This window comes from Lucilia cuprina, chromosome 4 (assembly GCF_022045245.1).
Source record: "Lucilia cuprina isolate Lc7/37 chromosome 4, ASM2204524v1, whole genome shotgun sequence".
Lineage (NCBI taxonomy): Eukaryota > Metazoa > Arthropoda > Insecta > Diptera > Calliphoridae > Lucilia > Lucilia cuprina.
Window position 1 is genome coordinate 71,116,422 of NC_060952.1, and position 144,179 is coordinate 71,260,600.

At 27.7% G+C, this 144,179-nt stretch overlaps 2 protein-coding genes across 38 annotated transcripts; both read right to left on the reverse strand.

Annotated features, from left to right (window-relative positions):
- Positions 1-12,771: 12,771 nt before the first annotated feature.
- On the reverse strand, positions 12,772-16,729 carry LOC111676169 (4-coumarate-CoA ligase 1). The gene is made up of 5 exons (XM_023437090.2): positions 16,589-16,729; positions 16,311-16,518; positions 16,056-16,242; positions 13,826-13,942; positions 12,772-13,759 (listed from the first exon to the last, which is right to left on the reverse strand). Exons 1-5 carry the CDS (start codon positions 16,727-16,729, stop codon positions 12,772-12,774), a joined length of 1,641 nt encoding a protein of 546 aa, XP_023292858.2.
- Positions 16,730-38,483: 21,754 nt separating this feature from the next.
- Positions 38,484-113,314, reverse strand: LOC111676159 (glutamate-gated chloride channel). Of its 37 annotated transcripts, XM_046950068.1 has the most exons (15): positions 112,983-113,313; positions 105,842-106,316; positions 88,428-88,458; positions 79,275-79,434; positions 77,766-77,878; positions 64,811-64,881; positions 54,430-54,499; positions 51,708-51,944; positions 51,496-51,630; positions 47,679-47,831; positions 47,061-47,240; positions 43,469-43,587; positions 41,870-41,994; positions 39,011-39,127; positions 38,484-38,700 (listed from the first exon to the last, which is right to left on the reverse strand). In XM_046950068.1, exons 4-15 carry the CDS (start codon positions 79,334-79,336, stop codon positions 38,691-38,693), a joined length of 1,392 nt encoding a protein of 463 aa, XP_046806024.1. In that variant the 5' UTR covers positions 79,337-79,434; positions 88,428-88,458; positions 105,842-106,316; positions 112,983-113,313; the 3' UTR covers positions 38,484-38,690. The 37 variants fall into 37 exon arrangements, with proteins under 37 accessions (XP_046806024.1, XP_046806046.1, XP_046806023.1 ...); XM_046950090.1 differs by lacking the exon at positions 88,428-88,458 and having other exon boundaries at positions 39,011-39,115; positions 41,870-41,949; positions 112,983-113,314; XM_046950067.1 differs by lacking the exon at positions 88,428-88,458 and having other exon boundaries at positions 105,842-106,116; positions 113,120-113,313.
- Between the last annotated feature and the right edge of the window lie 30,865 nt (positions 113,315-144,179).

The following is a 144,179-nucleotide window of genomic DNA, read 5'->3' on the forward strand; positions in this document are numbered from 1 at the left end:
AATAAAATTATGTTTTGAATTCATTTCTAAGATTTGTTGAATGTTTTGTTTCTTCTTTTTTAATTTATATTTAAAATGGATTAATAGATTATTGTCTATTTTAAACAGATTTATAATAGATAAATTATGGTTTGTTAAAATATTATTTTAACGCTGTAAATACTTACATATAAATTGGAAATGTAAGAATGTGGGGTAAAATACTTCTATGTGCAACATAAATATCAAATGAAGAATTGCCAGATCAAACTAGAGTTGTTGTGTCCAGTTTAGGCACATGGTGACTTGGTTAATGGTCTGTGCGTCCATTTCTTATGAGACTAAAGAAGGAAGGGTCAGAACAAATGATTTGAAGAATTTGAACATTACTTGGGACGGAGACACTAGTCTTACCGCATTTGGGACTAGCACTGAATAATTCATATTTTTCCCTTGACTATTTCGGTGAATTCAATGCCATCCGAGAGTTATAGAAGTCGGCTTTTTCTCTGGCGAAGAGTTTTCTCGCAGTCAAACACAAGAGAAGGTCGGTATATCTCCGACTGGATCTCCTAAATTTTCCCCTATGAAAATTATTAAAAAAGCCAAATATGGGGATGATCCTCATGTAAGATTGTGAAGAAATCGATGAATCTAGATGGATGTCATCAATTAGCTGTCATAGATCGATATGGTACAGATAGAGAAATCAGTACCAATCTATGGCAGTCCTACAATGGTGCTGACTGGGTTCAGTTGGGTTGATTTCTTTTGAGTACTGCGTAACGAGCGTAGCACATAGGAAACTACTATTAACAATCGCGTGATGATCTGTTCGAAACTATTAACAATCGCGTGATGATCTGATCTTTCTCAGGACAATACTCTCTAGAAAATTTCAGACTATAAGATAATGAATTCATGCTAACATAAACTACTAAGGTTTTAAAAGTCTTCCAAGTAATGATTCTAATGATTTGGAAATCGTTGGAACTTATGCTCGGTGATATCGATTTGTAGTGACAGTTTATGTATATATTCAGTCTATACTTAAATAATTTAAATATCATTCACTGCTTTTGTTCCTAGTAGAATGTAGAAATGCTTTATGTTTGGTTCCAAAATGTTTAGGTGTATGCCATGTAATTTGTTATTTTTTTAAGAGGTTTTCTTTAAGAGGAGTCTCCGAGAGGAGTTTCACTTTATGGAGCACAACCTTTTCTAACCTATCTTAGGTTTACAACAATATTAATCAGATGGAGCAGGTGAACACTGGAGTATAGTTGAAATTTACTACTTAGATATGTTAATCACGTAATAATGGATTTAGTTTAATGTAAACAGAAATTATAAAGTAAGGATTGATTAGTACAACATCGTATTTGATTTCCTCTACATGATCCCTTTCAGAAAATACTTTTAACATTCTCAACTAGCTTAAAATTACTATAAAACAAGTCCATAAGACCAAAGTTCGTCGAAGTTCATCTTTCAAAATTTAACATAAAATTATGACACGCGCTTATATCGGACATAAGACCATAAGTTACAAATGAAAAAATACAAATTTTCTGATTAGAAACACATCTGGCATCACATTTTGTTTTCGAAACATTTGAAGTTATGTCTGTATCTTGCTGTTAAACATGAACTCCTTTTGTTCCTTCCTTCATATAAGAATTTAGCTCAAATTGTGAAATCAATATTTCATTCATAATTCATCCTCAGCACGATCTGTATGTTTTTTTCTTATTTTAAATGTGTTTGTCTAGATCATTTTGGAATATTTATGTATCATTGTAATACTTTTCTATCCTTTAGAAAGAAAAAATAGTAAAAAATTACGTATGTATGTGCATATATATGTAAGTATTTAGATTTTCTCATATGTATTACGAAAATTTGAAATCGTCTCTATTTAGTAAATACCGCATAATGTAACAATCAAACGTAGAAAATTATGGTTATATGGCTGAGGGGGCTACAGGGAGGGAGAGATATAAATGTGTATATAATAATATGTACAACTAGATACGGATGTTAGGTGTCAAAACAACTCGCACACGCGGCTTTCCAATAATATTCATATGAGGCAATAACATTTCATGCCCTGTCGATTACTTAGAATTTAACATCAAAATTTATGTGAAAATTGTCTGAAAAAGGCTGCAACAACTCCACCATCTATCTATGCATCTCCTCCAACCACTAGTACTTCAATAATAATACATACTGAGAAAGAAGTATTAGTGCTTCATAAAATTTGTTTTTCAAGTATCAAATATTCGTAGTCAAAGTCAAAGGTGTGTTTATATTTTGTATTAGTTAGTCTCTATCAATTCAAAGGAAGACGACATTCATACATGAACCCAATACTTTTCAACTCAATTGCCCAATTGCTATACAATTGATGCATGCGTAACTATATTCCTTTGTATGTCTTCTAGTTGTTGCAAGGTGATTGCTTGCAGCATGTGTGTTTAGTGAGTGCTGCTTTCTGCGCCACTGCTTGCCATTGTTAATTACATTATTATGAGGTTTTCTTTGCAAGTCATCCTTAACTTAAACTCCAAATGAATGAAAGTACGACTGATGAAAAGGGTGTCTCCAGTTGCTGTAAACATTGTTTCTTGTTATTGGTTTTTATTTCAGTGTAAAACAATGTGACAAGTTGTGTTTGTGATTTAAACATTAGTTAAACATGCTAAGAAAAAACATGGAACTATAGAATGAACACAAAGAAAATGTTAGACTTTTAAATGTTTTGATTTTTAATAGGTTAATATTTATCTTTGAATATTCCAACTGATATGAGTATGACCTTATAGTCATAAATTTCAGTTCTTATGATATGACATTTTCAAAATAATAAGTTCATGGACTGTATATGAAATATATACCGGGCAATACTACAGACAATACTATAGAGTAGACTATAGACTAAACTGTAGACTAGACAATAAACTAGTCTAAGGGCTAGACTATACTATAGACTAGACTAAACTATAAATTAGCTATAGACTAGACTATAGACTTAACTATAGATTAGCTATAGACTAGACTATAGACTAAACTATAGACAAGGCTATAGACTAGACTATAGACGAGACTATAGAGTAGACTACAGGCTAGAATTTAGACTAGACTAGACTAGGACGACGCCTTTTGAAAATGGTTAAGATAGGTCCTTTATTTCACCTAGGCTCAATACAACTGAACCTCTAAAAAGGGCTTGAAAACCTTGTAATCAAACTACAATTTGCAATTTTGGAGATAATGAAATTTGGCATATGATCTTCTATTGTACCGTAGACAAAGCCTATTGAAAATGGTTAACATTGGTCCATTATTTCACCTAGCCCCTTACAACTAAACCCGCCGAATAGGGCTTTTAAGTTCATAATTATATTTAAAATACTCGTATCTCGACAAAAAGCTGCAAAAAAAAAATTCTATACTAGCCTTGATGACCCACATGAACTCATTTGATCCTAGACCCTATAAAAATTCTCCTTCAAAATTCGGCTTAAATGTCCACAGTTTTATCCAATAAATGGCTTGAGTATATCTGCGGCAAGGTACAATTCAACTTTAATGTTTTATTATGAAAACTAAATCACATTTTGCTTTTTGTAACAGGTGTAGGGTATTATATGGTCGGCCTCGCCCGACTATAATTTCTTACCTTTATTTTTCATTTATTTTTTTTCTAATTTTTATATTTTGCCTCAAAATTTTTCGGCTTGGGCCGCCAAATTGTGCAACAAAACTTAGAAGCGTAACATCTCCGTGTATACTCTTTCACTTAAACATATTAAGAATGTTGAAATATTTTATTTACTACAAAGGAAAAAAGAGTTCCTTGCGTGGCGCTAACGTATGTATGTGAGCCCAACTTGCAACGTGTATCTGTTTAACATTAAACGAGATACTGTTCAATTATTTGACTTTTTCTTGTAAATATTATTGCTGTTTGTAAAAAGGGTTTTAAATTCCACAATATTTGAGGTGCCATTAGATGAGCGCATTTGTTTGTATTTAATTTGTTTTCAATTGTTAATTTTAGTAAAACGCTAATTATTGACATTATTAACAAAAGCATTATATGGAGTACCGGATGTGTGTTATTGTATTTCCTTGAAAAAAGTCTATACTTATGATTTGATTATTTAGGAGTCGAAGAAAATTCCTGAAAATTCTTTGTATGAACATAATATACCAAGAAGTGGCGTTCAAATATCCAGTTTCCCACAAACTAAGAGCCACGATATTTTGACATTGAAATGATTGTTTACAAAAAAGGTTAAAATAAATATTAAATACTCATATCGTATATTTATTTAAAGACTGTGTTAGCTTAAAATTCTTTGTATCAGTTTAAAAAATCGGACCATACATTTAGAAAAGTGATTTTTCACATATTTTGAGATATTTATACATGTAATAAAAATCATGAGATTTTTCTAAAAATTCGATCGAGAGAAATTTAAGTGATCCCATCTATATATATAAAAATTAATATGTGTTTGTATGTATGTATGCATGTTTGTTTGGACTTTATAGACTACTAAATGGCTGGACCGATTTTCCTGAAAATTTCACAGTGTCTTCCTGTGTATCTGGATGGAACTAAAGGCTACATTTTTTTTAAATTAGGCAAAGTGCCACGCCCACATTCAAAATAAGTATTAAAAGTCGCATATTTCAGAAACTAAAAGGGTAAGGGTCCTCAATTTTTTTATGGACAACTTTGACATCCATATTTTGGGAAAATGGGCGGAATGGCTATAGTGGGCGTGGCACTTCCATATGAAGAATATATAACAGATAGAGCCCTAGAATTTTGTAGGAACCACTTTAGTGTCAATTAGATTATTTAATGGAAAAAGCGGGCGGACTAGAAGTAGGGGGCGTTGCAGCCCCTATATGAATAAAATATACAAAAAATCGTTCATCTGAGAAACTAATAAACTAAATTAATCAAACTCATGTCAACCGGAATCTATGTTTAATGAATTCCCTTCGACATATAGTAAACTAATATTGGGGGAAGAGGCGGCTCAAACAGAGATAATTATTATAATTGGCATGATCAAGGAAACAATAAAGAGTTTTCCACCATATATATGTAGCTGCAGGACTGGATGGTATTATCAGCAACAAGTATTTAGCGGAACACAGGATGGAATTTTGTCGAAAAAGACTGTCTACTATACAGACGATGTGGTAATACTTTTAAGAAGATCTGAAGGGGCTCTGAATACGATCTTAATATGGGCAAAACTGGATGGGCAGACTGATATCTGTCTCATTACAAGGTTGCTTGGGTATAAGCAATATATTCCACCCAGCTCAAGTTAAATCTGAGACCGCATTGGATTGTATGAAAGCTCTATCCTGATATAACGTTTGCGCAATATAGGCACAGGCCACTCGGGAATAGTCACAAACGAGAGATCCATTTACATGCTTTGAAGGGACAAAAGCTCGAGTTAGTTAACCTAATTAAGAAAAACCCATTATAAATACTCTCAGAATAATAAAACTGTGTTTAGTACCAAGAGGTGATTCTTACGAAAGACGCCTCCTCAAAATCTGAGGTTAATGTGTGAAAAGTCAATGGAATCTAGAGCATATGAAATGATTCTGAAATTCGTATGTACTTACTTTGCTGTGGTCAGGCTTTCGTCGAAATCAAACTATTCCTTAATGAACACCGAATTAAAAATTTCTAGGAAATACGTCTAGGAAATCGGAAAAATATGGAATAACTAAAGACAAACCAATTTGCATAATCCCATTTGTAAATACCCTTAATATTTGTTTGTCAATAATAAAACTTGCATATCTTTCATTTCAAATAAAAAAAGTAAACGAAGAAAACTTGAACAAATAGTTTAACATTTTTCACTTTCAAATGCGGCGGCAAAGATAAAATATCTTCTAAAAGTTATTGCATTTTTGCCGAAGAAAAAACTTTACTTTAAACGTTCATTACATGTAAAAAATTTACATAATTATACCATGTTTAAATATGTAATAATGCACACATACAGACATACAAAATAGTTTAATTTACATAACTTAAATAGGCGAAAGAAAATGAAAAGTGTTGCATGATCGCAAGTTAAAATTTTTAGCTTTAATAAAAAATAATAAAATTAGAAAAATAATGTTACGAGCGAGAGGACATAAATCTAAATAAAAAGATTTTAAGATTGAGTTGCAGAAATTGTAACAACTTTATAATGGCTGGAACAGGCAAACAAAGGGCTGGCTGGTTAACCAGTTTATTATTAGCTTACGAAGCCAAAGAACAAACCTTAAAGGTAATAAAAATGAAAAAAATAAGCAGAATAAAAAAATTAAAATGTCTATAAACAAGTGAAAATAATCGCCAAAAACAAATCGCCTTGAAATTTTTTATTTATTTATTATTTATGAACCCGCAATTTAAAGGAGTTCGGTTGAAGTTGGTTGCATTTACTTGAATATTAGAGGAAGGCGCTAAATTTCTTTAGTTTGTTTTCATGTTGCAAACATACATACTTAGTACAACATGAAACATAGTTTTTTCTTTTCATTTTTCGACAAACAAACAACAACAACAACGTTTTTAACAAGCCAAAAGGTAAACATTACAATTCTTTGAAATAATCACAAAAAGGTGTTTGTTGCACCATATGTACAGAAAAACGGACAGACGGATGGATGGATATACAGACATACCGACATAGTGTTAACACAAGTACTCCCATATACATTAATGTACTCATATGAACGTATGTGGCATGTTGATGCTGGAATAATGTTTTATGTACAACGTACTACGTAGTCAGTCATTTAGTTTTAAGGTGATCGTTCACACTTATCCATTAGAAGCCTTGATAGATGTTATGCCAAAATTGTTTATGATGGTTTATAAACAAAAAACCAAGGAGAAAGAAAAAAACAACTCCAACCAACCCATCGCTGGCAACAACTCATGTATCATCATCATGCATCATTGATTTGGACATATTGGCGGTATGTGCAACACATACTATATCGATCTTGTTGTTTTTGTATAAATTTCAAGATATTTTTTATATATTTATGCAGATGATGATAATGACGATGAGAATAGAGTGTTGATGATGATGGCGATGTGTGAAAAATGAAGGCAGTTTTTTTTGGTAAGATCATGGCTCTTGGCCAATCAATGTATGCATTTAGATTTTACCGAAAAAAATCCAACTGTTTTGGCCAAAAACTAACAATATTTAAATAAATCTTGTTAGTAATATTAAATACATCAATGTTGATTTTTTAGAATATTCTTAGTACGAGGGTAGTAGAAAAATTATTCGTTTCTTTAGGACCATTGTGTTTGAATAGTGAGTGGTTAATGTTTTAATAACTGATTTCGTTTGGCATTGAAAATGTGCAATATTGTTCCACGTTACTCACATATAATGTGCCCTTCAGAGAATGATTTTAACGTACATTACTGGCTTGAAAATAAGTATAGCTATAGAGTTCAGTATACAGAATTTAGTTTAGTTCAAATCCAAATGTCTCCAGCAAAAATAAGGAACTTCGGTTATTGTTGCTGGTTCTCTCCGAGTTTTAGGAAAATGTGTATATAATTGACACTACCTTCCATATAAGGTCTGCTTTAGGAAATGACTTTTGACGCTCAATGCTACCGAATTTTATAAGCATCGATACATACCTTGTCCTTATCTCCATATAAGGTGTCCTTCAGAAAATTACTGACAATGACGAGTGCAGCCATGAAATTCCACACAAATAAGTTTCTTACAAGACAAAATCTTTATATCAAATTGTATTGATCGCACATATATATTTATGGATTTAAAATTGTACAAAAATATTAGCTTTAAAATCCAATACTTAATGCCTATTAAAAATATCACCATGATGTTTGTAGGGAAGAAATTATTTTACGGCATACGGTTTGATGGTGGATAAAATTTGGCATAACGGTTAATTCTGCTCTGCTTGTCTCAAATGGTTTTGCGATTGTCAGGTTATTAGTCGATAATACTTAGATACAAATATAAGATCGGGACTCATGATTTTATGTTTTATTTTTATGTTCAGCAAACCCTTCATTTTAAGAGTACATGGAAAAGGATATTATATGATATTAATATTGCATAGAATATATTTCGGTAAGAATATGATGCCTTTTGGATAAAAATTTCAATGAATTCAAGGTGTCAGATCTTGTAATGTGGAATATTTTTTAAAATGGATAATGATATAGATATTAAACTTTTTCGTTATCAGAACACTGATGAACGTCTTCATTTATGTATTCATTATCGAGTTTTCATTGATCCATTCGTTTTCTTATTTTAATTTAAATAAAATCTACTAAATTTTTTAAATCGATTGCACGAATCTCGCACTTTTAAATTAATTAACATTTAATATAACAGGTTAAAATTACCAGGTGAATATTATATATTTATTTAATATTTTTTCATTTGCAATAACATTTGTTTACCTAAGTAAATTCTGTATACATATTGCCACATGAATGAATGCATTAATGTACTTGTATAGTTAAGTTGCATCAGCACTTTCATTGGTATTCCAATGTTGTCGTCTTTTTTACTAGAGTAGTTGTTCCAAATATTTGTATTTGTAACTTCCTGTTTTATAGCGTCTACTACTATCATTTTATTTGCGCGTTCTTTTTTTCTTGTATGCCTCAGACAACGGCACAGTTTGTCGTTTGGTTTTTTTTACGTTTTGTATTTTTTTCGGACTTGGACCTTAGACACAGAGCAAGCAGCAAGGTGAATCGTCTAAATTGGCAAATTCTCGTACGACTAATGAAAATGAAATAAATTAGTTTTTCATGTTTGTATTGTCAGTTATCACCGCAAAATGCTTGTTTTCTATCAGAGTATTTTCTACTATGTTGTTGTAAGTTTTGCAATTATGTAACGGTTAAGTGTGTTCTGGGAAGTGTCCTTAAAGACACTGCTCCATTTTGTAATATTAAAAAAGAATTATAATTTTATATAGGGGATTAACTATCATCTTAATAAACCAAATTATCATCTGGTTTATTTTGTCATATGAAATCCAAAAAGGCTAAAGTTACAAAAAAATCAAAATCGACTTTTTAATTGATTATGATGCACCGTATCAAAATACATGTTCCTACAATTAAAATCAACGCCCCTATCAAAGAAATTCTAAAAGGTTATGTTCTAAATTTAACTTCAACTTCATGAAAATTTTAAAATACTTTTGAATTTTTAACTTCGAAAATGTAAAATGTTATAAGTTGGAATTAAATGAAACAAAAATTTCACTTTAAGCGAATCCTTGTAATTTAGAGATTATTTTATCAGTTTTAAAATTTTTTCAAACAAAAATTCCAATTTCATAATATCTTTATGAAAACAAAGAATGCTTATGTCTTCCATGTTTCGGCCTATTTTCAGAAAAATCTAAATTCTCAAGGGCGTATTTTTCATATCTCCGTAAGTAAAACATAAATAAATAATAATTTGTCAATAAAAAAGGCTTGACTTGAGAAAATTTTGAACATTTTTGCTTTATTTATCATTTAAGACGGTTTTTTGCTTCTCCTGAAAAATTTGTTTAATGTGGCTTTTTGGATTTGTAGATTCAGAGGCACTGAATAGTTTTTTATGGAAAATTAATATTAGAAATACAAATTGCTACTACGACTGGAATAGTATTTAAATCTTAAACAACAATATTACAAGTTCTTAACACTAGTTCTTTCTCAAAATCAGTTCCAAAGTGACAATTTCGAATAAAAATTGTTGGTATCTATGCCTATTCGGGGGCACGTATGAATGGGAGCTCCTTTCCTCCTTTCAACCTTTTTCCGATTTCAAACAATTCAAATTCTTTTAGCCTCATGTAACTTAGCATATCTTAATGGAGGCTATGTAATATTTGAAATATGTGAATATAATACTCTTACTTATTTAAAACACACTCTTACTTAAATAATAAATTATTTCTATTGTTGCTTTGAATACTTCCCATTACAAAAGTTTATTTACCAGGCTAGTCCTGCAATGACAATTTTACTTTTATCTTTAAATAAATGAGAGAATTTTTAAGTCACACACAAACTACATTTGTCGGCCACAAATTTATTCTATTGAATCGTAATGAAAGTTGTGTTGTGTTGGTGTATCAGACACCTGAAAAGAAAATATTGCAGCACATAAAGTCCTGCTCTATGAATGTTGCAGCACATGTTATTTATAACTTTACTCTAGTTCACGTGCGTGCTCGTAATTTGCAATCAATTTGGCAAAGTAATTGCCATTAGAAAAAGATATAGAAATTCTGGAATTCAAATAATCTCATACATACATGAATACCTACTCATGCAGTGTTTTTTACAGGATGCAGGAAAACAATGTCGACTTTGTTCAAAAAAATTGAATTTCTTCTTTTCTCCATTTCATTTGTAATCAGATCAAAAACACGTAAAAGGGAAATTTAACTTTTTTTATATTTTTATTCAAATTTTAAGATATTTGTTTGTATTGTAAGTATCCCAGCAAAAACATGGTAGGATATTTTTCATTATTACCTTATTTTTTGTTGTGTTTAAAAACTACAATATATGAATTACGAGGTTGGTTACTAGAGTGACTATAAAAAGTCAATGTTAGAATCTTGTTCGTCTAAACCCCACAAAACGATTACCCTTTCCAGATATTTATATATCAGAAATTTGCCGCTTGTCGCTCAAAGTTTAATAAAATAAATTTTTTTTGACCTAAAACATATGGAGCTGTTGTCATTTTAAATATAAATGCAATGTTCGGCTATCTCAATATCTGGAAACGGGAATCGTTTATGGTGAGTTAAAAGTAATTAACTCAGCACTGGCCCTTTGTGTTTCTTACACGCAGGTTGCAATTTTTGTACATTGAACTTCCGGTCCATGTACAAGCACTTTGATCAAGTACTCGAGCTATCTAATCTCTTGCCATATTAGTCACACTACTATGGCTCTGTTGTTTCGGCAACAGCACCTAGAAGGGACGTAATTGGTAGTCCGCAACATGGATCATATTAATTGACAAGACTTTATTTCAGTAGTCACAGAGGCCCACTGCGATAAGTTGAGCATACTCAGCAATGTAGGAAAATTGCTAAATAAATCAAAGAGAGGGCAGTGATCCTTCCACTCCGCCACTCCATCCTTCAAATACATCAGTTATTCCATTCTCTATATAGAATGCAAGTAGACAACAGGAAAAACATCAGAAACTTCTGAAAAACTCCACCTTGTATACCCAATCTTTTCATTATTAGCTTAAATCCAACATTTTATTAATCCACAATCATGCTCTGTAATTCGTACAGCCCCAGCATCTAGTAACGATAACAGAAATATATCATGGAAATCATATTCAACATGTATCAGTTACCAAGCACCCTCTTCCCGCGATTTGGATTTTAACCACAGCCACTACGTGGATCCCGAAGGAACCTGGACCAACTCGACATAGTTCTGCGGGCAACTAGCCACTTGTAGTACCTGTTTTCAATCTATGCAAGTACAGGCAGTAGACTGTCAACACCAATTTATAGTCCCGGAAGACCATAGGTATTGGTAGCACCTATCAACCCCCGGATTGCAATGATACCACTCTAGTGCCGTTATTGCTAAAATATCGTAACTGAAATAGGCTAGGCCTTAACGAGCCGCGGATCTAACTCGAGGATTTTGGGGCGGGAACTTTTGTATTTTTTTCACTTATTTTCTTTTTTCCTCTTTCCATCATTCGTATATTTTGTATAAAAAATTTTACTCACTATAAAAGTTTTTATTGGGATACACATTGTGGAATTAGTTCAACTATATATGAAGTAATAATGTATCTGTAGTGAATAAGAATGTTTATGAAAAATCGTGGAATTTGAATTCGTTTGTCGGTTTAATCAATCAATTTCAATGAATATAAATAATTTAAATCTATAACTTTATCGTTATGAATGAACTAAATCTGTAGTAATCGCATTAGGACTAATGGCGACTAAAATTATAAACTTAAAAGCAGAATTTTCAAAGAATTGTTATTAAAATTTCCTAAAAGACATAAGACAATTTTTGAAAAAAACACATTCTTTAACAAACTGCTTGAGGAAATAATCAAATTATACTGGCGTTAGCAAAAATCATATTTTTTGTTGATGATGCTGGTGGTGGTGATGATGGTTATGGTGGCATTGACCATCATGAATGTGTTTAATTCCAATTGAAATTGTACATACACGTTATTCTTTGGTGAGTTGCTACTCAAGTGTCTTTGGCAACTTCACAACTCCAGTCGGCCCTTTATCTTCAGCTCTGTTGTGTTTGGTTTTCGCTTTAGTGTTATTTAGCCACTTATGTTATTTAGATGGCGTTGCTGATATTGTCACTGATTCATCAGTAGATAAAAAGATTTGACTTCGTTCTTTATTTTCCCTTCTGCTTTTTTAATACTATAATTGGATAGTTTTTGCTGCATTTTTCTTATGTAATAAATCCATTCACCCTTTTGAAGTGAATCGAAGGAATGACAGATAGCAGAGTGCACAGAATTATGAAATATCAAGTGTGGGTATAAATTTTCAAACTAAGCTGAGGGCTTCTTTTTGATTTATTTAATGAAATTTATGTTGTTTATTATATATATGTTTTTTTTTCAAGCTTAAAATCTAAACAAAGTATTTGAAAATAAATAAACTACTTAAATAGGAACTTTTATTTTATAAACTAAAAAATTATTGCACATATCTATTGTTATTGAAAAGGGGTTTTGGTGGTACCCAATGTTTACCTAATGCCTTGTCACGGGCTTTATCCTTCAAAACTTTACCGCTGCCTGTTTTGGGTAAATCATCTAAAAAGAAGACTCCACAGTGCAATTGCTTATGAGAGACCACTAAACGTTTGGCTACATATTCTACAATATCTTGTTCACTCAGTTTACTGCCTTCGACCTTTACTACCGCAGCAGCAGCTGCATCACCATCCACATCATTCCAGAGGCCGAAAACACAAACTTCTATAACATCTGGCAACTCGGCTACACATTGTTCGATTTCATGTGGCCAATATTGCATGCCATGGAATTTTAGCGAATCACATTTACGATCCACAATATATAAATAATTGTCCTTATCGAAGTAACCCATATCGCCAGTGTGGAACCAACCTTGATAATCTTGCATGCGTTTTGTTTCCGAAGGATTTCCATAGTAACCATTCCAGTTTTTGCCGGTATGTACTAGAATTTCACCCATTTCGCCATGACCCAAACTACGATCATTCTCATCCAAAATTTTCACTTTAACACCAGGTACTATTTTGCCTGAACTATTAGGATGACTGACACCCATATTAGCGGCTACACCTCCACACTCAGTTAAGGCATAGCCATAGGATATAAAACCATTCGTTAGGTAATCTTGCATTTTTAATAAAGTGGTAACTGGACAATTGCCACCGGTCATACTTATAAATCTAACACTGGCTAACTTTTTCTTAGATAAATCGGAACATTTTACCAAAGTTATTAAACATCTGGGAGTTAGAGTTAGTAGGGTCACTTGATATTTATATATCAATTCTAATAAATACTCTGGCGAATAAGGTTTATCTGTTATGACGCGCGTTGAACCATGACCACAAGAAAAGAGCATATTAAACATGCCTGAGGAGACATCAATGGTGCTAAAGGAGAGTAATACATCTTGGCCAGTGACAAATCTATAAAAATATAAAATATATAAAAATTTTTATTCATACATAAGTCATTTAAATTAGGAGACTTACCCGAAATCAAAGTGACATGAAGAGTTAGAAATGCATACATTTTTTGGCATTCCAGTTGTTCCAGATGTACAAAGAATTGCTACTGTTTGATCGCCGCCAAGTTTAAGAGTTTCTGGACTGCAAATAAATAGGATATGAAATTATATTTGGCACTTTTTTGGACTTGTAATGCAGTAATAATAGATATAAATTTAATATTACATGCGATTAACTGAAATCAATTTTTATTGCTTTGTAGGACAAACATACGTTGAACAGTGATAAGTTAATTTATTAGCATTTTAACATGTGACATTTTCTCCTGATTATATAGCGTAAACCGAATTTAAGGTATAGTCATAAATTGAAAATCTTTCAGACGACAATTTAAAAATACTATTTCAAACTTTTAGCATTTTTTTTAACTAATTTTAAAATGTTAAGAAAATCTCCTTGTTACTTATATGCAATAAAAAATTAAATAAAAAAAATATTAAAAAATTGGTAACATTATGTAATGTTGCGGGTTGATATTTAAAAATTACGAAAACAATCGATCCAAAATTTATTACAGCCCCTATATAAAACTTAAAATTTTTTGAAATTTATTTTTAATTGTAACTTTGTCAAAAACATTGTTATCACTACAAAATGTTTTACATGTAAATATAATATGAACAGAAATCATACTAGTAGTGTAGATCTATATCGGTTTACTATTGGTCATAGCTCCCATCTTTGTAGCTAGATAATATTGACATAAAATTAAAACTGCTCTTAAAAATCGGCAAAATCGGTAAAATATTTTTAAAATCGTCAAAAAATAGGAGAAATAAAAATATCTGGTTTATTATTATAGAAATTTTAGAATATCACATCTAATTGGGTTTTGTATCGACAAAGTCTCGTGCATGTGCGTGCAAAATTTTCTCCAAGCCATTTTTTACAAAGCCAAATTTACATTTTAAAATCTATTTATTGGAATTATAATTGAAAACTATAGGCTATTCATATTCAAAATTTTATTTTGATTGGAAAATTCGTTTTGTAGATATCAACGATTGTAAATTGTTCGAATTTGATAGGATCAACCTTTGTTTTCGATAATAGTTAGTTGTTTATTTGTAAACAACGATAATTATTAAGAGCGAAATCCGATCTTCAGCCGGAGTGCTGTATGTGATACAAATCTTTTTCAGAAGCATTTCCTGAAATTTCGGGCATTTTTCTAAAAGATTTTATAACATTTTGCATTAGAATCTATGGAATAACACTTCGGAGCTCATAATATGTATTGTATTTTTACAAACATCAGTGTAACTTTATTTTGTATTATCATATATAATACTGCCAACTTTAGTTATGATCTCTTGGATGCATGTACCAGATAAACATAAACATAATCAGGTTAATTAATGTTAATTTAATTTAATTTTTTTATTTGATGAGAATTTTTAGAAAAGTAGATGTTTCAATTTTCCAAATTATGTAAGAAAATCTGATGTAAATATGTAATTTCATATAATCGGCATTTAGTAGAAAAAATCGGCAAATCTGTCATTTTTATGGTCGAAATCGGCAAAATGCTGATAAATCAGCAAATCTGGTAACAGTGGGTCCCATAAAAGTCCCACTTTTGAAAATCACTTAAACCCGCATATTTCATTCATAAATAAAGATATCGGAATAAAATTCGGCATGAATATATTGTATGTATCAATCACTGAACGACTTTTTTCCGAATCGGTCCACATTTGGTCTTAGCTCTCATATAAGATCCACTTCCTAAAATCACTTAAACGCCCATTTTTCATTTATAATTAAGGCTATCGAGATAAAATTCAACAGGGATAACAAAACATATTACGTTTTGTGTATGTTTGATACTTAAAATCACTTAAACACACATTTTTCACCAAGCCATCGTGAATATAGAGGTTAATATCGTTAAATAATTTGTTAGCCAATTTTTATGAATTATCATTTAAATATATCTGTACTCTAGCGACTTTAAAACCTAAATATTTTTAAACAACAACAAAAAATTAATTCAATTATATTACACCAAAAAGTTTAAAATCAAATACAAACTTATCTAAAAAATTCTCTGCATTTAATTTTATTACCCCTGGAAACAATTGTGTATGATAAGGTTTAACCTCCAATCAATTATTAAAAATGCGAGCAATAATGATATCGCAAACCCCGCATATTTGAAATAGACTTGACTAGACATTCATTTACTACTTACACATAAAATAATTCGGCATTTGTTGGTTCAAGAAGATTTTCTATTTTTGGCAAATCCATACGGTGATCTTTCATTGTATAGACTTTGGCTTTTAAAATTTTCGAAATTGTTGCCACATTCAGGTAAACGCTACCATCGCAAAAGATTATTTTTGGTCGGGTGTTTTGAAACAATTGTTTTACAGTGGCTAAAACGAAAATAGAATTTGATAAGAATTAACATACTAAACAAATGAAATTTGTAAAAGCAAAATACCTTCATCATTTTGATGATTAATAGCATGAAATGGTGTACAATTTAAAAGACAACCTAAGACCAAAGGCATCATGTAGGTGGTATTGGCTCCCACAATACCCACTACATCGTCTTGTTTTAAGCCCATCGTTTTGAAATGTTGGGCAATACGTATACCAAATGTTATAGCTTCAGAGTTAGTTAAAGCAGTGCCCTCTGTATCGGAAATCTAAGAAACAAAAAACTTTTCATTGCAAAACAAAAAACAAAGAAAATTTATCAAAAAGTATTGAAATTACCTGACATATATTTTTGGGATTATTCCTCATAAATGCAAATAATATTTTGCCAATAGAACAGTCGGCATCAAAGAAATTCGTCGCTTTTGGGCCACTCCATATTTTTGTGTATTTATCGAATTGTATATTAAAACGTTCCATTTGTGTATTTATTTGAATCCGTTTATAAAAAATAGTGTTTCGCTCACGAGTCGTTTAGCCCAACTGTTTAATTGTTTAATGGCCATTATATTCCAAAATTCTATTGATATGGAAGGGAGAGTAGTGAATTAATTGATAACAACGTTTTTAGTTTTTATAGAGAGAATTTGAGTATGAAAATTATCACATTATTCTGATAATTTTTCTATTCTCATGTAAACGTCATTTTATGGCCAAAGGCTAGTGATTTTTTGTTTTGAAATTTATCTATGCAAATATTTAGATAAGGCAAAAAATTAAAAAAAAATTTAATGTAATTTTATTGATTTATAATTTTTTGTTTAAATGGTCAACACTTTGTAGATTCGAGTTATTCAGACTTTTGACTATCAGTCGAAATTTAGGTCTTAGTTGGAGAATAACTTTCGCGTCATCGTCATTATATCTTTAGAACGATCAGGCTTGTATTTGTTGCCAAGCTCTAGACATAATTGCGCCCACCTACACCAATTGAGTGTATTATTCCCTATAAATGTTTTCAAAGTTATGCGTTGTTGGCATTAATTGTTTAATTTAACTCGTTTAGATTTTGATTAATTAAATTGGTTGAGCCCAAATACTGCCATTGATTAATGTTTATACCCTACACCACTTTAGTGGGGAGGGTATATTGGGTTTATGCTGATGTTTGTAACATACAAAAATATATGTCCTATAGCCGGCAAAGTGGCTGTCCATATTGTAACATACAAATGATGATGTTTGTAACACATAAAAAAATTTGTCCAATACCCACCGATCGATCATTTTTTGAGTCGATTAAGACATGTCCGTCCCTCCGTCTGTCCGCTTGGCTGTCCATGTAAACCTTGTGCGCAAGGTACAGGCCGCAATTTTCAAGATAATTTGATGAAATTTGGACCAAGCATGATTTTTAGCACAGGGTCGAAGAATATTGAAAATGGTTGAAATCGGTCAATTATTTCACCTAACCCCATCCATACCTCCTGATTTGGGCTTTTTATGCCATAATTACGTCAAATATACTATTATCTCTCTAAAAATTGGCACACATAATTTTTATAAAATGACACTGCAGATTTTCGTAATGATCGGCCGTTATTTGAACTTAGCCTCCATACAAATCCCCCTTAAAAAATGGCTTAAACGTCTAAAATTGACTTGTAACCATTTGTATCACAATGAGTCTCAACAAAACTGTTATTTAAAAATATATTCTATTATTTTTGCTTTTAATTAATAAATTGCTTAAATACTTTGGAATTGAGGTAAAATTCAACATACAAGTTTTTTTATATAAAGGTTTAAGCCGACTTGGAGAGAGCCCCCTAAATCAAGGTGGGGAAAACAGAGTTAATAAAGGACTTCTGACACTATTTCAACTTTATTTAAAAATTTTAAATTCAGAATATATCAAAGTATTATAGGAGCTATGATCAATCTTGTAACAATTATTACAAAATTTTTATACTCATGATGACTTCCGCGAAAGTGGAGCTAGATCACAATCTAAGGAAGTGTCGCAAGGAAATCCATTGACTGGAATCCATAATGCCTCCTTGTGTGACAACCAGCGCACATTTAGAGAAGCCATTAAGAAGGGATTGAAACAGTTGAGGGCCATTCGTAGTGGTTTAACATGATTTTCATAAAATACATTTAGTACAACAAGGTATTATTTATAACTATTTCAGTAGTAGAGAGTTCAGTAACTGTCGAACACTTTTTAGACCTTTTGTCATTCCGTTTATAACACATCAAAATAAATTCTGGGTGCTTATTAGATTCTGATCTAGCCATGTCTATCTGTCACGATAGAGACAACACGGGAGCAGTTAGACAATTGAAATTTTACCTCTATACAAGTGGCTTCCTGGAAAACAATTGTTATGAAGATCTGGCTCAGAAATGTGACTACAGTGATGACATTTTAAAATGACCGGTCGATTATTGACATTAACGCTTATTACTGGCTCAGAAATGAGAGCACAGCAATGAAATTTAAACTACTCCTTATGTTAGGTCCCCTTCAGAAAATCACTTTAACGCTTAATTATGGCTTAGAAATAAGAAGACAGCGATGAAATTCGACATAAACAAGTTTTGCATGTGCCAAAATCTTTCTACCAACTTTTGTGAGGATTGGTCTTTATATGACCTTATCCTCCGTATAAATTCCCTAATTTTCTGAGGATCGGTAAATAATTCATTCCACTCTTTTCAGAAAAAAATTTACTTCGTTCGATAACAAAAAATGCATCGATTCATAAATTCAAAGTTTATTCTGCAATGATTAGATGATGGGTATATAAGATTCAGCATGGTCGAATATAACATTCTTACATGTTTATTTTGGGTATTTGATCAATATCCATACAACTCAGCTTCTTCCTGCAGATGAGGTTAGAATATGACCGGCATGTAACCTGTTTCCGAGGCCACTGTTATAATACTTTAAAGTAATCGATTAAATAATTATTCTTTTTTTCTAATAAACATTTGTATTTTTTTCCGATTTTATTCAATCTTAAATGTAAATGTTAATGATATTCTAAATAATTTGATTTAAATACGAACAAAAGCAACTTGAATACAAAAAAATATGTATATTCAAAACTGTATTTAATACCAAAGTCACGATACCGAAGAATTTTAAGTTATGTTTTCCTTTTGCGGTAACTATAATTTAAATGTGATGACAAATTAAGTGTTGTTGTAAAACAATTCACATAAAAATATTTATAATAATCTAAATAATAGCTAATAAATATAATAATATTGATGATATGAATACCAATTTTTTTAAGTATTCATGTTTTATGTAGACGATAGCGAAGAAGTATATCAAGTCCATGAAAGATGTAAACAGCTAAACCATACAATTTGATCCAATTAATCAGAGTTAATCAGTGAAAATAACTTGTTATTAAGCGACAGCCAACACATGTTAACCCAAATAATATAGACGGGCAAATGAGCACAGCAAACACAAATAATTCTCAGATCATATTTACTATGTACCGCCGCACCCCAAAAAAAAATTATAGAAAAAGCAACTAAAGTTATGAAAAATAAAAAATTAAAACTATGAAGAAGCAGCTTTACACGGCAGCATTAGATAAAGTATAAAACGGGATGTGTGGTATCAGGATGAATGTTGGAAAATCTTATCATTTATAAACATGTTACCACCAAAAGCATGTCCAAAAACATCGTAACAACACACCAATAACTACAAGATCTATTTTAGGAATAAGTGTACATTGAATGGCTACTGAGTTTTGCATCTCTATTACAGTCAAAAAAATTTACATACATATGTATATCGGCTTTATTTGCAGGTAGAATAAAAATATTTTCCTGAATATATTAAAAATAGTTGCAGACATTAGATCGAGAATTTTTACCGAAAAACCGACATACTCATTTTAGGAAGGCATATCGTGAAAACCTTATCTCTGGGAAAGTTTTCATCTGATATCATCCAAATAATAACCGAATGCCAAATTTATTGCAAGCGCCACATTTATTGTAATTTAAACATTCCGAATTACTCCGATTTCTTGATGGTCTTCTGGAGATAAAACCATAAGCCCACTTTGTCCTCCCAATTTAGAGTCATACGTGTAACAATGGATTCTTTGTAATTTTCCGCTTTACCATGACATTTTATCTGGGATCAATGTTTCAATGTTCTAGACATATTTTATGTCTGATATGTGATTAGTCATGTCCGTTGATTGTGTACAGCTGTCCAATGTGTCCTGTATACATTGATGATATGATCAATAACCGCTTAAAATTATGAGCAGTTTGCATGTAAGTGCCGACTCATATCTTATATATATTTCACTGGGTGGAATCTCTACCAACGTTTCCAGAGCCTTGGTTCACGTAGTGCTCCCTGTTCTTCAATGCCATGCTTTAAAGCAGTGTTTAAACCCTACACCACTGAAGTGATGGTATATTCGGTTTGTACTGTTATTTGTAACGCACAAAAATATTCTTACAAATCGGCTTAAGATCGTTTTCTGAATCGATTGAGCCATGGCTTTCCATGTAAAACTTATCGCAATTTTCAAGCTCGATTAACCAATGGCTGTTCATGTCAAGCTTGTTGCAAAATTCAAGATCATTTGATGAAATGGGCACATACCCCTTTTTGGCTCAAGGACGTAATCGGTCCATTATTCACCAAGCCTCCATACAACAAAACTTCCGAATATATCTTTTGAGATCATAATTATGTTAGATAAAAAGCGGTGCCATTAAGTTTTATACATTTTTTATAGAGTTGAACATTTCATAACAACCAGGGGTCATATGAGCCTTGCTCCCTTACAAGGCCCCCTTCAGAAAATGACTTGAATGTAAAATATTCACTTATATACAAATTTAAATCTATTCATTAAAATTTATTTACTCTAAGAATCGATATAAAGTTTTTTTGATCACAAAATTCACAAGATCGCAATTTTTTTGAAAAGCTTTATCAAAATTCAAGATGTGCAATCAAACAACGCCATTAACAATTTCCTGTACTCTGAGCAAATATTTTAACAAGTCACCAAATTTTTAACGAACATTTTTTTCTTAAGTGTTCCTAAACTCTTTTGTAGTCACTCATAAAAAATATCTCATGAAGTATACAACTTCTATTTAAATTTGAAAATTTTGTTGTGAAATTATAAAAAAATTAGTTGAATTAATTTTGTTAATATTTGAGTACCAATACATACAGTACATACTTGTTAAACTTCACACACACACCCATTCAGAAGCTACAAAAATTGTGGCTGTTGCTATTGATGTTACTTACCATGATCTTGTTACCACTTAAAATGCAACAAAAAAATCGTTTAACAGTTTTATATTCAGTATCAAGGTGATTTTATAAATTTTCCTGTCTACACCATAACTTGGATGATGAAGTCTGATCGTGAAACTGCAGCAAAAACGACAATTAAACAGCGATATTTTGTCTGAATTTAGTTTATGAATTTTTAACACGCATTCCGCTTTAAATGTCATGTTTAGCAATGTTTTGTGTTTTGTATCCTTTTTTTCTTCGAGTGTATAGAAGTGGATGTTTGTTTGGCTTGTTGTTAAGTATTTTATTATAACCTACACCACTTTAGTGGGGAGGGTATATTGGGTTTGTGTTGATGTTTGTAACGCACAATAATATTGGTCCTATACCCACCTTAAAGTATACCAATCGGCTCAGAATCATTTTCTGAGTCGATTTAGCTATGTCCGTCCGTCTGTCCGTCCGTCTGTCCGTCCATGTAAACCTTGTAATCAAACTACAGGTCGCAATTTTAAAGATAATTCAATGAAATTTGGCACATGATCTTCTATTGTCCCAGGGACGAAGCCTATTGAAAATGGTTAAGATCGGTCCTTTATTTCACCTAGCCCCCATACAACAACCCCAATAGGGCTTGTAATCCTTGTAATCAAACTACAGGTCGCAATTTTGGAGATAATTCAATGAAATTTGGCACATGATCTTTTATGGTACCGTAGACGAAGCCTATTGAAAATGGTTACCATCGGCCTATTATTTCACCTAGCCTCCATACAACTGAACCCGCCAAATAGGGCTTTTAAGTTCATAATTATGTTTAATATACTCATATCTCGACAAAAAGCTGCAATAACCAAGTTGTATACAAGATTTGATGACGCCCACGAATTCTATAATAATAGGTTCTTATATGACCCTAGCCCCTATGAAAAGCCCGCATCAAAATTTCACTTAAATGTCCACAATTTTATACAACAATATACGGCTTAAGTATGTATATCTAAGGCAAGGTACAATTCAACTTAAATGCTTTATTATGGCAACTAAATCTCATTATATTTTTGTCAAATGTGTAGGGTATTATATGGTCGGCCTAGCCCGACTATAATTTCTTACTTGTTTATTTATGTATTTATTAAATTTTCAAATCTTTTTAATTTAAATAGTCAAATAATTTCGCATTTAATCTTTACATTGAATCTAAACACTTGTTGTTGGTTGTGTTGTAGTGTAAATTAAATATCGCTTGTAGGCTTTAAAATATTTAACAAATTATTGGTGACTATTGCTTTAAAAGAAATTGTATATTTTGGTTGAAATGGAAAATACTTATATGTACATACGAAAGTGATTTGAAAATTATATTATTTGTGAATTAAGATTATATATTTTGATTAAATTAAAGAACAATTTGACGTTATTCTCAATCAAAAAAGGCCCTGCTATTACACAATCTAAATAAACAAAGTGAACCTTAGATGTAAAGTAATCGGAATTAAATTACTAAACCAATAAGCACAAAAGTATTCGGGAAAATTAAATTTCCAACGAATGTGCAATTAACGGGTCGTATTTATATTTCTATGGCTGTGGTATTGATCACCATGCAAGCCTCTTTCATGGTCTGGACAGTCTCAAGTATATGGCATTAAAAAATTGTTTATGATTTGTTTAATTTGACAATTAACAATTGATCCACCCCACAACTTATCCATTACATTTATGACAGTGTTTAGGCGGTAATTTTACTCATATTGAACATGATACGAGGATTTGTGAGTGTCTGTGTTAATTTGAGCTGTAAGTCAATGTTCAATTTCTTAACTCATAATTTCATTTCGTTTGTCTTAAGGTGGAGAAATTCGGGCACCGAAAATGTGTTAGACATTTGTAACAAATTAAATAAATGTGTTTTTATGATTGCTTGTACAAAATAGATGTAGAAAATCTTATTTATAAATATATATATTTTTTTTTAAATTACAACCTGAAGTAATTAGTAAAGTAGACATTTATTAAGGAAGTAATGATGTAAATATTCGCAGCAAAAATAGAGCAAGTACTTTCCAAAGAATAACATTTGTCATCACTTCAAAAGCAGCAATTAAAGATTTTTTTAACTTCTGTGTAAGTGATGTTCAATGACTTCCGAAGAAGCGAAATATGAAAATGCTTCAGTTTCTATACACTAAATCAACTTACAATCATGATAATAAATGTATTTTGATCATGTAAATCCATCAACAAGGGATTTGTGGAAATTTTGATAAAGGTTAAAATCGAATAAATTTGGTATCCTCATATCCCTTAAACTATTTTAAAAAGCTGATATGTGTCCAATAAATACGTTTTCGAAATTTGCATCTTCTAAGGTGTGAACAGGTTATATACATACATATAAAATTATATATGATTTAATGAAATTGTTTAATAGATAACATTTTGGTAGTTTTTCGTACATCAATGGCTTATAAGATAAATAGTTTAGAAAATATGCGATATTAGACTTCATTCTTCAAAAATATAAATACCGTCAAATCCTGGTATAACGGATGATATAATATGATGCTATTTGGTTAAATCAAAAAATTTATTATGAAATTCATTATATTATTAAATGGACAGAAAACTATTCAAATTTATATATGAAATTATTACTTTAAATTAAATGTTTCCACTTTGAACATTAATTAATAGCTTGTTAGAATTAAATTCAATCTAAAAGATGAAATTAATCTCTTAGAAAAAGTGAACTTGAGAATCGATAATTGAGTCTCATGCTGATAATTTTAAAACCCTGGAATAATTGTGGCATGTTAGGATATCTTCATCCTCCTCAAAATAATTAATTTTACTTTAAAAGTGTTTTAACTGGTTGTTTTAACAGCTTAAAACTTTATTCAAGTAAAAGTTATCATTAAATTCACATCTAAAGGATTTAGGCTTTATAGATAGTGTATGGCATTTTGTAGAATAAATTAGGAATATAAACGATTATTTCACTTTTACATTATTTTTGTTAAATCAAGTTTTTATATTAGCAATATCAATATAAAGTCAAAGCTAAATTTTTGTCTTTTTGTTCGTTATATCAAGTACAAAATTTCTTAAACGTATATAGCAATATAAGGTATTTAATGTTTAAAAATTGGCTGTTCGATATATGGGATTTTCGTTAAAGTGAGATTCGTTATACCGTTATACCCCCTATGAATGGAAAATATTTGTGTCGTACGTACATGAACGTTTTTCATGAACAAATATTTGGGAAAACTATTGGAAATTCAAATAAAAAATTTTATTTTTTTGGGGACATGAGTCAAAATTTTTCTGGCAACGCTGTGTAAAAGAACAATATTAAGTTATATTGCGCCATCTATGTTTCACTATCTCGTAATGTTTGCTAAGTTCATACATTTTTCATAACGACACATTTAAAAAGCTATTTATATTGACTTTCATTTGCCTACTTTCCACCAGATGGCGCTCATCAAAACAATGAAATTCCAGTGCTGGAAAATGTTTTTTAGCAGTTTTAATTTGGTTTTGTTTAAATTTTCATTAAAAACTACCCCTTAAACAACTTTTGCCGAATTCGTACTCGAATTCCGTCAGAATTCGTTACGAAAATCGTTTAAAAGTTTGCTCGGAATTCGGAACACTTTGTCTTAGGAAATTCGTTGCGAAATTCGATACAAATTCCTGGGGAAATTCTGAAGGCATTTTCGACAAATCTGATTGAAGTCGGACAAATGTCTGATATCATGTCTGTCATTATTTCGACATTTCGTACGAAAATCTGATCAAATATAAGAAAGTCTGATAAAATGATCGATATTTCGTACAAAAGTCTGATTAAATATAGGAAAAGACGGACAAATATCTGATAAAATGTCCGACAGTTCATACAAAAATTGCAAGGATAAAAATTGCAATCTGGAATGTTTGAACATTTGCAGAACCTTCCCATTTAGCTCGTTAAAGTGATATTCGTTACACCGGAATTTTTTTATAGTCTACATATAGTTAGTAGTTTTTTTTTTAATTTTTTACACTAATTAAAAAGCTTCACTACGTTATGTCGGAGTTAATAATCGCTGAAAATGTCAACGTATGGTTTTATTGACAATAAAAGATATTTTCTACAAGAGGGCTTATAAATGTTAGAAAAAATTACGTGTGCATCAAAGTTATTAATTAATAATACACAGTGGTATAGGACAAAAAAAGGAGGGAAATAATTCGGTAACTTCTAAACGGTTAATCCGATTTTAATGAAATTTGGTATGCACAAAGAGGAGGTGTTGCCAAGTTTAGGTTTTGAATTTGGACCTTATAGGCCAATCAGGGGCCCGGCGAGGGGTCCTCAAATTAGGACACCTCGGCTATGTTAAATTTTTAAAACGATCCTATTTCTTCATTTGAGTTCCGATTTAAAATTTAATTTCGTATATAGTACATCGTCGTAGCAGTAAATTATCTCTTATAGTCTAGGAGATATTCGCATTTGAAAATTAAAATTTTTAAATTTTTACCGTCCTTACTTTAGTTTTTTGATAATAGCGGGTCCAAATATTCCCCGATTTTTTAATTTTCAAAAATTATATACAGTTTTGAAAAATAGACAAAATTAACTTTAAGGTTAACTCTTAAATTTGTTACACATATTGATGAAAATAATAGTACTAGGTAAATTTTTTTTAAATCGGAACTCAAATGAAGAAATAGGATCGTTTTAAAAATTTAACGTAGCCGAGGTGTCCTAATTTAAGGACCCCCTGGTTGGCTTATAAGGTCCAAATTCAAAACTTAAACTTGGCAACACCTCCTCTTTGTGCATACCAAATTTCATTAAAATCCTATACCACTGTGCGATGGTACAAACTTTGGGGCAAAGTTCGTCCAAAAGGATTTTTTAATTGGGTGACTTGACACGAAATTGCCAATATATGTATATACATACCATTTCAGTTTTGAAAGAATTAGAAATAAAAAATGTTTTCTTCATTTTATATTTTATATACAATATATTTTATTTTTTATTCCTTCTAGTTTTTTCACAATTTTTAATAAACATTTATCATTTTTTTACCATTTATTAGTTTTTTTTATTATTTAACGAATTGTTGTTCTTTTTTTATTGTTATTTAATTTGCTCACTTTTTATATAATTTTTTTTTGTCAACAATATAAACATTTTCTTATAATTTTTAAAAGATTTTATATAATTTTTCTTTTATATGTTTTGGTTGTGTGAAAGTGGTGACATTTGTTTTAAACTTTGTCTGTTGTTCAAAAGTAAGTGAGTGAAAAAGTTTCACAAAGGTGAGAACAGTTGTGACTAGTGAGTGATGGATTTATAAAAATTTTGTTTTTCTTTATAATTATTGTTTTTACATTTATTTAATGTTAATTTAACATTTAATTAGTGTTTATTATCAATGAGTTAAAAAATATTTTTAAAAATGTATTTTTTGTTTTTTTTTTTTATGGAAATTGTGGAAAATTTTTGTGAGAATTTTTGCTTAAAGGATTTTTTCTTGTTTTTGTTTGTCCTAGAGAATCCTTGATTGTTGGCTACTTTGGTTTCTGTTATTTGTTGTTGTTGTGTTTTTTTAGTATATATTCTATCAACTAGTTTGATTTATCTTTTTATTTAAATTGTTATTGCATTATTATTATCTTTTAAATGGTCATTTTTAAATATTTAACATTTTCTAAATGATTTTTTTTATATTTTAGTTTTTAGATTCATGACCATCATTACGCTTCATTAATATATTTGTATCTGTTTGTTATTTTTTTACATTTATAGAAATACGTATTCTAAGACTTTAAAATATTTACAAAAGTTTAATATTTTATTGATTTGCTGTTGTAGTCTATAGAAAAGCTCTTTAGTTTTGCTCAACATAAGTTTTATTTTGGAAAAAAAATTGAAATCAATTTCGTTAAAGAAAGTTCATTTGATCAGGAAATTCTAATTCCTGATCTTTTTGAATTGTATTTCAATTGCAAATTCAATAAAAAATTAATAATATTAAAAAGTATTAAAATTCCCAAAACGTTTAACATAATTAGAGAGCTTTCAAACTAAAGAGCTTTTGTTGTTTAATTAGTGTTTTTGTTCATTATTAAATTATCATCTATGTTTGCCATGTTTTTTTAACTAAACATTTTTAAAAGAGACAACTTATTTTTAAACAGATATGTTTTTTTTTTTTTTGTTTTTGTAGTTAGTAGAATTATTTTTGTCACAAGTAAAAAAAATCAAACTAAGTTTATAATTTAAATAATATTTAAATTATTTTAAATATAAATTATTTTTTATTTTATTTTTGTTTTTTTTAATACAACCCACTTAATTAAAGAAATAAAGACAAACAACAGTTTTTAGTTTTATTGTTAACTTAATAAGTAAATAAATTGAATTATTTGATTTAGTTTAAAATTGGTCTAGAAGAAAATAACATGAAGAAATTTTGTTCATCAAAATAAGTAGATATGTTGAAGTAAACAAAGTGCTCTTTATTACATTGTAAATATATAACTTCCTTACGTAATTCATAATCTTATAAAGAAATGGCATCTTTAATGATGATGGTTTACAAGTTGTTCTCGAGTTATTCAGTTTTGCTTTGCAATGCATGTAAACATTGTAAGCTCTGCAATATCGGTATATCAATAACATAGGAATATGCTTGCCGATGTAATACATTTTCTTTAAGATATAAAATGCTAGAGTATGCATAGGGGAAAAAATGTTTTTAAAATTATACCCGCTTGGTACCAAATTGGTAGCAAAGTGTTTATAATTTATCAAAAACATCCTTATGTACGCCTAGTTGTCGGCGTCATGAAATAACTCCCCACGAAATAACTCCCTAAAACATAAACGAAATAACTCCCTAAAAATTTGTTCAGAAAGCAAAAACAACGAAATTTGGGGATTTAATACGTTTATGTTTTGGGGAGTTATTTCACATTTGAAATGGGGAGTTATTTCATTATGAAATAATTCAACAAAATTCAAAAATGAAATAAATTCCTAAAAATATTTTTGGAATTTATTTCACACGAAATAAAATAATATATGTCTGATAGCCGGCCTTCGGCCTCGCGCAAGGGTTTTATCCTTTGGGGTACATTGGGCACCGGTTTCGCTAAGAATACACTCTCCCTGTATCATGAGTATTCAGCCTTAGGCCGGCTATTTAGGAAATCTTTACTAAGCGAAGCCGGTGTTGGTCATATCATAGAGAGGTAAGTCCTTGCGTCCGGCCGTAGGCCGGCTATTTAGGAAATATTTATTAAGCGAAGCCGTTTTTGGATATCCCATAGAGTAGAAAGTCCTTGCGCCCGGCCGCAGGCCGGCTATTAAGGGAATTTTTATTAAGCGATTAAACTGAAATGTATTAAACATTGAAGTCCTACTCGAAAGTATGAGCGACCTACTTTTTTTAGAAATGTCACTAAAACTAAAATAATTCGTTATTTTTAAATGGGAACTTATTTCATTTTAAAATTACGGATTTGTTTCGTATGAAATAAATCCCCAAAAATGGGGTGTTATTTCATTTTAATTTCGGAAGTTATTTCATTTCATATTCATTTCATTGAAATAAGTCCCCAAATTTGAGGACTTATTTCATTTTTGTTTTGGGGAGTTATTTCGTGGGGAGTTATTTCATGACGCCCTAGTTGTCAAATCAATAATAAAAATATAAGAAGTACACATAGCGGCTAACTGCGGAGTTTTTTCATAATATTTATTTATATAGGACATCTTTCCGTAGTAGAAACGATATGGTATCTAGTGACAACGCTATGTTGTCAAACATAATATGGCGTTGTCGAAATGACAACGTTAAATTGTCAAATAATAAATACACAACGGATGTGTATAAATAAACAACGTATGATAGACTGCAGATAAAAAATAATTTCGGCAATTTCGTTGCCAATTTACAACACCTCCATGGGTCATAATTAAACCTTAAATGAACGTGCGTAGAAAAGCCATTAGCCGCAGATTCAGCTCAAGCGTCGATTTTGGGGAGGAGGATTGAGCCAAAAGGCATATATGTAACATTAGTCAACCACCCTCACTCTAGTGTTATTGTAATCTAAGAGTGTAGAATACATCCAATCTTATCAAAAAATAGAAGAAAACATTCCATAATGTGATTTGACTCGGGGTCTGACTAGAGATCAACATAGTCCTGTACTGATTATTGGTGAAATAACAGAGAAACATGATCTCTCAGAGAAGTAAATGTGAGTCTAAATCCTAGGTCTTTCCGTGGTATTATTTGACATTAAATCGAAACCACAAAATTCTAGTACCACTAGAACTGGTAACCAACAGGACAGAATGTCGGACAAAACCCAAATTGGCGGAAACAAATATAAGTTAAAAGACTGATAAACGGTAACGTCTATAATTCGAAATGAGTTCAGAGCAGTTGCCAGGATAACCAACGCTCTACAGAGCAGTGAATGTGTATTTGATACGAAATTTTTGCAGGGTTATGCGGTCTTTACCCATACGTAAATACACTTTGACCAAAGGCGATTATATAATCAATGCATTTTGGAGGACTATGCGAAAATATCAGACAAGCTGGATAACTTATATGTTGGGAACTAGAAATTACTATTTCAATTTATAATATCATGGAATATTAGAGGAAAATACCCATAAACTAAATGGACCCAGAGATCTATATTTAAAATCTAGAAACCGAAAAGTACTACCGTGGACGATAGAAATATATGCGGCCATATGAAATAATGAAAAGGTGGGTAGAATTAGATAAATATAACAAAAAGGAAAAGAATAACAATTTTAAAAAATTGAACAAACGGACTCAGTCGAATATAAAGCATGCGAAAGAGACAATGAAACTTTAGAAAATTATCTGTAATTACTGGGCTTTCATGGAAAATTTAATCAAAATAATTAAGATCAATGTTATACGAAATATTACATCCCTCATAAATACTGATTGCTAAATTCTAAAAAAACTACACTCAGGAACAAGGATTTCTAAACATCGGGCAATAATACCTTCATAGAGCACTGTATGAGGTTTACGAGTAATTATTCGTTTCAGATGTTGAAATTTTTTTATTTTCAAAATTTTGATCAATTCTAAACATAAATCTATAACCTAGAATTTTTAACTTAATAACTATAAATAAAATCAATTAAAAAACAAGTGATATCTTTGATCTTCTCCTTGAATGTCAATAGTTATTTTTTAGTACGAGTATTTGGATGAAATTGTGTAACCATATTCGCTGAATGCCAATACAGTTTGAGACGTGGTGTTTAGTTAATCTCGATTTTGTTTTTTGGTAATATCTCCTAAATTGTACAAACATACATACTTACTGAACTATTTATCGGTTTTTATCAATATTTTTTTTTATTTCTTTTCATTTTCTTTTGTTTGTTTAAAACCCTGTATTATTTATAATTACAATTTAATTAACACACTTTAACTTTGTTCTATTTCCTCAAACAAATTTGTTTGCCATAAACAAATATTGACGTAAATCTATTTTCTTTTTTAACATTAATCTGGCAACGTGCGTTTTCAATTAATTTTTTTTTATATTTTATCACTAATAATTCTTAATTATAAAGATTTTTTAATTTTTTTCTTTTCTTATTTGTTTGAGTTTTTTATGAAAACCTTAAGGATTTCATTATTAATGAAGTTTAGTTTTCAAATTAAAAGAAATTAAAATAAACAAATATTACAGGAAACTAAAGGGAAAAGTAAAACTAGTTGGTAAATAAAATAAATTAAAAAAAAGTCAGTTAAATTTTTATAATAATGGTGCTATGTAGAATTGTATACAAAAGTTTATAGTTGTTGCTTGAATTGACGGTTTTTTCTAATCATATGAGCGTTTTTGCAGAAACTGTATTTAGTGTCGATTTTTAGTGATTATTTTTAATAAAAAAACGTATTTTTCATAAGAAAGTGTCTTTTCTCTTATAATGTAGTGCATGAAACCAATCGTAAGTATTTGAATTTCGTATTTATATTTATTTGTTTGATTCGATTTTGTTTGTGAGTGCAAGATGTGATATATATATATATATATTATATATATATATTATATATATATATAATATATATATAAATATATATATATATATATATATATATATAATATAATATATATATATATATATATATATATATTGACTCTATTTTTGTAATTCTCATTTTGTTTAGAATAAATAAATGTTGCATCAATTTGGTTTTGAATTAACTTTGTATTTGTTGAATCATTTAATTGTCTATTTCATAAGATTTCCATGTTCTATGTTATTATAATAAGAATATGGTATTTTGTTATCATATATAGTGTTGGTTTCATCTATTTTCTTTTAAATATTAATGTGTCCATATTGTAGCAGCTATCATTCTAACATAACTCAATAATATTTACCGTAATCAAATTTTAGTTGTCAAAAACATCTTAAATTCATCATTCAAATTAATGTTACAATCATATGTGTATTACGAATGAAATTTGTGGATTTGTTACAATTTCATGATATTCCCTGGATAAATGGAAATTGAATGTTCTTATATTTTCTAGAAATACAACGCATTCAGAAATTACTCGGAATTTATCAAAGTACAAGCATTGTTTTCTTTGAATTTAATGTATGTTTTTGTATTCCTACAATTGTATTCAAAACAATTTATAGAAGGTTTTTAGACAAATTTTTATTCAATGTAAAAAAAATTTAAAATAACACTTCCCTACTATTGCGATGTTAGTGTAACACCATGCAACAAAATCAATACCTTTGAAGTGATACCATTTTTATAAAAGTTGCTTTCGAATACAGTACAGTTTTTAAATAAAATACAATGTAAAAACATTTCGAAACTTGGAAAACATTTCAAAATGAAAGTCTAAAATAAGCTTGCTGAAAAAAATCATATTATAAGAAGTGCGCACTTATGAAATTGAATTTTACGTTAAAAATTGGCATAAAAGAAATACAGATACAAAATTTTTGTATTTGTCTCTTTCACAAATGTACAACATTTTTCGCACGCCCACCTTATATATTACTTTAAAGATCTTAGCAATATTTTCATACTTTAAGAACTTATAAGTTAGTATCTTAGAACTTAAAATTCTTAAAGTACGAATGGTACTCGTATCTATGGATCTCAGCTAATCGTTTTTGTTTTATGAATAGTAGATTTTTCGACCTTTGTTGAAGTTGAAACAACTTTTTCTTATAAAAAGTAAATTTTTGGTCTTTCCGACTTTTTGATTGATTATTCGATTTTTTATCTAAAAGGAAATTGACTTTTAGTTTTCTTAAGGCTTATTTAGTTTTACCCTCCATTGGGAAATTTCTTCAAGCGAAAAGGAAACTTTATATAGGAAAATAGTTAAAAACCTCTACGGGGACCTCAATTAATTTCTACTCTCAGTTTCGTGACGGATCAGCTGATCAAAAATTTCTAAATGGGGGAATTTTTTTAGGCGAAAAGAAAACATTATATAGGAAAACAGTAAAAACCTCTACGAGGAGCTGAAATTCTGTTCGATTTCTTAAATTTTTAAACATATAAAGTGTTTACTAGAAAACAGTTATGTGAACTAGTTTTTTATACGGTCAACATGGTTATATGTAATCTATGGTATATAATGACACACACCAGGGAAATGCGAAATATTTTGTTAAAAATTTATAATATATGGTAGAAATTACTTTTATAGAAAACTTTTATAAATTTAATAATAAATAAAATATACATACATAAATATAAAATAAACTAGTTAAATATATGTGTAACAAAGAACGTTATTAAAAAAAGATTAATTTGTAATAATTTAAGAAAAATCTACAGATAAAAATACGCTAAAATACTAAAATCATTCATAATATTTTAAAAAGTAATTATCATTTTTTGAAATATTCATTGAAACATGAACCGTATAATTATATAATTAATAAATGGATGGACTCAAAACGTTTAGTTAACATAGAAAAATGTTAGTAGTTAAGTTTTCAAAAAATGTATACAATTTCAGTTATGAAAACTAAATGTTGTGGTTTAACACCTAAACACTGATTGTAATTTTGTTAATTTTTCCATCTGATAATTTGGGTCGAATCGGAAAAAATTTCTGATTTACCATATAGAACAAAATTATATTGACTATATTGCTCCTTACCGCGGCATGTTTCCCAAATGAATGACCCATATCTTGGTGCTACCAGTTCCTCTAGTCTGCCGGGACTATAAACTGGTAATGTCAAATGTATATTCGGTCTTTCCTTGGAATGATTTGACATGGGGTCAAACCAGAGCACCACATAATCTGGTACTATGGGTGGCTAGTTGCCGCAGAACTTTGTTTTGGCGGGAAGGGGCTGCTTGGTTAAATGATTGATACATGTTCATATACAAATTTTCGGGATAAGTTTCTAATGAAATAAGAACATATGTTAAGTAAACATAGAAACGTCTTTATGGTGCACGTTGCCGAAACAATAGAAACCATCTCACTGGTGTGGTTGGGTGACTTTAAGAGGTCCAGGAATGCACAGGGGTAAGCCTTTATATGATGAGAATGGATTGTAGGGCCATGACATTCTTCATAGTGTCAATAGGGCGGCTTCACCTGTTGTCAGTCCGCCCATTCTATTAGCTCTTACCAACACCAGAAATTCAATATACGTAAAATGCCACCGTCGTGAAAAAGAACAATGGGGCGGTGGTAAGACACAAAGAAGCCTACCCATTGGTTAAAAAATACCGTGAAATAGGTCACGGACAGGTGTTCACGTAAAGCTCTGAACATTCATTTGAGTTTATTGCTCACTGATGTTGATTGTGAATTTGTTCTTTTTTAATAGAAATTTGAATAATTTTGAAACTTTTTTTGCTCGAAGTATTTATCAGGATTTATCCAAAAGCAAAAAAACAGATGAAATTGAATAAAAAAAATTTAAGATTAAAATTGAAAGCAAGTTGAAGCCGTGCTCAGGTTGTAATAAAACTGAAAGAAATTGTATTCTGACGCTCTAAATTAAGTCCACCATTTAATAATTAAATACAAATCGTTTCGTTGTCACCTTCGATCGAGATTTTCAAAAAGTAGTAAGATAAAAAAAGAATTTAAATATATTAAATAAACTACATACACATAAATAATAATTATAATAAATAGTAGTAAATAAATATAAATACATACTTTAAAACTGTTTAAACATAACTTAACAATAAAATATCAATTGGAATTAGCAATATTTAACAAGTCCTTAAAGAAACCAATTAATAAAATATTAAAAGTATTGACTATGAAACTAAGATTTTTTTTTATAAATTATCTAACTACAAGTACTTATACGCAATAAAATATTATTTTTTTTAATAAATAGTAGTATAAAAAAGAATTGGTGAATAAACAAATACAAAAACATTTATATGGAATCTCCTTCAAATTGTTATATTCATAACCAATCCATTCACAATAAAACAAAAAACAAATTATATTGTGAATTAGTTTAATAAATAAAAGCAGCATTCACAGTAATGTTAAATAAAACACAAAGATTTGCATACAATTTGAAGTAGATTAAGAGGGGAAAATGGAAGGAAAATTTAACAAAATTTTAAATTTATTAAAATAAGAAATTTTTTGGTAAAAATTCATTAGTAGTACCCACCAGTTATTTTCTATTATTAGTAAAAAAAAATTGATTTCTTATTACCACATCAATATGTTATTGTTTTTGTTGTAGGTTTATTTTTGTATCAAGTGAAATCAAGAAAAAGCACGATTATATGAAAAATAAAGTCCAAAACTCAATTTTTATTTTGTGGTCATTTTTTTATATAAAAACAATTTTCCAATTTATTTAAAATTTCAATGTTACAAGAAAATAGATAATTATACATTTAAACATAAAAACAACACAAAAGAAAACAAAAGAGTTAGAAAGCTCACATTTATTTATAATTTATTATTAGTTTTTAGTTTAAAAATTATTTACAAACACAATTTGCAACAAAATTCAAAAAACAGTTTTTAGTTTTAGCTTTTTTTTTTAAATTACACAAACAGAAAATACATTTGTTAAATTAAGTACATTTAGTAATAGAGACAACAACAGAAAAGAAAATTAAAAATGTTAAATAATATTAACTAAAAACATAAAGAATAGACAACAATTAGAATTTTTGCTCAAAATAAACATACAATACAATAATACATAATAATATTTTTCCTTTTAAATAATTATTATTTGTTTCGATTTTATGTTAAAACACATTTTGCTGTTTTGTTAAACATGCCTTAAAATTACGTTTTTTTTTTCAGTTATATGTTAATGATTTGATTTTAATTTATTTACTTATTTTAATAAAATTATTAAGAGCTAATTTTAAAATAAATACTTAAAAAAATTACATATGTATTTTATACATATAAACACACAGAAATGGTTTAAAAAATAGCAGAGATCATACAAAAAATACGCTGTAGTATAAAAATTGAAATCTGAAACAAAAGTTTTTAAAATAATTTCATATTTTCCAATTTAATTATTTGTTTAAAGACTCTTCAAATGGTTAATCAGTTAGACCGATATTGGGAAAATAGTTGGATTACATAGTATCTACTTTAAATATTAACAAAACTATCCGTGTCAAAATGAAGAAAGATTGGACTGTAAACACTGTCCTTCGTGACAACGTCTACATTGAAGAATAAAAAACTGAAACTAGCATTTGGGAATTTTCCGATTGTTTAAATCTTGATACGTGGACGTTTAGTATTTACGAGGATAGTCTTGCATATATCAAGATTCTTAACTTCAAAAACAAGATTAATTTAAAAGCTGTGAAATTGGTTAACATATGAATAGATACGTATATACCTTGAACCACGATTTTACATGTCCAAAATGTTGCAAGAACACAAGAAAATAATTTCTGTTCCTAATTTTGACTTGTAATGAAAAATAATGAATTCTTAACCATAACCCAAAGTGTAATAAAACGAATGCGAAGTCCGTTAATCAGCCCAATTGAAATCAATGCCAGTAATCTATAAATGGTAATACTCAGGATTTAGTGGGACTAAAATCCTAATATCAATTACGTATTAATAAAATCTAGCTACACCATCTCAGTTCTGGCAGAACATATGCAACTGATTCGTTTAATGGGAACATGATCGAAAAACAACTAAAATATGCGATCATCGTGGCAACGCTCGGCCACATGTTGCAATACCTTATAAAAACTTTTTAAAAATCAGTGCTTGGGGAGTTTTGCCGTATCCGGCCTATAGTCCTAGAGTTTAATTATTTGACTCCTATTTGTTTTTATCTATGCAAATAGTACTACGATGTTTCGCCTGATTGCAGAAATCTATATAAATTAAAATTGTATGTTTGTTTGCAATCGATAAACTTAGGAATTAAGTGACTTGATAGGACAAAATTTAAAAAACGTATTCCACGGATCGTGAAAAGTGCAATTGTAACGTTTTAAATCTGATAGATATTCAGTCAATTACTGAAAAAGATGTTTAATTTGAGATATATGCACTTCGATCTTTCCAAATATTACAAGGAAGAGTGTTACATTCGGTTATGCCGAATTTTATATATCCATCATCGAATCATTGTCATATCAATAAACTTTGATATATATGAATATTTTGAATTTATTTATTTTTATTTTATTTATTTGGTGAATACAATACAACAATACCTCTGTTAGATCTTGAAAATATGATCTTTTCTATCATATTATTATTATCATATATATCTATATTAATATTAAGGTAATATTTGAAAAAGGTCCATTTTTAAAGGTTTAGCTTTTAAAAACAAATCGCTTTTGTCCAATTTTTATAAACTGTTATTCCATATGTCCGCCATAATTCAGAATATAAATTCAGGAGATCAAAAACAGACGTATGCGAAATTTTGTGATATTTGCCTCATAATTAACCAATTGTAAATGTTTGACGAATATTTAATAATATTCTGTGGGGTACATTTGTATGCGGCTATGTGAAATCGTTGACCGATTTTGCCCATTTTCAATACCAATAATTTCTGGTCAATAAAGTTATTTTGGGAAAAAATTGATTTCCTTATCTCTTTCTTTGTGAACGCCATCAAGTCAACAACAGACAGACTGATATAGCTAAATCGTTTTAGAATCTTACGAGGTCCCAGAATAAATATACTTTATGGGGTCTATGAACAATATTTCGATGTGTTACACACGAAATATGCACAATATAAATATACCGCCCAAATTTTTTGATGGTGTTTATAAAAATATAGGCCAATATTAAGGGCAGTAAGCTTTCCAGATATTTTAATAAAATTAATTGAAAATTACATTAAAATTGTTTTAAAGTTAGTTAAAGCAATGTTTAAAAGGATTAACTGAAACTACTTCTAAAAACTAATTCAGATTACAAAAATTTATACCACATGACTTAATTTATAATCAATGCTAATTATCTGACCAAATTTGCATAAATAGGTATATATTTAAATAAATAATAAATGTAGTAAAATATGTATGTATTTATAGTATAGTATATAAGTATGTATGTATAAGATGTGTGTATGTACCTAAAAATTACTTACAATTATACATAAATATTTTATGAAAGTTTTACATACAATCAAATTATATGTCTGTTTGTATGTGTTTCTTTGTGTGTGTGTGTATGTCTGTCTGTTGATTGATTGTTTGTTTCGGTTGTTAATGGATTAATTTATCTTAAAAACTATTAACTACTCCTTAAAATTGTTAACTACGGCATAGTTTTTTTGTTTGTTGTTTTTAACTTAATACTCATACATTTTAAATATATAACATCCTTGGCTCACATTTTTTTTCTGGGATTATGAATTTTTAATCTCTATATAACAAATCACACTTTTTTTTAACTTGAATTTCGTTTTTTAGAGGGGCAGGGTTTGAGGTCGAAATTTAAACTTTTTACTTTCATTCTTTCTTTTGGGGTTTTCATTCGATAGAATTCTACATAGCCATTGTCATTATGGTAAAGTTCCTTATCATCTTTCACATCATGCATTTAGAAAGCCCTTTATTTGGTACGATATTTTTTAAGTTTTTTTTTTTTGATTTCGTTTCGAATTTGACGTAGAAAAATTTAGTTGGTTTCGTTATATTTTTTATGCATTTATTAGGTTTTCGTTTGTAACAAATAATAACACAAACATCGTCAAGAGAAGTGAAAGTGAAAACGTAAACGATAACGTTGTAACGTAAAAAAGTATAAGTAAATATATATAAAAAATGTAAACATAAAAAAGAAGAAAAATTTAATCATTGATTAGTAAAATCTTTAGGTTTTGCTCTTAAAATTAAAATATATTTTATTTTGGCATTTACTCATCCTCCTCTTCACGGAATAGGTAGGTGCTCCAGTAGACCAGATTGAATAAGGCGAAGACCAGCGGGAATGTTATTCGTGATATAACATCGATTCTCTTCGATCTAGAACATTGTCTTGAATAAATATTTAAGGTATACAATGATTAATTACCATTTTTTAGATTATCTTTTTGATTTTGATTGTGGAAGAAAATCGTTTTAGTTAGTTTTTTAGTAAAAAAGTTTTTTATTTGTTATTTTTTTATTTAGTTAAAAAAGTAGAAACAATACGAGTTAAAGTTGTAGAATTAAAAAAAAAATATTTATTCAAAAAAAATAATTTGTTTGTTTTAAGTCAAAAAAGTTAAAAAGGAAAATTCTTGATAAGATCATACACGATATATACACCCAAGAAACATGTACTTACCGATAACTTTAAAAAGAGAACTTTTTTGTTAAGAAAGTTTTTAATCTGAAACATTTAACTTTAAAGTCATTTGTGAAAAAAGACAGAGGCGCTTTAAATTAACTATTGTCTTAAGGCTGTTTATACCTACACCCAACTACAGTGGGAAGGGTATTATGCGATTGTGCTGATGTTTGTAACACCCAAAAATATTGGTGCTACACCCACATTAAAGAATAATCGATCGGCTCAGAATTTCTTTCTATGTCGATTTAGCTATGTCAATCTGTCCATACTCTTCTCTTGATCCAACAGCGAATGCTATTAAAAATCGATCCATTTTTCGCATATCCCCTATACAACAGAAAATGTTCTATTATGACAACAAAAACCAGCAAAACTTAGTTTTATAGAACTTTAAACGACACTCCCCATTTTTGTAATGATCTAGCTCCCATACAAGTTCCTCTTCAGAAAATGATTAATTTTATAGAATCAACTCTTTTCTCTACCTCAAATTGCTTGTATTAGCAGCGATATACATTGACATCAAAGGCACTTTCAATAATGTGCGCACTATTATCTTTGAATTGGTCTCGATGGGGTGGAAATTCAACCCAGCACATTTCTTATTCATCCGATACAATCAATGAGAAAAATATATCATTTACACTTGACACTAGCTCATTTCCAACGCAAAATCTCACAGTCACCACTCTGTTGGGTATTTGTTGTCTCGACAACAGCACAGAAGTTACAGTTTTAGTTTAAACCAAAGCCACCACTTACGCCTCTTTAATAATTGGGACAATGCAAAGTTCAAAACTCTGACCAGTGGGCTTCGTGGTTCGATAAAAGGTCAAATTATTCCACGGAAAGGCAGAAGATTTGTTGAAGTCTACCTGCTTATAGTGCCGGATTGGTATCACTTCTTTTTCCCTGTATTGCAGTAACACCAATATGAATAAGGTTAGGTTAAGATGACCCGGGGGAACCAACAGAGAAAAGAACTTAGGTGTTATCCGTAACCGGAAATTCAAATTTAGATACCACATGGAGAGTAGTGTCAATAATACACATTTGTGCTTGGCGCTATGTAGAAGCAATGGCTTTTTAATAGTATATGATTTTATAATCTGGAGGACTTTTAACACTGTATTATTTATAATACTTGATTGTATGTGAAGCCATGAGTACTACGTCAACCAAGGATCAGGAAACGTTGCGAAATATTCCTTCTACCAATATAAGGCAGATGTTTCAGACTCATAAATTTATGCGTACTGACTTTAGCCATAAAGGACACGCCTTCAATGTATACTGCACACAGTGTACGGTTATACATCAGCAGAAATCTTGAGTTAACACTCATTAAAAACATGAATTGTCGAAACTTGTAGTAAAGGTAAAGCGAAGCAAAAACCTTTAGAAATCCGATGGGGGACAAAACGGAGAATAATCGCTCTCATTAGGGTGAACTGTATTTAACACCTATTCTTAGTTCAGAGTTGTATTTTTTCAAGAAAACTATTTAACTTTCCAACAACAAAATTGCATGTAGCTCTGAATTACCTAATTAAACTTCTTATTAAGAGGCATCTCTTGCTCATAATACTGTTACATTAATGGACGAACTTTAATTTCCTTTATTTTTTAAATAATCTTTATCAAAAGTCTCTTTAAAAGTTATCAGCTGTTAAATGTTCTTTTTTCAAATTATATTGAGTGTAATTTAAATTTTATGTTTTTTTGTTACTTAAATTTCGTCAAACATATGAATACAATAAAAATTTCATTAAACATTTCAAAAAACGCAACTACTTAGGCAAACGAGCAAAATAAATAAATAAAATATTTAAATAAATATTAATTAAAATCGTTTTAATTTTGTACTATAAAATCAATAAATTTAAGTAAACAATAATATTGAATAAATACCAGAATGCAATCAAAATAATCTAAATATTTAAAACAAACAAATTAAATAATTTATTTACTAAAAAGAAAATTCATTATAACAGGCATTTAACAATTAAATCGAATATTAAAGTATATTCTGATTTAAATTTAAATTTTATATATTTTCAACTTTATTTCAAGAATATTAAAATACCAAGAATAATCTTTTACTCAATTATTTTTTAAGGTTAGGTTATTATTATATTATTATATTGTATACAATAAATATATTTTTAAGGTTATAAACGATTATTTTATACGATTAAAGTAATATGGAACATTAAAGCCAAGAAATTAAATGTCAAAAGCAATGCACAAATCACAACATCAAAAAGGAAATCCAAAAAGATAAAAGAACGGAAATTGAAAGCGAACAACAGAAACAAAATATTCGCATACTCATCAACACACACGTTCATGTCCTTAGACTAACAACCAAATGTATGGGTGTTAGAGCGCGTGCACGTGTGTGTGTAAGAGTTGCTCATGCTTTAAATATTTCATATATTTACCTTGTGGGGAACTTTGACAGCCAAGTCTTACAGCAGTTTGGACGTTTTGGTGGCTGCATATGAACTTCACATTGTCTCAACTTTTCCAATGCCAATGGATCACCCGGATGGCGTACCAAAGGTTTCTAAGTTTGTATGGGTGTGATGTTGATGTGGTGTGTCGTAGTTTGTCGTTAGTTAAGTGTTTGATTTTTGTTGTAATTAATGTTCATGTTGTTGTCAATTGGTTATGATTAGCGAACGCGAAATGGCATGAAGATGTTTAAACAATATTTTGAAAGAAAAAAAAAAAATATAGGAAACAAAAAGAAATTCGTTATGTTTTAAATAGTTTTGAATAATAGTTTTCTAGACACCAATTTAATGAAGTTAGAGTTATATACTAAATTAAAATAATATATGTTAAATTTAAATGTTAGTGAAATGTTTACAAAACTTAAAATTGAAGCATTCAACACCTTTTTAAAAACATTTTAAAATCAATTTTAGAATTAAGGTCGTTAAGAAATACACTTATACGGCCTTGTTGGAGTTATCTACATATATCTGGGTAATAGGGGAAGGAAACTCGAGGAAGTTACGTATATGAGCAAAATGACATAAAGTCCATTTATCAAAAAAAAAAGGATTAATTAAGCAAAGGTATTCGAAATACCACAGAATTTAATATTATACCAACTTAACCTCACAAAAACTTTTGGAAACTTAATACCGATCTGATAAGAATATAATAATTATTGATAATAGGTATTGTAAAGAAGCACACGCCGAAATACTTAACATCTGTTTGTAAGCATCCGCTATGTAACATCCAGTCTGCAAGTAAAGTTCTATAATGTATGTTTATCCCATATGGGGCAAATTCTCGAAAATACCAAGTATAAGTAAGGCTAATTGACACGCACGTTTTATTTGACCCAAGGACGAAGCCTATTGAAAATGGTTGAAATCGGTCCATTATTTCACCTAGCCCCCATAGAACAGAACCCCCGAAAAGGGCTTCTAAGCTCATTATTATGTTAATTATAGAGATATATCGATAAAATATGACACAACTAAGTTTTATAGAAGTTTTGCTGACCCTGCCAAATTTCATAAAGATCGGTCCATAATTGACTCTAGCACCCATACAAAGTCCCCCTCAGAAAATTACTTGAAAGTAACTTATAAATACAAATATCGCGATGAAATTCAGCACAATAAAATATTATGTTAATATAAATATATTCACGAAATTTTATCGGGTTTGGTAAATAATTGCCCCTAGCCCCTATATAAAGCCTTTTTCTGCAAAATTAGCTTTTAATCCATAAATTGCTTAAATGTATCGGAACAAGGGAATATTGAAGATAAATGCTTTATTATGAAAAATAAATCACATTTAATATTCATAACTGTTGTAGGGTATTGTATGGCGGCCACGCCCGACTATACTTTCTTACTTGTTTTAATGTTGAATACATTCAAACTCGCATTTAAATGAGACAATGAAGTAATGATAATATAAAAACTCAAAATATTAAAAAACAAAACTAAAATTTTTTAGCCAAATAACTGTTATTTATAAAATACATTTAAATTCATTTAATCAATATATACCATTGCAAATGTTGCATTACTGTCTGTATCCAATAAATCTGAAGCAGCATCTATACTGGCCTGCTCCAAATCCCGTCGTTTCTTTTTCATATTCTCCTTGTGCATGTCTGCGGCCCGATCCGTATATGTTGCATGTAGTAGAAAATGTTTGACAAGAATTTATTTGTTCCACAACAAATTTGGAAAAGTATTGTTTGTTTGTTTGATTGATAGTTTTAGTGATTGATTCATAGAGTTTTTCACACAACACAAAAATAAATAAATATAAAGTTGTAATATAGACAGTAGAGTAGATATATTTAGTAGTAGAATAGTAGTAGTAGAAAACAACGAATTGACGAAAATAATAGTATTAAATAGTAGAATTTGTAGTTAGTAGTTATATTAGTAGTAGATAATTGTAGAACAGATTATTATTTGTTTATATTACGCAGATTTTGTTAGTGTTTAAGTTGTTATTTACACAGTCACACACACACATTTATATATAGGAATTTACAACACACGCACAATTAATTGAATTAATGATTTTTTTTGTTAAAAATCAAATTGCATAAAAATAATTATAAAAAATAAACAAAGGTGCAAAATAAATGATATTAAAAATTAAATGGTAGAATAATTTTGTTAGTATTTTTTGTTGTGTTTTTTTTTATTCAGCAGCAACATTTACAGGCAGAACCAAAATTCAATTTACATTTTTTTGATAAATTTTGTTTAAATTTAACATATTATTTTAAAAACAAAAACCATAAATACATTTATGTTTTCGCAAATAAAATGTAAAATGTTTATAAATAAAAACAAATTTATCACAACATTAAAAAAATTATTTTGTTAAATTTTGTCAACAAATTAAAATAAAAATAAATAATTAAAGTGATTGATTGGTTTTGTTTGATTCGATTTGTGAATTAATGATTTTGCAAAAAAAATGTTTAATTTCGTTTGATTTTATTTTTCATTTATACAGTGGTGTGCAAAAGTGTTTTCACATTTATTATAATTATTGTTATTATTTTGGTTGTTGTTGTGGTTAAATTTGTAGTTGCAGTTGTTTTTAGTCATAGTGTTGTAGTTAGCAATTGTTGCAGTTGCGGTAGTAAAAGTTGCAAACATTTGTTGTTATATTTACAAACATTTAGAGTTGAGGGATGTTGCAAAATAAGAAAAAGGGGGAAATAAAAAACCTGAATTAGTTTAAATTCTCATCAATTCTTATTATATAGATTATTTAATACAAATTATTTATGAAAATAAATAATATTAATTGAAATTGACAGTAGTGTGCAAACCAGAGTTGGTAAATGTAGTGATAGACAATTTTTAATTTGTGATAAAATTTTTAATTGAGCCTGATTTTTGTTTTGTTGCAATAATGTACACATGAGATTATTGTGATGAGAATGAGTATGTTTTTAATGAAAAGTCGTTATTATTTACATCTTGTAAAGGAGATAACTTTAAAAAGTAAGTTGAAACTTCCTTTACCTTGTTTTTTTTTTATAACAAACATTTAAAATTGAATAGTTTTATTAAGGTGTTTTGATTATCGGATGGCTTCTATATTTTAAATTAGATTTTTGTTTTTACTATGTTTATGTCATTTTAAAGTGTACACATCTGTCAATTATTCTCACATAACTAACATTATAGTGTATAAAACAAAGTTTTGTAGGTTTTCTAATTTGTCGAATTTTATTGTCAATACTTCACTTCATTAATTTGAAATCAAACCGACTGCTTATCTTAGAATATTAATTAATGTGTTTTATCGTTCGAATCTTACACTTAAATCTGGATCCATTAAGATAACAAGAATGTGATGGTCAAGGAGTCAAACTGATACCAAAGCAAACTCTCCATATTGCTAAATTAATACTTTTCAATGGGACCAAAAGGGTCTCATCTACTCTCTTGAGACAATTTAATCCTAAATTTATCGAAAAATTTGGAATTAAATTAAACTCAATAATGACTACAGTTTCCTTCAACCAAATATTACCAAAAAAGTGGGAGTCGAAATGGCTAACGTAATAACGGATTTCTAACAGAGATGTCATAATTCTTATCGACAGTCAAGCTGCTTTAAAATCCCTTATTAGTGTGTTTTCCACATCTAGAGTTGTCTATGAATGCCTGACGTCTCTCAATGAGATGGCGAAACATTCAAACATTAATCTTATATGGGTCAAAGGTTAGGAATCTTTGGAAAAAGTTTGTACAACGCTTAGAGAAATAGAAATAGGTCCGTTCTGTGTACAGACATATTATGGACATTATTTTCCAATGTTGAACAAGTGATCTTGCTGGATCACTAGAGCGTTTTGGCCTTTTATGGACCAACGTATAACTACCTATTTCATTGGTTTTCATAGACATTACTGGTCAGTGTAAATTTGGTAACAATGTAAGAAAATGTAATACGACCTCGACTTATATCAACAATCTATCTGATCTATCGAAGGTTTAATTTGAACGACTGATTGCATTTTTGTATCTTTAAATATTGGTGTGAACTTCAAGTTACCAATAAGCTGGACATTATCTCTATACTAATTCTCCTAAGTGGTAGGTTTAATAACTAGTTCGGGACTGTCTCTTGGAACTGATGGGAAGTATTAAATAATATCTAGTGGTTGAATTTTACAGCATAATGCATATATGCAAATAATTTTTACAGATATTTTTATACTCAGAAATCCAAAAGGTTTGCTGATTTTATTCAAAATCTTTTTTTTGAAAAAAAATTTAGAAATTTTGACATTTTCCTTACTCTGGTTTGAGATTTTTTTTTGGAAAAACATGTTAATAATTTTTAAAAATAAAGTTGTCTTACACAAATTAACATTTATTTATTCCTTACGTGTTGTTAACAAAACATATTTTTAAATTAAAATACCATTAAGTCTTTTTATGTTTTAAAAATGTTTTAAATGTGATTATTTTGTATGTTTAATTAAATCCCTTGTTGAATGTCCCTAAATTTAAAACAAATAAAAAATTGTGCATTATTTATTTTTAGCTTTTAGCATGTAATACAACGATGAAAGCAAAAATTTTGACATTTTAATACAAATCGAATTTCTGTCATTTGTAATTTGTCATAATCTGTCATGTCTTTTTTTCAATATCCATTGTCAATAAAGCGTATTAACTTTATTATTTCTTTTTTTTTGTGGTCGTTTTTATTACATTAATTCTTTTTTTAATGGAATTGTTGTCAACATATTTATATGGTTAGTGTGTTAGTTGTAATATAAACGTGAGTGTTGGTGATGAGTGGTATTGCAAACATTATTAGATTTGTTGAACAAAAATCGTTTGGTGTTTGATTTTCAAATCACTTTGTATACTGTTTGCCAAAAAACAATAAGGTATTGAATTACATTTATATATAGAGATATACTGAGACATGTATGTATACATCATGTACATTATATACAATATTTATATATAAAAGTAAGTGTGTTTTAGTAAGACATACATTTCACAAAAAAATTATATAGTTAAAGTAAACAACAATAATAAAAAAAAACACATATTAATTAATTAAATACAGTTAATAAGAAGCATATAAAATCTCAATTACTAGCTTTATTCAAACCTGAGCGGGACGCATAGTTCACCAAGGCGAACTCGAGCAGGGCACCAAATACGAACGTCAAACACACACCAGTCCAAACATCAATGGCCTTTGTGTATGAGACTGGGGGCAGTGAAGCATTAATACCCGATGTTTGTGTAGCCATTGTTAGGAGAGTGGTGACACCTAAACAGCAACAAAAGTAAATAATTTAAATATTAATACTCATTAAGCAAGCAGCACGACGCATAAAATAATTCAAACATTCTTAATGATTTCTTTATTAAAGGAGCCTACGAAATTAAAAAGATCTTTAATTAACTGACAGCCTTTGTAGTAAGTAGATATAGATAAGTACTTACACTCTAGTAAAGGTAATTAGTTATTGTTCTCAATAAATAAATGTTTAAATCTTGAAATTATTACTAAAAGAGCGTAAGGTAAGTGCTTTAACAATACGTAGTGTAAATGCTCTTAAATGTATTTGCTTAGTTGTTGGTACATATGTATGTGTAAGTTCTAGTTTGTGTTTATTTTGTAAGGTGTTGTTTTGCTAAAGTGTGGGTGGTGTAGGTCGCTCTGGACAGCTGTTGTTAACAGCGGTCGTGCTGTTTATCCACTTACCCAATGATACACGAGCTGGTACAGCACCTTGATCAAGCCAGAATGACACCCATGAGACAATTACCAGCATACAGCATGGGATATAAATTTGAATTAAGTAATATGAGAATTCTCGCTTGAATAGTAGATCGACTTTGAGGCAACTGTATTCACCTATGAGTATACAAGGTATAAAACATATACAAAAACAAATAAAACACAAAAATACAGGAGTGTATACAGCAACATATGGTGTTAAAATTTTAAATAAAAAAAAAACATTCAAATAAAAATCAACTAAATTATAAAAAATACACACAAAACAAATGATAGTGTTATACAAATTATAAATGCGGAAATTATTGTAATTAAAAACTCAAAACGTAGAAGAAGAAAAAAAGTGGAAAATTTGTTTATGTAATAAAATATAAAATAAAATATATAAAATAAATTAAAAAATGAAATTAAAATAAATTTTTCATAGGCAAGTAGAATCAACACAATATTGCATTTATTTATTTGCATCAACAATATTTAACGGAAATGAATTTAAATGGCAAAAATTACTACACAGCAGCAAAAAAATTCTTTATTACATTTCATTTCCGTTAATTTGTTGGCAATGCGTTCCATACTCTTCAAGACAAAGTTGTTGTTGTTATTGTTATTTTTATTTCAATTTGATTTTTTTCTTTTGATATTTTGCATTTCCAAATAATAATATTTATTATAAATTCAATTAATTTGTTTTTTAATATTCTCATATTTTGATTTTTGTTAATGCATTTTTTATTGTTGCAGGCTCATTATTTACAAAATAAATATTTTCATTTTTTTATATACAGATGTAAATAAATATTTGATTAAATGTATTATTTAATTGCTTTAATGAAACAAAAATAATTAAAATTGATTTATTGCATTATTATTCGTTCGTTCATTCATTCATTAATTTATTCATTTAAATTGTTGTATTTTATCTCATCAATGCATCTGGCAAATAATTCCAACCACAAAAATAAAAGAGAAAGAAAGAGAGCGTAAGGGTGGACGAAAAAGAGCACAAGAGTAATTAGAGTATCTAATGCTAATGGTTCAGTTTTTGTTGTTTTTGTCATTGTAATTATTATTACTATTTACTTATTATTGTTGTTGTTTGGAGTAATTTGTTACATTTGCATTGTGATTAGAATAGTTTTAATTTTTAAATATATATATATTTTTTTAATTAATTTTTGTTGTTGTGTTGCTAATGTGATTGCTGTTGTTATTTTTGTAACCATTTGAAATTTTACACTCATTTGTACATTATTATGTATTGGGTTTTTGGTTGAGTTAATGTTTTTCCTAAATATTGGCAATTTTTATTTTATTCACTATATGTTTTTTATATGTAATTTATTTAAAAATAGTTTATTGTATATATTTTGAAAACCACTAAAACTAGACCTAAATAAAAGCTATTTAAAATATAAACTACTAACATAAATTATTGCTAAAAATAAAATAAAAAATCATGCATTTAAACTAATTTGAGTTTTTGGTTTTTATGAGGTTGTCTTTTAAAATATTTTTTAAAATCTATTTAGTTTTGTTTATTTTAAGAGATATATGAAATTTTTATTACGATAGTATATGTATTTGTATTACTAAAATTTAATTTTATAATTTTGAAGTAATATGTTCAATAACTCTTGAAAATTCTGCACTGATTGAAGCAAGCAGGGCAATGAAATGGTGACATTATTGATGATAAAATTTGGTAGACAGAAAGTTTTATATGTTATTACTTTTTAATATCTGTAAAAACCGCGTTGCTTTTATGACCGGTACTAATATATTATAAGTTAGACTTATATATATATATATATATAGACTTAAGTCTGGTCTTTAGTTTAGTATGTAATCTAGTTTATAGTCTAGTATATAGTCCAGTTTATAAAGTAGTCTATTCTATAATGTAGTCTATAGTCTAGTCAATAGTCTAGTCTATAGTCTAGTCTATAGTCTAGTCTATAGTCTGGTCTATAGTCTTGTCTATAGTGTTTCCTAGTCTGGTCTATAGTCTTTTCTAGTCTGGTCTATAGTCTTGCGTTGCCTGGTCTATAGCCCAGTCTGTACTAGTCTATCGTCTAGTCTTTAGTCTTTTCTATAGTCTAGTCTATAGTAGACAGTATTTTGTTGTCAGGCTATACACTATTGTTAAATAAAAAAATATTTATATATTTGAGACCCAAGCTTAAAGTACTAAAACATGACAAATGTTTTAATACAAATTAAAAGACAATTCCAACATGTACACAAGTTTTGAAGTTTGGATAACAAAGTACTCCTTTTTAGAAGATTATATCAGAAAAATTGTTCTGTTTTACATTTATAGACAATTTTTAGATCAATACCTCTTACAGATTAGTTTATCACAGACCACATAATATAAAATGTATCCCCACAATTTTGTTCGCATATGTCAATCTTAAAATATAACCTTGTGAAGTTCAGGAGTCAGTAGTGGGGAAGTCTTATCGAACCATGTATGTAGTCCGATATTTAAAATACCTGCGTAAAATTTTTTGTCAAAAAGAGTTCTGTTATGGCTGAAATAAACATATAATAAACATATATAATCGTAAAAAAATTTATATATATATATATATATATATTATATATATATATATATATATATATATATATATATATATATATATATATATATATATAATATATAATATATATATATATATATATATATATAATATATATATTAATATATATATATATATATATATATATATATCGTATCCTTAACAATTAATAAACTATAATTTAGTTATAAAACTCTAAAACCCTAATTTAAAAAAATATACAATAGGCTAATGATAGGTTGATATAACAAATAATCGCAAGTGCGGCATAATAAATATGAAGTTCATATGTAAAGTAAGCTTATTTCGAAAAGTCCATAACAATAATGAATATTAAAAGTTTTTATTATAAAATTTTATTTAATACCTTCTAAGTAGATCTACATACGAATGATACTTACTGCTAAGCAAAAAACATCATGCAATTTTCTAGATAATAAAAAAACTAAATATGAACTAAAGTTTAATTTAAATAATTAATGCATCTGACTAAGAAAATGCAACGATGGCTATTAATTTAGTAGCATGTGAGTGTGTTTGTAATGTAAATGAGTGTTTACAGTAGAATTTCGACCAAAATCAAATTGAAATTCCAATTATTTATATGACTTATGTGAGATTTTTTTCGCATGGCAACAAATTTAACACAATCATTTTCGACTATCGAGTTTCTACTGTAGATGAGCTATAAATTATTTTTTTGAATTGTAACAAACAACTTTTTCTTATTTTAAATTTTTACGAGTAATTAAGAGTTGGTGATGTACAAATAATTCGCTATTTTTTAAACAAAAGAAATGTTAAGGAAAAATTATATTTTTTAAAATAAAAAAACAGGCAGTTAAATAATGTTAAAAATGAATAAACTTTAAAAAAGCAATTAATGAAATTTAGGGAAAAGGAACTAAAAATGAAATTAAGCTAATGACCTTAATTATAAGACCCCATTGGTAATACTTAATTAGTAATGATTAAAGTTAAAGAAAATAAAACTAACATTGAACAAAGTTATGAATAATTGTTATTGAAAATGTTTCAAACAAACTTAACAAAATATGGACAAAAAATTAAAGTAAAATTTTATCAGAAAATAACGCAAATCAACTCTCAATTAAGAGAAGATCATGAAATAAAATACATACTTATTCCTCTACTTATGTAATAAGTAGTATCGAAACAGAATAAAATAAACGTACCCGTATTGGTTTTACTGTTGCAATAATCAGTCAAGAATTTTTCGAGCGTAAAGCGAGGTAGGTGTAAATTCTTTACCACTTGTACAGGATCACCTTCTTTCCACAGGAAGACAAGATCATTTGTAGTCCAGCCATCTGAAAGATTAATTATATATGAATATATTATTAAATATGAGAGAATATGGAAGAGACCGCTTGAGAATAATACTTACAACTGGCCATACGTAGTGAACAAATTTGACGATCCAATGGATACAATTTCAAATTCATGGGACATGCCAATGTCAGTGATATACGAATACTGTACAGAACTGAACCGTTTGGAAAAATACGTATGTAAACATTTGGCATAATGATATTGTGGAAATGACCCTCTTTCTCATTGGAAAAGAACAGATCGGGCATCCAAACTCGATTGGCTTCTGTTAATGTCAAATATTTGAGACGACCTGTAAGGCAAATCAATCGATTTAATTAGCTTTGTTTAAATGTTTCTTAAGATATAAATATGTTGGATTATATTAAAAATGTTTGGAAATTGCAACCTGAATATTGGTAATAAGACCAACAACACCCTATTAAAGGTCCTATCGTAAAAAACACTGCAATTATGGGGTTTCAAAAACAACCAACAATTTTGTCAATGGAGTCAGGGAAAAAGTATTGACTATTTATATGTGTATATGTTTAGAAGATTATGTAAACGGAGTTCAGATTATGTGAATTTCAGATGATCATATATACGAAGTTCAGATTTATGAAAAACTCTTTTTAGCCCATTGGTACATGAAATTCAAAATACTACGGCCATCTCCGAAGACAATTAAATATCGGTATAAGTGTAAAACGAAACTTGCTGAGGAGGCATGTAACAGATTTCCTGTTAAAAAATCATGCCCAACCGAAATCTATGATCATGTCATGGATCATCGAACAAACAGATTAGACAATGAAACTCCTAATATACTCACATGTTCCTCCTGTTATACATATCTGGTACTATAGAGGAATGCCAGTATTAATATATTTGCTTCTTCGTTTTCTGTTTTTCTCGTGTGTCCTGTTACCCATATCATATAAAGTTGAGTTCTTAGAAAGTATTCGGCTATATATTTCTTACAGTCTAATTACAATCTTAAATTTAAACTTATCACCTAATATAACCAGTGTTTCATAATAGGACTAAGGCCCCATTTCGTGCCTATTATCATATGTAAAAGTACCGATTTATACCATATTATCCTTCAGCTTTATATGGTGCAAAACTTTTTATTGCCTCCTTTACTAGGCCAGTTATAATAACTTTATCTATGTTAGATCCCTTCAAATTTTCACCGAAATCACAACGACACTATGTGATGACTTAGGAGCGATGATTACAAAGTTCTAAGAAATTGCAGAGTTTCTGAACGTTGGACGATAATACCTTCATGTATCAAAAGGTTTTAGTTTCTACCAATAAAATTTTTCCATGAAAAGAAGCACACATCAGGTACGATAGCGAACTAGTCGGATTTGATGTAGTACACATTTTAATTTTTAAATATAAAGTCGATGGTGAAAATGATGTTAAAAATGAGGGTTCTAAAACCCTCTATTGTATATATTTCGTAATTAATGAGCCCGAGCGAATGTAAAAAAAGATTTGAATGCCCTCCCTTGGATACACAGAAAAATATGAACAATTTTTTCTTAACAATCGATTTCGATTTTTATAAATTTTTTTATTTAGGTTTGTAGCGAATTTTCACACAGAAGGAATATATTTTCAAAGAAACACTTTATTGAAATAAATTTAATTTTCAGTAAATATTTTTACTGATTCGATAAATGTTTTTGTTTAAGTTTTTCTCATATGTCAGTGTGATAAATAAAAATAATAGAGTAAGAGTGTTATATTCGGTTATGCCGAATCTTATATAACCACCATCAAACTTCGTTTGAATCGAATGAAACTTACTTATGTCGAATTTAATTTATATACTCATATTTTTAGGCCAGTTATAAGTGTTAAAGTAATTTTATGGGTAAATTATGGGTCGATCCTCATAAAATTTGGTAGAAGAATTTGAATCGTATTAAATTTATTTGTGTCGAATTTTATTGCTACACTAGTATTTTTAAGCCATTAATGAGCGTTGCAGTCTTTTTCTGAAAGAGATCTTATATGGGGGTAGGGTCAATTATGGATCGATCCTCATACAATTTTTTAGATAGATTTCGACTCGTATGAAACTTGCTTATGTCGAATTTTATCTATATACTAGTATTTGTAAGCCAGTAATGAGCGTTAAAGTCATTTTCTGAAGGGGACCTTATGATTGACCTTATATATGGGTTATATAGGGTCAATTATGGACCGATCCTTATAAAATTTTTACATAGTGATTTTGGATCATAAGAAACTTACTTTTATCGAATTTCATCGCTATCGTAATTTTAAACAAGTTATGACTGTTTAAGCTGCTTTTCGAGAGGCCACTTGTATAGTGGCTATCCGAAGACATGGACCGATATTGCCCATTTTCAATAATGAGGACCCAAAATATATATACTTTTGTGGGTCTATGACCAATATTTCGGTTTGTTACAAACGGAATGACAAAATCAATATACCCCCCATCCCTTTTGATGGTGGGTATAAAAAAAAAATAATAAAAAAATAAGTAAAGTTTTATTATGTACTAAAATGAATTGATACTTCACAGAAAAAATTAAAAATCCAGAAATTTTTTCAATTAAATATTTTTGAATTTTAGTACTTGATTTTACGAATTTCGTGATAGGTCCTATTGTAGTAATAAAAATACTTAGCTTTATGAATTTTTTGTTTGATTTTGAATTTTACTTTTTTCTGTGTACGCAACCATTTTTATAATAAAGAACAAAAAGTATCATATTTAAGAATATCTGTTGTCAAACTGTTCCACTTACCTTGTATGTCATCAAATTTCAAACGTTCATCCGTCCACTGTTCACGGAATGTCAGCTGAACACTGTATTCCTATTGTTGTTGTTTTTGTTTTATTACATAACAACGATGATTGTTTAAATTTAAAGAAAAATAAAACGATTAGTACAATTGTTTAAAGAAAATTGTAAATAATATATTAAATATGTATTTCGTTTATGATAAATAGAATGGTTTTATTTTTCTAGTAGTTAATGGGATTTTATGGTGATAAATTAGATCGAATCATTTTAGCGTTTTTTATTTTGCAGTTTTGGAAAAGGGGATTTAGAGCAAATTTTTAAGTAAGTGATTTTTCGTTTTCTTTTTTTTCGTAAATGGAGTTTGTTATTGGAAATTTGAATTTTGAGTTTTGAAACTGATGTTGCGATTTTGTAACCGATTTAAGTTTTTCTCAAATTCCATATAAAAATGGGAAGGTTTTTGTTGTTATTGTTTTAGATAAATGAGGCTAAGAGATTTTGTGGTCTATAGAGATTATTGATTTGTTAGTAATATATATTTTTTTTAGCATGGAGGGGTTTTTTTGGTCTGATTTATATATATTTTTTGGTTAAAATTAGTTTGGCTTTGAAATAATGTCGCATTTATTTGGTTTTTTTTTTAAGAAAATGTTTTATAGATTTTTATTTGATTGGTTGGTAAAGCATTCCAAAATAAGCGCATAGCAACAACTTTAATTAAATAAATATTTGAATTATTTAAAAAAATAAGCATTTAAAAGGCATAAAGAAGCAATTGGTGTTTCATTCATTTCAATTTTAATAAATAGCTGTTTTTCTAATAATTAGTAAAGTAGTTAAATGAAAAAGAAATAAAATACAAGCAATGGAAAAGGAAATTAACATTCCATGGCTATTAATAATATTATAAATAAACGAGCATAGAAAAAGCATATAAACTCACATATAATATTTAACATATACATACATAAAGACATATTAAAAAACATACATTTGTACATAGTAGTATATATGTATATACAAAACATACAATTATGTACATATGTACAAATCTTATCATGCAAAAGCATAAGTTTACAAGTTTCTCTAGAGTTTTTTGTTTATTATTTTTCCGTTTTTTTTTCTATTCCATAATTCATAGCATACTTATAGGATAAAAGTAAAAACTCATAATTTACAGTAAAAAGCATTAAATAACTAAATATTTAGTGAATAGAAAATATAACAAAAAAAAAAAAAATAAATTGAACAGCATTAAAAATAAAACTTGTATTATTATTTTTTTAGTATAAAGTTTAAACTAAACAATTTTAATGGAAAATACTAAGAAAATAATATAAAACTTAAAACAGGTTTGAAAAATATAAATTAAATAATATGTTTGTATAGAAAGAGAAAAACTTAATTCTTAGTAATACACAAGTTCTTAAGTAATTGCCTGTTTTATTTAAATTACTAAAAAATATAATTCCAGTTTAATATATGAAATTTTTATATCTGGAAACCTATAAAATTTATAAAATATCTGAATATTTTAGCCAAACAATTCCAGTTTACCAATATTGGAATTTGCATCTCCCATACAAAAGAACTCTAATATCAAGGAAACAATAACTGTTATTTACTAACATGAAATGTAGTACGAGTAACTTCCCTATCCGTATAATTAAATTAACATATCTTATTTTATTTAGTGTCAAGTGACCCAACTTTTAAAAGCGATGTCTTCCGATTTTGGTAAAATTTGCATCAAGGTTAGTATTATGGCATAATAGGCTATTTTCAGTTCTATCAAGATTGACATTTTGGTCAAACTGAGTTTTATTTAAATGAGTGTAACTTTTCACCTAGTGGTCGTAGCAAAAATAGTCTAAAGCAGTTCAGATAACTATTTCTTCAGAGGGGGTCAAAGTTTGACATTTTGGTCAAACAAGGTTTTATTCAAATGAGTGTAACTTTTCACCTATTGGTCTTAGCAAAAATTGTCTAAAGGAGTTCAGATAACTATTTCTTCATTCTTTCAAAAAAATATATTTTTTTCGAAATGGGCCCATTTAATTTCCTTAAAAGCCCACAATGGATTGGGATATCTATCAAAAAAATTATTTATTTTTATAAATATCCTAATCGCATCCCATTATGAGATTATAAAGCCCTGAAAAAATAGTACAAGCCTTCTTTTAAGCCAAAAAGGGATCATTTAAGCAAAAAAATTACCATTCATTTAATGAGTTTTGTCACTTGAGATTAAATTCCCCATATATGTTTCAGGTATCGTGAGAAGTGTTTCTGTAAAGTTCCAAATATGTACGACAGATGGCGTCGAAGTTTTAGTTTCTAGCCAATAACACCTAATCCGCTAAGCCGATTTTTATAAAATTTGAGGAATATATAGGATTTTACGTGTAGAATTTGGATTTTTTAAGGACCTGAGCATCACTAGTAGTCTATATATTGTGCAATAATTCAAGGACTTGTCAATCGAATTGGCAGTCGAAAAGTATAATAACATAAACTTGTCAATGGCGAAATTAGAAAGCTAGTCAAGCGACTGCTCGATGAACCATTGAGAAATTAATAGACTCATTCACATACTACCCAATGGTAATAAGAGTAAGTAAGAGTAGTCCATAACCTACTAACGTAGAATTGTCCATAAACGTAAATTTGTCAATAGAATAGTCAATACATTAGACTAGACCATAGAATACTTAACTATGCAATAGTCAATCTTCTAGTCCACAGACTAGTTGAAGGAATAGTCAGTCGAATAAGCCATAGTGCACAATTTATTAAGAATTTTAGATTTCTGTAGCAAAAGAAATAATTTTAAAGACTTAGAATCTCACATAAACCCAAAACGCTAAATGCTTTTGGGTTTATGTAATTGTTATATCATTCTTTATGTTATCTTTATAGCAGATTTATAAACTAACCTATAAAAGTTATTAATTAATAAATTGTATTTATACTTTTTTATTTAAAAATGTATTATCATGCATTAAACATTTGTTACAACAAGCAAATTTTCATGCTGTAATTAAATTATAAAAATAAAACATAAATAAAATTAATATAACCGAATAATAATTAAATCTAACCTTAAAGAATACAAAACATATTTAAAACTGAATTAAAACTAAATTATTAAGCTTAAAAAATAAACAGTTTAAAATATATAGTAAACGAGTTTAAATTAATATAAATTAAATGAAATTCTATTTGTAGAAAAAACAATACCTGTCATTTTTTTTCTCGGTTTCTGTTCAATAAAACTAGACAACAAAAATGATTACAGTTGACGACTTTTAGAATAAAAACAATTATTTTCTTGGGAAATATATGTGAAGGGCTTCACATTGTCAATTAATAAAAACAAATTTTTATTGATATATTAGTATTTATTTGACATGACATTTTTATATTCAAAATATAATTTCATTTTATATTTTGTTTTTTTTTTCGTTCAATTTGAGTGGCATGTTTTTATTTCATTTTAGTTTTTTTTCTATTTATTTACACACAAATTGCAAAAAAAATCTTTAAATAAAATCTTAACTTAAAGTTAATGAAAAGAAAACATAAAATTTTAACTAAAATTACGAAATAAAACTTAAAATTGGATGATTCAGGTGCTCCTAAACTGTTGTTATAATCTGAATATTATTTTATTTATTATTTTTTTAATTTTAATTTAAACAAGAACTTACTTACAATTTAAGCTTATTATTTGGTTTTATATAATACGAGTACAATTTTACAGTGTCAAGGATATAGTTCTACATTGGAAGAACAAGGATCTGTTTTTGTTTTTTATACAAAATTTTCTTCAAGTGCATAAACTGTTTGTTGGACTGTGTTTTTGATTTTTTTCATGGTTTTTATTTTTACAGTTTAATTTTTTTTGCAGTGTATATTGTGGTTGTCTGTGTGGTAAGCATTTTTTTCTGATAAATTTTTAATTTTTAATAAAAATTTATTATATATTTGTATTATTATTTAAACAAAGAAAACATAACAAATAATAAACAATATTTATATTTTATTTTTGATTGATTTGATTTGTGGATGGATGATTTGCGTAGTGATGCTTAAATTTTTAAGAATTTTTTGTTATAAAATTAATAGTGAATAAAATACTTAAATATTTTTTGTAAAAAACATACTTAATTATACCTATGAACAATACAACTTAATGAAATTCTTTTTAAAAGTTTTCATTTTCATAACTATTAAATTAAAAATTAATTTTAAACAAACAAATAAAATGACGAAGCCACCTGATAATCAAATTCTTCTTAATAAACATTAAACAATCGTTAAACAAACTATAACTTAACCGACTGTGGTGCTACCTAATGAATTCAATCAAACATTTATCACAAAGAGGCAAATACTTTATGTTAAAATCTATGATGTAACGCTGAAGTTCGACAAGAAATCAATGCATCCGAAAAAAAACAGCCTAATTAGTATTTCGTGTCAAATGTACTCTTTGTAAACGAGAGTGAAAACTGTTATCAATATTATGTGCCCTTTGTAAACGACAGCTTTACATTCTTCAAGTAATTTAAATAGTGGACTATGTATTAAAAAACAAATCTTATCAAAAATGGTCTTTACCGTGAATTGACTCTTATAGACTAGCTTTTTGATTATCTTTCGGTTTATCATTACACCGACAATTTACATCACTGTACCACAAGTCCAGCTGACTAAGAGTAACCCTAAGCGTTAGGAAGATTCTTTCTATATAATAGCAAATTTACTTGTCCAGATATGTCCATTAAATAATGATTACGGTGATACTTAAGATTTTCAATTGATCGAATTTAAACACATTCGTGAACTAATCTGAAATCGCTATTTGAATTTGCAAAATTCGATCGCACACAAGTAATATGATCTGTCAAAATTTTGTGTAGAAGAGCACGGATGGGATTGTCTAAACGCAATATGTAATGAATGAGAGAGAATACAGATGGAAAATTTGACAGTCGTATGGCTCTCTTAATTTTTTGAAATGATTCAAAAAACAAGCAGGTCGCATTAGATCAGGGATGTATTTTTATGTAAACACATATAAAAAAAGTGAAGCAGCTGTTTCCATCTGACTTTTTTATTGTTTTATACCAATCGTGTAAACACAAAATATATAAATCATATGACTTTTATTCTCTTTTTTGATATACGGATGGAATTTCATTTTACTTTTTCATTAGACTTGTCGTAGGTAAAGTGTGATCGTCTGAATGCCCTTTAACTTTTTAATGACTGCTAACTTCCATATAAAAAATATCTGAATATTATTCGAACTAAACTCAATATCATTAGGATATCTTGAGTTTAGTTTTCAAGTTTTAATAATAATTTATACGTTATTGCAATTTTTTTTAAATATATGTATATTATATTTATACATGTTTGACTTAACTGCTATACATTAATATAATAAATAAATCTGAAAGGAAATAAGAAAGTATACTTAAATAATGGTAAATAAATAATTAAATTAACTATTAAATTTTTATACGCAAGTATGTGTAAAGAGAAATAAAGAGAGAGAGAGTTTCAAACTGTACAATTAAATTATAACGTGTAAACTACGCTTAAAGCTGTGATTTTTACAAAATTGTGTAGGCACGCCAAAGTTCTTTTGATACATTAATCCAAAATTTTCGATATTTATATTATATTTATAACATATTTAGTTGAAAAGTGCGCGTTGGATCAAGTATCGAGTACTTGTAATTTATAGCTTATTCTTAATAATTTTGAATTGATACATAAATTATTGGAAATAAATTTCATATAACAACTATAGTATATATAAATAATATAAACACATATTGATAAATATTTAAATCTATATACTCAAATCAAAGATCGAACATGTTAAAGTGGCTCCAGTCTCGGTTTAATCATGCTTTTTCAAACATTTTACAAGAATATCTTTAAAGATAATACTACAAAGACGGAAAAATATATATACACCCCTGGTACCAAATTGACACTAAAGTGTTAATAATTTTTCAACAACATCCGTTGTCAATAGTGAGCTTCCATGTTAAGATTTAGAAAATGGATGTGTATAAAATTTAGAATTCTTTCGTCGAACTTTGATAACGGACGTGGTTGAGATATTATAAACACTTTGGTGTCAATTTTTTACCAGGCGTGTATACTTCTTATTTAGAAAAGTGTGGTAGACAAATAAACTATAAATATTAAAATAAATTTGAGTTTTAATACAATAGTTTAAAATAATAGTTCTATTACAGATATGTAGTTAATCTGAGAGTTATTTATGTCGAATTTCATAACAATTCCTTTGTAGTTATCTCATAAGGAAATCTGATACAAGTACAACAGCTAATTCCTCTTTTGGCAGTATGCTCTACTTATTATATATTTTTATTTCCCATTGGTCTCAGTCGAAAATGATTTAATGATCCAAAATTTGTGGAATAGAGTTATTTATGAAACACAAATTTATTCATATGATTGACCCGAATGGCCTATTGCGACAGCTTATGCCAAACTCCGTTAATATTTTTTGATTTATTTTATGAATGGCTTTAATGGTATGTATTGCCTCTGAACATACTTATAGTTCCGGTCTTTTACATTATATCACAAAAAATATTAAAATAACCCGATTACCAAACATAATGCATTGATGTGATATCATATCTGCATTTAGCTTTTTAAATGTGGTCCGTCGTAGTGGGTAATTGAAGAATCTACTTTTGTGAAAATAATCTAAGATTTATAAAAGGAACTGAGGTGGAATCACTGCTATATAATATTATACAAGTTTATTTTCTTTTCAATTTTAAATGAAAAGAAAATAATTTGGTTTATTTTGCTCGTTTAATAAGTTTAATATTATTTGAGTTTTTTAATTTTTGGCATTGTTTGTTTTTATTGTTTTTTTTTTCATTGTAAACATAAACTTACGACTTGCTACAAAAATCTGTTCACTGTTCAATCACTATTACTACACTTTAGTAGATACAATATACAACTTGATTGTGAATTGTAGAACTGATTGAAAAATGCTTAGGAATGTTTTTGTTGTTTTTAACAATTATTTTCCATGAAGTAGCATACACAGGACCTTTAATACCCTTGGTGTATTTCTTTGGTCAAATGAGGTCCAAGCGTTATGAAAATCGGCATAGAAGGGATAATATTATAATTAACAATAGTATTATAATTAACAAAATTATGAGCTAAAAAAATCACTACGGATCCGTTTGTAGGGCGGCAAGGTGTAAAAATAGAACAATTACAAAAATTTTCAACAGTCTTCGCCTTTGGTGCTTCAAAAGATCATTGAATTATATTGAAAAATGCAGAAGTTTATTTTTTTAGTCGTGGTTTACCCATATGTGAAGTGTGAACAATGAAAACGGCCCTAAGGATTATTTCTATTGTAAAAAGTATATCGATTATTTGGTTTAAGACGACTCATGACAAAGACCTTATAGGAGCCACTTTAATATTATGCTAAAATATTAACTTAATACTAACCTATTGGTAACTTAAACTAATATTTTAAAAGTACTTATTCACCCATCATTTACTGTTTCAATTTTATTTTCAAATACAAATATTTAAAATAAAATCAATAAATCTAATTTTGCCAATTTTGTAGTGTAAATAAAAAACCAATTAGGAATTAAATAAATTACAAATAAATAAAAAAAGAAATTTGAAATGAATTAAATTTACAAACCTAAATATTTAAAAAAAAATGTACATTAAAATTAATAAAAACCAAACTAAAAAAACCATTTTAAAAAGGAAATAAAAAAATAATTTTAATCCATATAGACATTTATTTAGACGTTCTTAAGTACAATTGAATTTTATTTATTTTTTAATGTTTGTGTTTTTAAAATTAGTTTCAAATTTATTTTCGAATCATCATCATAATCATTAAAGAAAAAAAAAAACAAAATTTTGACAAACTGAAAAGTGGTAGTAGTTCAAAACTAAACGTTTATATATAAATTTCAAAGTTAAATACGCACATCTATATATTTATAGGTTAAATTTTGTTAATTATTTTGTTTTTGTCATTTTACAATAAATAATATATTTTAAAATACATATTTAATTGATTGTTAATTATTTTTTGTATTGAATATTTTTTATGTACATATGTTAGTAAAAATACGATAATGGCATTAAGTTGTGTATCATTGTGTATTTAATATATTTATTTAGTTTTTGTTTAATTGTTTTTTTTTTATACAAATATGAATTTCTTCATCATCATCGTATTATTACATTATCACATACATACTTATAAATACATAAACATACATACAATTTCATAAGAACAATTCCATGTTTAATTAAAATAAATAAAATATTTCCATTTTTATTTATAAGTATTTATATTTATAAATAATTTTATTTAAATAAAAGAACATATTTATAGTTTATATGTAAGTTAAATAAATATTTAAAAATAATCCACAATGAATTTAACAATATTTATATTTATTTTGTTTTTTAATAATAAAACGTTTATAGAAATATAGATACAGACATAGACGAAAGAAAAGGAGGAAACAGAGAGAGATAGAGTGAAACATAAAAAACTCAATTTTTGGTTGGATTAAAGAAAAAATATAAACGACGTCAAAAAAAGATTTTTTAATCACCCTACATCGTATATATAGCAGCAGCATGCCCAAAAGATTTTCGTTGACAACCAGGTGACAAATTGTTTGAATATTTTGGAAAACAATAAATATCAGTCAAACTGTTGTATGTATTGTCATAGAAGTATGTGCTTGTCACTGTTTCAAATTTGAATGTCCGCGACCTTGACTAATATAATTTTGCATTTTGAATCCACCTACACGATTTCTTCTTCAGTTTTATATACATAAAAAATACATTAGGATGGTCCACACTAAAATATATGTTATTTTTTATTTAAATGCCCAATAGCAGTTCGACATAGGGTCAAAAAGACAATAATTTTCACTAACGTCTAATCATATGAAGAAAGTGAAGGCAGTCATCACTTTAGTGCCTCCTTTACAAGCACAGAACGGAAATAGTGGTCTCTTTACAGTCGACAAGTAATCTAACAAGTGGTCAATTAAAAATCAAAATTAAGCAAAAAAGCTAATTGCCGCTAGGGGTACCCGAAAGTGGTAGGCTTAATAGGTACATAGTTCGGAACTGTTAGGACGAAGTGAATCATAAAGAGGTGAGCATTTGGTGCACTATAGGTTAAAATAAAACTTTCTGTCTCGGGTGCCCTGTAGGCTAGATGGTAATGTGCTAGTCAATCAGTCTGGAGTTTGTGGGTTCCATTCCCACCAAAGTCTTTGGTCTGCTACCCTACAACAGGCGTATGGTCACACTGCTTAGTAAATTAGATTAGAATATAATTTGTAATTGTATTACAATGTACAAATAAATAAACTTTTTGGTTTGACTAAAGCGTTGAGTCCGAATCTTACTTAAATGCCTACATGCCCAAAAACCCATACATCGAAGAAAATTCCCCTCAATATAGACTGAAAGCGTCTATCATTTTTAGAAGATCCTTTTTAAATTTCGGCTTTACTGATCCACTAACTCCAAGGCATCCCATCCAATACAAAACTGTATCATTCAGCCCCGCTAATCAATATTATCGTTTTTTATCTTCTGATAAGATATACAAATTCCATAATAACCTGTTTAATTTTTCATCAAAGGCTGTTTTTTCGAATCAAATTTAAAAACAATAAACAGCAAATAGTACGATTTTGTGAAATGTTTCTTTGTAACTACTAATATACGATGTAGGGGAATATTAATAGTAATCACAGATTATGACATAAGCTTCGTATTTTATTAAAGCAATTTAATGAAATAATCTATATGTATTTTTCCAGAATAAAATCATACTTAAAGTACGGTTCGATAGACTTAGTACATTCACCATGATAACCATTGTTTCCAATATAAATTTACACTTTAAACAAAAAAGTTATAGAAAAGAATAAATATAAGCACACTTTAGCGTAATTTACACTGGTTTTGACTTAATGTTTTAGTAAAGTGACATTTCGTTGGTTTGCATTATTTTGTTGAAATAGACACTTTTTTTGAAGTCGCAACGTTTTGTTCAATTTGTTAGTAAAAATATACATGAATTTTATAAACAACATTTGTTTAGAGAGAAAAAAGCAGGATTGTATTGTTTTGCAATACAGGCAGAGTTTCACGGAATGCGGTAAAAGCTTTGGATTTTTGAAACGCTGTGAACGCCTTTATAACAAGTTATTTTTTCAGTTAGTTTACCGGTTAAAAGTTTATTATGTAAGAAAAAGAGTTTTTGTTAAATTTTGCGAAACTCACTCACCATTTTGTAATCGTCGATTTTTGAAATAGACCGTAGGAACATGTTGACATAGACATACGTGGGTAAATTTTCTATAAAAATCGGGGGATTTAGAAATAAAATTTTGTTTTTATACAATATCGTTAATAAGTTAGTAGAGAAGCTGTGTTAAAGATCCATTCCAAGTTACAAATTCGATTTTAGAGAAGAATTACAATATTAGTATTTTGTTAATAAAATTATTAAAAATAATATATTATAATTAAGAAATAATTAATATGTATAGAGTTTCAAAAACCTAATTTTCTTAAAACTAAAACTTCTTATTAAAACTAAAGGGGGGTTTTAAAGACTTAAATATATTTAAATATTAAAGTTCTATAAAATAACTTGGTCCATATTATAACGAATTAAAGGATTTTGTGATGACATATGAACGTAATGGAAGTTGAAATCATAAAAAAGATCAATTCAAAAGGAAAACGGAAATTAATGAAAAAATAATTAATGTAGAAAAAATGTCTGTATGGATCTCATTAAAATAAAAATAAATAAATCAAATTTAAACATAATTTTCAAGAAACTATAATTGAAATTAAACATTTGTTTTTAATTGATTTTAATAAATTGAAAAATGCATGCCACACATTTTCAATATTTTTCATTATATTCAAAATTTAATTTTCAACGTTGTTCTGTTTTGAGGAAAAATTTTTTGTATAAAACTTCTAAATCATACAAAAGAGAAAAACTAATTGTTAAACAAATAAAAGAAAAAATAGAAGATTAATTAATTTGGTTAATAATTATTTTTGTAACTAAAATTACGTCTAAAGCACATTAATTTTATTTAGTTTTTGATTTCTCTTAAATTGTTAATTTATATAAGAAAATAATTTGAGAAGTATAAAATAATAAATAATTCGAATAAATATAATTTGAAATAAAATATTATTATGTTTAACATCAAATCACAGTTGGTTGTTTTCTTTTTTTTATAACATTATGTATTTGCATACTCTAATTTTTTGATATTTATATAAATATTTAGTTTTTTTTTATAATAATTAAGTAGTTTGTTTTTTTGTTAAAAATAAAAATAATTTATTTTATTTAATTAATTAGACATATTAACACAGATTTATTTAAAGACTGAGAGTTAAGAGTTTAGAATGAGAGAAGAAGAGAAGAATAGAGATCCAAACGACATTTTAAATTATTGATAAAAAATAAATATAAAGAAGAAATAAATTATATATTACAGGTACATTCTCGTTTCATTTCAAAAATAATATTAAGAATTATAACAAATATCCAATTTTGAAAATATAATTTAATACTGCCAATAATAATCTAAATTTACCAATAAGTTTCGAATTGCTTAAAATTAATTCAAAATTAAATGAAACTTAAAAAAAAAACAAAATATTTGTTTCCAAAGAATGTGGAATATGTCAGTTAGATTAAGTGGGTCTATATAGAATAGGCTAACAAAAACACAATATTTTAGAAAATGTCAATTTTTAGAAAACGATATCTCGAAAACCATCCAAATTCTTAAGTTAAATGTTCGTTGGTTTTTGGGTTAATATAAAAACGGATTTCACCGTTTTCTAACCAGTGGCGGTATTGTTGTATTACAATACCGATACAAATAAAATTTAATATTAGATTTGTGGCCTCCGGTAGGTCAGTGTTCTAGTCTGGTAGGCCGGAAGTAGTGGACTCGATTCCCACTTGAGGCACTTGTTAAAGAGCTCACAACAGTCCTGATAAGGCTTAGTTATATTTCTTCGGATTTAATGTATATAAATACATACTCCTTTCAAACTAATAGTCTCTTAAAGAAGTTAGAGGGTAAATTGATTAGGTTAATTTAATTATAATATTTTATAGACTCCTGATAATATATTTTTGTGGCCTTTCTACCAATATTTAGATATATTGCTAACGGAATTCTAAGTAAGATAAAACCGCTTGATTTTGTCAACATATTCATGTAATCTAAGCTTGATATACAAATAATGTCATATATTGTACGAAATTCTTCTTGGTTTCGCACCATAAAACTGTTTTAAGGTTAATGTAAAATAAATTCGTTTATTTTATGTTATATTTTTTATTAAAACAAATTTCTTTTTTTTTAAAGCCAGTTTTTTTTTACTTTTGTCAAATGTAAATGTCATATGAAAATATTTTTGTAAAATAAAACAAAGTTTGTTAAGATGTATGAAAACAATGTTATTTGTTATTATGCACGAAACTGCTGTCCTAACGTAAAGTATTTTATCAGTCATACTCTTAATATTCAACGTTAGTAACTGAACAATTGCTAACAGAAAAACTGATTCGTACGATCCCATCCCTTTGGAAACCCTTTTCAAACTAATTTTTTTTTATAATTTTGTATTACTAAAAACTAAAACAAAAAAATAAAACAACTGAAAACAATAATTTTTTTTATTATTTTTATTATGTTATTTAATATTATAGAAAATTAAAAATATAAAAGTGTTAACCACATCAATATATTTAGAATGTTTTAAGTAAATAACAAATAATCGTTATGCGAATAGAAAATCGTATATTAAATCACAAACGGATTCTGTATTCAATATACGAACGATATATTTTGACTAAAAATAATTGGTATTTTCTTCCGTATTTTTTTCAGTGTAAGTAAAAATTGCATTTTCCCTCATGTTTGTAAAATAATTAAGACTAAAGATTTTAAGAATTATTTCAATATTATTGTTTCGTTAATAAAATAACCGCTAATTATTAAAGATAAGTTCAAATAAATTTCAGTTCACTTTTAAATTTTAATTGTTTTAAATTTATTATTTGTTTGTTGTAATAAATATAATATTTGAATATAAATATTTATTGTATTTATTATATTATATGAACGATATTTATTATAAAATAATAGACAGAAAGATATATAATGTAAGTATATATTAAAAAGAGAGAGAGAGAAAAATGTTTATATATGTAATTTTTGTTCGTTCTTATATACGAATATTTAAGTTGGAATATCGAATAAAAATTATGTAAATAAACTCATAGAAGTTTGGAAGTATTAAATAAAATGATCGATCTCTGCGCATTCACGGATGAAATATTATATATTTTTGTTCCTTTTTTGAATTTACAATTTTTTGATTGGTTATTGCTATAATTATTATTATTAAATATTTCATACGTAATAATAATTTAAGGAAATTGTAATAAAATATTATTATTTACAACTTTATTTGTTTGAGGGAAGTTGGAAATTAAAACAAAAGTTTTCAAAATTGTTTTGTACTATAAGGACTTCCTTTTGCTGACTTGGATGACTAGAGTGAAACAAGTTGTTGCTTTGTTTTTTTTCTTTGAATTGAGTGCCAAAAGAAAATCGGGTACCTTAAAAAGCCTTTTTCGATTTACCATAGATGCAACAAGTAAGAGATAATGTATCTTGGGTGTATATACATATATTATTTTTCTTAAAGTAAATCGCTTTTTTAAGGGGGACTTGGTCGGGGTCTCTTGTTTAAGTATATATGCATTTGAAAGAGCGACAAGTTGTAAGATAGGATAAGTAGAAAGTGTAAGCCCACACTCAAATCAGCTATTCTATTATGTTTTATATCCTAAATATTGGGTTTTTATCTGTTTGAGATGCGATACATTATCCAACGCGCACTTACCATGGTAACATCATCGATTTTTGAAATACTTCTTACGAAAATGTTGACGCGCACAACGGCTGGACCATCTGTATGTATACAAGTAATAATTAAGACAATAGATAATACAAATACAAATAGTTAGACGTAGAAAGAAAAACACAACACAAAAGGTAACTAGAAGGTATCTTCTTCTTTATCGTTTTCTAATTAGCTTGAGATATTTTCAACTAAATTAGATGAAATTACACTAAATAATTGTAGATTTTAATAGTTTTATTTAACCTTTAACGACGGAAGTAAATTTAAGAACTGACTCACATGTTTTCATTAAATTTTTCATAATTGTCATTCAGACGTAACGTTGCCCGATGGGAACATTTTGTGTAATGGTTGAGGCGATCGGGTGGTGCTGATGTAACTATGATCACTTATCTGCATTTTATATATTTTTCTATCCGATAGAGTTGGCTTTAATTTTAAAAGTGGCAAAAATATCCCATATCGGATTGGATGTTAAGTTTTATAAAAAAATATATTTATTAAACACACGTCAATAAAGGAAGATTGTTTTTACAAAATTTTAGCATTTTTAAAATCTAAAAATTAATTATGTTTTAACTTATAACATCACCACACCAATTCAAAATCACCTCCGTAGTTAAAGGTTAACATCATTTGTAGTAATAAAATCCTACAAATATACATACCTAAATATTAATTTTATAAATGAAATTATTGCTTTAATAAACCCTTAATAAATTCTATAAATATATTTACATACATTACAAGAAAACAGTGGACAGAATTGTAGCACTAAATAATAAGAGAACTGCACAAAAGAAATGATTTAGTAATTACAATTAACAATTAGAAACAGTAATCGATTGCTCACTCACTGAATTGGGTAAACACGTCAATTTAAATTTTTATTGGATACCTGATCATTACGGTCACTCTGACAATGTCCGTATTAAGTAAAAGAATCCATAGCCCTGAACTTTTATTTGGTATCTCACAAGATGCGAATCTTGAGTCGAATCCGCTTATCGGTTTATCAAAAGCTTTCGCATAACCCTTTCACGTACAAAACTAAACCGCTAGACTTTTTATAGATTTGACTTTTCCACACACATTATTTTGAAGTATATTGATAATTTTTGATGAAAAATGGAAAAATTGTTTTCGAAGGATATCGCAGGATATTATACTTTTTGGAATGTAGTGACATCAAATTCTAAAAACTAACTTATTTTTTTAGATATAACCTCAAACTCTCTATATAGAGAAAAGTGTAAAAAAAATCTTGGGACACCGGTGCCCCGTATACGTGAAAGAGTTTACAAAATTTTATAAAACTAACGGGCCTTCATAGGGTTACTGTAATCTCAGATATCACCAAGCGACATATCATACGTTTATCTTATTGCTGTTAGAAAGAAGAACATACACTGTTAAAATTTCAAATACTAAGGACACGTCAAACAAGAATCTTGGGTGTTGCTTTAGTAGTTTCAAAACAGGGTGGTGGTTCATAGTTTATCTCTAGTCTAATCAACCACAAGTTCATGACATATTAATTTAATTAGACTTTAAATATTTGTTTCTCTCAGGTCATTGATACTTTTATCGTTTTCAGGAAGAATCAAAGTTTAGTAAGGAATGGGTATGAGCAATAGGCGTTACCCATACTGGTCCTCGAACTAAGGCTCAAATATAAACTTGAATTCTAGTTGAGATCTTCCAGGTATTTAAATTCAATATTGTATTGTTATAAAATCGATTCTGCAACCCCAAAATACATATATCGGACTTATACAATTTAAATTTAGCATTAGTGCCTGATTTATTCAGAAAACTAAAAAGGATATTTTTATAACTATGATCTGAGAGTTAATTTTATTCAAAATATTATAATAGTAATAATTATAATATATATAACTAACACAAAGATTTTAATTTATTTAGAAAAAGTATTTAAGCCATATTTAATGTGTATTTAGGACCACTAGTTTTTGTAAATTAAAAATATCAACATAAATAGGGTTAGAATTAATCTTAATCGGACTTCATTGTACAAAATGAAGAAAATTGTCCGATTTAGAACCAAACAAATTTAGAACCAAAATAAACAAATATTAAAAAAATATTGTTAACATATAAATCCAAATATTTGAAATTTTTGAACCGCCTCCATGCTGAAAAGAGCTTTTAAAACTAATTCTTAAGTCTATTTTCTATGTAGTGATAAACTCATATTAAGAAAGTGCTATAGTTTTGTCCACTATTTGATGAATGTACGTGTTAATGTAAAGAAACAAAAGAAATAATAGAAATAGAATTGAATAAATTTCAAACCTTATAAGAAATCTTAAAATCTAAAAAACAAACCCGCAGATGGTTGTTAATATATTATCAGTATTATTTTCCATAAATATTATATAATAATATAATAAATATGATAAAATTTTCTTCTTTATAAAACTTTTATAAAATGTTATGATATTTTAAAAATCAATGAAAACAAAAATCTTAAATAAATTACTTAAATCAAATGATTAAAACTTCAAAAATTAAAATATTTTGAAAATAAAAATTTAACACAAAAGTAATCGAAACTATATATTTTAATAGACTAAAAAAACATGCTTTATTTCTTTAGTTTATTTCAATATTTTTTAATTATTGATTTTTGTTACTAGAAAATTTAGTAAAATTAGGGATTTTTTTTAAGTTTTTCATTTGAAATTTCAAATGAATTAATATCGTTAAACGTTCTATTGCATACTGGGAAACGTTTCAATTGAATAAATTTCTCAAGTGTTTTTATTGAAACCATTTTTTTAAACTGTTAAGCATTTTATGCAAGTGTTTTCATTAAATGTTTTATAAAGGTAATAAATTATTTTAATAAATTAAAATTGACAAATCAAAATCATTTAAATAAAAGCAAATATATAAAATTGTAAATATTACTTGTACTGCTGTTTTTTAAGGGATTTAATTGTTAACTTTTTTTCTTTAAATTAAGATTAAATTTAAAATTAATAAGTTGCAAATAATTAAAGTTTAAATGAAGGTTTAAATAAATTATTTTTTCTTGTTTAACACGTAATCTATATTTTTCAATAAAAATTAAATTATAAAGGTTCATAACAATTTTTGCTTAGTTATTATTATTTTTTTTAATAAATTTAAGAAAATAACATTAACAATATAAAAAACTTGAACATTATTATTATAATATTTTTATTTGTATCTAAATTGTGTATTTCTGATGTCTAAAGAGACTAGAGCGATGATTCGCCAATTAGTCGATGGGAAAATTAAAGTATTTTTGTTCTTTAAATAATCTTAAATGTCTGTCATAAATAAGGAATATAAAAATATTTTTAAATTTGTTTGTAGCAAGAATCATAAAATGTAAAATATCATCTCTGATTTATGAATTTTTATGAAAGAAAAAACCGACTTGGTTCGGTTATACTTTAATGCAATTTTAAGTTTGTTGAATTTTATTTCAATTCAAAGTTTTATTTTTGGGATATTAATAATAAACATAGGGTCAGATATAGATCATTATAAAATTTTGTGGGTATTAACCTCATTTGTGATGATTTTTGTAGCATCGATTTCAATGGATTTTGGTGAAATCGTTGCTAGTTATTTCATACATGAAACATAAGACATGTCATCAATGTACAATGGAAGTTTATACAAAAACATCGGCGGTCTCAATAAATACTTTGAAAACTTTGAAAAACAAATAACCGTAGGAATCCGTTGCTACACGGATGGCTTTAAACTGGAGGCCAAATCGGGCCTGGGGTTGTGTATTGAACATACTAAGACTTGATTCTAGGCGGACCGAACGATAAAGGAAATTAGATTAGTATAACCATGGCACTATTAGAAAAACAAGTAAAAATTTATATTCGGACGAGGTCGACCATATAATACACTTGTTACAAAAGTAAAATATGATTTAGTTTGGATAATAACGTATTTAAGTTGGACAGTATCTTGCTTCAGATATATTTCAGCCATTTATTGTTAAATAAAATTGTGGATATTTAAGTCAATTTTTTTATAGAGGTTAAGTCAAATGAGGCCCTATAATTATAAAGTTCATTAGGGTCATCAAGGCTAGTATAGAACTTGGTTATGCAAGTATATTTAACTTAATTATGATCTTAAAAGCCCTATCCTGCGGGTTCAGTTGTATGGGGGCTAAGTGAAATAATTGACCGTCACTTGAACGGACGGACGGACAGACATTGCTAAATCGACTCAGAATGATTCTGAGTATTGTTACATACTTTGAATAAACAGGATTATGGACAGAACTACGTGTGGATTCAGACTGAAGAGCATGTATTTAAGACAAGGAATCCCTGGAGAGAAATTTGGTCTAAATAACTTTTCGTATGTTAGGGAATTTTCGTATGTTAGTGAATTTTTTAACATCAAAAAAGAATTTAAATTGTGATTCTCAAATAGTATCGTACCTATGTTTTAAAAAATATTGATTGCCAATGACTGGAGTGTTTACTTCACTCTACAATTGGATATGAAGTGACATTAATATGATGAAGAGATGAATTCAAGGGTTAATTTTGAAGACTTAAATTATGAATTCTTTCGAAAGAAATCAAAGCATGGATTTCCTATTGAGGTTTTATTAATATATTCAAAAATTATAATAATATGCATACTTCTTAAAATAAAGTTAAAATTTAACTGAACTTATAATACTACCCTCTAATTATGTATATTAAATTGAACTTAGTAAAATATTTTATTCTCGAAGATGATAACATGCCTTTTTATAAATAGTTATAAAAATTAAGAAGACATTATCGTAATCAGTGAGACATGCAGCATATTATTCATTACTAGTATGAAGACATTCACGATTTACATGAATGGCTGCTCAGCAGTGCAGTGCAGCAGACATAATGACAATTGCTAAATCATACAATATTACATATGTACATTTCTTCTTTAATTTAGCAGTCATATGTATGAATAATTTAGTTGTTTTTCTTTAGACATTGTCACTTTAATTTAAAAGAAATGTTAAAAGACAAGACAAGTTATGTAAATGATTATTTAAAGAACATAGAATACTTATATTGCAGAGATATTAATATTAATAAATGCTTTTTTTTCTTTGATGTAAAATTTCAGGGATGGATAGTTTTGTATTTGTTATTAGAAATGTTTTAGTATTTTGAATGCAGGAAAAACTCTCTATTTGAATTACAACTTGAAATGAAATGGAAATAAAATACTACAGTTTAAATGAACATTTGTTTTAAATATTAATTAATTAATTAATATAGGTTAATATTTGCGTGTCTACTAAGATAATAGGGCTGAATAATTGTTAAATGAGTTTTGACTTGAGTTTTTAATGTCAAACTTAAAGTTTTCATTTTAATGGAATTTTAAGCAAATAACTTTTGGGTCGATTGATTTAAATATTTTTAATAATGAATGCAATTTTTGTAAAACAAAAAAAAAAAATAAGATCAAATCATTTTCAGGAGTAGAAGGATGGTGTGAAATAGGTTTTGTATATATTGCTCGTATATTGTAAATATTTGGGAGATAAAATAATTGATTGATAGATAGATTGTTTTGTTTGGGTTTTCTTTTAAGGGTCAGTTTTTTATTTGATTGGTTGGTTGATTGATTGATTATTGATTATAATATTAAGAGTAATAATAGCTGTAATAGTAGTAGTAATAATATTTCAATAAGATAAAGGAATTCAATTAAATAATTCAAATGGTGGGTATTGGCTAAACTTTAGTTAATCCAAAGTTTAGTGTGAGTTTAAATTAAAAAATTGTTACTACAATTAAAATTTCACTACAACTTCTACAAATTGGCAATATTATTTATTAATATTTGTATAATATTCATTTTTTTTAATATTATTTAATAATGATTATTTAAAATAATTAATATTTTCTTTCAATTAATTATTTTATATATTTCTTTTCTTTTTTATTTGTTTTAATCTGTTGAATTGGTTTGTTTGTTTATTTTATAAATTCAACATGGTTGCAGCCATATTCATAATAAAAAGTTAGCCTCTCCTTATACTCTTTACTTCAGCGTATATTCTTTTGGGAGTGGCTAACTAAAATATTCATCTTTTCATTTCGTTACATTTTTATTTATTTGCATTTCATACGAGTTGTTTTTTTCGTTTGTGCATGATCTGTTCAAGATTTTAGACTTAGCCACTCGTTAGCCAACAGTTTATTCAAATATTGACTGTCTTTTGACTAAAAACATCCCGGTTATAGTTAAAATCAACTCTAATTGTGATCCTTTATGATTGTTTTAATGAACGAATGAAACCTTATGTTGATTAAATTGATCCTTATTTGTTTGTACTTTGAGGTTTAATGTCAGAATTTAGTCAAGAGTGAGCCAAGATTTGGATTTTTTTATTTGTTTTCAGATTAGCATTGATAATGAATGAATTGTTGTTATTGTTATTAAAGCCCTAAGTCAATGATTTTCTTTAATTAAAATATCTTATTTAGTGGCAAAATTTTCATTATGAATTCGGCTGTTGTTTTTACTTTTCTTTAATTTTTTCTTGATTTTACATGAAGCTTTTACTAATCCAAGACATTCACAATGTCGTCAGTTTAATGCTATAATGTCGTGAAATGTCCCTTTCATTGATATGACTTAAACAAAATAAAAAAGCGATATGTAAAGTTGTAGATTGAGTCAGTTGTCACTATCCAAGTGGTAGATGTTCTTTTAAATATTCTCAAAGTGAACATCGTTATACAAGACTTAAGATCAATGGGACAGACAGACAATACTTAAGGTAAGCCAACGACATTAAAAAAAAAAAAAAAAGAAAAATGCTACAATATAGAATTTTAAAAGTTTTTGTATACGAATCTTAGGTTTAAAATACCATTGTGACTTCTAGTCTTTTGGCAAAAAGAGAATTAAGATCCATTGTCATATATAACTAAATTCGATATTACACTTTTAATAGAGAAATATTTTGACATATTTGATTTGCATTTTAGAAAAATATACTTTTTTTGTTCTCTATTGTATTGGTATTCTCTTAAAAATATATCCAGGATATGTAAAACTTTTAGTCTGGTATATTTGGAACAAGAAAATTACTTTTTTTTTCTCGATATAAAGATAATAACATTGTTAAACTTTTTGGTGTGTAATAAAGTCCATGGACATTATGATACCATTTGGTGTATCGTGACTTCCATTTGCATTATCCCTTAATATTAAATTTCTTACTTTATATTTTTCAAGAAGTAACGTTTTACTTTTTCATATCCTGATCTATAATCATACGCCTCCCTATAATCATTAAACAAAATGCTCAAAAAAAATTTAATTTTACGCAATTTGTATAAAAGCGGTCTGGTCTTAAAAATTGTCTAGTAATGAGAATATCAAGAGAATTCAGTCTCTTATGGGATTAAACATTAAGTTCTCTTTAAAGAAAACATCATTTGACACTATTTTTACAACGATACCAATCGAGTTTAAATCATAAAACGAATGTGATTTTATTTATGGAAATTTAATGGTATGAACGTACGATAGTAAACAAGATCGGTATAATCGGTTATGCCGAATTATTTCACCCATCATTAACAAATTTCTTACTTTAATAAATATTCAGATAGAAGTTAAAAATACTTTAGACCCTGTTCTGTTCTAATTAGACACTTCAGTTCAAGTTTCAATATTGCAACACAAATTAAGATTTCCTATTTTAAAGTCGAAAAACCAGATTAAACTGATTTTTATTTATATTAACATCTAAAACGCATCGACACTGATTTTCACAATATTTCATCTGAATTTGGTAATGAAACTTATCCGATTCAAAGGAAGAATTATATATGTCTTTTAATTTATTTATGAAAAGAGTTGGTATTTATTTGATTTATGTCGAATATTGTACCGGAAAATAATTATTCATACGATTTTCTTTAGCAATAAAACCTTAGTAGAGGATAATATAAATGTATTATATAGAAGAACTAAACATGAAATTATATAACATTACTTGAGACAACTATTTGAAAAAATTGTATACGAGGAAACCTCAATGTCTTGTCTTAGGAAAAGCTTTTAACATTTAACATTTTGACAGCCAATGAAACAACCGCAAAAAAGTATTGCCAACGTTAAGTCGTCATCAAAATAAAAACAACAAAACGAAAGTGTGGTGAAATTATGCCGTGGTGACAATTGTTGAATTTCTTTAAAGTTTACTTAAACTTTAATTAAACTACGTTTAAACTGTCCCATAAGAAACTGACCCTTAATTTGAAAGAAAATATAAGTAAGAAATTGTTTTGATTGTGACAACTGTTTTTTTTAGATTTTTTGTATTATTTGATTTATTTTATTTTTTTTTTTTTTGGTTTGGTTTGTAATGTTTTCTGAGAAACTTACCATTTTAATGTCACTAATCGTCATAATACTTCGTACAAAAAGATTGATTCTGACTATAGCGGGACCATCTGTATGTATGTAAGTTGGTATATTTTTTCGATTTTGAAAAGTTTTTTTTTAATTTTTGTTTATTTTTTTTATTATTATTTTTGTAAACAATGTTATATACCATTATGTATATAATATACATAGAATTTATGTATATTTATATACAGCATATATATGTATATAATATAGTATGTAGTAAGTAAGTATTTAGTATAAAATATATAAATAAAGAAAGGTGGTAAGTAAGTATATATTAATGTTTTAATTATAACTAATTTTGAGTTGATTTTTTTTAATAATTAATACATAAGTATTAGATAAATGATTTATAATTTAGTTATAATAATATAAAATTGTACAACTTGAACTACCTAAGTTTTATGATTGACCTAAATACTAAATTTTGTTGAAAATAATTAAATTAATGTTCAAAATGAATATGCTAATAAGCCGTAAGTATAGTTTTCCTTTTTTTAATTTTTTATAAAAACAAATTTAAAATCTTTTTTGTTTTATTTTTAGAAATTGTTTTTTAGACTTAATATAATTTTTTTACCAATATTTACAATGTTAGTTGACATTAGTTTAACAAATAATTAAATATTTAAATTAATAGAAATTATATAAAAAATATAAAAATTAAATTTTAATTTTTACTTTTTTGGACTTTCTTAGTTACTAGTTTAAAAAATAAGCTTGAAAAATAAAGCTTTTTTTAATAAATTTTCTTTTATTAAAAAATTTAAGAAAAACAAAATAAGTTCTAAAATTCTTACCCGTTCCATTAATACCGGAGGGTCGTATTCTTGCATCATATTTGCCTGCACCTAAAATTTGATCTAAGACTTTTTTCTCCTTTTCTCGGAAATTTATTTTGGCATTATTAGCTCTGAAATTATGATAGGTACGAACGTATAATAAGTGTTTTTTTTTCTTTTTCTCAATATATTTTTGTGTTTTTGTTTTTGGAGTGTTTGGTGATGAGTTTATAAAATTAAATTTGAAAAGTTTATAAAACTATAAAGACAAATTAACGAGATTGTTCAGTAAGCTGGCGGATAAATACCCTCATGCTATTGTGCTGATTCTTTGGTATATGATTGTATATTCAATTATAGGAACTTCAAATGTAATTTTAATGGATGTGTTTCAAATTACAATAGGAAAACTTCAATTAAAATTACAAGTAATTGTAATTGAATATTGCTCTATTACACATTACAAATATTTGTTATTGTATTACTTTGTCTAGTCATTACTCCCCATGACTGGCTTCAAGGTAAATTAGATTTTCGGAAATATTAAATCTCAAATCAAATATGTCTATAAAACCCAGTAAATATTTAAATAAATGAATTAATCTATTATTATTAATTTATGATTTGAGTTTGTTTAGAACATAAAAAGATCAGTGTGTTTGATTAAAGCAGGTCGAACTATTAGGCAAGCGTTCAAGATGTTTTCTTGTTAAAACCAAAATTTTGGGATCTAAATCTGCAAATAACACATTTTCTCAGTTAGTAAGTAAGATCTTAAGCCTTGAATATATCCATATTATGTTATTTCTATTGTAAAAATCAGCATGATAAGGGTATTTTAGTTTGTAGTTTGTTAGATAAAAAAATTAAATTTTGAAAAATGTTCGAAAACTAAAAAATTCAAAATGAGCAAATGCTGCCAATTATGTGTGAGTTGTAGGTGGGTGTTATTAATTGTTGTAATTTTTATTGGATAAATATTATACTGCCGCACATATCATAAAGAAATTAAGCATATCTCGCATTGTAAATGAGTTAGTAAGAAATCAGGTGAATAAGTTAAGTTGGAATTGTGTTTGAAAATAATTAGTGTGTATGTGTGTGTGTGTAAGTAGAAAAGATGTGACAATTAAGCATTTAATTGTTAATTAAATGATGAATATTGTTATGTACATTTGTTTTTATGGCTGATTGATTGATTGTTTCTTTTTTGTTAGTACATTTTAGATATGCTTATTTATTGGTTTTGTAAATATGCAATAATTCCAAAATGTCCAATCCGACAAAAATTAAAAAAATAAATTAATTTGTATATGGCTAGTTTTTCTTTACCATATTTTTAAGTAACTTTATATAAAGGGATAGTGTTTTAACTTTAAAGAACTTCAGGTGTTTTTTTTTGTTATATTAAAAAATTATTCATATATTTTTTTAAATATTCTTTAAAATAAAATATAAATAAGTAATTTTCGTTTTATTTTCCAACACATGTAGCTATATATGTATATATAAAACATGTATACTTACAATGATGCACTACATAAACTGGCAAAATAGAATATCGCCCAAAAATAATGGCCGGTTCCCATTTTTTAGCTGCAACTGTTGCTGTGGTGCTGGTTTTATTTGGCGTTCAGATGAGAAAGCTTGAGTGTGTGGTTGTTTTCTTTGGATTAAACAGCGTTTACTGAAAGTTTAAAATAAATAAATGTTATTATAAAATATTTGAAAATGTAATTAAAACAAATTATTTAAGTTAGTGTGTTCAATAAGAATAGGGAAAATTCGAGTTAAGTGACCCAACTCAAAAATCTTGAATGAAATTTGCAACAAGGTTAGTATGTACTATTGCATAATAGACCCGACACAAAGTTTCAGCTCTATCGGTGCAGAACTCCCGACTTTAGAGGGGATCAAATTTTGACATTTTGGTCATACAACGTTTTTGTTGATTTTCTATTTGCTAAAAAGAAAGTTTAGCATATTTTCTTTAAGATTACCTATTGAGGGGTTATTTCATGAAGCTATTAAACTCATACACCGCCACATTTTCTTTGGGCGCAGACTAGCGTCTTTTGTAGAAATCGAATCTAATAACCTCTAAGACTGGAAATATGTAGAGTTTCCAAACTAATGTGGACTTTTTTAACGTGAAACGCTGTAAGAAATTAACAAACCGAATTCGAACATATATATTAAGGTTACAGGAAGTAATAACATGTTAAGCAAACGGGAAAGATGGCTTGCACTGCAACGAATTCAGTCGCAATTGCAAGATCTGGGGTAAGTAGGAAAAGGATTTAATGAAAGATATGATTTCAGACTCAATTTAAATGAAAAACGTGTTGCAAACGGATAGAATTTTGATTTAAAAATCTATGAATACTTCATTCGCCATATGATTCGGAACTAGTCTACTGAAAAAGTGAAAGAAATTATTAAGAATTTACTGAGTATGTAGTGTGAGTGTTTTTTCTTTCGTACCACTCAAAGAAATTACATACAATGAATTTTTAATTTGGTAAATGTATCTGAAAAGAAAAATCAACATCGTCAACATCACAGAATTCTGTTTTTCCTTTTTCTTTTCAGTTTTGTAGCTTTTTGGTGAACACGACACAAAAAGTGAAATATAAAGCTCAGTCATGTTGCTAAAAACATACATTTTTATGTGAAATTAATAGCGGTGCACTATGGTAATATATAAACGCCCGTGGTAAACTTACTTTAAAAATTAAATTTGATGTCAGTTAAATTATATTTCCTATATAAATAATTCTGGAAATAATAATAAAACTTATTTCTAAACAATTTTTATTTTAATTTTGCCATAGTGTCATAAATAATGTGGCCTTTAACTGCCTATTTCGTGGAATTTCTTCAGTTCAGTTTTTTTTTTTGGAAAAAAAATTTAAATTATTATGGTACACCGCATCAACAGCAACATTTAAAAATTTTTATTTACATACATAGGTACACACAAAAATACATAAATCGAAAAATATGAAAATGGTTAAGTAACCAAAAGCCTATAACCGTATAACATATATAAACATAGTTTTTTTCAAACCACCAAAAGTCATATATGTACATATATAAACTTATACATTGCTACCAATACACTTTATGTACACCAAAGCAAAACAACCCAGCAGTTTGTCTGGGTTGTTCTGGTAAATTATTTACATATATATTTTTTAATGTTATTGTACAACTCGTAATGTAGAGAAAAAACAAAAAATTGCTTAAGTGCCCTTAAACATTCTAGATAGTAGTTTTTCTAAATCTATTCCTCTTTAATGAACCATGAAATGTAGTCTTTTACAATACAGGAATTCGGGATTACTATCCCGAACTGCTGGTCTAAACATACATATATAACAGCAAATATATTCAAATTTAAAATTTCAAATAAAAGTAGTTGAGAAGTTCTGGTAATGCGAATTAGGTATTAACTGGAAAAGGCCAATTTTCCATTCGTTTCTTACATAATAAAATACTTTGACGTCCGTCGTGTTTTGGCAGTAATCAGTTTTTACATCCACCATCAAAAACTATGAGGGCATAATATTATTTCATTTCGTCAGTATTTTATTGAGTAGTGATATTACCGAGATGTTTGTGTTTACATAAGCAATAAAATTACATATATTGAAGTATTGGTTTAACTGTATAAAAGTTTTTAGTTTTAATCTTAAAGACCATGCGCACTCAACAGGATCTTTTAAAAGCCCGCACAAGATAAAGTCCGAAACTCTGCTTGTGAAAGTACTTTACGTGCACCCCTGCACCCAATAGGATCTTATAAAAACCCACACAAGACAAAGTCAGAACTCTACTTGTGGAAGTACTTTATTTGAACACCTGCAGTGTTGACCTTATTTAACGATGGTACTTTTCAACTACTGGATGTTTTTTTTACACGCCGTTGACAATATTTCGGAGATACATAAACATTACATTTTTTTACAATCACGAAGTATTAATCCATTAAATAAGACGAGAATTTGACTTTATTCAAAGAGAACATATTGTGGTAAATCTGATAAGAACCTTTGCAAGAATGAAATCTTCAATAAATCTTCTTTATATAAGATACCTTTCATCCATCACCATGTAACCCAGCACACTTCTCATTCTCATATATAAACACTTCTCATTCTCATATATAAAGAACAACAATCGATACACCTCATATAGTGTGAGTAAGTTTCCTATACTCCTATATTCATTCTCTATCATATACACTTAACACCAACTCATTTCCAACCCTAAGTCACTTCTTTGTGGGTTATCTGCTGACATCAACGACAGCACGAAACTTATCCAGAATTTAAGACTTTACCTAGCATTTAAAGGAAAGGATGGAGATGTATTTGATCATCAGATTATAGGACCGACTAGTAGACTAGAGGTACCACCTTTTTTCCCGGAATTGCAATAACGTCTAATGGGGTGTTTTATCAAAGTAACATGCCCTGAGGGAAACTAATCCGTCAACTTAAAATGTCAGAAAATAACATTTCCTTCGGTATTCCTTTTTCTCATTTTAGGAGTTTTAAAAATTAATTTTAAATATAACGTCGTACATTTAGATGAACGCATTCAGTTTAATCCGAAAAGTACACTATTTAACAGCACAGTAATGTTTAGTTTACGTGTGATAGTTTGCATTTACATCCATACGAATATTTGTGTTGTATGATCGAATATTTGAATATGTTTGGTTTGGTTGTGGTAGTGGTTTTATAAATACATATGTATATATGTATATTTTGTATGCTAGATGTGCAAAAAGAGGTGAAGGCTATTTCACAAAAATATTTCTCTTTTGCAAATATACATTAAACAATTTTTTGTTTGTTTTTCTCTATCTCTCTTGCTTAAATGTCTCGAGGGTGATGAAAATGAATTCATGAAAAGAGGAAAACATACATATATGTACATATGTTTGTAGTTAAAGAAAAATTATACTGTTAAAGGGCATCAAATTAATTGTAAAAACTGGACTAGGTATTTAAATTTTAAAAGAAAGCGGCAGAAATTTTGTATATAAACATGGTTTGTATTCGTTTGTTACACAGGCAAATATAGTTCGTATAAATGTATGTATGTACATATGACTTAAAATATATAGTATTAAAATATATAAAAAATAACTTTAAAACGTTCTAGATGCATCCCTCTATCTGTTCAAAATATTCTTCAATGACGGTATTAAAAATGTACAATTCGCTTTACTCATTGACGAAAATCCGGCTAAAATTCATAAATGAAGGGGCTAAGAGGGGCTTAAAGTAAAATAATTCTGCATAGAAATTTAATAAAAACTTAAATATTTCTCTATCGTAAATTCCTCTATAACTATCTTTTATGGAAACATTATTGATTTTATTTATTGAAAAAAACCAGCCATAAATAACAAAATCTAAATTGAATTTAAATAACCCAAAAGTACATTAAATTTAAATTTAAAGTTAGCTCTTTTTACGAAACAAAAATTATTTACATTTTTATGCCAACTAAATCACATTAACTGACAAAATGTCATTTGGGAAAAACAAATTACAACCATTAACCAACAATTGAGTATTTTAATTTCAATGTTTTTCTCTCTTTGTATTTTATTATGAATTTCCTAATTACTTTTTGACTACCGGACAATTAACTCACAAACATATAGACACATTGTCACAGTAAACAATTTTAATTTATGAAACGCTAAATAAAAATGTAAATTCAAATGGAACAAATATTGAAAACCATTTTGTAAACTGTGTTTTTTGAAATATGTAGATCTTAAAGTAACTAAGACAGGTGATCTTTAAGTAGTGGTAGTTTTACACTATTTACCTTTCTGTTAAACGATAATTGAGATTGTGGACCTAAAAGTTAATCTAAATTTAATTATGTTTTTGTAGAGTTATGTTTTTTAGAGTAGAAATAATGACTTAAAATGCTATTGTGTAAGTAAATTTTAGTATTTTAACTCCTTAAATTATAATTAAATTTTTTGCTGTGCATTTTTTTAATTCTGTGGCCTCTCCTATGATGTACTTTTTGGAATATTTTTTGAAGTTATTTTAAGGAAATACACCTTATAAATTTGAAATGAAATCTCAAAGCATGTAGTTTCTATGTAAATTACAAATTTGAAATTTGAACATCTGAAATTTGAACATTTGAATTTATGTTTGTTGGGTTGTACGGTACAATCATATATCTATTTGTTTTTAGTGAGTGACGGACATCTAACAAACTAACTGACCGTATGACTGAATATTAAATGTGACAAAACCATTAGTGGCCTCCCCGGAGTTTTTGTTTGTTTGCTTCAATTTTTTTTAATGTCTAAAATTGCTATGACTATACAAGCAGCAGGATTCTAAATCAGCAGCGTTTTATAAAATAAATGAATATTATTTATATCATACATGCATGCATATGCATTAAGTAATGTGTGTATCTAGATAAAATCCATTTATGTGTTCCGTTTATATGAAATGCAATCATGATATTAAAAAAAATTAAAAATTTCTATTATTTTAAAATGCAGCCTGCCATTTTGATTTATTTACCGATTTGTCAACCATTTTGACTGTATATATGTTTTCCCTTTTTTCTTGTTGTGTTTTAGTAAAAAAAATATACATATTTTGTTAAATTGTTCCATTTATTCCCAAATACAATCAATTGTCATGCAAATTGTAGTTATTTGTTTTTTATTTATTATAAATTTGGCATAAAAATATTGTTTAAATTGATGTCCATAAAATGTGTGTTTAGATTTTGTTTGCCACAATACATATTCATATATATACAATAGAGTGTCCGTGAAACTGTAAAATTGTGGATTTGAGAGGTATAGGATTTTGCTTTTTCATCATAATACGGATTTTTTGAGATCTATTTCGAAAGTATTTCAAAAAAATTAGTGTACTGAGATAAAGAATTTCAATCACTGAGTTCTGTTTCAAATTGATTGAATTTTTCTCGTATTTAATACATCAATACGCATCATTTAAGAGGTATTAAAACAAATAACTGGCTCACGGACACCCTTAAGGATTAAAAAAAAATAACTTGAAAATAATGGTTATTTGTAAATTTAGTTAACAAAAGTGAAATAAATCCATATACATAAACAACACAGACCTACACAATTTAAAACAAGAGATCAAAGTTTAGTTTTCTAAAGGGCTGAGTTCCGCTGAATCCGAATCTGAATTAGGAAATCTCCATTACATCTGGAATTTGAGATAACGTATCCTGAAGTTCAAAAAAATATTTTTTGTCTTTTTTGTGACATTATACTTTTTAGAAGACTTTTATCTAAAAAGCAATTCTGTAATCTCTAAAATAAAGCTTTATATAACAATTAATTGACAAAATTTTTTAACACATTCACCTACGAAAATACATTTTGTATTGTTTTAGAATCTGTTGTAGTTAAAATATAAAATTAAATTTTTAATGGTTTTTATATAATTTTTGTTGTTCATTGTTTAAACATCCAAAATTATTGGCCCTTACCCACCTTATCTCAGTCTCTGAGTCAACCTATCTGTGTGTTCACAAAAGCAAAAAACTTGACGAAATTTTGGCACACATCTCTCACCCTAGCCCCCGTACAAAACATCATGAATATAACGTCGATGATTCACTTAAAAACATAACCACATTTTTTAAAACCCGGCTACATATAAATCTTCTTTCAGGTTATCAAAAAATTATTTAATTAACAAAAATTTGAATAAAGGCGCTTATTTTTGAATTAAGTAATATTTTAAATAGAATTGTAATTGTTGTAGGGAGTCATATAGGCGACATAAAAATTCTGGTTATCACATATGACAAAAATACATACAACTTATATGCATGTTTCTCTTATTTTTAAATCATACAAACTTATGCAAATCTCATTTTATCACATTTTGTTCCCTTAATTTATCATATAAAAAGTGCTTTGTATATTAAAACCCACTTACTTAAAATAAAGAAAAACAAAAAAAAGAAAACATAGATAAATAAAAAAAACTATAACAATTTTTAATGTGGAAAAAAATCGCATGCTGGAAAAATCCAGCTTAATGGCACACATAACACTTGACTTTATTTCATTCAGTTAAAATAAAAAAAACAAAATAGATAAACTAACACAAACATAAAACCCCTCTTAAAACTCACAAGTACAAGCACACACTCAGGCTCACAGATACACTCATATACGGTGACATACATACATAGATAAATGCAATTCGGAATATATCAACGAATATGTGATGAAAGTACGTATACGCACTGTGTACTTTATAATAGTAAAAATGGATGTATGTATGTACAATGTATGTATTTATAAAATAACAAAAACAACAACAAGATGATAAATAGAAAAAACTGCAAGTTGAGTAAAAAATCCAATCAACATATAACAAGCTAAAAGAAAATCAGAACAAATATAATGTAGAGATATAAATATGTAGATAAAATGTGTATGCATGATACAGATAACATACATACAAATTTACATTTCATAGTAAAATGTATACTAGCATTTTTGCAATAACCCAGCAATTCAACAGGGTGTTCGTATACATACATATGTATATTGTATCATTTGTCTCTAGTGTACTCTTCATATTGCGGAGACAGGACAATCGCCACTTTTGAGACACTTAGTAATGTTGTAATCTTAAAAATTTGTTGTTCTGTTTAAAATATATTTTTTTAATATAACTAGTTACATAGGTAATTTTGTAGATAGTGATAATGGTAGTTTTGAACAACCACTCCGTACTGCAGGGATATAATACGAGTACATGCACAAACACTAAAAGCTGTGTTTGTGTTGCAAGTAAGTGCGAGAACCGGAAACCTACTTGTACGACTGTGTACAATATAACACATACACGAAATCATTCGTGCATGACGATTAAGCATGGCTTACATAAAAGAAAAAATATGGTATAAGAGCAAGAAAAAGGCTGATGGCAGAGATGGAAAATTAGTCAGATTGGTAAGCTTCTGATGCTAAACTTAAACCTAAAAATCGCTTAGAAATTATAATAGATATCGACTCATTTTCTTTTGTTTATTTTTTTTTTGTTTTATTCTTTTACTAATGATTAATAAGATCCCTTAAAACCTTACATTAATAAAAAAATTGGATAAAGCTACATAGATCATATATTGAATTTTGTACCTATGAAAGTTGTTTGAGTAGAATTTAGTCAAATGATGGATTTATTTGAGAAATGTGTTTGCAATTTTCCAATTTAGCTAAGGATCTTGCTTTGCAATTAAAAATCGCCAGCGAGAACACGAACAAGGGACTTGAGTTTGTTAGTCAAATGCTATACTCACTGCACCACTACTTAGTTGTTCTACAGCAGTAAGTACCAGAATTTTCCTGGGACAAAATGATTTATGAAAAAGTACCAGAAATGGGTACTATTTTTAATAATTAAACTTCCGAATATACAAAAAGTACTAAATTTATATTCCTATTTTTATTTCTATGATAAGTAAAGCTACGTTCACACCAATCAAATGTTTGACGAAAATGACGTGACACCTAAAACATCTAAATTTTGATTTCCTTAAAATATATATTTATTTGCACAAACATAATATATCTTTGGCGACATCAGTTTAGAACGTCTTTATTATTTGTTTCGACAATATTTGCAATTACAAAAATCATGCAGAATCAAAAATAAATTTACAAAAATTAGTGGTTGCGTGTTTTTCATCAAATGTTTGATAGAATTGAACGTAGCTTAAGATTAATGTCGGGCACAAAAAGTTGTTGCACATATTTTGGCGCCTGTTTTACAATGTCATTCAATTCATGCTGGCTTTAATTTCTTTTATAGCCTGGTTTCTTCTCTATGTATTTATGAAATACAAAAAAAAAAATATTTTAATCATCACCATTATTATTTTTCTTTTCTCAGCATTGTGGTTGCCTCAATAGTGAGCACCACCATCATAATTTCTTTATTTATTTGTTCGTACACGCAAAAAAGAAAAGAAAACTTTGAGTTTTTTCAGTCATCTATTTTCTCTTTGTTTCGCTCAAACACAATCCACAGCATACAATTGAAGTCCTTGCAGTTGCTGCAATATACAATATATTGCGTTGCACGTTCTATACTACACCAGTTAGTGTGCCTGTGCTAGTACTGTAAATGTATTTTTTGTATTTCATGTAAACGACTAGAATGGAATTGAGTAGAAATATGTTCCAAATTTTTTAACTGACCTTAACACTTGCATGAGCAAATAATGTTTAAATTTGTCTATGTATTTATTCGAATGCAAATATGTATACAAAACATGTACCCTGGAGGCGTATACTTGATTTGAATTTTATGTTTTTGCTAGAATTTTGCACAAATTATGGTATTTTCTTCCTTTTGAGTTGGATTTGTATTTTTGGCTTTTGTTAAAATAAAGCAAATTTGGGAGTGAAAACGGAATTCAGGTCAATAAATTAAGAGTAAAAACTATTATAAATTATATAAATCTAACAGCATGAATGCATTTGAAATGTGTCACAGTCGAAGTTAAAAAAATAAATATAAATTACATGTAAAACTCATTGTGATTATAGTTCTAAACTAATAAAAACATGTTTCTTTATTACAGAGCATAGTCCTATTAAAAAAAAAAACTTACAAGTCAAGACCTTTAAATTATAGTTGAATACCTATAAAGATAAGAAGGATATGATTTTGTTAATATTTACAGTAATAATACAACACAGAAATCAGATATATCTAAATATATAAATTTTTATTACAATATGATTATATTACTATAGTTAAATTTATATAACAGATTAAAAAAAACACGAACGCATACAGATACATATAAAACAACAATATAATTTCGTTATGTGGCAGTATGTTACACAATATAAATTAAAGTAAAATAACAAATTCATTCAGCAATACAATGTCACTCTAACTGGTTTGTAGCCACACCCAAAACCAATATGAATTTAACCACATCACATCTCATCACATCATGCAACAATGCAGCCTGCCACTACTTTTGCCACCAATCGTGTAGCCAAAAATAATAAATTGGATTAATTTAATTGTATGTATTTTTTTGTTGATGTCGTTTATCTTTCTCTGTTCCTTTTGATTTGTTACATTGTTGTCGGAGTCATTGAATTGTATTGTATGGTGACTACATATTTTCTTTGTTCTTTGATATTGTGATAAATATTTCAATAATTTGTTGCAACTTCAGATTCAATTGGTTTCCATTTGTTGATTTAAAAAGCTTCTTTTTATAGTTTTATAAATTGGAGTAATTAAAGTTAATAAGACTTACTTAATAAAACAGGATATTGTTATTCTTAAAATAGAACAGAACTAGAACAGAACTAGAACAGAACTAGAACAGGACTAGAACAGAACTAGAACAGAACTAGAACTAGAACAGAACTAGAACAGAACTAGAACAGAACTAGAACAGAACTAGAACAGAACTAGAACAGAACTAGAACAGAACTAGAACAGAACTAGAACAGAACAGAACTAGAACAGAACTAGAACAGAACTAGAACAGAACTAGAACAGAACTGAACTAGAACAGATTTAGAAAAGAACTGAAGTAAAAACAATAAAAAAATTGACCTTTAAGTCATTTTCCAAAGGGAGTTTGTTTGGGGTCAAATTACATAACAGAACAATTAACTTAATTATAAGGCCCTTTTCGAGGGGTATGGTTGTATAAGGTTAGTCGAAGTCATGGACCGATTTTATTCATTTTCAATGGGCTTCGTCCTTAAGCCAAAAGAGTGTGTGCCAAATTTTATAAAATTATCTTGAAAATTTGTGACCTGTACCTTGCGCACAAGATTAACATGGATAGCCAGACGGACGGACATAGCTCAGAAAACGCTTTTAAACAAATTTGTATACTTTAAGGTGGGTATAGGACGAACATAAAAAGCGACTTATTAGCATTTTAAAAAATCATTTTACTATGCAAGGTTTTCTGGGAAAAATTTTACTCATTGAATATTATAGAAAATTATCCAATGAGATACTCTAGTAGAATGAAAAACATATGATAAATAAAAATCCAACATAAATTTATAGTTTCTTTTTAATTATTCCCCTGTGGCTACTTTGATTGATTGTTCCCCAAAGTAGTTGATAAGCAACGATGGCGTAAATTGACCAGGGTTAGTAAGTTTACAGTAGATGGTTAAATTATAAAGCACTCGAAATTTTCTTATAGATAATTATATTGTAGATTACTAAAAAAGCAATATAAATGGTAACATTAGAATTATCTTTAGTTGCAATTTTTCTGCTGTAATCAACATTTTTTTGGAAAATATAAAAAAATCTATTGTTGTTTGTAGACTTTCACAAATATAGTTGAGAAGATTTTTTGTTATAAAGTACATGACACGATTTTGTTAGAAAATTTCATATATACATATATGCATATGTATATATGAAAGTATGTGATAAAACTGTTTTTTTTTTTTGTTTGTTGCACTCTACCTTACATTTTGGGCCATCTTTTTTGTTGACTTTCTTTTATACACTTCAAATTTGCATAAATATTTTTCTCGAGTGAAAAAAAAAAATGAAACTCATAACTAAGTTACGACTGTCATTGCCATGAAATAAACGAAATATATTTAATGTCCTTGATAAAAATTTAAAAATTGAATTATTTTTTTTTTTTTTTTTTTTTTTTTTTTTTGAAGAATCAAGGGCAGTTTGATGGTTCATGTCTATTAATTAATTTTAATTCTTTTAAAATGGTACGAAAAAATTGTTTCTTTCAAAAGCTATATTAAATTTGTATTTATTTAAAATATTCGCATATTAGAACTGTTTCTATCAAATAAAAATCTTTTTACGGTATATAAACAATCCAATAAGGAATTGATATCAAGTGACGCAATTTTGAACCTGGGCCTTTTGATCGGGATTAAATTTCTATCAAACTAGTCCTATTAAATAGTAGTTAAGACAACATTTCTATTAACAAAATCGGTAATCGGATTTACAATGCTCAAAATTTTCTTATTTTTTTTTTTCTTATCTATGTAACTCATTCCTTTTGTCGTTGCAAAAATATACTCAAATAGTATAGATACACTGAGTAAAAAAAGAAGAACGAAAAAGTAAAAGTTTTGAAGTTGTACACACCTGGTACAAAATTTAAATTTTTCAAAAGCATTTGTTGTCAAAGTATCTACGAATATTTTTCAAATGAACAACAAATATTTTAAAGGACACAACGTTATCAAAGTAATATCTTATCATAGTTACAACGCTTCGTTGTCAAACAGAACGTTGCGTTGTCGACAGACAGACGGACATAGCTAATTGGACTCAGAATTTGATAAGCAACCAGAATAAATATACCTTGTTGGGTCTCGAGTGAATGTTTCTTAGTGTTACGCACGGAATGACAAAGTTATAAATACCCTCTATCATATCTGAGGATGGTGAAGGGTGTAAAAAAATTTAAACAGAAGTACTTTTGCAAAAATATGTATTAGGTTGCGACACCATTTGCATAGTATTCTAGAGGTTTTATCAGAAATTATGTAAAAAAAGTGTGTCATGGTTCTGCTTCTTCAGTAATAAATTCAAATATTTTTAATTATGAATACAATACGCCAAGCGGAAACAAAACAATTTGATTTACATCTTGATTCTTACTCATAGTTTCCAATTTAACATTTGAACAAAAAATAATAAATTAAAGCCTTTTTGCAATCAAGACCTAACTTGAACTTTATGCAATTTACCAGACAATGAAGCATAATTTATGTACGAATGAAGTGTTTGTTTGCAAACATTTTTTTTCCACTCTAGAGACAAAAGATCCAGTCTCAATTGATTTTACGACGCGTATCATTGTACCAAAAAAAGTGTGTGAGTAGATATAATGTAACCGTTACTGCAACAACCAGTATCTACACAAAACAATTTTCGCATACAAAATTTTCTCAACTTTTCATGCAACATTGTTAATACAATGAGAACCATATACACAAACACATATATACATACTTATTAATGTACCAAGTAAAGGATAGCTGTGTGTGGGTGTATAAAGGAGGCCTTAATAGTGTCATCTACAGGTACTTTTTGTTTAAAACACGTATGGTTCGTTTTTAATTTTTTTATTTTTTTTCGATGTTTCAGAGGCAAAAATAATGGCTAAAAGACAATTACATTATAATTTTACTTGCTATTACATACAAACTTTGTATGTTTTAAAAATAAAATTCTTTATTGTATGTATCGTCCTGTGTGTGTGCGCCTGTGTGTTTCTGCTTAACTTTGCAGCCCGAGATACTGAAATGTAATTTCATGCTACACAAGTTTTTAATTAAATTACGAATGTGCTTTTAAAACATTATAATACCAGAAATAAGAGGGTTATGCGGGAGGTTGGATATTGAAAAACAATTGCTGTAAAAAGGGCATAAATGGAACAAACCTTCAAGCCACAAACGCACTTACATAGAATACAAGTAAAAATATAACCTACATAAATTGACCACGTAGAGAAGATAGTACAAACTAAAAGCAGCAGTAGTAGGCAACCGAGTCAACCTTTTAATGTAACCAGATTTTAAGTTGTCTTTTATATAAAATCCATTTATAACATTCCCAGAATCATCATCCACTTCAGGGAATATATTGTGTACACATATACATATTTATTTTTAAATGTGAGAGGGAGTTTGAATGTTGTATAAGTCCTACGGATATGTATATGGATATGTGAACACGAACATAGTCAAATATGTTCATTTGCTGTATTGGTCATATTGAAGATATTTTTTCATATATTTTTAAAGGGGTTGCTCAAAAATGGCAAAGTAAATTGAAGAAAATTGTATAATAATTTTTTCAATTGAATATTTATATATTGTATTATAAAATATATACAGTGAATCATCTAAGTAATTTGCCTATGTACAATTTTCCAAATTTTAAGAAAAAAACTTTATCTAAGCAACTATTTTTAGAAAAATTCAGCAATTTTTTTATTGTATTTTTAAAAAAATTCGTATATTTCAATTTTCTACCGCAAAAAGTAATATCGTGATATAGTTAATATTTTTTAGTCAATAAAATATTTTGAATTTTTGTTAATTTTTTTAATATTGCTGTATTGATTTACTTATTAAATGTAAAATTTTTATTACTCATACATATTTAAATAACAATTTTTAGACATTTTAGTAGTGATACGTCTGAATTTGGACATTTCTTAACCGATTTACTGTCCTATTTTGAATTGGATATATTGGATATATATACTAGAAAATCAATGGATATAGATCTAGAAAACATGTTTAGTGAATTAAAAAACTATTTATTATAACAAAATAATCTGGGTTTTTTTTTGTCATTTTGTATTGATGTATAATAAAGCTAACACTAAGTACCATCCTATCTAATGGATGGGGTCATCACCGTATACCACTATAGAACTATTACATGCTAAAATCTTGATTTTCTATTACATATTTTAAATGCTTTATTTTATGGATAGTTATCCAGATACAATATATATTTTTAATTGGAAATTTACATAAATTTACTTTTCACCTATTTATTCGAATTTTATTTATGAACATACAACAAAATTCTCGTAAAAAAGGTAAGCAAAATACTTAGTTGATTCACTGTATATGTATATATAGCATACCCCAGTTATGACTTCTAATTTCACAACCACTTATTTCTCAATTACTGATACACAACATAATAGCAAAGTAAAATGGAATTTGTTTGTATAGGTTTACATAAAAATATATCCCTAATCTAAATGTATTTTAAATCATTAAAAAAATAAAGGGCCTGTCAAATTTGTCATCTGAATTTTCTCTTAGTGTGTTGGCTTTATTACATAATGCGTTTAGACGATTCTATCCAATCTGTTCTGAACGATAAATTATGCTGTTTTATTTCTACATTTTGTTTTTTGTGATAAAATTTAGTTAAGTCTCAAAAGTGTGATTTTAAAACTATAGACTTCATATTAAGTATGTTTACAGACATGGGTTTGACTACACTTTCAATTAGAATTTCATTTGAAGTAATTGTAATTAAATATTCACCTATTACAGTTATTAATAATTGAAATAGAAGTTTTGCTAATAACAATTACCTTTACTGTAATTGAAGAATTTCCAATTACATATACCTGTAATTGTAAATTTTGTTTCTCATAATTACATGTAATTTTGTAATACCTACTTAAATTACAATACATGTAATTTTTATTGGAAACTTCAATTGAAACTACAAGTAATTGTAATTGGTTATTTGTCAATTACACATTACAAGTAATTGTGATTGGAAGAACTTCAATTACAATTACAAATAATTGTAATTTTTTTTGTTCGAGTTTTTTCTAGAAACTAATGATTCAGTTACATTTACAAAAGCTTCGTACAATAACTTTTAAATAAATACATATGTATTTCTGATTATAATTCTTTACTATTCTACATTCATTTTACTTGTTAAAAATTATAATAATTTTTAAAAGTTTATCCTTTCAAATTGTTTTTAATATTTGAATTTAAAATAAATTTTACTTGTAAACAATTTGTTTTGTGTTTTACAATAAAATTATCTGAAATTCATTTTAACTATAATATTAATTCCATTAATCAAATGCCTTTTCTATAGAATAAAGTCTTATTATATATTTTACAAAATAAAATTGTAAAAAAAACATTATTTACCCAAACACTTAAATAAAACTAATGATCAATATTTATGAGTAAATACAAAGGAAATTAATATGAATATTTTATTACATACTTTACGACGAATAAGAGTGTTCCCAATAATGCTTAATTTAAACAAAAAAACACACACAAAAAAGCTTAAAAACAAATAAGGAAAAAATATAATATTGACATAATAATATTAATATAACAACAAAAAGAATGTAGAGTAAAATGCAACAACAACAGAAGAAAAAAGGCAAAACCCAAACATGAACATATAAAAATAAAATTGCAATCATGTCATAATCATCATAATAATAACGAATGAACGATGAGGCATTACCAGCTCAACAAGCATTTTTAAGAAGTACTTAAGTATTTGGCAACAACTACGTAACCGAAACTGAAACAAATCGAACCCACAGCAACGCAAAACTACTTTATTCACACAAACACCGACAAATTTTCACACTAATACGGCCAAAGTACAATGTAAAGTAGAACGACAACAAAGACGTCAACGAGGAAATAAAAGAGGAAGAAACAAGAAAAGTGTCAATTGACAATGAAATCGAGAAAATGATGCGCTTCTTATAAGGTACAAATAACTAAAAAAGAAAATGGCTGGATGATATGCTGCTTGCCATTCCACCTTAAGATGGATGGAAGTGCAAAAATGTGTTTGGTTGTGTGTACACTGAAGAAATACTTTGTTGCATTATCAGAATCTATTAATAGAACATTGCCTTTCAATAAAATAAGGGCAGACTAATAGATGCTCTAAATAAAAACTTAAATTTTTGTTTAAGACTTTGATGTCCAACAACTAATTTGTTTTGTTAAAGTTTATAAGAAATCTCTCTTTTCGAAGAACTATCAACCTGACCATTAGAACAATTTTGTGTCAAGTGACACAGTGGCCAACTTAAAAGATCGATTTCGATGAATCTTGCACACACATTTTCAGCTCTATCTGCTAAGAACTGCCGAAGCCTAAAGTTTAAATTTTGATCATAAAGGCTTTTATACAAATGAGTGTAATTTTTCATGAGTCAAGTCACAGATTTTTATATACATATGCCTGGTAGGAATTATAGGCTTCCTTTTATTTCGAATTTTTAAGTGAGATGTATCGACCACATAACGGCAATAGCTTAAGTCATTAAAATTTATTCAACAGTTCTGACATTTATGTCAATATTGTAGACAAAAGTTTAAGTTGCACCTCCCATATAAAGATACTTTTAAATCAATATATCTGAGAAAATGTAACAGTTAAGGTCCTAAAATTTTTAGGGCATGGCACCTCCCATATGATTTAAACACAAAAATTAGTATATCTAGAGAAGCATTTCATATAATAGTCACAAATTTTTCACGGGAAACATTGACATCTATTTGAACAAATGCGGATCTAGTTGAACATTGGATTTGCCAGAAACGGAATGTGTAAAATAGACTAATACTCAGTCAGTTTAATTTTTCCGCACCATAGCAGAATCAAGTTGCTGGAGACTCTAGATATATACCGGATACAAATAGAATGTATTTTTGATGATTTGACTTAATAAGTATTTTCAAAAAAAAATGAACTCTTACTTGTTTTATTTTCATATATAAAATAAAAATATTGATGCTTTTAACGTCTCAAAAGAAAGCAAAAAAATCGTAAGTATATAACAGCAAATTTTTTTGTAATATTTTTTATAATATATTTTTGCTATATTTTATTTTATACAATTTTATTTGTTGTTGACAAAGTCAAGAATACTAAGTGGGTCATAAGTAGTATTCTGTCTACATATGTATGCTCAAACTTAAACACATCAACAATATAAACATATAATATATTTATATGTATATAAGTATATATAAATATATAAACAAATTGTGTATTGAAAAAAATATATATAAAACAACAACGTTTATGGCTAAAACTATAGAAGCTACTTGAAGAAGATGAAATATCAACAACTATAAAACACAACAACAATATTACAACAGTAGTAGCAGCTACAACAACAAGTACAAAATATTTATTTATTTGTGTATTATATTTATATTGCTCTTTAGATAAGAAAAAAAAAACAAAACTTTTCCTTCTTTATTTTATGTTTATAATACTTGTAATGAATTGTTTCCAAAAAGAAATGAACACTATGACGTATACTTGTTATCGAATCTTTTTTTATTTACAATAAAAAAATACTTATACGTCCCATATGTCTTTAATTATTGAGAGGGGGATTGAGTGTAACTGCTTTTCAATAAACAATGAATATAATCAAACAAATTTTATTATTAAATCTTAAGGATTTATAAGAAAATTAGATTTTTTCTTTTCAATTATGTGTTATCGAATCTTTGTAGTTATAGGATTTGTTTTATTTTTTAACACATTTTATCATGAATATTTTGGGAACTTTTTTATTTGAAAATGTATTGGTATAAATTTAATTTTATTTTTGCTGTTTGCTAAGAAATTTTGCAGAATAAATTTTTTTCACAATTCAGCTAAAATTAAATATTTTATTATTATTATTGTTATTATTGCTGACAATTTAATTACTTTCAGTTGGTTTAATATTCATAGTTATTTATATAGCACATATACAAATTCCAAAAAAAATTATTTTTAAAATATATATAACACCATGTTGAATTCCTAAAAATTTATTGTCATAAGCATTTTCATAGGAAATGTATATTGTAGTCGAAGTTTTAAAGTTCGTTTCAATAAATATAATACTTTTTAACATTTTCTCAATGCATACAGTGTGATACTAAATTTTCTTTTTAGTAGGAAACTCTCTCTCTCTGTTGCCTTTTACTCTGCAGCAGCTGTCATTTTAATACAACAGCGAATCCAGCTCAAGCGTTTGAAAGTGGGAAATTTTCTTTTATATTTTTTTCTCTTTTCTTATATATTGTACAAAAAATTTTGGTTTTTTTGGGCTGGGGAGGTTTCCCTTTTCCACCTGTAGATCCGTGCCTGCTTTAATGTCAATAACACTTATTTCCGCTTATGAAAAGGTAGAAAATAAACACAGCAAACAAAAACGAATGAACGGAGAGAAAAAATAATAAACTTCTAACAATATTGACATTTTCATTTATTGTTTTCGAAAATGTCAAAGTTCAAAATAAATAATTGTGAGAAAATGAAGGATGAATTTTTTTACTTCTACAACAAAAACATTTTAATAGCAAATGTGTTGAATCTGCTCTTGCCGTAAGTTTTTATACAAAATAAATTAGTATGTGCTATTTTAATAAATCTTTATTGTACACGAGAGAGAAATTTAAATGAACAAGATAAAAATTAATAAATATTTAAATGTTAAAGCTTAGTGAAATTATACAATATTAATTATAACCCAGCAAAAACAAAAACATACCTTACAATATACTTTCCAATGACTACTAGATGTCATCTAGTTTAAAAAGAAGCAGTTCAATAATGTATGACTAATAGTGTGTTCATAAATACTTTTTAGTTCATCTTGACCGTGGAGCTTTATTACGAGCTAATTACTTGTAGCGTTTTCTGCATGTACTTGCCTCCATTACCATCACCTTGTTGAAATAATGTCTTAAACTGTGCAAGTTAGTTTTAGCACATGTTAAAAAATAAAAGTTTTTTTTGGGAAGAAAATTAGGAAAATATGACGGATGCTACAAATACTCAGTAAAGTATGATTCATAAATCTAAATGTTTAAGTTATTTCAATCGACATTTTATTGCAGTTAATATTTTACGACAGTAAAAAAAAATTTATAATAAAATCATTTTTGCAAAACGTACATTGTATTGTATTTATCAAAGTCTGCAGATTTTATTGTTTTATATTTAACGTCAATTGTATTTGATGGCAATTGCCATTAAACTTTATGATTTGTATTGATATTGTAGTTGTTTGTGTTATTAATATTTAATTTATTGTCTAAATACGTGATATTATAAAACACAATTTTGTAAAGTTTAAATATCCTTACACGTACATACAAATTTTGTATGTGAATGTGTAATCGAAAATGTAGATGGCGTACGCAAACCGAAAATGTAAAAGTAATATATGTATTGTCATTTGATGATTTCACTTAAGACCACAATACCTGTTATGGAACCTGCTTTATAATTGATAAAGTACGAACCTGTTCACAAAATGATCATGGACATTATTAGTGGATTGCAGTGTATATAGCGCAAAATTTGAGGATTATCAAATATGCGAATTTTTTAATATAATTTATTAGGAGAAACCACGCTCCGTAATCCGCGAATTAGTTAGAAAAAAGTTTACAAGAGTTTTAAAATTGTATTCTAGTTAATTTCTTATGGGAGGTACCACGCTTGGTCCGCCATTTTTTAAGCAAATACTAGTATGGATTTCAAAATTATTTCTGGAAAACGTGTGTTTTATAGCTCCAACAGTTTTCCTGAAATACGAATTATTGTTTTATATTTATATGAAATGTACCAAGCCTCCTCTTTATAGTCCTCTCTTAGTATTGAATATTCATATTGATATCAAAGTGGTTTGGACGAAATTTGAGCAATGCAAATTTTATAGTTTCTCAGATATACAAATTTTGGTACTAACTTTGTATGGTGGATGTCTCGCCTACTATTTCTTTTTTGTCCATCTTTGCAGGAATTTTTCATACTGATACCAATATTTATCTTACAAAATTTAGGATTTGTAACTATAATAGTTTTCCAAATTGAAGTCATTTGGTATTGGCTAGTAATAAAGGCTGTGCCACACCCTCTAATGCCATTTCGCTCGGTTTTCCTCCAGTATTCAGATATAAGTCAAATATGTTCATGCAAAATTTAAGGACTCTAGTCGTCCTTAATCGTATTGTCAAACAGAAACAAGTAAGAAGTTTATGTTTGAAGCAAAGACAGAGTTAAGAACAAGTTGAGAAAAAACATAGTTCGATATGGTTACTACTATACTATGTTCACTTTAACAATATAATGTTATTAAGAACATATAATTGTTATTTTAATTAGATTTTAACAATTTTATTTTAACGAATTTGTTTTACCTTTTTGTAAAAACTGTATTTTTTACTGATTGAGTTAAATATGTATATTTTGAATTCTATACAAATTTTAAACGAAATTATGACTAAATTGGATATAAATATGATCATGTATATTAATATTATAATAAATAGAAAATATTATGATGAATTATTGCAAATGTATTTAATCATAATATGTTAGTTAATATTGTTACAATAACCATAATAAGTTTGGACTGCAATCTTAAACTTAATCATAACATGTTGCTCTTAGAACATAAACATATCAGTTAAAGGCCAGCAAGTTAATGCAAAGTAAGAAGTGTAAATTAATGATTTTATCTGTTTCCTTTAACCCTTTTCAACTAAACCGCTAACTTTTTTATGGATATGACTTCACATCACACTTTATTTTGACGTATACTGATCATTTTTGATGAAAAATGGAAAAAGTGTTTTCGAAGGATATCGCAGAATATTATACTTTTTAGTATGTAGTGACATCAAATTCTAAAAAACAACTTATTTTTCTTTGGAAATAATCATTTACTGCAGCTATGTACTCAAAATTATGCTCAAAATCAAGAAAAACTAAAATAATCTTGGGACACCAGTGTCCCGTATACGTGAAAGAGTTAAACAGTACTCTCCTTTTAAGATATTACTTTATTTAAAATTCAATAAAAGAATATGAGAAAGTAAATTAATACAATTTCAATGTAAAATAACATTGAAAAAAAGTTTTTTTTAAACAAAACAACCAGATTTTTTTTTAAAACTAAATTGACAACTGACAATTTTTTGGCAGACTCTAATTGATGTCAGTGATATATTTCTGTATAATATATGTGTGCTTGTATCTGTTGTGGCTTTTAAACTTTTGCCAAAAAACATAATGTTCGCAATTTTTTTTTAATAAACAAAAATAAAACAATTTTTCAGCAAAAAATCAAAACGACATTCTTTGCATGGTATTTTTGAAAAGACAACAATATTTTTCGCATAAACAATAAATTTAATAAATAAACAAAATCAACATTTAATATAAAAATATTTTTCGCAAAAATATGAAATTAAAAGCAATATAAATGTTTAATGATTTTATATTTCTACAAACAAACGAATTTTATAATTTAAATATAACATAGTTGCCATTTTTATTGTGAAAACAATATTATAAAATCAAGATCGTGCAAAAAAATGTCGAGACACAAAAATTGTTGCCACAAGAAAGAATATTAATAATACAACAACGCCTTAACACTCATCAGGTGCCAAGTTTTATTTCGTTTGCTATTTTCATTCTTACGTATGCCTATTTGCTTTTGATCACATTTTTATTTTGTATACAAACATTTGAATTTATTTACGTTCATACATTCATATATATTTTTATTAGTGGACATTTACATTTTTCATATTTTTCTAATCTATTGAAAGAAAAAGTTCGTGTCATTCAACCGCCAAATGTCTTTTGAATTTTTTTTACAAAACATTTTTGTTACTTGGTGCAAAAAGAAAACAAATGTTTAATTAATTAGTTTTATAAAAATAAACTAAAGGAATATGTTATCCATTAACTATTTCAAGATTAAAAAAAAATGTAAGTTTTTACGTAAACAAATGACATTGTCGTTCATATTTTTCATTTATATCAAAAACGACTTTTCTCAATATTTGCAGTGTTTTTTAACACAAATATAAATGAATGTCCCCTTTTATGTTGTGAACCTTTTATGGGGTAAAATCAATTACACAGGCCGACAAAATTTGAAAAAAAATACCAAGTTATACTTTTCTTTGATCTGCGTTGAGTCTGGATCTGACTTTCAGTTTTTTTCCATTTTTCTTAATATATACAATTTACAATATACCCTATATGTTTCATATTGGTTTATGTTCTCCAAGGAACGGAAAAATCTAATTTTGCCCAGCAAAATAAAAACTCTATAGAAGAATAGAATTTACTCTATGAAAGAACTAAAAAGACCTTCAGAAGTGATGATATTAACAAAGACTTCCCATAGACGGGATGTTCTTTTTGTTCGATTCCAAAGTCATTACTTATGAAGTCATTCTCAAGAAGTAATTTTTATTTTGATTCTATATTCACTACATCTGAAGTCATTCTCTTGAAGTAATTTGTATTTTTTGTTTACTACTTCTTCATTATTTTAACACGGTGATGTCACTGAAGGTTAGCACTTCTACGCTCTCTCAACAATAGAGAGTTAAATAAGCATTTATATAAGTACAACAAAAAAGTTATTGAGTAGCCAAGGAGAATACAAACCAGGTTTGATATTCCAATGTTCTACTCACTGCACCACTGCTTTGATGTTAATTGAATAATATTGGAGCACTTCTAAATAATGCAGTTGAATTTAAAAGTAAGTGGTTACGTAAATAAAACTCATTGCCGAGTTTCTGTTGGTTATTTAAAGTTCAGTATTGAACAGAAGAAAAAAAGGACAGTTCCCACTGTAAATTTAAACCTAAAACAAGTTGAAAAAAATAGTCGGACATGGTAGACAATATGTATATACAAAACATAGTTGTGTCGATTTCTTTAGAGATTCTAGTATATTTGTTGTAGTTATGAACTATAAATCCTCAATCAACAACACTTTTTGTATGAGGGAATGGTAAAATAGTGGACCATTTTCAACCATTTTCAATAAACTTTCTTAGGCTAAAAAGCACGTAAAATTTTGTAGCTTAAGCACAAAGTTGACATGAACGGCCAGCCAGTCGGACGGACTTATCTTAGTCGACTGACAAAGTGTTCCTTATGTAAGGTGGGTGTTTTTACTCTAAATAGTTTTTAACGGTAATTCTATCAGTAGTATTGATAAATTATATAGAAATGTTTTTGAAAATAACATAATAATTGAGATCACAATTCTGTCACTATTTTAAATGAATTTCCCACAGGAAATGTTTAAATAAAAATATTTTTAGAAAACGTACGTGTTTTTATCAATTTCATTTTCATATTAAATATTCAACATATTTATATGTATTTATATATTTTTCGAAGTACACATGCAATCATGTGGTTATTTTTATATGACCATAATTTATATAAACAAAATTTGAACGAGTATTTAAAAGCTATACACTGTGCACAAAATGCAATTCTTAGTTTTTAAATAAATATGCATAAACAAACCACTAGATACAAATCGAAATATCTGTTGTTTATTCAACAAAAATATATGTAATTTGTTTGCATGCTTGTACACAATCTGGTTTGTATTTTTTTTTATTCTAATACTATTTAGTTGTCTTAATACATGCAAAACAAATGGAACAATTTAAAAATTAGACGGTGGAAGGAGTTTAAACATAAAATCAAATCAGATAAATTTTTATATGCACATTAGACTTGTCCTGGTTATTTAAAAATTTAGATATGGACTAAGTTCTACTATTTAAGGATGACAGGATAATTATTAATTAGCAAGTCTTCAAAATACACAGACAGTTTGACAGTAATTCGTAAAACAATTCCGTCTTTTCACATGCCTCGGAAATTTTTAGTTTTTTATTGGTTGGTTTTATATAAATAAAAGCCTCATTTAATGCCACTGATTAAATTATAATGACGGGTTTAACTATCCTAAATATTTAGTGAATTACAGTACACAAGTATTCGTGTTAAATTCATATAAATTTACCAAATTATTTCCTTAAATGTTTTTGTTGTTTTATATATACACATGCAGAAAAAATTTAAACATTTAAATATGTATGTTTCTTATGATAAATATATGTACCTAATATTTTCAAATAACATTTAATGTTAATCCAAAGTAAAAATTTAAATTTGACATAAATTTTTCATTTTAGAAAACTTTAATTGTACAAAGTGAAAAACAATAAAATCTACATAAAAAATGTATATAAAGTAATAATTTATTTACGTTTTTGTTTCATTTCATTCTTTATACATTGAAATATCGGTCGAAGATCGCTAATAGTATTTTTGTGTATTATGCATCTGAATTATGATCATCTGAAAAGCAAAACGCAAGGAACTCAAGGTAATATAAATGGGCAATACATCACGTATCTTACCTAAAAGTGGTCTCTGGAATACAGTTTAAACAGCCATTAATAGTTTTGTGGTAAAAAGGCAAAAGTACTATAAGTTCGGGCCTAATAGTTTTTAACGTTTATAACAGACTTAAAAATATCAGTATAACGATGAAATTTGTCAAATCAAGGATAAGAAGAATTAAACACTTTAGTTGCTATGTTCAGACTGCCTAGGTGATTTTGTATAATGAGATCCCAGATAGTTTTATAATTATGGAGTTCTAAATAGGTGAGAATCTATAATAGGAAAAATATTGGTACTTCTTTGTACTTCGACTGGTATTTTTTGGGTCCTCTATAAAATATCAGATGGACAGTAGCGTAATCAAAACAACCATGTACATACTTATAGGAACTCTTACCGATATAAAAAATATAATATAATTTTCCGACCCCATAAAGTATATATGTATATTCTGGATCCTTATAGGTAGCGGAGTTGATTAAGCTATGTCCGTCTGTCTGTCCGTCTGTGTGTTTGTTGAAATCAGTTTTTAGAAGACCCCAGATATCGGCGAGATCCGAATCTTTAATAATTCTGTTAGACATACTTTCGAGAATATCGCTATTTAAAATCAGCAAATTCGGTCGGTAAATAACGGAGATATGAGCAAAAATCTGAGACAACCTCTGAAAATTTAATCAAAAAATCTCATATTTTTTATGCTTTGTTAAATAAGCAACAACAACACTGTATATTAGAAAAAGATGTACACGTGTGTGTAGATGTATTTGGTTTTTCAGCTGTGTATTTCGTTTTGTATGTTTGGATGCTGTTGGCATCACTAAGTTGTGTATTTTGTTTTGTTTTTGTGAATTCTGTTCGTATATTTGGATGTAGGTTGGTTTTATTGCGTTGTTTGTTTTGTTTTTGTGTGTTTTTCGTTATGTGTGTTTAGATGTCTGTTGGTTTAGATGCCTTGTGTATTTTGTCTTTTATTTTGTTTAGCGTTGTTGTTGTTTATTTTGTTTTGCTTTTGACGTAATATTAATGTAGTCGGGAAAAAATTTACAAAACTAATATGTTCGAAGACTAATATAATCAGAAGCTAAAACACGGAATCTATAGAAGTTTGAAGATGAAAAATCTAAATCTTATAATTAAAGAAGTACCCACCAAAAACTTATTACCAGGTAAGGTGTTAAACTGTTTAACACCGCAATCGCTTACGAGAAATTAGAATAATCAGTCAATGAAAATCATGTGCTAGAACTTGTACAACTTCTTTGTCTTTACGCAGATGCTGATTAATGAATTAGAAAGTAGGTATTTACATAAAAAATTAATACCAAAAAGTCCCCTTTTATAGATTCACACCTATTTTGGACTCCAATATAATAGAACTATCCACGACCTCATTAAGCAAAATCAGGAAAGAGAACATTAAGCCAAAACAGAGATACTAGAACGTTTGTTTCTGCCACTCACACTCTATTAAGAAATACTTTTCTCGAGATGTGCATTATGTCGAAATTTATAAAACTTCATATTATTCTGAACAAATATACAATTTTGGTCTAAGTTATGGGGCACTCATACATACATATATGGTTATATATGTACATCATACATTAAATTTGTATGATTCTATATACATCACCCTGTTGCCGCAAAAATCTTTTTACCCACCTTTATTAGGGAAACATATGAATTTCGTAATCACCACAAACATAAATGAAATACTAAAAATTCTTGTGTAGTTAAAAGGTATTTTAAGGAATTTTATATTCTCACATGACCTCAGCTCAAACCACCCAATTTTTTACTACATTCTACATACCACTAGCAGCAACAACACATTTCTGTGTACTAAAAATTTTCTACCACAAACTGCAAAATTGTGGTTTTCAAATGAAATAGACTGTAAACAAATCAAAATTAAATAGAATTGAAAATCAAATTTAAAGACTTCGTCGCACTACTGGTACTAATTCTTTCTGGCTGGTTGATGTCTTTTAAAATAAATGATGTCAATGGCAAAGAAATAGAAATTAAATGTAACATGTTGCCTATTAAATAATTCGTGTAATAAATATATTTTCAAATAATTGTGACACAAATTTAACCACACATTTTGTCATGCATGATGGGAATTTTGTGATTTTTGTTTGGTATTCAATTACCTTGCTCACCCCCCACAAACAAATAAATCTGTTGGCATAAAATCAGCAGTATTTAATTATTGATACTAAAACTGTGAGTACTTACCTTAATTAAACGCTTTTTAATTGTTCACTATAATTTAGTTTTAATTTCTTTTATTTGCACCGCTGACAGATGCTGCTGCTACTGATTCTGTGGATGATGTAGACGTTGTTGTATTTACTGTTGTTGTAGATGTTGGTGACATTGGTGATGACAATGTTACAATTATTTTTATTCTTGTATGTAATTTTGTTTTTAGTTTATTAAATTTTCCCCTTCTCAGTTTTGTTTGAATTTAAAAATTCTTGTTAAAAATGTTAATTACACTTGTCGGAGACCTAATATTTAGTAGTAGTAAGTAAGTAGTTGATTTGATTCACTATCTTTTTTTTATAACAATTTCAATGTTGTACGATCATTGATGGAGATTATTTTTGCACAACTTTTAATTGAATTGTTTGATTTTAATTACTTGTTGTTGTATAGTCTAGGGGAAACATTATTATAGTAATAATTTGTTGTTGTTGCTGTTGTGGTTCTAATCATTTCGAATATACATTTTAATTAAATTAAAGACATTTATTATGAGAAGAATGATTTGTATGTTATACATTGTAATTTATATTGAATATTATTTATGTTTATATGAGGAAGACAATCAACTTTTTAAGTCAAGTATTACAATTTTGCCTTTTTCAACTTGTATTAAGAATTTATGTTAGGTTTGTGTATATTTCACAAAAAAAATATGAATCTGTTATAAATACCCATATTTAAGTGATATAAGAACAATATGTAGGGTTCTATAGTTGAAATCAAAAGTCGACTTTTCGACATGTCATATTTTATGAAAGGTTAATTTTTGGATATTTTACAATTTGGAGTTTCTGACTTTTGGAGTTTTTTCTAACTTTCGCTTTCTTCCGACTTTGTTCTCTTTTAGAATTCTTTTTCAGTGTTTTCTACGATTTTATCTTCTTTCAAAATTTTAAAACTTTAATTAGAACTGAACTAGAACTAAAATAGAAATTAACTAGAACCACAAAATAAATACCCATTTTTAAATATTTTACCAGCACTACTAAAAGGAAGATGTTCAAGTAAAACCTTTTAATATCAAAATTTTGACCATCGCACATAGTGCACTCCATGTGTTTTATTGCAAGAGCAAACAAAAGGTATTAATTTGTATTTTTTACTTCATTTCTTTGACCAGCACAGTCCCACTGTTTAGGAGGAACAATGGAGTGTTTCTTGGTATATGATTTAAATCTTTTCATACCGAAAGTGGCAGGGAATATTTCAACATGAAGTTTGTTTCACATAGCAGTAGTGTAGCTGAAGAATGAATTTTCCCTATAATTAGCTAAGCATTCCACTGTCAAATCGACAACAATTGGTCTATTCAACTCTTATGTACTTTATATATGTATGTTCTATAATATAAAGTCAAATTGCATGATTATTGTATGTTCAATAATCATAGTTTTTAACTGTCCTGACTGAAAAATAATCTTTAAGAGGGGACTTTTTGGTACTTTTTCATTCTTCAAATGGTACTTTGTAATCTCCTATCGAAGAAACCTAAACGCATTTTTACGATACTTTTTCATTTTTAAACAGAAGCATAAAATAACATCTATACAATTAAAATTCTCTATAAAATTAAAATAAATTTTGCATTTAATTTTGATTGGCAAAGCGAATCATCCAGGGTACACTAACAGTATTTTAAAAAAAAGTCAACGTTAAAAACAAAATAAAAAGGTCTTCGCTTTATGTTAAAATTTGCATTCATTTATGTTTATAGTTTTTAATTTTTGTCCACTTCTTTTTTCACAACCTTTCTAAAAATTCAAATTAATTTAATCAAATTTATATATTTGAGTTTCCTTTTTACATTTGTTTATTTTTCTTTATTTATTTTTACATAAATTTTCACTGAAATTATTGTGTACACTTGATTTTTTTTTTTTGTCAACATTTTTGTTTTATTTCATTGTTTATAAGTGTGTGAGTTTAGCTTTATGGTCATAAAAATGTTAGTTTCCGGTCATTTACTCGTACATCCGTTTTATATTAATAGTGGTCGAAATGAATGACACAGTATCCTAGATTTTATAAAATGCGATTTTGTGTGTGTTGTATGTTGCAGTTGATGTTTTTGGGTTTATTCAATTTCAACTACAGACTCATCAAAGCCTTTATTTTTAGGTATTTTTCTTTAATTTTTCTTAATAAAGTTTATCATCTTCATGTCTCAAAAGCAAAAGAGACCAAGCCAAAACAAATAAAATAATTGTTTTTTTAACAGTCTATGTTTTTCTCTCAGACAAGTAGATTAAATTTATTTTTTCTTTTTTTTTTCGTTTCAAAAGGAAAAAAGAAATAATAATATGGTATTGTTAATATAATTAAGGGGATGCTGGAAGCAATTTTTTTTTCAACCAAAAGCACATAGTAAAACAACAGAGAAGTTGTTAAAACTGTAGCCTGCTTTTAGGTATATTTCAACAATTATTATTAAATACAAACTCGTTTCTTAAAAGAAAAAAAAATACTAGTCCGTTTTTTTTATTTAAGTTTATTTCTTGCCTTTTTCCTTTATTAAGTGAGTCTCAGTGGATTTCTTTTACTCTGTTAAATTGTGGTGGTAGTATATTTGTAGAATACAACCAAAAAGGAAATGCTTAAAAGGAAATATATAACATTTCTTTTTTCAAATGTTTTTTTTTTTATTTTCGTATGATTTGTTTTTGTTAAGCTCTTTTTTGGTTGTTGTTCTTGTTGTAGTGAAACTATGAAGATTTTCTCTCAGAGTTTATTTTCTTATTTTTATCTTTTCTTGTTAACGTAGACCTTTTTCAATTCTTTCTTTAGTTATGTTATTCTTAGTTTTCTGAGTTTTTTCTTCGTTAGTTTCCTTTATTTCGTTAATTTTATGTTTTCGAGGCTGTGCCTTTTTTTAGGTTTGAATTATAAAAAGAAAATTTATGTATGTTACCTAGAAAATAATAAATTTTTATTTAATTGAAATAACTTGCATGTTAGGAAAAATTGTAGGTTTTTAAATTTATGAAAGTAGTTAAATGGACATCTATTTTCTAATCTCCCTGGTGGATAATAATAATATATAAAAATTTCAACTGCGTAATTAATAGATATATATATATATATATATATATATATATATATATATATATATATATATATATATATATATATATATATATATATATATATATATATATATATATATATATATATATATATATATATATATATATATATATATATATATATATATATATATATATATATATATATATATATATATATTATATTATCACACAAAAAACATGGTTCGACATGTTTACAACAACTATACTATGTTCTCTGTAACAGTATATTGATATCAAAAACATGTTAATTTTAATTAAATCTTAACACTATTTTAGTTACTGTCAAAATTTTCATGTTTATGGCAATAACAAATTTGAATATGATTTACTGAAACATAATTATTTTTGCAACAACTAAATAATGATAACATTATACTAAACTTATACATTAATGTTATGTTGTTATATTTCTGCTGATCATGTTTAAAACTATTATGATAAATAGGAAAATATTACAATGAAATATTTCAACTGTAATAATTCATAATATGATATTTTAACATTATTACAACAGCCATAAAATATTTAGACTAAAATTATAATTTTAACTTCTGTAATTGTATAACAGTTATATACCTTTGCTATCTCTTTACTTGTACTTCGTGGTACAAAAATGTATTCCAAAAAAAATTTTAGACAATAGAACCAAATTGACTGATAAATTTACAAATTTACTCCATTGCTCTGAAGGGTAATTGTTAGCACTAAATTTATATATTTTGATTTAAAGATCAAATTATTTGAATATTTATGTAAGTAATTATTGTTTAATGATATAAAACATAGATAAAAATTGTAAAAGTTCTTAAAAATTCTTCAGATCATTTACGACCTGTTTCACAGTATCGAAACAACATTTTCATTCTTATAAACATTTTCAAAGCAAAAACAATAAAGAAACCGGCAAATTGTATCACAAAATTCTTAGAAGTGAAATGTTTCAATAAATTTAATATTACAGAAAGAAATACAGGTAGAAACTATGTTCTTAGATAAACATATTATGGTTAAAATTATATTTAAATCTAAACATATCATGGTTATCGTACCAATTTTAATTTTAAAATATCAGTTTATGCTTATGAGATATTTCATCATTATATTTTCCTTTTTATCATAATATTATATTCAATTTTATAAAAGTTTTCTGCAACGGAAATATTGTTAAAATAACAATTACATGTTCTTGATAACAATATTCAGTGAACTTTAAATATATGTTGAACCGTGTATTTTCACTGTGTTCATTCTTAATGATTGGTTTAAAAAATCGGCATAAATGAGGTTTTTTTTTTCTTCTGTGGGTGGTTTTGCATAATTTCGGACAATAATACAAACACTACACAGATATAATAAATATTTTTTACTAAAATATATATATATAAAATGTACATATACATAAACGTATACCATTTAAATGTACATATACTTAAAAAATTTATTTGTTTTTCTTGATTTTTGGACAATGATTATCCGAATGTGTGTTTCTAAACAAACATTTATCATTTATTCTATAGTCTATTGAAACAAAAACAATATGCAAATTTGAATATCAACAATTTATTTCTTGCAGTGACAACTTTTTAAAAGTGTTTATTAATAAAAATAATATACATTTGTAGCATTATTTATTAATGTTATTTATTTATTTATTTTCTAATTATTGTTTTAAGAAAACATAATTTTAGAGAAATATTAGAGTTTTTTCTAAGGCAGCAAATTCGAAATGCTGATAATGTTATATAAAATCCATGTTAAATTCATATATAATTTTTAAAAGCTTCAGTTAATATTTTTCATTCGACCAAACTTAAAAAAAATATTTTTAAAGATTGCTATCAAACGCAAGGTTACAAAAAAGTTTCCTTACTATAATTTGTATTCCTAAAGCACTAAAAGGTCAGTATACTTGAGAATTTTACTTGTATAAAATATAATGAGAAAAATAATAAATAAAATGATATAAAAAATATAAGGCTTTCAAATGAAATAATTAAAAATTAATGCACCACCAATAAAAAGCAAAAAGGAATATTTATTCTATTAATAAACTTTGTTAAGGACTCTTTACAACATTATATCTAGAAAAACAGTTTTGATTCCATCTGAAATATATATTTTGATATCGGAGTTATACAAACTTGTTTGGCCTCTGCACGCAATGTAACAATACATTGTTATTAAATATAATATTTATTATTAAAACTAGTTTCAAAAAATACTTTAGCTACTGTAAACGTTTTCATGATCATAGCAATTAAAAATTTGATAATTTTGTCAATAACTTAATAATGAAAACATATTATGTTATTTACAGTCACCTAAACTTACAAAAGACCAATGTATGTTGTTATATGTTTAATAACCTTGTATGTTATGTTGTTATAAGTAACCATTATATGTTATGTTGTTATATGTCTGCTGGTACAACAACAAAACCATTTCAGCCATATTTAGTTTATATCCCAGCAAAAATAAAACGAAGTACTTCCAAAAGAATAACATTTATTACCACTTCAAAAGTAGCACTAAGTGAATTTGTTTACCTTCTGTGGAAGTGATATTTATTGACTTCCAAAGAAGCTAAAATAATCCAATTTTGTTTAAAATTAAGGTACATATATGTTTTTGCAATGAAATTTTTTTTTAATAAAATGGGAGTTTATAGGATTTGTACATTATATAGATCAGGTTTTTTGGCTGCATGAAATTGCAGACGGAACATATTCGATTAATAGAGCATATTTTATGTTTATATATCCTTAAATTTATAGGTAAAATCAACAGATTACCAAAAAAGTATATAAAAAAATCATTAAAATAATCTGACTTTTCTCACTATGTGTTGTACATTAAAATATTTCAACTGGTTTTTAACAAACTTCTTTAATATAGGAAATGTTACCTCCAAAATTCACCTTATAAAATTAAATATATTTTTTTTACGTTTGTTATTACACTGTTTGTTTGTAACTTAAAGCTTCTTGCCAAATTTTGTAATAATTTTATTTAATATTTAAAGCACGTTATTCTTTTTATTTAAAAGCAAATCATTTTATATAAAACATTTAATAACCCTATTTTTTGTATATTTTTTCCGGGAGTTCTATAAATGTCCTTTAGACTATTTTTCTCTTTTTTTCCCGCACTCTATATTATTTCAATTGGAAAAAAAAATTAAAAATATTATTTTGTTATATGAATTTTTATAACTCTTAACGACTTGTTCTAACGAGCTTGCGATGCGTAATAAATTTCACAGCAGCAGCCTCTTTTTTGAAGTTTACAAACAACAATAACAACATGAATAGCAAAAACTATAGCCATAAAAATAAAAACAACAGCAACATCGTTGACGAAGATGACGACAACGATGAGTAGAAAACCCAACAGGATTTTATGGCTTAAAATCTCTGTAAAGTATGCTATACTAAAAAACACATCAAGAACAATAACGACAAAAAAGCATAAAAACTTTTAGCACTGGCAATCACACACACACACACGTATACACATTTATATATACACCACTGTTTGAGCAAAGAAAACTGTCAATCACACATGCACACAAACACACAATTACTTTGCTCGTATTACTTGTTTTTGTGTTTCCTCTTTTAGAACACGATTCCCATTTATTTTTTACTAGTTTCCTTTTATATCCTTTTTATTTTTTATTCCCGTATTTATTTAGTTTTTTTTCTATTTCAGGCATTTTATTTTGCTCTCTTTGTTTTATTAAACTCTTCTTTTTACTCTCTTTAAATTTAGTTTCTTTTTTTGTTAAATATGCTCACGTATTTATTTTACTTTATATAGACGACGTACTTATGGGTATATATTATATATTTTTTTGTTGTTGCAAGTATTGGTGTTATTTTTATGTTAAACAGGATCAGGGTGTGGTGAGTACATGTATTCATGAAAACTTATGCCATCGAAAAATACCAAATAAAGCTTTACATTTTCTTTTTTTTTCTTAACAAATTTTCTTGGTATTAGGATTTACTTTGGTATACTACCTTTTTTCTAGCTTCTTGCAAATAGATGTTAACAAAAGGATGTGATTTTTTTCCTATTTTTTTCTGTCTGATTTACTTTTTAATAATTGCTAGTTTTTAAAACTAATATTAAACGAATATTAATTATTTTTGCATACTTTTCCAACATTTTCCATTAATTTATTAAATAATGTTGTTAAGATTAGAAATTATTCCTCATTTTAAATATGAATTTTTCACTATAGGATTTTTTTTTTATTTTTTTGCACAAACTTTTACACTTAAACACTTGAGCCGTTTAATTAACAACCGTACACGTCAACTGTCTCCACCTGACTGAAAATCAATGTGCAGCATATAAAATTATTTAGTTCTTTGCTCACAGCATCCAAATACTACAAAAGCATGAACAAACAATGGCAAAAAGTTTTCTTTTAGTACTAAATAATAAATGTTAAATTCACTCTCTTTCTCTTTCTTACTGGCAAATACCGTTACATTCACAAACACACTTATTTATATAGAATCCTTTTCATTGTTTATCTTAAAAGCTTTATTTGTTTTGAACCTATTTATGGATTCTCACTCTCTATTTTTATCCTCAAACTCTTGTGCTCTTTTTCATATTTTAAAAAAAATGCTATATAAACATATGATGCATTATTTGATTAATAATTATTTAAATGCAAATCTTGTGTTTTATTTTTGTTCTTTTACTGCGCCTTCTCTTCTCTTTTAATTTGCATGAGATTTAAAAGCTTTCGTTATTTTTGTTAATTTTTTTCATACAAATGTATGTGTTTTTATTTTGTTGTATTAGGTTCAGTGTTTTTCATTTCATATTTCCCCTCATCATCATTAATTATGACGTTACATTATCATTATATATTTTCAATTATCATTTAATTAGCTTAGCATTTAATAAAATATATACATATGTACATATGTATGTATGTACGTAAAAATTATAAGCTTTTTCTACTGTTATTTAAAAAATACAGTGTTTTTTAAGGTACTACATAGGTGTATGCTAAAGTTAATTTTACTCATGTACCGTCATATCTTTTTACCTTTGTTTGCATATACATACCTTTAACACTGCAACTAATTATTATGCCTAAGTGTGCCTTTTATGTCAAGGGAGTTTCGACATTTGTATTCATTTTTAAAAGAAAAAAATTTTAATTTCATATTTAAATAATTAACCGACTATTTAAATTATGAAAATAATAAATGAAGGTTATTTGCTTCTTTTGAAGTCTATGTTTTAAAACAACATGTTTTGCTTTTCTTCCTTCTTTCTAAAGGTCACTAAGGCAACGAGCGCCATTTGAGTGGAATCGTGAACATACAAAGGCATAATATTTTTAATGAAAGTTAATTAAAAATATCATTTGAGATTTTAGTACTTTTCATGATTTGAACTGTTTGAAACGAAAAAAAAAATCATCATGATATCCTGATAAACATAGCTGACAGGAATAATGGTTATGTACGGAAATTCCATCCAAGGTTATATTACAGTTAAAAAAGTTAGCCTACCGAAATTTGACTTACAAATACATATGGGCAACTTAAAAAAATTTTGGAAATTTGGATGAAGTTTCCACTATTAGTCGAGAACATTCTAACTTAGATGGTGTTAAATTCGGGCATTTTGGTATGTATACATGGTGTAATGAGTGTAATTTTTAACCTATTGGTTCTAGAAAAAATAGTTTTCAATATTTATCAATTTTCCCTTTTTTTTTTTTTAAATGGACGTTCATTTTTTGATATTTGCTGATATATTTTTACTCAATTTTATTTCAATAATTTAGCTTTTTGAATCGAAATATTTATTTAAATATCTGACTTATCTAAATCGAAAGTCATCGATTTTTAAAGATGGGTCACTTGACATGAAATTGCTCATATTGATGTATAACTCACATTGCAATACCGGGATGAAGAACTCTAGTCTGCCTGGACTTTAAACTGGTGATGTATCGAACCACTAATTACGTTCTTTAGGTGCCAAAACAAAGTGCACATATAATGGACCGGAAATTCCTAAGCGTAAATGTAAAAAGCACAATGAGTCACATAGAAACACATCAAGTGGATGATAAAGTCCACCGGGAAATACATTAATGTCTTCAAGTTATGAAACGGGATTTATTAACCTATTTTCCATGCGTTTGAATCTTACATTGTTTTAATCTACATTAAAGTTTTTACTGGTTTTATTCAACTGTTCAGACTGGCCATTACTATATATTAGAGTATACAAACGATTAATCGCCGTTCGGTTAATCGATTAATTTTTGACGATTAACCGTTCGAATAAATGAAAATTTTCAAATTTCAAATAACGAATAAACCGAATAATTTCTATCAATTAACCGATTAAGAATGTCGATGTCCGGTCAGGCCGCATTGAAAACGATTTGATCGATCTCCATGACGATCTTATCGACTTCGATGACGGCCTTACCGACCTAAACTGACTGTCTCCAAACACATTCTAAATGTCACCCTTTTAAGGAAGTGTTACGAGTGCTTGGCGCCGAAGAAGATCGGCTGAATTATTATTAAAAAAATCAACCCGAACGACTCCCGGTCAACAAAGGTGTTTTTTTAAATTAAAAAAAGAATAAATTAACCAACTCACTCACTCCCAGTGCTTTAATTATTTGAAAAATAAAAAGTGTTTCAATTCTCACCAACTAACACGTAAGTAGAAATAAACTTCTCGATTTTATTTGTGTGCACTGTTCAATTCTGTTATTGAACAACTTTATTAATTTCTTAACAAAGTAAAAACAAAAGCAACAAATCTCCAAAATAAGAGTTGGAATTTGTTAAAAGAAAAACTCACTATTTAGCAGTAAAATTACTATGTATTTTCAACAAAATTTAATATTTTTTTTTAATAAATTTTCTTCTTTTCTTAATTTCTTAATCAATTTTCTATAATAAAGAAAATTTATTTGATGATTTTTGAAAGAAAATCATGGAAATAATTATATCGCTTTTATTTTTACAACCAGTTTTTTTTGGGAACATTGTTGTGTTCTTAAGTATTTCTAATAAATTTTCAGCAACAGTTATAGTTGAACTAGTGTTCAATGAAACGTATGAATTCTAGAACTCGTTGAAAATCTTAAAAACAGGAATAATTTCTAGTATTTGATAAAATCTATGCGTACAGCTGTGGACCATTAGGATTATTATTGTGTACTCAGATTTTCATAATCAGCTCTTATGCTCCTGTAAAAAGACATTAAAGTTTAAAAGACATCCAATTTCAAAAGATGGAATTCCAAATTTATATTAAAAAGTTGGTATTAATATTAATTTTAAATGGAGCTGAGATCCTCTGCTTCGAAGTAATATAATTTATTTCAAATCATCAAAAATTGGAAATCATAAAGAAAAAAAAAAGTAGTTAAAAGTTTTTGAGCCGAATTTAATTTTCGTTTTTTCTCTAAGTGAGACAGGTAAATAATAAAGGTAATAAGATTCCCAGCTTCCATTTGATACCAATATTAGCATTATAATATTTAAAATATTTATATATTTTAAATATTCGATTAAAGTCCTTTAAACTTTGAAATCCTTTTATAAGGACATAAAAATCAGAGTACGCAATTCTATAAGAATCTATTTCCACATGCTTATCAACTTTTCCATGTGTGAATGCTTTATTCAAAATTGTTACAGGGTGTATATGAAGAAAATTATTGTTAAAAGCAATAATAACATCTAGTTTCTTTTTATTCGAATAACCGAATAATTTTTAATTATCCGATTATTAACCGGCTAACGTAAAACCTCAAATAATTATTTGTCGAATAAACCAAATAAAACAAAAACTCGAATAATTGAATACCTTACTATATATACTTTGCAGTCACTTTAATAGTTACGGAATTTTTAGAAATACTAACCCCTATAGGGGTCCATAAAACACTAGTTGGGAACTTTTTATTTAGACTATATATAACACCTAAATTTATAATTTCACCTATAAAAATTACTTAACGATTTATTTTGTATACAAAAAAAAAACAAAACTCATACTAAATTATGTTCTTATTTCTGTAGTCTGTATGTCTACGATGAACTCGAAATAATGCCAAGTGTCCCACTTAAATTTCTTAATAATCATTTTTAAATACATTACATTTTTATCTCCTTCAAGGATGTATTAAAAAATAATATTAAAGCAGCAGCTAAATTTACAACATTATAACAAATATTTATCAAAATATTTACAAATCCTTTTAAGTACTTTCTGTTTATTTTATCATCTCGTTTTACTTAGTTTTCTCTTCTTCTTCTGTTCCATTTAATGTTGCGATTTTACTACTTAAATGTTATTTAATACCCAAAAATACTACTATTTATATTATAAACCAAACCCAACCAACCATCCAACACCAACTCACTCACAGTTATGTACACTGAAATTGTTTGACCATGGCCATTTATTATTGTCCTTTAACCAACGGCAAATGTTCATAAATATTCGTAACAACAACAACAAAATATATAAAAAATAATATTAAAAATACTTACTACATATTTATAATAAAGTTGGAGCAGAAAAATATGTATTTTTCATTGTTAAGAGAAAGTGAAATAGGAATGGTTTTGGTTTAGCTTGGAAGAATGTAAAATGAAAACTGGAAAAACTGTAACCAATACCCCGCTTATTTTCAGTTAAGACGAATCCTGTTGTTTTCAAGTAGACACGTTCGTAAGAAGAATAAACAAGAGACAATAATGATGAGTGGCTAAATAACCTACAGAGCAACAATTAATTTTCAAAATCTCCAATAGAATATATACATACAAACAGGCATAAAAATGTATAAAGTAAATACAAATACTTAGACACTCAGAGAGATACACATACATACACATACAGTTCAAACATAAATAACAATAAAATAAATAATGAACAAAACCAAAACAACAGCAATGAACAGTAAGGTTTCCAAATGTGACCAACATAAAGGCTCTTAAGAGATATTTTTGCTTGCACAGCATAACTTTTATAATTTATCCGTAATTGCGATGAGTTTGTTCATTTAAATATCAATTACTTTGCGTCAACCTTCAAAAGAATTCCTTTGTGTATAGCCTGGTGTGAATTGTAGTCTATGGAATAGTTAATAATCCATAGACTATAGTCAAGTCTATAGTCTAGTCTATAGTCTAGTCTATAGTCTAGTCTATAGTCTAGTCTATAGTCTAGTCTATAGTCTAGTCTATAGTCTATAGTCAAGTCTATCGTCTAGTCTATAGTCTAGTCTATAGTCTAGTCTCTAGTATAGTCTATACTCTAGTCCATAATCTGGTCTATAGTCTAGTCTAGTGTATGGTCTAGTCTAGTGTAGTATATAGTCTCATTTATGAGAGACTTTATCCAATTAGGCGCAATAAGTTTGTTTATGATAAATTTGATAACAAAAAACATTTAAAAGATATATTCCAATACCAATACATACCAATATTCTTGATATAACCCAGCAGTTCGACGGGACAGTCCCGAACTGACCACTTAACCTACCACTTGTGGTGGCCCCTAGCCACCTGACTACCCAGGTGACCGACCATTTTAACATTGGGCTTGAGGAAGTCAATCGTCACTCTACACCCTACAAAGATACAGTAAAGAGACGATTGCCTACGCTCTCGCTTACAAAGGGGACACTAAAGTGTCGACTGTCTTCATTCTCGATTACAAAGAGTTTATTTGTGACGAAAGACTAAAAACATGCGAATTGGAATCAGCCAGGTGGTAAGATATTAACGGAACTAAAATTTAAAAATTTCAAGTGTCTACTCTCCAGAATACTATGAGACAATAATGTAGCGATTGGTGGCATATTAGTAGAAAGTAATAATCATTTATCCAAAAGATGGGTAAAATAACTACTTTCGGAAGTACAACAAAAAAAAAACAACTTTTAAGAGTAAAATCTCTAGGTTTTTTTCTTATGCATTGACTCCTTGTCGAACTGCTGCGAAGACATACAATGTGTTGGTCACATTTAGAACATTTACCATCAATAATATACCAAATAACTACTCTGCTGCTTCAGTGTCAAAGCAATGTTATTAAATCATGTTCATAGATTCACCAGAAATTCTACACATTTATTAAGGAAAAATTTGTGGACTAAGTTACTGCAGACGGTTGGGGTGATTGTGAAAACAAAGTGGGTGGCAAGAACTTGTGGCAAAAGTAATGATGGTTGTATGTATCTAGTTAAAGAACAATATTTCAAATTTATGAGAATTTGAGTATCTTCATATTAAATTATGGCAAACCGAAAAAATATTCCAACCCAGGTCCGTTTAATTTGCAAGGGAAACAGTAAGATTAAAAGGAATTTTTCTTTGTCGCAAGAGTTTTTGTTATTTTTTTTTTATTTCTTATGTCTGACATACAATATTTTAAGATATATTTTATATTTGTTGGCCTTTTGTTGTGGCTTAAATGATTCTTTATCGATTGAATATATATATTTTATGATTTTCTAGGTCTATTGTTTGTAATTGTTTACAATTTATGTTTTTGATACTTGTAGACGTTGCAGACGAGTCTTTCTTTTTTTGGTAAATTTGAGAATATTAATGAAATGTTATCAAAATCATAATCATCATCATTGTTGTCGTAAAACATTTTGTACTCATAATTATGTGTTTTTGGGGGTATGTGAGAGTATAAAAAGATTTAATATCATTGTGTTGTTTTTGTGCAAAAGAAAAAAGGTCAATAACATTATTCTTAGATACATTCTTACACCCATATCCTCACCCCTTCTACTCAAACTCTAATAATTCCACCGAAAACAATATAATCTCAAGGAAAAACTGTTGAGAACTGGGCAAGGATGATATGGAAACATTTTAAGCAATTTATTAGCTTAAAAAACAGTTACAAACAGGATTTAATCTATAACGGGTTGTTAAAACAAAACCATTAGAAAAACAAAAACAAAATCCCAACAAGTAAACATTTTATTTACAACCCATTTTTATGTTCGTCCTAAATAACCATACAAAATAAAATTGTCCTTTTTATCTGAGTAAATTATTTATGGCGTGATTTTATCCCAACCTGGATTTAAAATTAAGTTTCTCGTTTTTTATGATTAATCGTGTTACGTAAAATCGGTGTTAAGGCCAAGTTGGCAGAAAATAGTACAAAATTGTCATAGATGGATTAACATAAAGGTCATTATTTTTTTAATGAGAATATATTAAATATTTTTATTTAAATTTTATATTCAATATATTTAATTTGTAATTTGAGATTCAATATTAAGTAAAATACAAGTACACAGAAAAAATTAACTTATATCCGAAATGAATTTGGTAGTAAATATTATGAATCAAACATAACTTTTTTTTCCATACCAATTTGGGAAAAATATTGAAAGTTCATAAAATGTATGAATTTGTACATGACGAAATTTATTAAAATTTTTACTTTTTTCATTTATGAAAAAATTGCAAAAAAAAGTTCATTATCTACTAACATGTTTCCATATTTAGTAGATAGTAATCTTAAGGAACAAAACACCAGCAAACCTAGTAAAACATTTCTTCATAACATCCGGCCAATTTGCGAACATTTAATCGATTATATTTTAAAAATATTTAAAAAAATCCAAAGAAAATTTCAAAAATCTTTAATAAAAAATGTATATTTAAATATTGAAATATTTAAAGTCAAGGGTTCTAGATTTTGTTTGAAAAAAGTAATATAAACAAATTCATACAATTTAGAAACTTATTTTTAAAGACGAGAGATGGATGGATAAAACTGAAACTTAAATTCGGATGTCAGTAAGTTGTGTTTTACAATTCGATCTATCTCCAACCCAACGACGATAAGGTTAAAATGACGTGAGCATTTTTGCCGGCAATTCATTGAGAACCCAGAGAGAGTCAAGACAAAAGGAAGTCTTGCACAGTGGTATAGGAAAAAAAAAGAGGGAAATATTTCGGTAACTTCTAAACGGTTAATCCGATTTTAATGAAATTTAGTATGCACAAAGAGGAGGTGTTGTCGATTTTAGGTTTTAAGTTTGGACCTTATAGGCCAACCAGGGGCTCGGCGGGGGGTCCTCAAATTAGGACACCTCGGCTATGTTAAATTTTTAAAACGATCCTATTTCTTCATTTGAGTTCCGATTTAAAAAAAATTTCGTATATAGAATCTCCTCATCGAGCACTATAAAAAATGTCGTCGTAAATTATCTCTTATAGTTTAGGAGATATTCGCATTTGAAAATTAAAATTTTTTAAATTTATACCGTCCTTACTTTAGTTTTTTGATAATAGGATCCAAATATTCCCGATTTTCGCCACTTTTATTCACTTAACAACAAGTTTATATATCAAGCAGTGAAAGAATTATGTAAAAATCATGACTGAGTCCAAAGTTATAGGCATTTTAATTTAAAAAATTAAAAAAGGCGATTTTTTGCCATTTTTTGGGAAAAAAGTATATTTTTCTTTTTAAGTTATCTAAAAAGTTTCTAAGAAGATTTATTTAGAATTTATACTTTTTGGAAAGCTGACTTTACATAAAATACGATAAATGAAACAAAACCTAAAAATTTGTAATACCGAGAGGACCAGGTAGATCCAAAAAAACCCTATTTTTTATGGAAAATTAAATTTTGAGCAAAAATTCTCAAATCTCATAGTAGATATCAAATTATAGTGACCAGTTTTATATGACCCAATATGTTCTTAATCATTTTGTAACGGGTTTCGATAACCCAACCCCTGGTATGGATATAATAGGCAAAAAACAGAAAAATCTCATTTTTGGGATTTTTTAAAACTTTTTTGAGAATTCCGGGATTTATACTTAGAAAATTCTACCTAACTGTAAAATTTCATCAAAAAATATTCATAAATAAAATTTTTATTGCAATTTGAAAAATTTGTATCTTCGCAAAAACTGAATAAAAAACATTTTTTTATTTTGTTTAAAAAAGTACAGTTTTGAAAAATAGACAAAATTACCTTTCTATTGATATATAACGTGCCTACCTAATGTTTTTAAGTGACAAATTAATTAGGGAAAACTCAACATCTTTTAGAAAATTTACCTAGTACTATTATTTTCATCAATATATGTAACAAATTTAAGAGTTAACCTTATCAGAAATCCCGGAATTCCCAAAAAAGTCTTAAAAAATCCCAAAAATGGGATTTTTTGGTTTTTTGCCTATTATATCCATACCAGGGGCGGGGTTATCGAAACCCGTTACAAAATGATTAAGAACATATAGGGTCATATAAAACAGGTCACTATAATTTGATATTGACTATGCGATTTGAGAATTTTTGCAAAATTTAGTTTTCCATAAAAAATGCATTTTTTTTTGATGGACCTGGTCCCTCGGTATAAAAAAATTTTAGGTTTTGTTTCATTTATCGTATTTTATGTAAAGTCAGCTTTCCAAAAAGTATAAATTCTATATACATCTTCTAAGGAACTTTTTAGATAACTTAAAAAAAAAAAGATACTTTTTTCCCAAAAAATGGCAAAAAATCGTTTTTTTTAATTTTTTAAATTAAAATGCCTATAACTTTGGACTCAGTCATGATTTTTACATAATTCTTTCACTGCTTGATATATAAACTTGTTATTAAGTGAATAAAATAAAAATGGCGAAAATCGGGAACATTTGGACCCGCTATTATCAAATCGGAACTCAAATGAAGAAAAAGGATCGTTTTTAAAATTTAACATAACCGAGGTGTCCTAATTTGAAGACCCCCCGCCGAGCCCCTGGTTGGCCTATAAGCTCCAAATTAAAAACCTAAAATCGACATATTTCATTCTCTTCATTTTTAATTTTATTTATATATATGTTATAATATCTGTCTATACAAAATATATATTTATATATTTATTTATCATTTAAAGTAATGTTTTAAATTGTTTTCAGTATTAAAGGTCATAACCTAATAAATAAAAAAAACATGCTAATATTTTTATTTTTGTTAATTGTAAATTCAAAAAATATATTTTTTTCATGATTGTTTCAAAAAGTTGGTAAATTTCTATTTTAATTTAAATAAATAACTGAATTAACTTTAAAAACAAATGAAAAAAATAACAAATTTTACATACTTTTGTTATATCATCCATCAAAATTATATTTTTTTTAATTTTGTAAAGGAATTTTCATAGCTATGTAAAAATCTTATACAGGCGTATTTTACAAAAATATTATTTTTAATAAATTTTATACTAAAGCTATCTATAATCAACATTTTTCATTTTACAAAAATTTATTGACTTTGGAGTCCTTTTTTGATGACAAATAGTGGAATATTATTAAAATTTTTGCCGCATATCTTAGCTGCTTTATTACCATTCCAACGATATATATTTTATTAATATTATTTACAACTAATTTTTTGACTTTTGTCTATTAGACAACGTACTGTGCGACGCGTAATTACAATGTCTTCTTTTTCTGAATGTATATTTTTTAAAATGTCTTTTGCATAATCAAAGAGCAGCAAATATTCTATCGAAAAATCTAAAAACTAAATATGTTAAAATTCTTGTAAATTTTCCTTCTCTGTTTACAGGTTTAAAATATGAGTATGTATGGATATGAGATAAATTTACAAAATACTGCAAACATTTAGGATATTAATGATACATATATAACCACATGGTTTTTTAATATCATTATTACAATATCATTTATGATATTAATGTTAAATTTCAATTGCAACTTCTTAGATATATATAAAATTTGTAATAAATATAAATTGAATTTAAATAACTCGACAGTTGAATCTAAAATAATTTAATTTATTTTTATTTCTTTAAAACATATGGCAGTTAAATGACCCTAATATATATATTTGTTAGAATATGGGCAGCAATTTGTTTAAATATAAACACTTTAAAAGTTCAAAATGTTTGAAAGACCAACATTATTTGGTTGCTTCCTTTTTATTATTTTTTTTATTTTGATAACATGGTGCCATCAATATAAAATTTATCTTTACTACAAAGGACTACAACGGTTACCATTATCATCATCATTAGCATATCCTTAAAATAGTACAAGGAAAATACGTAGATATCAGCAGCAAAAATAAAATGAAATAAGAGAAATAAACAAAATAAACATCATTATTAACAACATTATCATAAACATCTTGTGTTTACAAGTAAACGCAAATAAAAAGTGCGAAATACACTCACATACATATGTATGTATATACACAAACATTTACACGAATAAGCAAACAAACATACATACTCACTATTCACGTAAGAATCAGAAATAGCGAAAGACGCAGCATCGGTAGTAGTGGTAGTAATTTAAACAAATTCTATTCAATTTACAGTAACGGCATCAACTTCCTTTTTGTGTATGTTTCTTGTAGTTGGGATAGTAGTAGTAGTAGAGAGGAACTTCCGTTTTAACGCAAATATGTAATTTAAATCAAGTCTTTGAGAAGATGTCTGTAATGCTGGAAATTCAACAAGATGGTAGAATTGGAAATTTAAGTTTAATATACGAGATTTGTTTCATACTAACATTACCCTGCGTACTTTGCTACCCTCAATCAATATTTTCAATATTACGCAAAAATTAAAAATATGTACTACTTTTATATTTTCATCATCCTAAATGTCTGATTTTATGTTTCCATGTTGAATTTTGAAGAAAAATTACTAGTTTACAATGAAAGTGGCCTTTTATAGACTAAATTTTACAAAACAAAAATGAAACTAAAAGGATTTAATTTGTTCAATATATATACCCCCATATTCATAAACAAATTTTTATTTTATAAACGATTTTTAAAATCAAAACAAGTAATAGTTGAAGAAGGGAAAAGTGCGAAAAAATACTATTGTAGATTTTCAATTCATAAAGAATACATATGTCTGATTATATGTTTTTTGTTTAGCACTGCGGAAAAATCAAAATATATATGTTGAATAGCGAAAAAGTACCAAAGTACCTTTTCTCAAGGACTCTACAAGTTTAATTTTATGATTCTAAGTTCAATATTACAGAAAACTCAAAAGGTATAAATTGAAGAACGAAAAGTAGCAAATATTCAATATTATAGAAAACTCAAAAACAATTAACAAAATATAATTACAAGTATCACCTTATTTGCTCATTGAGTATAACCACACAGCAACAGTTAGGTAATGACTTTTAATTGCAATAAATTACTTAACAACATACTTTTCAATGACTCCAACATAAAGTCTGGATTACATACAAGTAGGTCTTACTAATAATGTGTTATATAAATAATTTCGAATTCATTAGCATTCTTGCCTATGAAGCTGTAGAAGCTGTATACGTTTTCATTTGTGATTTAAAACGACTTATTTTTCCAATTACTTGTAAGAGTTTGTGGTAAGTTACTTACCGTACTTATATAATAACTTAACATCTTACATGGTAATGCAAATTGTTGCTGTGTAAATATTAATTTTATTAAAATTGGCGCAATACAATATTATATGAATATAGTTCCAAAAATGGTTACTATTTTCACCGCTTAAACGTTCAAATATCTAAAAAGTACACAAAGGGAAAAATAAATATTAAAAATTTTTTTCACTCAAATTGACATGAAAGTGTTTATCATTTTTCAATAACATCCGTTGTCAAAGTATATAGGACTTGAATATATATGATCATTGTTTTAAAACATACATAATACATAAACAAGTAAAAATATATAGTCGGGCATCCTACACCAGTGAGTATTATGAAAATGTTTATTATTTTTTAAAATAATAAAGCATTTAATTCGTTTTTTACATTAATTCCAGAATATTTTTATATATTTTGGATAAAAATAATAAGGGTAATAAATTGGGGTAAGGGTAAATATGAGCCCAACCTATATGTAGCCTATTAAATCGTATTGTTAGTGTCAATAACTTGACCTAACCTTGGCTACCGAATTTATCCTTTTTTACGCCCTAAACAAATTTCTAAAAATTCAGTCTTAGAGAATCTAATTCACAAAAGGCCAATCAATCCTTTTCACAAATTTCAGCACTTTAGCTTTAACCGTTTAGGTTGTGTAGATACCAAGTTTAATTATGATTTTATATAATTTTCAAACCACCCTCACATTTAAAGTAACGCGAAATATATATAAAGATTCAGTCAAAATGTTAGAAAGAGGTTATAGAAAAAGTTGGTTGTTGATTTTCTCAACATAAATCAGCGTGTTTAAAAATGTTCCATCTACAGCAAACATACATAGTTTATGCTGCATATTTTTAGGGGAGTTTTAAATTTAACAGACAGTATTAAAGGCAAGATTTTAAATAGAACTTTTGTTTTGTCTATAATCACTGTCAAACATTTCAAAAATTAAAACAAGTTTTTCAAGCATTGATTCTATTAAAATCTCAAGAATTATTTAAAAATTTAAAAATATTTAAAATAAAAAATTTACAAACTCTAAATAAAATATTTAATGCCTATTTTAATGTTTTGTTTTCTTTATATATGCGAATTAAAAAATAATGCATAAACCACATAGAATAAAGTTAATAAAAATTTATCTTAAATTAATGAAAATTTTTCAACTTTAAAATGTCTATACAGTATTTCTTGTTAAACTAATATTATGATAATTTTATTTTACTGAAATTTAAACTGCCTTGAAAAATTAAATCGAAAATAAACTTTGGAAACTTTTCCACATGCTAAGAGGTGTCTGGCAAAATACATGGGGGTGGCTACAGAGAAAATGATGATGATTATTATCATTGCTTTCGACGCTGATGTTAATGTTGTTTTTATTTTTTATTTTCATTCTCTATTTTATTTCTAAGGGTGTGTGTAACACTTAAGAAACAACAATTTTACAATTTACTTTGAATCGTTTACTTTAGAGTGTTATTCTCGTTTTGCTTGCATCAAAAAAACAAAATTCTACAAAAATATTGGTTGTTGATTTTTCTAGGAAATTTTTCTATCGTTTTTACCCTACAACACTATAGAGGAGAGGCTATATTGGGTTTGTCCTGATGTTTGTTGATCACGAACATTTTGGTCCTATACCCATTGGTATATAAACATTTTCTAAGTCCGTCTGTCTGTACACCTTGTGGTAGAGATCTTTAGGATAATTGATAAAATTTATAAGTAAATCTCACATAATTTTCACAATTGGTTTAGGGTATCATTTGGTCATCTACGAACGACTAAATTTTCTTACTTGTTATATTTTACTTTTAAATTCTAGATGTAATTGGCATGTGCTATAGAAAATCGTTCTACTAACTTGTTTTATTCATGCTCGTCAACGTCATTGTCGTAGTCATTATTATCTTTTTATGCCTTTAAGTTCTATAGAATAGAAAAATTCAATCATTTAAAAAATGAGGAAATTGTTTGAACTACAATAAATATTTGTTTTTACTAATTTTTGATATATGTACACCTGGGCTAAAAAAAATTGTCATATGTTTGCAATAGATATGAAGTGGAAAAACGTATGTGGATTTAACTTAATGAGCGCAAATTCATTTGGAAGGACATTGCAAAATGACTTAAAACACTATAGATACTTAATAGTATAATTTATAAATTATTTATATAGTGTTTTCCAAAATAAATTAGATACATATACATACAAGTTCTAAAGTCGCATCATACAAATATCAATAAGTGTGGTGGGTAGTACGGGTTTGCACAGATGTTTGTATTGTATATGATGATTCTACATCTCCTTAAATATTTAGAATACTTTTCTAAGTATATTTCTTATTAAAATTGGTTGAATTACAATACATATTTAGTAGTGGTGATAAAAAGTACTTCGATTTATTTTTGCTTTCTATATAAACAAAATATGTAAAAAAATAGTTAATGTACATACATTTTAGAATGTATGTGAGAAGAACAAAATTAACTTATTCTTTTTCTTTCTATATTATCTCTTTGTCTACAGCTAAAATTGATTGATTTTAAATAGATTGTTTTGTTTTGGTTTTCACAATATAAATTAATTTTACTACTGCTGATATAAAATGAAGCAGATTTATTTCTTATTTGTTTATGTTTACACACAAAAGTGTGTGTGTAAAAAATGCAATTAAAATTCACAGCTGGAAAAAGGTTCAGGTTTTGTTTTCCATGTAACCATTGCTCTTGATATAAAACCTATATGGGTGTTTTGGAAGGAAACGATTAATTTTTTAAGTTTTAGTTTTTTTATATAAACGATTTTATTTGTCTTCTCCAACACACTTTAAACATGATTTTAATGTCACAAAAATATTAAAAATTCCGTTGAAAATCTCAATCACAGTGTAAATTTTTACATTTCTCACATTTGTTGTTGCTTGTGTTTGTGTAGGCATTTAATTCTGATTTTTTCCCTATTTCCAATATATATTTTTTTGCAAAAATTTGTCTTTTTTGTTTATATACTAAAATTGCAAAAAAAAATCGAAAAATATTTTAATGCTAAAAATATTTTATAAAAATGCTAAATTAAAATTTTACAGCTAAATCAAAATAGAATATGCTGCAAAAATACTAAAATGGTCACAATGCTGAGATATGAACCTTGAAAATATTCTACCAGATATGCTTTAAAGAAATTTCTTGTCAGAAAAATCGGTACATACATATATAACGAAAATATGTCCAAATTCCGAAACAACCTATACAAACACAATGTAAACAGCAACATACTTCATACCAAAAATTAAAATAAAATATGTTGTTTGTAAAATATACTTATTTTTGTACGCATTGTCTTTCTTATTTACATAACGATATTAATTTAATATTAATTTTCATTCTAACTATTTAAATCATTTGTGATTTGCTATATACTATGTATATATTAATAAAGTCAAATTAATTTCCATAACCTCTAAAAAAAACGTAAGTGTCAAAATGTGTTCTTTACGGAACATGTCAATAATAATTAAAACTCATTCACACAAAATTAAATCATTAATGAATAAATAAATAGCAACTGCTACTTGTGATATTTCAATTGAAACAAAAAACTAAAGCAATAACAACAGCAACAACAACAGCAATAAACAGCAAACAAAAAATCAAATAAAACGAAAAGAAAATATGAAATAAAATTAAATGAAAATAATAACAATTCACCTACACATGTTACATACATTCATACATATTTATCACACAAAGAAAGCTTTAATAATCACAAGTACTCACTTTAACGAAACGAAATAAGTAAAAAGCTTTTTTGTCATATTCATGCCATTTAAGTAGTCTCTCTCTCCCACACACACTCACTCTCCCTCTCTAGTGTGCATTCAGTGAGGATTTTGTAGCAATAAAAGTACTCGTCGTTTAAAATATCAGAATCATTATAGTTTTGGAAATGTAGTTAGTTATTTTTTTACCACAATATACATACTACATACATACACAAGTAGTTAAGTCATTGGTCCCATTCTCTCTTTTTTCACAGGCTGTCACTGATGTTCTCTTTTTACTGTATTTTATTATTATGCTTTTAGTTAGTGATTTTTTTCGATTCTCGTTTGCTGTATGAAGCTTATGTCAAATCAATTTGTCAGAAATCACTGACAGCTGCTATGTTAACAATTGTACTCATACGACTGCACTAACTAACATTTGAACGATACAACAGTAAGAACAACAACAACAAAATGGGACCATTCTATTGTATGTGTAGATTGGTGTGTTTGTGTAAACATAATCAGAATTTTTTGTTTTCATTTTCAAATGAAAAAATATATACAAATAGGATATACATACACATATACACATCATTTTAAACTCAATGGACACCACTACACTTGATTTGACATTTAGTGGTTGAGCAAACCATTCACTATGTGTTTGTATGTATACACATAGTCATACAAATTTATTTATTATATATTTATGTGTGTTTTTTCTTTGTTTTTTTTTAATAATTTTTCAACTCAAATCGCCTTTTTTATAATACATGCGATGGTGGCACAATACAGTGGTAATAGAAAAAAAAATCGGTTTATGGTTTAATAATTGTTCCAAGGGGAAAATTATAAACTAATTTAAAAAAGGGTTATGAAATAAATGTTTGTGAATAAAATCAAATCACGTAATATTTGGGTATTTTTAATGTTTATCGCACTTACAAAAAATATCACACTTTCGCTCGTAAGATTATGATGGTTTAACACTTTAATATGAATCTAATTTAAAAGTAAACGACTTTAACTTTTACTCATTGCCATCTGTACCTAATTTGAATGTTGCGAGCTATTATGTAGTATGTAAATAAAATGGATTATATTGAATATGGCTCCAACAAATGTTTTTCAAAAATGAAGTTACACCAGCTCTGATACACATACATATAGTCTATTTCAAGTAACCCAACTCCAAAAATCGATTTGGATGAATTTGCACCAAAGTTGCCCAGACACAAACACAAACTTTTAGCTCTATCGGCCAAGAACTGCAAGAGTTGTCATACAGGATTTTATTCAGATGAGTGTAACATTTCAACAATTTCATTACTGATTCCATTAAATGGCTTTATAGTCACAGTGTAAAATAGCTTTCTAAAATCACTTAACTACTTGTGTAAGGATCGATAAGTTATAAGTTACACTTGAATAAAACCCTATAAGACCAAAGGGTCCAACGTTGACCCCCCTTTAGTCCGACAGTTCTTGACCGATAGAGCAGAATATTTGTGTCTGGCCTACTATCGAATAGTAATAATAACAATTTTTTTTATTTTCCTTTAAAATCATTCTAAAAGCTTTAAATATGATTTCTTTCAGAGTCTTTAAGAATTATTCTTTTTTTCCTATAAGTTTCCTATAAGAAAACATATTACTCTGATAACTCCTATAAGTTTTTTGGTCTTGTGAACTAGCACTTACCTCAGTTGGCTACTATCACTAAAATTCATATTAGTTTTAAGCTAAAACTTATGAAAACGTTGACAAAAAAGGATTTAAGATAAAAGATTCAAGGCCCTTTTTAAAAATTATACAGTACATTGATATGCATCGTTTAAGATGCATTTTTATATGCGCTTCTAGATAAAGTCTATTCTCCGGGAACTATAATAAAAAGCAAACAAACAATGTTAATAATTGAAATTATATTCACTCAAATAATAATTATTTGAGTAACTTATTGACCACTGTGAATGTTGTTTGTTATTTTATTATTCTGTTGTTTCTTTTACTATACATTAAATTTTTGTCTTTTTTTATTTCTTAGCTCTCTTTACTTGTTTCAACTTAAGCCTATGGTATGAGTATGTAACTCATGGCATATGTTTCCTAGCAAACTATTGAGCAAAATTATGTTCATGTGTACATATGGGAGTTTTGTTCTTTTTTAATTCTCCAATTTTTGTTGATGCCACAATTGCAGTCATATACTAAATATATACACACACTTCATCAACATCAACAAAACATCCACAAGGATTGAGATCAGTCGAATAAGGACAGATATTTACTATAAGTTTGATAACATAGATAAGTACCAACTCAATAATGTATGCTTTCTCATAAATTTAGAATCTTTCAAAATTCATTAATATTTTCGTATCTTTACATACTTTTAAAATACTTATTGTTGTGGATCTGACCCTCTTACAGAGCTTGATCTAAAAGAAAACAAGTATGAATGTATAGTTGGGAGAAGCCGACCATATGATACCCTACACCAGTCAGTATGTATGTTAAAAATGGGGATTATTTAAAAAAATAAAGCATTTGGTTTGTTTTTTAACTTTATTTCGGAATATTTTTACTTTTTTTGGCAAAAAAAAGATTTTTTAAGAGGGCTTAAAGGGGAGTAGGGCAAAATATGGCCCTATCCTTAAAAATGTTGGTAAGAGCAGTTAAGTCTTCTTCGATATTATTTATGTAGAATTTAAAAGTGTTATTAGTGTTTGTAAGTGAATTTTGACCTTTAAGTCATTTTCTGAAGAGGAGTTTGTATGGGGGATAGGATCAAATAAAGCCCGATCATTACAAAAATCGGTAGTGTCATTTAAAGTTCTATAAAACTAAGTTTTGTCGACTTTTGTTAACATAATAGATCATTTAAATTAATTATAAGCCAAAAGGCCCTATTTGTGGGGTACGGTTGTATGGGGGCTAGTCGAAATAATGGACCGATTTTAACCATTTTCAATAGGCTTCGTCCTTGGGCCAAAAGAAGCGTGTGTGCCAAATTTTATTATCTTGAAAATTGCGGACTGTACCTTGCGCACAAGGTTTACATGGACAGCCAGCCAGACGGACGGACGGACATAGCTTAATCGACTGAGAAAATGATTCTAAGCCGATTGGTATACTTTAAGGTGGGCAAACATCAGCACAAACATCAGCACAAACCCAATATACCCTCCCCACTAAAGTGGTGTAGGGTATAAATACAATTTTGTTTATTAAGTCCTCACTATTGTATAATATATAAAAGAGGGTCTTTGACTTTATGTTCGTTTTGTTTTCTGTGTTCTCTTCTTGATTCTTCTTCATTTCTTTTACTTTAATACTTCACTAGTAATTTTGTTTTTTTTTACTAAAATAATACATTTTTCCCTCCATTTTTTTTCATTGAGTAGAGCTCAGTTTTTTTATTCTACCTTATTTTCTTGTTTCAGTAGTAGTGTAGTGGTTTTTGTTGGCATTATCATCTGTGTTGCCAACATTTATAACATCATCAACATAAAATAGTTACACAACATATAATGAGTGAAAAAAACATGTAAAAAAAAATAAAAAACAACAACAGCAATACATAAAATAGAATTCTGTGTCAGTCGGTTGCTTTTCAAAACATACATATATGTATATTCTTCTTGTTTTTTTATTTAGATTCTCTTGTTTGATTCATGCACATAAACACATACATACTACTATCATGCAAAAAAAGAAAAAAACATTTATAAAACCTTGCATATGTTGAGGGCGTATGTGTATTTATACATGTGTACTTGTTTTTGTTTATCTTGTTTCTTGCAGTCCACTTTTGTTTGTTTATTTAACTGCATGTGTATACATTTTTTTGCCAGCAACTGTAACACAAATATTTATTTTCTCATGAGCATTTTTGTTAAAGTATTCGTTACACGTGTTTAATACTATACATTTAATAGATTCCTGCAACTTACATCGTACACCGATGAATATCTAAGTATATCAATGTAAACAAAAATGCATAGATAGATAAAGGAATAAATAAATTATCACCGTATACGTAATATTTTGTCAAAGAAAAATTGCGTATACGCAATGGAGAATTGATAAAAGATTAACTGTCCATTACTCAAGTGCAATTATTTGGGTCTTTTTTATATCCTTCACCTTCGCGAAAAGGGTATATCATTCCGTTTGTAATTTCTATAACATAATTTTCCGACCCTATAAGTATATATAATATATATATATATATATAATATATAATATATATATATATATATATATATATATATAATATAATAATATATATATATATATATATATATATAAATATATATATATATATATATATATATATATATAATATATATATATATATATATATATATATATATATATATATATATATATATATATATATATATATATATATATATATATATATATATATATAAATATAATATATATATATAATTCTCTAATCCATCTGTCTGTCTGTATGTTTGTTGAAATCAGATTTAAGAGGACCCCAGATATCGGCGTGATCCGAATCTTCAATAATTCTGTTAGGCATGCTTCCTTTCCTTCTTTCGTGAAGATCGCTCAGCAAAAAATCGGACCATAAATAACGGATATATGAGCAAAAATCTGAGACAACCTCTGAAAATTTCATCAAAAATGGAGATTTTTTATTTTTATTTAGAAATTGCAAAAAACAAAACGAAATACATGGTCATACGGTTCATTTTGTTATTGTAGGGAGAATCCATGTGAAAGGATTTTATTTCAGTTTTCGAAAATGGATGCAAAATTAATAAAAATAAAAGACTTCTCTTAGGAAATTTGAGGGAGATGTACGCTCTATTTCATTTTTTCACAACCAGTCATGGCAAAAGTCCTAGTGATGGACTTGGTGGCACTGTGAAAAGAGAGGCTCGTAGAGCAAGCCTACAACGACCGCTTGAAAACCAAATAACAACACTATTACTTTTATTTGACTGGTGTCAAAAAAAAAAACCTAAAAAATTGTAATTTTATCTACCTTAAATAACAACACCATTACTTTTATTTGACTGGTGTCAAAAAAACCTAAAAAATTGTAATTTTATCTACCTTACTGAAGATGATTATAAAGAAGAAGAAGATTTTCTAAAACATCGGATAAAGGACTATCCCATGCACTCAAAAATACCATTGTTTTATACCAATAGACACTAATAAAATAAAAGTTAAAATTTTCTCAGATGATGTAGCTTTTTCCATTGAGAAAATTTATGTTTAATAAAACAACTTTAGATATATTTTTTATTTCAATAACAAAAGGAAGTATATAAACACTGCAAGCAGTGTTCGGTATAACATTTAACAATTTTTACATTTGAAGAATTCACTGTTAATAGTATGTATATATCCCACCTTATACATATTTAAATTGACATTTCATTTAAATACCAACAACGGTCTAAAAGTTATCGCTTTAGACCTCACACTTACATTTTTAGTTGCTTGAGTTTAAATATAAACTTATAAACATATATTTCTTATGTTATTTTGTATAAAAATTTAGTTAAAAAAAACTTGATTGATATTATGTTTTGGTTAATAACTTCTAAACTAAACGAGTCTCCATCGATTTGTTTTTGGTAGGATATAGAGGAGAGTTCAAGTGTCATTCTACCCTGTCCTTTTTTAATTTTTAACACGGGCTGACTGATATATTTTACATTGAACTTTACACTTTGAATTTTGACCTTTAACCTTTTGGAAGTAAAATATTTTATTTACGCGATATTAAAGACAATATCTTTGGCTTTAAAATGAAATCAAAAATTATTCTTTCAAACCATAATATGTGTGCGAAATTTCATTAAAATCGGAGATGGTAAATCCGAAAATTGTTATTTTCTGTTCGTTTTGATATGGATTCTCCCTGTACTCTTGTTTATAAAACAAGGCGGAGCGAGAGCAGCACTAGTGTGTTTTTATTGCCAATAAATAAGTTGACTTTTTTGTACTTTTTGAATATTCTATAATATTGAACCTAGGAACATGACATTAAATATGTAGATTCGGAATTAGATGAGAAACCATCAAAGGGAACTTTTAGGTACTTTTTCGTTTTTCAAAAGTTACGTTTTTTTTAATTTTCTCTAATATTGAATCTAGAAACATTATATTAAGCATGTTGAGCCCAAAGTTTTGTTTTGTTTTTGTTTTTTAACACACGATGGTGAAATGTAGATAATATTCGGCACAGCCGAATTTAGAACTTTTACTTGTTTTTCTTCAAGTTGTAGAAAAAAAAAAAAACATTTGTAAAAAATCTTTGATTTTTTAAATAGTTTATTAACAAATTACAAATACTAATTTTATTATTTTTAGAATTTCTGACATTTGAAGCGATACATAACGTACTATAAATTTGTCATAAGACTTTTTGTACCATTCACCTTCGTAATAAGGGCATTAGTTAAAACCGAAGTTCTTTACGTGAACACCTACTAAGTATGATTGTACTATTTCACAGAGAACGACGACTTTTGTGATGACTCACCACCGCCACATTATGCTTTCTACGCCGGTATCAATTTACTTACTTATATGGAATTTCCGGTCCAGTATACGTGAACTCAATTACTTGAGTTATCTAATCTTTAACCATTGATGTACCGCTGCTTAACTTCCAATAGACCGAAATACGAATTCATCAAATAAGCTGAGACTTTGTTCTTACTCACAGGGACACATTGTAGAAAATCTGGTATGAATATAGTAAACTCCGAAAATACATGGACAAACAAGGAACATTTAATGGTTACACTTGTTTAAAATACCTTTTATCCATCTTCATTCAACCTAGCACACTTTTCATTTATCCGACACATTTATGAGAGAAAAACATGCGACATATTTATTCTAGGAATACTAGTTGGCAAGTCCTGCATACCCCTACATTCATTTTGTATCATATACTATTAACACCAACTCAATTCCAACGCCTTATTTCACAGTCACTCCTCCGAGGGGTATCTGTTGTCATCGGCAACATTGTCAACTGGGCACCCGTAGTACCAGATGGTGTGGTTCTCTGGTATCCTCTTAACCCTCGGAGTAACGTAAGAACTTCATAAATAGGTTTCTAGATTCCACAATAAAATTTTTCGATCATATAAGGATATATATTCAGGATTCTTTTAAATAGCGTAGTTTATCCATTAATTAATTCATACAACAACATTGCGTATGTATGTTGGTTTCATTATTTTCGTATTTTGTTTTATTTATTTTCTGTTTTCTTTCATTCGGCGTTGTTGTTGTTTTCTTGTTGCTAGGGATTTGAGGGTCGAAAAAGAAACAAACAAATATCTATTAAAAAATCTCATAAATCATTCAGTTTAAAATTCATATTATAAAACATACAAAAAGTACCAAATATAAAAATGTCAAGAGACGAAAAATGGAATTTCTTACAGAATGCCATTGAATAACGAAATTTACGAAAAATTTGCCTCTCATAATCACTCATATGAGAACAGTGTTTCGTGTATAATTAATTCAAAAAGTGCCATTTAAAGAATAAAAATGTATATGTACTACACATGTTAAAATTTATGTTTCTATATTCAATAATTTAGAAAATTCAAAAAGTACCATTTGAAGGACCGAAAATTACTTACAAGTTTTCTCTTTAAAAAGGAACACGTGTTTTGGCGCCATATTATATAACGACACAAAATTTCCCTTCATTAGCACCTAGTTATTCCTTTTTTATGTGAGTAAATTGTCAAATTTTCAAAATTTTATAAAAATTAGTTCAGTGGGTTTAAACAAAACTAAATTTTCCATTTTATTTCACCTTGGTTATAGTGGTATGGGATACAATGAAAAATGCCCTAGTGTACACAAAAGTTTTATATAAGTATTCATACATATATAGCTACAGAAACCATTGATGCAGCAATTGCTTTGAAGATGCTTGTTGCAATTTTTTATAGAAATAAGGTTAATGTATGGCACATATTTTTGGATAGTTATTTATTATTATTATTTTTTTTTTGCATTTTGTATTTTTGATCTCATTTTCATGTGAGAAGTATATAAAAATATAAAAATATTATTTTAGATAAAAATATTAACATAAATATATAACACAAATGAATGTATGCTTGCAATTATGCTTGATGAATTTTAATTATCACATAAATACCTGAATTAACATAGAAACATAAATCTACATATATTCTATTTTTATCAAAAAGGATTGATTGAACTCTCCTTAATAGGCTTGTGTCGATGAACCATTATAAATCAAAACATTATTCTTCTATAAATTTATTTGTATATATAGATGAGAGATCTTCTTTCCGCATAATTTTATCTAATTGCATAATATACATATGAAAGTACAAAACAGAAAATACAGAAGTTTTGTATAATTTCTTTAAAACAACTTCCACTATTTAATAAAACTGCAACTGCAATGAAAAGAATCTAATAAAAATTTATATTCATTTATTCATTTCATTCTCGAACTCTTTTTCTTTTCAATAATAATAGTAGAAGAAAACAACTTAAATAAAATTCAATTAAAGTCAACAACACGTAACTGAAACTTTAATTTTGAAACAAAATTGCAAAAAACAAAAAAAAAGACACACTCACAAAACAAACTTCGTAGTGGGAAATTCACGTACACAACAGCCATTACTGCCAACTATTTATAATCAAAAAGCCGTTATGAAAAATAGAGATATAAAACGCTAAAAATTAATTAATTCATTATTTAGTTTAATATATAAAATTACGTTCAAATCGGTCATTAAAGCATTTAAGATTCGATAATGCATAAGGGGTATTCTCTTGTCGCCTTTTAGGATATTAAAGTTGCCTTTAACAATTATTTATTGAGAACTATTGATTAATATGGTCGATGCTTGGAAACTGTACTTAATTTATTAGGTAAATGGAGTGTTTTATGGACACAATGTAAATCCACGGAATACTCTTCACTATTAAATTGAAAACTTTATATCACTATAGTTAATTAATACTAGACTAAAAATTGTATATAGTATACTATCCTGGAAACTGAATATTCAGAATCAAGAAGACATTTCTGGGAAATATACACGAGGGATAATAACAATAGAGCAACATTAGACTTCGTTATGAACAACATTGCCTTTCTTATTACATGAGCAAAAAAGACAACGCCAACTAGAGCAGAGCTAAAAAATGCTAAACTGGTTACCTGCTGACTTGCCCTCAACTCTGCAATCAGACTAATTGCCTGTGGCTCGCAGTCTAATCAAAGGAAACATCATTGCACCTATCTACATGTGCAATGAGAGTTTATTGAAGGATTTTGTATTAAATCATCCTTTAGACTAACTATTGTAGGGGTTTTCAAGCAGAAATATCGAACGAGCAGCGAATTGGCTAAGGTACCAACACATATCGGGGAATATATGTATGAAGGTAAATAAAATAATGTCGGATATCCATAAATGGTATAGGGAGGCATTTTAGGATAAAGCTAATATGGGTCCCTGATTATAATAAATGTCAGGGTAACGAACTAGTCATAAACGGCGCGATGTTGAAGTGGAAAAATATAAGCTTTTATTGGGAATTTGTTCTTAATGAATTGTATGAGAAAGCCGAAATCAGGTAGTTCAGTGAAATTACTTGTCAGGTCTTGAGGTCTATCTGTCCTCTATATGATGCTTTCAGACCGAGAGTGCTCATAGATTTTCTAAGAGAGCAGATAAGAACACCTATATCAGTTATTACACTACGCCATGGATATAATGACTACTGCAGAAGTTGTCAAAATGGGATGAGGCGACATCGCATCTTCCTTGTTTTTGCCCTATATTCAGTGAAGGTAGGGAACATGACTTTGGTGTTCCTTTTTATCCGCCATAGAGGAGCTTTCTGGGATAGGACTGAAAAATATCCTATTCTTCATAAACAAACCGGTTGGTTTAGTTCTGGAAGCAGAGAGTAATAGCAGAATATAATCCAGCAATCACTAGGGTAATACAACAGCACAACTTTAATGGACCCAATGTGTGCGGCTTATAAAGCACCTACCCTCTAATGGCGTCATCCAGAAACTTTATTTCGAAAATGGATCTAACTCATGGAAATTTAAATTCTGAAACCTAATTGAAATAATATATTTAAGAAATTTAGCACACAAAGCGATGATACTCCGAATGTGTGCTTTAAGCTTTAACATCGAATCACCATCATAAACTCAAGCACTTTTAATATTATACTTAAGTTGTTCGATCTACCGAGCAGGAAGTATTATTATAAATAGAATCATTTTTACTGAACGATTTCGAAATACTTCATTGCAATAAACAACAATATAGATGTTTTATATAAAAATCATTGTTAGAAGCAAATTCTACTTTTGACCTATCAAAAAGCGCTAAATAGGCAATGGTATACTCAGTACACAAACGAAATGTCTTACATACACAAAGGGAGTAGCAAGAATGGCATAAAGTGTTGCATATATAACAGGGGAAAATACACTTGTGAAACTATACACACAGTACAAAAATATAAATTACAAAATATTTACCACTACATTATGCGAGGATCACTTTAGGAAACATTTTTGAACACAAAACGCATTACATATTTTGAAAACTTCGCCAAATGTTGTCTATATATTTAACAAAAACGATTTTAAATTTTTAATGAACATAATTTTAATTAATATTAAAATCGCCCAACCCTCGTTGACCAGCGAACTCTTTAACTCCTTTGGCATTTTGCGTTCTCTTTTGGGTAAATGTTATAATTTTTTATTTATTTTTTATCATACTCTGAAACATAGACTGGAATCCCAATTTGTTATTTTTCTTATATAACGTACATTTTTATTAACATTTAAATATTTATATTATAACTTAGTTTTTTTTTTGTAGTTTGAACTCAACAGAATATAATAATAAAACTATGAAAAAATAAGTAAGCTTAAATATTCATATGTGTAACAAGATTGTATAAAAAGATTGTCAAAAATGCTTTTTCTTTTCTTTTAGTCATTTTCTGAACATTTCTCTGTCAACGTTGTAAGAACTGACAACCGTGTAACACAGCTTTATGTAACATTTCTTAGCTCTACACTAAGGTAAACGTTAATAAATTTCCTTCATAATTATTTGTACGGGAGTATTTAAAATCCAAAAAAATAAATTAAGAGATTTTTTATGTCGATTCACTCGAAGAACATTTGCTGAACATAGATTCTTAAATATACGAATTTTAACACTTTAATCATATCAATACTAAATGGCTAGACTATACAAACACACATTCATATATGTAAATGTTCAAGAAGATAGTGAATCGTCTAAATTTTAAAATAATATAAAATCTAATTATTTGCACATTTATTTTAATCCTTTTGTTTAAATGTGTGATAATATTGAAACTTTAATTTGCTACTAGTTTAATACAATTTTTACCAACAAAGTGCCAAATATTTGTTAATAATGTGTTTTAAGGTTATTCTATACACTTCTACAAAAAATAAATGTAAAAAACTTGTTAAAAAGATTCCCCAAAAATTATAGAAAAAATCTAAAAAGTTTAGGTTTTCACAATTTTGCTTAGGGACCACATTTTTTTAGGACTCGAAAAATTTTTCAGGAATAAATAGGAACACATTAGGTATCCAAAACTGCTTCCAGTTTTCTAATAAATCTTAATAATCAAATCCGAAGGGCGTAGCAGCAACATATTTACAATAAAGGGCATGTTTTTACACCCATTGAGTCCGAACGAAAAGGGTTGAATAATTTTATTTATTAAAGTTTGTTTTGTACTAAATTTATCGTACGTTTTCTCATGGACTCCCGAAAAACAGCTTTAACAGTCATAACTTCGTTAAATTCAACATAATAAATTTCATATAAGCCAAATTCTCTCTACCTTTCAAAAAATAACTTTAACGAACATTACTGTCTTAAAAATAAGAGTATAGCGATAAAATTCGACAGAAACAAGTTTCTTACTAGTCAAAATCTCTCCAAATTTTTTGAGCATCGGTCTGCAATTGACGCTACTCCCCATATAAGGTCTTCTCAGAAGATAATTTTCGTAAAGATAATACGAGTTTAAATTATACTGATACCTTAACTTTAATTTCGAGGAACCATCAAAAGCTCTACACTTTAGTGTTTTGAAAATTATTTAAAATTTTTCGGACTCAGATGGAAAAGAATATACATAGATCTTTATATAAAAACCTTATATATAATAAAGAGCAAAAATGTTAAGCACAGATTACCATATGCCACAACACCGAAGTTTTATGCTTTATTTCAACCCTTCTGAATCCGTTGAACGTTATACGCTTTATAGGTGAATTGGTTAACAAAATCAAGAACACAATTTTTGTAGTTCTTGTTGTTGTTTTTATACTTGTATATTTTTTGGTTGAACAAACAACAAAAATAAAAAACAAGCTTTTGTTTTACAAGGAGTTTACTAGTGTGAGTACAAATTGTATTCGTCCTTTTATACTTTATTTCTTGCTGCTATTGCTACTACTGCTGTTAGTACTAGAACTTTATTGTTTACACATGTGAGAGTATGTCAATGTGTATGTTCACTGATACGTTTTTTTTCTTATTTTTGTAAGCTGAGTTTGTTGTTATAGTTGTTGGGAAAAAAAATAAAAACAAAACGAAAAGGAAGAAGTATTAAAAACATGTTAAACTTATTGTCCTTTTTAAAGCTCCTGTAAAAATTTAGTGCTTGATAAAATTTATGCCAAGATATTTTTGTTTTCTACATCTCAGGTTGTATAACGACAATAACAATAACACCAGCAGTAACAACAACATGTTTGTTTTTTGTATAAACAGGCTCTTGTTCTGCTTTTTCCATTCTTGGCCAACAATAGTCGGTAGTTCTTGTTTTTCTTTCTTTTTTTTCAATTTAACGTGTGTTAAATATTTGTCCAACCTCTTTGTTTGTTTCATTTTGTTGTTTTTTCTCTCCTTTTATGTTTTGCAATAACATGTTAAACTATTTTACTTGTTTTTTTATAATATTTTTTACCTATAAACAACAAAAAATTATTGTATAAATAGTTGGCACTGTTTAACTTTACAACAAGAGCAAAAAAAACAACATCTATAATATGAACGAAAATTGCATTATAGTAATAATAGTTTATGCCCGTAATCTCATTTAAACAGAGTGGAAAATTTTTACTGAAAAACCAAATCCAAAGTAGAACCAAAAAAAACACATAAACTGAAGTTTCACTTAATTTTCTTTATGCCATATTTAGCCATATTCGTTTAAACAGAAGTTTATCTCGACTAAAAAATGGCCATATAATTTAGTAACAATAAATTTAAATTATTTAGTTGAGTTCAATGCTAATCATTTTGGTATGATGGTTAAGCAAAAGTGTAAAAAGGAGACAAATATGTATATTGTCTTTAAAACACAAATTAATGTCGTTATTAAACTTTCAATACAAATTCAAAATATGATCAGTTAGCTCAGATTCGACATAGACTTCTACACAAAAAGCTTGGCAATGACAGATAACATTTTCATTATTCTGGTGCTCTATATTTGTCGTATTCCGATCGTCCATGTATAGTAAGGATACGTGCCATTAAAATCTCCTCGGACTTGTTCCCCCAAAGGAGGTTTTCTGGCTTGGTCCGTTCTTTTTGGCTTGATCCAAAATTGCAACCTCATTCTTAGGCCGTTATGTGCTATTGTGATTCCCTCTACTAAGAGAATAATAAAAAGGTTAAGGAAGAAACTAGTACAAAATAAGAGAAAACAGTCGGAATCTGATCATGAAAGAATGTTTTAGTGGACCTGTTTTATTATAACTGAAGAAACATAAATTTTCAACATCAACATATGGCCTTAAGGTCAAATATTGTTACTGAGAAGTTATCAAATAATTGTTGGCCAACTATGATATGTAGTTTCTTCATAATGATGCCAAATATCGAACAGCCTCCGAAATAATTTATTTATTTCAAATTAAATTTTCCAATCGCACACATAAACAAAATTCATTTGAGAAATCACAGACATATGATTTTATTTCTTTTAGAGATTTCTTAATAGAGACCTTACACCTTTACGATGATCACTAGGCGATCAGATTTCTTTCTCCCCGATATTAGTGCCTTAGCCATCATGACATTCCCTACTCTTTCCGAAGTCATTATCGACACTCTCAACAACCTATTCATGCCTACGGGTTGTTGCTGTTATTGTTGTAGACAATTCATCATTTCTTTAGGTGTTTCTAAATTGGCGGCAATATCTATCTGCAGTCCCCAAAACGGGACCAAGTGTCTCATATTCCTAGTGTCCTTGACTGGATTCACTAAATGAGTCACGCCATAAGCCCAGAAGACCATCCGCGTAAAAGTCGGTCAATACATGTATAAATGCACAGCAATTCTATTATTTTAGGTCCGTTAAGGTAACGCCATCGCCTTAAGTACTGTACAACTCCCCCTCCACTACGGTGATGTTTCAAAAGTCCCTGCGTACATTAATTGTATATAAATGTTAGAAAATTGTACTTTTTCAACTCATTAGAAATCTTTTTCACCCTTAACCAACAAAACCACAAAACTGCTTGTGACCCTCTATAGCTACATGGCTCTTATACCTTTTTTATGCCTTCACAGATTTGCTATTAATTTCTTTTTATAAAGCTTGTCAGTTTTTGTAGCCATTATAATTTCTCTAAATGTTTTTTGAAAACAACATGTCATTTACACGTACACTCATAAACATACCAATGTTGGGAAAATACCAGCCGAAACAACATCTCACACATATTGTCACTCACACAAAAAATAAAGTTAAATGCGACTTAATGATACCCTAACCATAAACTTGAAATTTTATTTGTATTTGTGCTAAGTAGATGATATAACAATCCAAAATTTTAATGATTTTGTCCTTGCTGCAATAGAGCC

Bases quoted from the DNA above. Each gene is read 5' to 3' on its own strand.
- LOC111676169 (XM_023437090.2), bottom strand. From the start codon at position 16,729: ATGGAACGTTTTAATATACAATTCGATAAATACACAAAAATATGGAGT. The intron at 16,243-16,310 runs GTATTTTGCTTT...TTTTCGTTTTAG, and splicing joins TAATCATCAAAATGATGAAG to CCACTGTAAAACAATTGTTT. The intron at 13,943-16,055 runs GTAAGTAGTAAA...ATTTATTTGCAG, and splicing joins AATGCCGAATTATTTTATGT to TCCAGAAACTCTTAAACTTG.
- LOC111676159 (XM_046950067.1), bottom strand. From the start codon at position 79,336: ATGGGAACCGGCCATTATTTTTGGGCGATATTCTATTTTGCCAGTTTA. The intron at 51,945-54,429 runs GTAAGTGGAACA...TTTGCCTTACAG, and splicing joins GAAATTTGATGACATACAAG to GTCGTCTCAAATATTTGACA. The intron at 51,631-51,707 runs GTAAGTATTATT...TTAATCTTTCAG, and splicing joins TTCACTACGTATGGCCAGTT to ATGGCTGGACTACAAATGAT.